At 35.9% G+C, this 144,179-nt stretch overlaps 2 protein-coding genes across 16 annotated transcripts; one reads left to right on the forward strand and one right to left on the reverse strand.

Moving 5' to 3' along the window:
- The first annotated feature begins 54,046 nt into the window (after nt 1-54,046).
- Nucleotides 54,047-67,299, forward strand: LOC135157975 (synaptotagmin-7-like). Its single transcript, XM_064115189.1, has 7 exons — nt 54,047-54,087; nt 55,597-55,711; nt 57,407-57,546; nt 58,489-58,607; nt 61,581-61,750; nt 63,175-63,289; nt 64,759-67,299. The coding sequence occupies exons 1-7, from the start codon at nt 54,047-54,049 to the stop codon at nt 65,067-65,069; spliced, it is 1,011 nt and encodes a 336-aa protein (XP_063971259.1). The 3' UTR covers nt 65,070-67,299.
- Nucleotides 67,300-75,431: 8,132 nt separating this feature from the next.
- Nucleotides 75,432-118,103, reverse strand: LOC129283131 (uncharacterized). Of its 15 annotated transcripts, none has more exons than XM_064114689.1 (19): nt 117,635-118,084; nt 116,352-116,636; nt 111,234-111,305; nt 110,249-110,429; nt 108,556-108,639; nt 106,407-106,424; nt 105,043-105,093; nt 102,449-102,514; nt 99,696-99,848; nt 93,374-93,589; nt 92,487-92,684; nt 91,035-91,331; nt 87,471-87,548; nt 84,002-84,277; nt 83,616-83,686; nt 81,681-81,791; nt 80,374-80,468; nt 79,683-79,752; nt 75,861-79,015 (listed from the first exon to the last, which is right to left on the reverse strand). In XM_064114689.1, exons 1-19 carry the CDS (start codon nt 117,890-117,892, stop codon nt 78,785-78,787), a joined length of 2,811 nt encoding a protein of 936 aa, XP_063970759.1. In that variant the 5' UTR covers nt 117,893-118,084; the 3' UTR covers nt 75,861-78,784. The 15 variants fall into 15 exon arrangements, with proteins under 15 accessions (XP_063970767.1, XP_063970759.1, XP_063970754.1 ...); XM_064114684.1 differs by having other exon boundaries at nt 108,556-108,717; XM_064114686.1 differs by lacking the exon at nt 87,471-87,548 and adding an exon at nt 88,902-88,934 and having other exon boundaries at nt 108,556-108,717.
- Nucleotides 118,104-144,179: the final 26,076 nt, after the last annotated feature.

Consider the following 144,179-nt stretch of genomic DNA (forward strand, 5'->3'; position numbering starts at 1 on the left):
CGATTCAATCGCGAACGACGAAGAATCCATTGCAACCTACGGTACGATGGATAATTCGTCGATCGCGACGAAGACCACGGTGGAAGCGCACGTAGAGTTAGCCGATAGGTCCGCACAGACAAGCTTTGAAAAGCAAAGGTGGGTCTAGCATGCATGCAGTGCTTACTAATCAATCACACAGCACATGGGATGTGGTAAAGTCATTTGGAAGTTTGCGATTGATTCAAGTCGACCTCAACTTGATTGATCTCAACTTTCATGAGATACAAATGATATTATGATAACCCTTTATATATTTTTTAATGATTAATGGAATAACTTATTACATAACTGTGGAATACCATATTTGACAATTAAAAGTATGAAAATTGATTTAAAATATGATGCGTGAATGTATGGGAGATGATTCTAATACTCAATCCTCTTTTAAAAAAGACCATATATTATATAGTCCCATTTTAATAAGAAACACAATAGATATTATTTTAATCATATTGCATAATGTTTCACACATAACCTTATTTGTAATTCCCTCTAATATTTGGAATCATTATATGGCTATAATTCAATGAGATGCCATAATAAATGTAATTTTTGTCTCACCTGCATAGCAGAGTGAGACTATAGGCGCCGCTTTTCCGACGGCGACGGCGACGGCGGCGGCGGCGTCAACACCAAATCTTAACCTGAGGTTAAGTTTTTGAAATGACAGCATAACTTAGAAAGTATATGGGCCTAGTTCATGAAACTTGGCCATAAGGTTAATCAAGTATTACTGAACATCCTGCCTGAGTTTCATGTCACATGACCAAGGTCAAAGGTCATTTAGGGTCAATGAACTTAGGCCATGTTGGGGGAATCAACATCAAAATCTTAACCTAAGGTTAAGTTTTTGAAATGTCATCATAACTTAGAAAATATATGGACTTAGTTCATGAAACTTATACATAAGGTTAATCAAGTATCACTGAACATCCTGCATGAGTTTCACATCACATGACCAAGGTCAAAGGTCATTTAGGGTCAATGAACTTTGGCCGAATTGGGGGTATCTGTTGAATTACCATCATAACTTTGAAAGTTTATGGATCTGATTCATGAAACTTGGACATAATAGTAATCAAGTATTACTGAACATCCTGTGCAAGTTTCAGGTCACATGATCAAGGTCAAAGGTCATTTAGGGTCAATGAACTTTGGCCAAATTGGGGTATTTGTTGAATTACAGCCATAAATTTGAAAGTGTGTTGGTCTAGTTCATAAAACTTGGACATAATAGTAATCAAGTATCACTGAACATCCTGTGCGAGTTTCAGGTCACATGATCAAGGTCAAAGGTCATGTAAGGTCAAAGAACTTTGGCCACGTTGGGGGTATTTGTTGAATTGCCATCATATCTCTATAAGTGTATTGGTCTAGTTCATAAAACGTGGAAATAAGAGTAACCAAGTATCACTGAACATCTTGTGCGAGTTATAGTAGTTTTCAAAATCAGCACTGCTGCTATATTGAATCGCGTGATGCAGGTGAGACGGCCAGAGGCATTCCACTTGTTTTTCATTTTTAACACCCCTGTATAATGGACTCCTTATCTTAGAAATATACCTTTATAATGAGATTGAAAGTATTAAAGATAATGCACAAATTCATTGGTTATGTCCAATGGTCACAGTTACCTTAACGATCGCTGTACGAACAATTTTTTATACATAGCCATACATTGTATGAAATCGTTTGTATAGTATTTGTGACCGTAGCATTTTAAACGAAAAAAAAAATGTTCATACCCCCCCTTAAAAAAAAGAAGAGAAGAAAGGTTACTGAATGAAATCAAACTGTTGGACTATACCATTATTCACAGTATAGGCACAATCCAGTGCACTTATTGTATTGTCTCTCAATGATTTAAAGTGAAAGCTCTTTTAGAAAATGTGGAAGACCTATGGGCTCAGTAATCCTCTGAAAGTATATTAATTCTGTCAAATCTTAAATCTCATAAACCTGGATTAGAAGGTGAATTTCTCTGATGCACGATAATAGCCAATCTTTGCCAAAATATAGATTGTAATTATTCATGTATGATAAAATGTAGAAATAGTATAAGAAAATTGGCAGTACAATTTTGCTAGTACAATTTTGCTAATAGATAGAATGCTCTTTTTGATATATAAGCTTGAAATTAGAAACAAAATAGCAGGGTAATATCAAGTAATCGTATGTTTCTTTTCATATCATTCTGTGGTTTGTCATTTTTTTCTCTGTTCTTAATTTTCTAACAGAACAAAAATATCATTTGTATTTCTTTGTTATCTCATTGGTCTTTCTGGCTCAGTCTTTGCCACATCCCATGTTTACATATCTTGTATGCTAGACTTATCACATTTAATAAATCTTTAATATTCTGTTTTTTCCTTTGCACCTTTACTAATAATCAATAAACATTTCACATAAACTAGGCCTGTTTCATAAAGTACTCACAAATATGGTAACTTTGCCATTATTATGATTATAGTATTTACCATGGTAACAGGGCTCATCATTCAATTGAAATCAACCTTTCTATTACAATATTTGGCAGATTGTTTTTTTGTCTTATGTAAAATGGTCAATTGGTGATGAAAAAGCAATATAATTTCCAATACTTTACACAAAACTCACTTTTTTCTGAAATATAAAATATTAATGCTGTAATTTACATTTTCTATTTTTTTTTCAATTTTAAAGTTTATTTAGTCATTATTATAGCTGTTATCTTATGCATTCTCTTAATGCTTATTTCTTTTTTAATACATCATAAAAAACTAAGCAGCCACATTTATTCATGCATGAAAACATACATCCTTTACTTGAAATTTGAATATCGTATGAAACTCAGCAAGAATATTTTGTGTTCTTTATTTTTTTTACCTCAATATTAATTCAAGCCCCATAGCCAGGGCTTTTATTTAGGGGGCTTGATTTCTCTTCTTCCTTGACTCCAAGGTTTGACATGGTTAAAAAAAGAAGACCATCAGTCAAAATTGTTGGGTATTTTGTCACCGAAAGCCGGTTTTCCTCCTCTATGTGTTGTTGCTTTTGAAAATGTAGGAGGTTTAATAAAACCCCCACAGGCTACGGGCTTGAATTCTATGTATTAATTGAGTGTAGCAGTTTTTTTCTAGTCATTTTCCATTTTGTTTTCATTGATTTTTATGCTACACACACACCGGTGAAAGACAAAAAAAATCCATACCTACCTTATTTAGCTCCATTTTAAAGCATCTTTTATTCCTTTTTTTAGAAACCATTCTGTGGAATGAAAATACACAGTTTGGATGGATTATGATGGAGCTATATTTGATTGTATAAAAATACAAACACTTCAAAGTCGTTTTTTCAGATCAAGTTTTTATTAACAAATCAGTCATTTTTAATGCCAGCTGTCACCGGCTGATTCATTATTTTCAGTAGTCTTTCTTTCTATAAATAAGAAAGATGAGGAGGATGCAGGAATGGATTGTGTATCATGGGGGTATTACTTTCAGAGAGATATCTTATTAAATATAAAGTAATTGCCAACATTAACATCTTATCTATTTCAGAATTTATATGATACATTACAGACTAATGTCCTCTAATATTAGAAAAATTTCAAATGATATTATCCTTCAGAAATTGGTTCTTTATCATCTACTGAAGATGTAGTTTTAAAAATGATATCTATCTGTATTTTTTTCAAAGATCATATTATATATTATATATATATATATATATATATATATATATATATATATATATGCATACATCCTAGGTAAGGGCGAGGTCTATGAATGGGTTTATTCCGTTATAATACACACTTAGACGTTAAGTCGATGGTAGAGGGCGTTAAGGCGCATCGCGAACATTGAAAGAAGACAAAAATTTTCGCCTTAAATGATGTAGAAAGATATATATATATATTATGTCTGGAGGGTGTTTCATGAAACATCTTGTCACTGATTTTCCTTGAGAGATATGTTCTCAGCCAATCAGATGCAAGGATTTCAGTAGCTTATAACAAGTGTCAGTTGAAAAATCACTGACTATTATTGGCTTCATGATATGCTCTACTGATATCAGGGCCTGTCTTACAAAGAGTTACGATTTTAAATCCAATCAACCACAACTATGGAAAGCCAGCTAAGTCACCATCTAGAATACACGTTTGTTCAAAATATTTTCTAGACAGGATGTATATTCGCACATTCATAGTTTTCTTGCTAATTCAGTATGCTTCTTTTGGTTTTCCAAAGAAACATTGTGCATATTTCCTAAAGAAAAAATTATGACACTGGTGGATTTCCATACACTTGAGATTGATCAGATCAATCGTAACTCTTTGTAAGATGGGGCCCAGATATCAGTAAATAATCATTTCGAATTGGAGGATTAATTTATTTACATTTTTTTTTTTTTTGGGGGGGGGCAATCATGGTAAATTCAATGATTTATATTGAGCATCACAGAAGTGTGTGGGTCATTTCAACACGACTAGTAGATCTATGGAGGAGTTACATACATATATATACATGTACAGCACTTGTGCAGTCAATGCTATTTCCCCCTTTTTTCACTCATGGTGTATATTTATTTTAATTTCATCTTCTTGGCACAGGTGTGCGAGTTAACAGCCCAAACACTCCACTAATATGAGGTGATATATGATATTTGCACAGGTATAGAGTGTGAGGAACTGTTCACATGAGAAATTAATCCTTATTAGATGAAAATTGACTGCATTTTTTCACAAAGGTTTAATAGAAAATGAGTATGCACAGAGTGTGAGATGTGGCAGTTTGTGTGCAATGTTTACATCTAAATCTTATTCAAATGAAATGAGGGATACATATATGAATTTCAGTGCGGACCTTCATTAAAGCGATCATTAATTTGGGCCATTATCCAACATGGAAAGCGAGTGAAAAGGCACAGCGGGGCGTCTACGGCATAGCGGGGCGTCTACGGCTCTGCTAAATGGCCCCTAGTGTGTGTGGGGGGGGGGGGGGGGAAGGAGCATCCCCCAGAATGTTTTACTTCTGTTGCCTTTTGGTTTGTCCAACACTGCTGATGTTGTTTAGCATGGTGTTTGTGTAAAAATGTCAACAAATTCAACACAATTCATGGGTAATAATAATATTTATTTATCCATTTGCATATCATCTTGCAGGCTCCACTTTGCAATGCTTGATAGAGAACATCCTTTTTAGGTGGTTACTGCTTGCCTCTTCTTAATATAATGGAATGATTTTATTTTCAGTCCTGTTGGAAGTAATTTTTACATACAGTAGATCATTATGGTGTCAGGGTCGGTCATCTTTGTTATTTGCATTCCACTCCATCAGATGGTGGCATGTAGTTGACTTTTTGATGATTTTTTTTTCTCTTCAGCTTTGTGAATTATAAAAGCTCACGTCGCGTGTTTGCAATCATCTCATTTGTTTGAATTTAAAACCTGTTCCGACCTTTGATTGCACTTCATTTGATATTATGAGTTTCATTTATTGCGCTCCTTCATGTAAGCATTTAGACGGATGTAGTTGCAGAAGGCTGACTGATAATTCTTTTTTTAGGAAAGGTATGATATTTTTCCTCTATTTAATTCTAATTCTTGTGACATTGGATTTAGAATATTACGTAATATTACTTTGATATAAACCAAGACAGGTACAATATGTATGTTTAAAGTCTTGACTCTTTCGCAACCTGTTACATCATCTTACATACATGTTGCTTGTAATTAGTAAATTAATGCCTGTCGAAAGATAGGGTCACTTGGCTATGCATTTCATATGAATAGTCAGAATTTGCTTTCTACATGTATTTATCAACTGGTTCTATGTCAGGGGAGCTTCATGCAAAGTAACAGCCATTGGTTTGAAAGTTTACCTACTATACCTGTAGATTTCATTTCTACTGAGATTAAATCTGCACTGTAACTAAAATTGTTCACTGGGCAAACAAAATGGTTCTCTCCTTTCTCAGATAGTGCAGAATTACTTTGCCAAACCTTATCTAGCTATATGTCAGAGAAACCTCATGCAAACTAATTGTTTCCAGCCTTGGTTTTTAGAGTATACCTAGATTTGATCTATACTGAGAAGTAGACAATCGCCATGAATGGGCAATCATACAAATTAGTTCTTGCCTCTTGCAATACATCATCTGATTATATGTCAGGGAAACCTGATGCAAAGAGTTATGTAATCAGCCTTGGTTTTTTAAGGTATACCTAAATTGGACGTATATCATTCCTAGGGCTAGTAGACAAAATAGTTCTCATCTCGTGTTGGTCGTGCAAGTTGGTATCACTTAATACAGAATCTGACCGTAAGCTGCTGCCGGCATGCCTAATTGCAAAGTATTATCAAGATGATTAGATAAAGTGGTCAATGGATAGCCTACTGTTTCCAGTTCAGTACGTTATTCGTTATTGTTACCGACTAAAAGCTGATCATTAGTATTTTGACAGTTGTTTTACCCATTTATGTTTTTGTTTTTAAACTCTGAATGTGGTTGTATAAGGTGCAAAAGTGGATTCATCTAGACTTCCATGTTTTTTTTTACCTCAATTGGTTAATTCAAGGGATTTTGTTTTAATTAAACATACTTTACAGAATAATAGATGCTTGTGAATATATCTTGCGTTATAGCACATATCGTTAACATTGAAGAGAGTCTCCATGTGCTTAAAGATAAAGAGATGAAAATAGAAAATGTGTCTTTTACATGGAGATAAAGAATGAAATATAATATTGCAATGATTAAGTGATTACTAAAAATGAATTACAGATGCAAATGACGATTAGGTTTAACAATCATTAATATCATGAAGCATATGAATTGAAGTGAAAATTTACCTAGTTAGATAATGAAAGCTTTCATATTGATGTTGTTGTACTTGTTGTATCTATTTTTATAGTTATTATTATTATTGTTATTATTATTATTATTATTCTTATCATTGTTATTATGCTTATTATTTTTACTATTATTGTTTATATTATTATTGTTCTGCCTATTTTTACTATTATCATTATTAATATAATTATCATTATTGTTATTATTATTATTATTATTAGATTAAACCAAGAGAACTTCTTTTCCTCCTAATTACCCAATTATGCCTCCTGAAGAAATCGAAACAGTGTATAACGTTGTTGTAATGAAATTATTCATGCTTGGATTTGGAGGTGCTATTATGATGTAGTGGTATGAGACACTCTTCAAACTCTTTAATGGCCTATAAATATTCATCGTAGGACTCTACGTAGGGCCCCTAGGGTGTAGGGATGGACTCACATGTAGGATAGTATCAAGGCTTTCAGAGCCGGGTCTCTATCAAGCCGAGGGTGCTCAGTCTTGGGATTGTAGCCTGCTTTAGTGACATGGCATTTGCTCCTAAGACAATCGTCCAAGATGCAGGGTTAGGGTTTATGTTAAGTTTAGGGTAGGGTAAAGTGTTAAACCCAGGTTTGACGTTGGTCATTTGATTAGTGTGTGGAATTTAGAGCGGAGCAAATATCATGGAGCCATTAGTCCACATCAGGATTTAACGAAAGAGTATTGAGGTGCAGTGGATCAAATCTCCAGACAGTCTGAAACCCCCCAAAAAGGACAGTATGGGATAAAGGATACTCTCTAAATTCCAAGGATTTAAAATAAATCCAAATTGGCTGTGAATAGTGGCCAGTCGAATATCATATTTAGATTTAAACCTAGTTGATTTAAATATAAATCTAAAAGATATAAATCTTATGAGATTCAAAAGTCAATCCTTGAGATTTAGAATAAATTCAAAATGTGGCTGATCTCTACTCACAGACGATCTGGATTTATTTTAAATCCTTGGAATATAGAGTGTATTCCAGGGCAGTAGCGTACCTAGGATTTTCCACAGGGGGGGCAAAACCGTCTGCCAAAAAATTTGACAAGAAAAAAAAAAAAAAAAGGTCTTCAACCACAAATATAGGATTTCGAACCAGAAAAAAAATTGACAAGCAAAAAAAACATGGGTTGTGACTCGTCAGGGGGGGGGCTGCCCCCCCCCCCCCCCGTAGGTACGCTAGTGGTCCAGGGTTAAGGATAGTATGGGGTTAAGTAAATGCAGTGTGAAAAGCATATTAGACTGATAGAGACTGACCTGAAGAGGGGCTGTGATGACCCTCTCGAGAGTGATGAATCGGTAGTTACAGAGGGCAGTGGAATAGATGAGACACCGAGGTGAGAGGACCCTAATTACTCCCGTGACCCGTTTACAAGTTTGATACCAAAAGGGACGACTAGCATATTTATAAAATCGTTAGTGGTCATAGAGCTTTCAGAGATATTCTGTCTTGTGGCATAGTGGCAATGTTGATTTTTAATAATGAGGTGATATATTCAGGGAAATGTTAAACTTTTTCTGATCCTGAACCTGAATTCCTAGAAAGCAGAGCATTAATTGAATTTTAATTCATTCACCTAAATAATTAAGTGCTTAGTCAGAGGGGGGGGGGTGAATTTAATAGTTCTTTATACAATTTTCATTTTTGTTGACTATTCTTTTCTTGCATTCAATAGCTAATAAATGGATGTAACCAGTCCTTTTGAAAGAAAGGTCGCAATGGGGGGTGAATTGTAAATTTTCACAATTTTCATTCTCAAATTACATTATCAATATCATTTGTATGTTACAAAAGAAGACTGAAAGTGTTGATATGTTGCCTTTTTCAATGAAACCTAGTAATATATATTATGTTTTTAACCTCTAAATATGAATCCCTTAATAAGACTCCTCCGCAATTCAGTGATGACAATATTACCTTTCTCCGTAGGTGGAACTAGAAACATGTTTGAAATGTCTTGGCCTATATACCCAAAATACATAATAGAGTGTGCATGAACATGTTAATTTGGGTCGTGAGCACGACACCTAGGTCCTGTTACATCACGCTTAGTAATCGATCTTGGGGCTGAATTTTGTAATCGATGTATACACAATAATCAATGCAATCGATCGTAGAAGTTCATCTCATGATCAATTGCCATAGTTTGTCTAACCGGGTCCTTGTGTGTTGGTTGTGAGAACTATTCATCATACTACCTGTATCGCATACTCAGATCATGATTACTTTACCTGGTATATATACTTAAGAGTGCGGCTGGAATCTAGTTCAGAATTGCGCACTAGCTGTAACACAGGTAGATCCAGGTAGTTTTTACAATGAGTGATGGAGTAAAAAAGTGCCCCCCCCCAAAAAAAAAAAAGAATAATGATAATGATAATAATGAATAAAATAAGTAAATAAAATAATAATAATACCAACAAATAAGAAATAAAAAGAATAGATTAAAAAAAATGAATGAATGAATAAATGAATAAATAAATAGCTAAATAGATAAATAAATAAATAAGTCGATAAATAAATAAGTACATGAATAAATAAATGAATAAATAAGTAAGTAAGTGAGTAAGTAAGTAAGTAAGTAAGTAAATGTATGTTTGTATGTGGGGGAAGAGAGAAAGAGAGAGAGAAATGGAAGGAAGGAAATGTCAAACTTGATAAAATGACCAGTCGTCTTTGAGCTATTTTGATTAGTGGCTGGCAACATGGCATAATTATGAAGTCAATTATTTACAAAGGGGTGTTTGAAAGGCATCGTTTTTATATGACAGTTCTCTTTCTACCCTTTTTTTACTTTTACTTTGTATTAACTTTTTTCCCATTTTTTATACAGTTTGCAAATCCAAGTGGTGACCCTCCCTGCCCCCCTACCCCCCCCCCCCCTATAGTGACATCCTTTGAGAATTGCAATAACAGCACAGAGGCTGACTTTTTAGTATTTGACTAGTGTTGTACAATAAAGAATCCTAAACAGTCAGACCGCAGGTCCCTATGCTAATGAGCAAAAAGGCCAGATTCATCCAAATCATCTCGCGGCTGAATCCTCCTCCTTGCAAAATCTCATGATTCGTGAGATTTTCTTTCTCTAAGAATTTACCTGTTTTAACCTCAAGTTAAATGAAATATTATTGCACCATCAGGTAGAGTAAAAGTTACTCTTTCATATTGGTCATTTATTTTGTATACAACGTTTTGTTAAATAAGTAAATTTCTGGCCTGAAAATGTGCCTCAAAACTGAATTTTCTTCCTCTGTTTTCTTTTGCAAATTGTGCAAAACTTTTTTTTTTGAGCCTCAATGATATCTATATCATCATAAAGCTGAACTTGAGGAGATTACCACATGGGAAGTGTGACCTTCCCACGAACCCAGGCACTGGGACCGTTGGAATTTGCCATTGTGTGGTCTCTTTGACCAATCAGAGTGCAGTATTCTTGTTTTAAAACTGTTTGATGTACTCGGCAAATGAAAAGTGTGATCTTGACCCGATTAAACCAATTCTTATTTTGAAACCTATATCATTTCAAAGCATATATATTCAGCTTTATCATGATATAAAAATCATTTAGGCTCAAACAAAAATAAAGTGTGAAAATAGCAGCTTTTGTCAGGTGAAAATATTTATTTTGTAGCATATATTTTAGATTAAAATTTTAACCTATATTACAAAATCTTTGAATAAATCCAAACACATGACCTGAAAGAATGATTCTTCTTCTTTACAATGGTACCAAATTCATGAAATTCGATGCACAATTAGAGCAGCAATGACCGAATGAAAAGAGGTGTTTTGGTCCGCATCAAGCTCATTAAATATGCAAAACATCTCAAGTCATGAATATCACTTGGATGAAAGAAGCCACTTTCTTGGGACCTGCAGTCTGACTGTAAAGCATTATATACAATAAAGGAATTCATGAAATTGACATGGATATGAGTAAAATGAAGAAAAAATAGAATTGTTCAAAGAGGGCCCACAGGTGATCCAGCATTTAAGTATGACATTGCTCTGTGGCTATTGACAGCTCTATAGCACAGCATTTCCAGCTGCCTTGGAGTTATCACTCTGAAGTGAATATGGCAATATGGTTAAGTCGGGATAGATCAAGTATTCTTGCAACTTCATCCATCAAATTCTAAGAGCTTTCACAGGTTCTCAGTGTCATCATCGTTCCAGGTTCTGAATGATGGCATTAGAATGATATTGTTAACTTGCATGGCTTATTCAATCATACTTTAAAAGTTATTAACTGAGGGGTAGCTTATGGTAATAATAATGACAATACAACATTCATATTGTGCTTCATGTGTATATTTTTCTATGCACACCACACACAGAAAACTTTAGAAGTGAAGTAACAAATGAAAACAGTTGCAAAAAGAAAGTAGTTGCAGCAGAATATTATTTCATGAGAAAGTATTGAATCAAGAGTAATTGTCATATCATATATCTAGATCTGGTATACATTAATGTTATTAAACTTATCTCTGTGAAATCATGAAATCTTAGCTCAAAATTGATAATTCTGGTTATCACTTACACAGAAAAGCATATGTGGGACAGTATTAATATCGCTTGAAAAAATACCCAACATTTGATGGAATTCTGTGCTTATTTTGCTCATTTCTCAGCAGTTACACATTTTCTTCCAGAGTCATTTGGCACTTTTTTTTTAATTTATACATACAAACACTTGGTTGGTAATTTTATTGGATTCTGTTCGAACGCCTTTTGAGGTCGTTACCGCAACTGGTATTTATTTTTAAGAGGAACACGTAATAAGATAAGTTTTAGGAAGTTTTTAAAATGAATCTACAGATGAAATGTGCGCACAAATGTCTATAAATAGTTGCATCCCTATTTTTGTCAATGGAAATAATCATGGGCACATCTGAAAGACAAGGGCCTGTGCTGAAGACTAGTCGTAGCAATCAAAAGTAAGGTGTTCTCAATGTCGGTCAATGCATGCAAGTAATACAAGATTTTTAATCAGGACGAACCTGGGATTGCTTCACTGATTTCTTTAGAAAAAAAACAGGAATTGTCAGTCGCATTTTTTTTCTTGCCAATTCATAGGAATAAAGATTACGATATACTGTCATTTTTTGTTCAAATGAGAGGGATTTCAATTCTATGAATATTTTCTCTTTGATCAGAAGACGAAAGAAACTCTTAATTTGAATGGATTGGATCGAAGGATGCAAACAAATATGAACAGAACTTATTAAGATATATGCTCAGCTTGTGATTTGAAGTCTAATCTACCCAACGTCAGGCTTTAATCCGAATGAAATGCATTTAATATACTTATAGTTTTCTTTGTTTACTTCCCTGTATGGTAAAGCTGCTGGTCATGTCCAGGGGTGGATCCAGGATTTTCCAAAAAGGGGGGCACATTTTTATGAGGACTATCAAAAAGGGGGGGCACACTTCTGTTTTAGCAGCATATTTACACTACAAATTTTAATTTTGCTTCTAAAAAAAAGAAGGGGCACGGGTCGGCTGTGCCCCCCCCCCCCCCGGATCTGCCAGTGGTTATGTCATCCATGACTTCAGAAATACCTGTAGCCCAATTATCTTTAAAAAGAATATTTGATCTTTCACTACAAAGTCGCCCCCCCCCCTCCTCAAAAATAAGAATATATTAATAAAGGATAAAAAAATAAACAAAATGATAATAATAATGAATAAATGAATTAAAATAAAAGAATAATAATAATAATAAAAGTAACGAAAATGCCCAAAATAATAATTTAAGAAATAAAATCCATTAAAATACACACACAGTAATATTTGAAAGCAATACTCATTTTACCTGTAGATGACGATATGAAGCATGTGACAGCGCAAAGCAAAGTATATGTTTAGAAAATTTCCTTACAGATGTCACATGATCTGTGAGATTATACATAGAATATTTTCCCTGGTAATGCATTGCAATTCGCTCCACATTTTTAAAAGACATCTTTGTAGCAGATTTTTTTTTTTACATAGGACTGTACAGAACTTAATTTTCTCCTATGAAAAAAAAAGCTAATCAGATTTGGTAATATTATTCCCAGGTTTATATGGAATTTTCTTAGGATTAAATGAGTGGGATCGCATCTTGGTTACTTGGATACATAAAGCTTAGGATTAGGTATTTGTGAAAACTTAATATAGGTTCTTATGTATCATACTGAAATGTTATCTACTAACTTCTCTCAAAACTAAGTTTGTTTTTATTATTTGTGATTTTTCAGAGAGGAGGGTATGAGCCGATACATACTTAGCTGTTAAAATATGTACCGGTAACCTTTAAATATTCGTGGCTGTGAATTAATTTGCACCTTTTCTATGTTGATTGGAAATTTATATAACTTACAAACTGAAACTTATGACAAGAATGTTTGCCTAGAACATACGGATCTCACGAAGATGTGAACTTAGTATATATATGAGCTCATATTACCGTTGTATTAATTTGTATGAAGTGAAAGTTCTTTCGAGTTGCACCATTTGGTCTAACACCTCTTTAATTCCATTTATTTGGTTTACTTTCAGTTTATTTTATTGCTCTCACTGAAACAAAATTTGGCCTATTAAATATCATTTGGTCTAATTTCTCCCACTGTTGGTCCAACTCCACTTGGATGATGATGATGATGATGATGCACAGCATTTGTATAGCGCCATATATCTGTCAAAGACATTCAAATGCGCATTGGTCTGATTTCTCACAAATTTTAGTTGGTTTCCCTGGTACCAGTTTGTCCATTTTCCAGAATATCTTTTGGTCTCGTTTTCAGTCATAAGGTCTAATGCCAGTTAGTCCAGTTTCAGGAGCTATTATTAGGTATCATCGATGTTGGTCCCATCCGGGTTGGTACAATTTTCTCATGAATATCACCTAGAACAATACTATTGATGGATCTTTGGTCAGCTTTTCATTTAGGACTGATTTCTCATAAATTTGTTAATCAATTATTTTGTCCATGTACAAGTCCAATTGCATCATGGTTACATAATTATTTCCTTATTTGACCAGGGCCCCATCTTACAAAGTTACGATTGATTGATCCGATCAATTCTAACTATGGAAATCCATCAGTGTCATAATTTTTTCTATAGGAAATTTGCACAATGTCCTTTGTAAACAAAGAGAAGCATAATGAATTTTCAAGAAAAAAATGAATGCATGAATATACATTATACTTGAAAAATATTTTGAACAAACATGAATGATAGATATTGACGTTGCTGGCCGTTGTAATGGGGCCCAGTTTTAAATTTTACTAAAATGGCTCTTTAGAGAAGGTGAAGGGAGTTTTGAAAGAGAGAGAGAAAAGGAGAAAGATGAAATGCTCAAGAGAAAAAAAAAATATTCCGTAAAAATATAGAGACTAAAGTATCAAAGTGGAAATATTTGAATAGAACACTTTCTTGCTGATCATTATTATTATGTACACAAGTTGTCAAAATCAGTGACGCATTTGAAAAGGGCTGCAGTTATTATAAAGTACTAAAGCATGTCATAATTTCAAATTGTAGGCCTATTATTTGACAAACTAGCTTCTATTCACCAAATCAGGTCTCCATTCCGTGAAACCATCTGGATCAGTGTAAAGTTATTCTTCTCAATCTCCATTATGATTTTCCTCATATTTGTTCTACAAATGTCTCCTTGACTGTGTACTGACCGGTTGAGATCAATAATGTATGGCTGTCTTGTCTCTTCGGCTCACACCTCGGATCAGATTCACCTGCTCTGGCTTTTAGTTCATTCATCACTCGATCTATGGTCTTCTCTTTTATATAGTTTTCTTTTTCGCATTCTCATCTCTCTGTGTCTTTCTCTGTCCCTTTCTTTTCTCTCTTTATTATTTCTCTCTCTCTTCTCCATCCGCTTGTTTCTCTCTTTCTTTTTCTCTTTTTCATATTTTTCTCAATATTCAAAATATGGAGTATAATTCATATTTTTACTCCATAAAGAATAGTGTTTTTTGTTCTAGTTTGAATATAGCATTAATTATCTTTTCATGATCTGATTCCAAACATGATTTTATCCTGTTTGTTGACTAATTTCTTTGGGTTTTTTTTATTTTTTTTTATTGGAATATACATGTTTTGATGTGTCTCCATTCTTTTTCTCGATTTTTTGTACTGACCTGATCAATATTTTTCCATTTAATGTTTATGTGTTAATTGTACATTGTGAGTAGATTGATCTTTATTTCTCCTTCCTCCAGCCTCCATACCTCTTGTTCAGCCCCCGTCCCCTTGTTCAGCCCTTTTCATTCCCCCTTCACCCTTATCCCCCCCTTCACCCCCTCATCCTTTCATCCCCCTTAACCATCCCCCTTAACCATCCCCCTTAACCATCCCCCATTCACGTCCTCCAGGCTTTGTCCCTTCTTTCACCCGAAACCTGTCCCCCATCCCCTTTTTCATCCCCCGAATACCCCCGCCATACCCACTCCATCTCCCTTCCATCTTCATTCCCCTTCATCCTTTCATGCCCCTTTCATTCTCCTTCATGCCCCCTTCATCTTACTTCATACCCCATCATCCCCCCTTCATCAGTTTTCATCCCCCTTCATCCCACTTCATCCCCTTTCATATCCCTTCATACCCGCATTCATACCGCTTTAATTCCCCCATTCATCCCCCTTCACCCCTCTTCACACCACTCCATCCCCCTTCATACCCCACCCCCTTCACCCCCCTCCTTTCACCCCCATTTATCCCCCTTCATCCCCCCTTCATCCTTTTTCATCCCCTCCATACCCCCTTCATCCCTCTTCATCCCCCCTTCATCCCCTCCATCTCCACCCTACCCCTCCTTCACTGTACCCATTTCTCATGATCTCTTCTCTCCTTAATCTCTTTTAGTCAAGCGGACGAGAAATCCGCCACCTTGCCACCGGACCTGAGCAATAAACGCTCCGACACTCCAAAGAAATCGGTGATGTTTCGGTCCGTTTCGGTGGACCCATCTTTAATTCCGTAAGGATGACATCATCATATCATTGCCATATCGTTTGCCTGACATTGGCTGCAAATTTGAAATTTTGCTTCTTTTGATATTCATGGCTTGCCTTAGCCAGCTAACTTTGCATTCCATTATACCTTTTTGTTACTTTGGGAAATTGCATTTCTGTACTAGGATAACACTCGGTCATTTGGGAACATATATGCCTTTTGACCTACGAGTAAAAGTATCTAAGGTGCTGAGGCTTGGCCATGGCTTTAACTTTGGGCCAAGTCGTGATTTGTAACTCTGTGCCTGACTAATACCTTTGCTTATGAGTTATCATCGAATAAATGCATGCTCAAACAAGGAAGCATGTTCATAAATCATCCTATTCTTTTATTTTTTTCTTTCAAATCCATATTAAATCATCTGGATTTATGTTCAATTCAATATCAATTTTTGCCATCTGCGTGCATGGACTTGTAAGCGATTTAAAGATCAAGTGCATTAAATGCCTAAATGATTGTCCATAGCTCTCTGTTGATGAAATGAAACCATTATGTTTGTGCATGCCTTATGTATTAACTATGACATTTGTAAGCATCAAATTCTAAATTAAGATAGATTTATTGACTAAAGTCTTGCTAATACTTGATACAACATTCACCTTTACAAAATCATTATTGGACGAAATAAACATCGTATTACCCACATATTCTATGCCAGTCATGTTTCAATAGCCCTCTCTCATGCGTTAAATTCTGCAATGGATGTCTGTATTCAAATTATTCCTCTTTTTCAGAACCATTGGCATTTTTTTCATGAATATTGAAGAAAAAATAGATTATCTTCTCTCCAGCTGCTTCATTGATTGATATCTCCAACTTTCTTTGCATCATTTTACTCAACTAAATATATTTTCTTTCTCTCTACTCTGTGTTGGCTATTCGCATACAGATGTGCCGAGAAGTTTGTTTCATATGTGTTTGTTTTGGATGTTGAAATTGAAACAAAAAGTTGTGATTAGAAATAACAACAGCTTGTGTTTTGTTTTGCTTAAGATTGATAGTTGGAAAACTTTCCACTTTTGAGGAGCAATTATCAATACTGGAGAAAAACTGCCGGCAGGATAATGAACGATACTTTTACAGACCTGCCAACCAGTACGTTTAGCCTTATTTAGTACGTTTTTGCAACCAATTAAATACGGCAGTACGTTTTTTCTTTGAAAAATACGTTTTTTTTTTTTTTTTTACTAAATCGTAATTTATTGAGAAAAATAATCTCTATATGTCTCTATTTCATAAAACGTGCACAAATATGGTTATTAGATCAATGTAATTTCAGGTAACTTGTTTTTTTTTTCAATCATTTTGTTCAAACCAGGGTGAAGATATACACATGTTTTAATGTTGTTTTTTTTCATCTGCAAGAGCAGTGTGCATTTTAGCTTGCATGCAGCTTGAGCGCCGCGATGAGCGAGTGCGCCAAGCATTTTATTATGAAATACACTTTTTTTGGGAAAAATACAGTTTTTTTTATCACAGAATACAGTTTTTCATTCCCAGAGGTTGGCAGGTCTGCTTTTAGCGCATCTTTATGCTAAATCTTTAAGCTTGAATTCATCAAGAAATCTCTTTAGATTCATGGATTTGAATTGATTTTCACATTAAACATATTATTTAACTCTTGTTACCTTAGCGCATCTTTATGCTCTATCATTAAGCTTGAATTCATCAAGAAATCTCTTTAAATTCATGCATTTGAATTGATTTTCATCATGATACGTATTATTTAACTCTTAGTTTCATATTACATGTATCATGTTGCCTTGAAAATTTGCATTGTAAGATGTTCGATCAGCACTTTGCCTTGGGATTTTAATTGCTAAAACCTTGATTTGTAACTTAAAACTTACCACTCTTCTGATTATCATACTCATCTTGTATTATCTCCACCCATGTGAACACATATCTATAAATGCCATGTTATGTCAATTGCTACTTGGACACTTGTTCACATGACTGATAGGTACTGTGTTGTCATGCTTTGTGGGAACACAGTCCTGTAATGCCATATAATCTCGATGGCATCGAGGGGCATTGTTCATACAGAGATTTGTTGTGTAGCAGTGCAGTGCAGTCATGATGCCTTCAATTTTCTATGAATATTTGAATAATTCCTTTTTTAACATCATAGGCCTATATCCATGCACTAAATCTATATCATCCACTCTACTGCATCTGTGTACATTTATTTATTTGGCTGTATCTTCTTTCTTTCTCTCTTCAATGTAAACGGTGATTCATAAAATCACCAAAGAATTCAGTTTTTGGTGTGTGCCTTAATTAGTCCTTTCTTCTTATAAAACTGCAACACAGATCGCGAGTTGTTTCTCTTTAAACCTTGCTCATTTTGTGTGTGTTAAGTTGCTGTCACACCTGTACAAGGCTTTTGCCGAGGTGCATAGTCTACATGTATGTCAAATCATTTTTGTAAAAAATTTCCTTTATCTATATTATGATCATATATATCAAGCATTGTCTTTTGTTAACAATTCATTCTTCTTATAATGTAAAGGATTTGAAGTCTTTTTTTATTTTGCTATTCTCAATATCGAAAATGGGATGCTTGTCATCAATAAATAGGGTTAGAGGAGAAAACAATTGGCCATCCAAACTGGAAAGAACATTGCATTCCATAGTGTGTGCCACAGTGTGTGCCACAGTGTGTTCACAGCGTGGAACACATTGTGAAATCACCTTCACACTGTTAAATTTGAGCATTTCAGCAGTGTGAATTTCATATCGCACAGTCGGCCATGTGACCACGCTGTGAACAGTCACACTGCTGAGGTATCCACAGTGTGGAAATATCTTCACACTTTTGGATTTGAGCATGTTAACAGTGTGGATGATTTGTTCACATAGTCCACTATGTGAACACACTGTGATCACAGTGTGACACTGTTCTTTCTAGCAGGGATACTTCAGTAGGTCAGCTTATAAGTTGTCTAAAACGTTCAGGTGTGAAAGTGCCTCTTGGAGTGTTTCGATGTTATGCTGATGCGGTAACATTACTACTCTTTCGGCTTTCACGGTGACATTGAATTCCACTTTCCTCATGATCCCTTTGGCATTTGATCAATCAGTATCCGTCAGATTCATTCATGTTGGAATATCCTTCATCTATTTTGTTTTCTTCTGAAATCCTGAAATATCTAAAATGTGCTGTTTACGTTTTGTAAATCAAGCAAATTGAGTATCTCTGGAATGTTTTCAGTGTTGCCATTATTGTTGCTAGAGCAAGATACGTTTTTGTTTTAACACCAAAGTTTACCTGTGCACTGTACAAAAATATTTAAAAAATGATATTTTTTGTGGGGAAAACTATTTTTTTATTCATTGGTCAAGTTTAGCTTGGTTTGGGGTTAAACTCCTTGATTTTGCCCAACCGTTTCTCTTTTCTTTTGCCCCATCTTTTGTTATTGTTATCCGCAGTTGATAAAAATGTTGACTTATCTTTGGTACCATTTTTCTTGTCATCTTTGTTGGTGACAAAGTTTGAAACAACTCTTTCATGGAGTACCAGTTAGTCAATAATTTGTGATAATTTCGCCTACATGTTTTCATTGTGGGATAGTAGTGTACATGCAGGAGATGAATGGGATCAACAGAGGTTCCAGAAAGTGACTTAAAGGTCAAGTCCACCCCAGGAAATGCTGACTTGAATAAACAGAGAAAAATCAAACTAGCATAGTGCTGAAAATTTCATCAAAATCGGATGTAAAATAAGAAAGTTATGACATTTTAAAGTTTCGCCAACTTGAATGAACCATATAGTATTAAACAATGCTAATTCAACATGTTCAGGGAGGAATTAATCGTTGTATCACTTGACAATAAGGAGAATAATATTTAATATGATTTCATATGATAAAATACAAAAGAAATAGTGAGTGGATGATCATAGTCTCCTCATTTGCATACCAGCCAGGATGTGCATATAACTGTTTTGTGAAATTAAGCAAAACTTTAAAATGTCATAACTTTCTTATTATACATCCGATTTTAATGAAATTTTCAGTGTTATGCTTGTTGGATTTTTCTCTTTTTATTCAAATCAACTTTTTGTTGGGGTGGACTTGTCCTTTAAGATGGAGAGGGAAAATAAAGCTCATGTTTGATGCATCCTAATGCAGCTTGGTATAATTAATAGATCCTTAACATTTTGGTTGCTACCAACTTCTATTTGCACAGATTTCATTGCAGGAACCTATTTTTTCTCTCTTTCTGGTTAATGGTTTAATGTGTATTTGCAATAAAACAAGCTGCTTTTTATCGTGTTAACCTTTCCTGGCTTCTGTCAGTTACTGTCGTCCATGCTGGCTTGCTTTTGTTTGCTCTGGTCGACACGCCACATTTACAAACAAGCTAGTACTCATGCATTCGATGGTATTGATGGTATTCACAATATTCTTTGTTGTGCATTCTTTATTAATAGTACACATTGTTTTTTATTGATCTTTTGAATAAATCACCATCATTTAATGTTTGGCTATAAGCCAACATTGAATAATCTATCACTCTTGGGTTTCACAATACAGGACAAAGTGTTTACGTGATTCATATTACTACTTTACACAACTTTTTCCAGTATCCTTAATGTTCTGTTTTGGGTTTATATCGAGATAAAAGAACTGTTCATTTGGGTTTTCTTCACAATCAGATGATTTTGTACATATCTTGTCAAAATCTTCTTCAATCAAAGAAATGCAGACCTTTAAATCCCGATAAATATCCGTTAAAAAAAAGTTAATATTTATTTAACAGCAGATGCATGATTTTGCATGTTTATTTTGCTTTTCTTTTTTGTTTCTTCCATTTATGTTTCGCATGGCATTAATCTGTTCTGACTCCAACCAACCAATCCTTCCATCCCTTGTGTTTTGCATCACCATGGCAACCTGTCACCATGGGAACTGGCTTGTGATCCACCCCCCTGCATGGACTCTGTACTGTTCACATGTCATGTGATGCATCACATGTTTCGTCACATGACATGTTGTGTCTTGGTTTGGTTTGTTTCTTTGTTCTTGCATTCACATCTTTTATTTCTCTTATTTTCTCACTCCACATCTCATAAACGTGAAAATTTTTCAAATCTTGAATGTATTTTATGTAATGCATGGAAATTTTGTGTTTGAATGTACATGTATTGTCCAATAAATTGTAATGAAAAAAAAAATGACTTTAAATTGGTGTACTAATTGCTATGCCCTCCTACATACACCTAACCAATTTGATGATTTGGGGCATGAACTTAAAACAAATCTGTATTACTCACATTACAAATTCATGACTTTCTAACAATTTGTTGGTGCTTTCCCTCTGCGAATGCATGCAATTTTTTGTTTTTGCATGTGATTAACAAAATGAATTGTACCTGTAAAATAATAATTAAAAAATCATATAATAATTGAATTTATTAACAAATATTAATATCATTGAACTGAATTCGTTTGCACTTTTGATACTTGTAACTAACATCTGTAACTCATTGAATATGTCCTGATTTCATGTATGTGTTATTCTCTCCTTGCCACTGTTTATTCCTGTGTGTGGTATAATATACCGGTCTTCCTCTTATGTCAAAACTAATGGGTATCCATATTTCATGAATACTAACATCCCCCAATTCAACAAACCTCATATCCGATTTCATCATCGGAATCCCTAATACATCCCGACGACAATTTATCCATGTGTTAACGACGCATTTGGCGTCCCCCTGCCGTTTGTTTCTATCCATAACTGATTTCCCACACCATCGGAACGGCAATGGCGTGAAATAATGTGGTCGGTTTGGGGTAGGCTGCAGAATTTTGTCCAAGACGTTGGATCCATGCACTCGGAGCCAGTGCAGCCGGCCACGAAACCCGGGATCCTGCATAACGTCCACTCCGAATCTACAATGCCACTGTCGTCCGAGTATGTACATGAACCAGTCTTTTATTTTAGGGGGTGTGATGTATTGTGTAATGATTGTGAAACATGTTTTGGAATGTACACTCTAAAAACAAATCAGTCAAAAATGACTAATTAATAGGGTCATCTGGGTGCAACTGTTATTCTACATTGTAGTCATATTTGACTATTTGTCTAGTTGTATTTTACTAGAACAGATACTAGATTATATGTCAGAAATGTGACTATCAGTGAATGCCGCATCAGTTGCACCCAGCTGACTACTGGTCTAGTCAATTTGACAGATTTGTTTTAAGAGTGTATAGGGAAGTGGTGTACTCTAACTTTCATGGATTAAGAATGAATCTAGATTGGCAGTGAATAAAGTACAATGTGAAGTCTATATTGATTCAAATCTCAAAGATTTTATATCGTATCATATGTCAAAAGATTGAAATTTAAATCTTTAGGCTTTAAATTCATATCTTTAGAGATTAATCGCAATTCAATATTCAACTGGTCACAGTCACTCTAGATTTAGTATGCATGTGTTTAATTTCTAGAATTGGTATGATCAAAGTGTGGCTTGTGCTTTGGGGGTTCTTATCATAGATTGGTGTGCCTTATTTTGTCCATTTTATCATGAAAAAAGTATGTAATAATCCACTTTGGGGCTATTTGATATTATCAGGCTGTGATTTTTTTCTTTTTGTTTTTTGGTGGGGGTAGGAATTAGAAAAAGATAATGTTAACATACAATTAACTACTATGAATTATTTGGTAGAATATCGTTTGTCAGGAATTTCAAAGATGTAAAATGAACCCCAGCATTCCATAGAATTTTAGACTCAAACTAATTATGGTCTTCTTTTATAGCTTAACAGGTGTTCGGTTATCAGAATACTTCCCTGTAACTTTTAGGAGATATCCAATATCATCCTTTATCAGATAACTTTTCTCTAATTTTGAGCATGGTAAAGAAATTTTGTAGCTTTAAAGGAGATTCTCATGAAAGTTGTTTATATATTTCAAAACCACTTCAAATTGCACTACATATTCTTTAAAGGTCAAGTCCACCTCAGAAAAATGTTGATTTGAATCAATAGAGAAAAATCAGACGAGCACAATGCTGAAAATTTCATCAAAATTGGATGTAAAATAAGAAAGTTATGACATTTCAAAGTTTCGCTTATTTTTAACAAAATAGTTATATGAACGAGCCAGTTACATCCAAATGAGAGAGTCGATGACATCACTCACTCGCTATTTCTTTTGTTTTTTATTGTTTGAATTATACAATATTTCAATTTTTACGGATTTGACGATTAGGACCTCCTTGCCTGAAGCACAAAATGTTAAAATAATGGAATTCCACGTGTTCAGGGAGGAATGAAACTTCATTTCACATGACAATGACGAGAAAATCAAAATATTTCATATTTCATATTATAAAAAACAAAAGAAATAGTGAGTGAGTGACATCATCGACTCTCTCATTTGGATGTAACTGGCTCGTTCACATAACTATTTTGTTAGAAATAAGCTAAACTTTAAAATGTCATAACTTTCTTATTTTACATCCGATTTTGATGAAATTTTCAGTGTTATGCTTGTTGAATTTTTCTCTTTTTATTCAAATCACGTTTTTGTTGGGGTGGACTTGTCCTTTAAGAATTATTGTGAATATCATGTATGTCTATTAAAGGGGAATTCAATTTATTCATCTTTTCAGCTTATAGATATATTTTTGGTGACCTTTCTAGAGTAGTTGAGTTCTAAATCATGTAGGATGGTATCCCGAGGAGCTTTGTTCTGAGCTACGATTAGCTAGAGTAACTCTCGAGGGGAGATTTAGATGTAAGCTGGATGAAAATTATATTCTAGGGCAGAGCAGAGAGAGGGGGAGGGGGAGAAGTGAGGGAGGAAGGAGGGAGGAAGGAGGGAGGGAGAGGGGAGGGAGGGGGGAGGGAGGGAGGGAGGGAGGGAGGGAGGGAGGGAGGGAGGGAGGGAGGGAGGGAGGGAGGGAGGGAGGGAGGGAGGGAGGGAGGGAGGGAGGGAGGGAGGGAGGGAGGGAGGGAGGGAGGGAGGGAGGGAGGGAGGGAGGGAGGGAGGGAGAGAGAGATAAGGCATAGAGAGAAATGGGTAGGTCGGAGGAGGGGGAGAAGGGAAGGAGAGAGGGAAGGAGAAGTGAGGGAGAGAGGGAAGGAGAAGTGTGGGAGGGAGGAAAAGACGGGTAGAGAGGAAGGGAGGGAGAGAGAAATGGGGTAGGGACAAGGAGGAGGGAGGGAGGGAGAGAGGGAAGGAGAAGTGGGGGAAGGGGTGGGGGAGGGAAAGATGGGTGGAGAGAAATGAAGGGAATAGAGAGAAGACATACAGAGAAATGGGGTAAGGAGGAAGGGGGGATGCAACACTTAAATCTTGCCTTTGATTAACAGATTCAATTAAAATTCAGCGCTAAACGTTATAACCCATATAGAGACTTGTTGTCTCAAAGGTATATATAGGGCAACAAAAAAAAAAGAACTACAAAGTGGAGATGACTTGATAAGAAGTTGAATAGGAATAAATAGATTAATTGCAACCTTCAAAACACATCATTTTGGTGGTGAAATTGGAGCAAAAAAAATGAATGAAAAAGATGACTTCATAGCAGTTAATTCGTATTTCGTTATCATCTGTTGCTCTTTTATTACTGAAAAAAAATATGTGGAAAAAGCATGCTAACTCCTTTAAAAAACCATTGGGATTGAGGAACAGTGTTAATCAAGATGCTTTTAAAATGACGTAAATTTATATCTTATATTACTAGAAACACTCTTATTTTTTTGTTCTATTTTGGGGGCCATGCATAAAAAAAATGGGAAGGAGAAAGTTCGGGATTGGACACTATACTCTTGCCCTTTTCCATGTATGGAATTATATTTGGGACCTTGGAATTAGATTTGAGTTGTATTCACTCACCCAATTGACGGACAAGGTTGGTTATTTTAGTATGCATTAGATGGGTAAGCTTTCAACAGGCTGCTATGTATCTTAAAGGTCGTACAGGGCTGATATATGCATATCCCATTCTCAAACCAAATTGAATACAGTGGAGTGAAAAACAATCTATCCTGTATCCATTTCAGTTTTAAGTCGAGCATTATAAATGAGATTAAGTTGCTGCATAAATGAGGCCGTAGCAATGGTAAATTATGGGTTTGGAAGCTTTGCACAAAATGAGCAACATACATGACCAATATATTTACACTGCACAAAAACAGAGAAACCTCAGTGGGCTGAGCTTTTTTTTGTAGGGCAAAGACCCCCCCCCCCCCGCCTCCTCCTTAGCTCCATCTTGAATGTAGGGCAAAGATCCCAACCCCCCCCCCCCTGTGCAACCATGCAGTTACACAAGTGAAATATAAAAGCCAGAACTTCAACCAACACACTCCCCCTTTTTTATCAAAATGGGATGAATTGAATTTATTAAAAACTTGTAAGAAAACAAAAAGAAATAGGTTGTGCTGGGAGGAAGATGAGGAACCATAGAAATAGAACAATGCACGGATACATGTATATCCTCGACATTTTATTTGTTTTTCATTACTCAAACAATCAGTACTAATCCCAACCCATGCACTGGATAGTATAAGCAGATTGCCTTTCTAAACAACCAGAAAACAAGAGAAGCAATATCGATTGGATAGTGAAAACTTGCATTTTGTTTGATAATTCTATTTTCAATATTTCTCGGAATCCCTCATAATTCCAGCCGTGGGGGAAAAATCTGTAGTAACCGGTGAAAAGAAAGAGTGGGATTAAGGTATTGAGGAATTTTAATAATGAAATTCTGCTTTGGTGGGTTAAGCATGCAGAGAAGAGAGGGAGAAGAAAAGAGAAAAGGGAAGGAGATGGCTGGGAGAAGGGGTTTGTGAAACTGGGTCAAAACTGGGTTTGATACGCTGTAACTATAGGACGATAAGACTTGAAAATGAATAAAGACATGTTAGGGGGGAAGAGAGAAAGATGTATAGAAAGAGAGAGAGAGAAGAGACATTGAGATACAGTAAGCATGGAGTGTAGTGCACAAAATAGGAATAAAGAAAATAAGGGGGGAGAGAAGAAAAAGAAGAAGAAAATAAGGAGAAGAAGAAGAAGAAAAGAAGGAGAAGTAGGAAAAGAAGAAGAAGATTAAGAAGGAGGAGAAGAGGAGGAGAAGGAGATTATGAAGGAGAAACAGTGGGAGGAGGAGAAGAATGATGAGAAGAAGAAGAGGAGGAGGAAGAAGAGGAAGGAGGATGAAAAGAAGGAGGAAGAGAATTAGGAGAGAGGATGAATGGTGATGCTAACAAGATGACTAAGAAGTAGGAGATGAATATAAAAGGAGGAGATATGAAAGAGACAAAGAAAAGAGTAAGAGGGAGTGAGGAAAAGAAAGAGAGAGAGAGAGAAAGAGTGGGAGGAGGAGATTGAGTAGAGCTCTACTGCATTCAATACCAATTGAATCTCTTTCAAAGATGCTCGGACACAGTTCCCAATTTGACAACAATGTATTGGTTTTATACCCATAGGTTACTTCAGATCTACTCCTGATTCAGAAACACACACACAAATACAGGAGTACCATCTGAAGTTCTTCATTGAAGCAACTCTTTGCCATATATGCACTTTTCTTTTGCCAGTAGTATGTGCACCCAAATCCCTTTCAAAGACCGAGGTTGTAATAACTTGCCTTACATGGCCACAGCATGGAGCCACTAATCTGAAAAAAGGCTGTTTGCCTATGTTTTTAATGGTATATGCGTGATCCTGCGGTTTTGCATTGAACCTTGCAGCTTAATGTCAGATTATGTCGCAGGCAGGGGCTTAAATGCTTGATGTCCAACCAAAAGGGATAATCCCGCTTCAACAAATTATACCTTTTTTTATATGGCAACCATATATTTGTGTATAAAATATCTACTTTTAATAAGTTTGAATGAGAATACATGTTTGGGATTGTTTGATTCATTTCCAGGGCAAGTATGACAATGTATAAGGACATGGCAACAACTTTTCAGGACGTGTATCACAAACGGCAACCATTGCATGGGGATTACCTAAAATAAATTTCTGCTGATATATTTAATAATAAGTTTACAGTGGAGTTCAGTCGACCAATGCATTTGTGTTTCACATGGTATATCTCAATGTAAGGTATGCACACTGTTACCAAATGAGTGAAAAAACAGCCTTCTTAGGACTTTTTTCTAGATGAGTTGCAAAATGTATAATATAAGAGTAATATTTTGCAGAATGTAGTAAAGTGCTAATCTGTTTAAACTGATATATCTTGATGAAAGGAATTCACTTTGTTGATAAACGAGAGAGAGAAATCCATTCAGCCCTTTTAGGAACTAGTCTGTATGAGTTGGAAAATATAAATGTCGCAGTATTTTGTGTTCTGTTGAGCAGTCCATTTCTGTTATAAGCAGGTATATCTCAACGAAAGGAATTCACATTGCTGATAAATGAGAGAGAGAAAAAAAACATTCACCTCCAGTAGGAACTTTTTTGGATAAGTTAAAAAGCACAGCATCTATTAATTATCGGATTGATTGATGATTATGCCCCGATACCACTTCGAATAGATAGCCTTGATCCCCCGTCTTTCACTCTCACTCAGACGATAAATATATAATGGTTGCGCCAATCAGCAGACTAGTTCTTCATCCCCTGATCTCTTTCTACTTCTCTCTCTCTCTTTCTTCCTTTCTTCCCCCTCTCTTTCTTCCTTTCTTCCCCCTTACTCTCATTGATCCTTTATACCCCTTTCATACTGCCCTCTTCATCTTTCACCGGCGTATTTCTCTGCCTCGCATTCCTCACTTCCCCGGCGAAGAAAAAAATGTACCCTTTCGCACTGACATTTCTTCCCCGGCGAAAGTCAACGGGCGATTGCAGAACAAATGAAAGAAAATTGTAAACATTACTTCTTACCTATTACAAAAGTAAAAAAAAAATTAATTACAACATATTTTGGAAGTATTACAAGAAAAACAAACAATATCACCTTGTTTTTATATTTTAGAGCATTTTATACATGTACAAATTGCTTTTTAATAAATATTGTTAGGAAAAAAAAAAAAATTATGTTCTAGGGTGTCTACTTGGCCATAGCATTCAGCTGAGCTTGCAACTATCGCGCGCGGAATCTCGGTACAGGGGACTTCGGGAGAGAGAAAATTGACCTCTGACGTCATTAAAGAGAAGTTCTCCGGTTTGCTTTCATACTGGCCTTTTCACCGGCGAACTTCGCCGGTGAAACAGTTTCGCCGGCGAAGTTCTCCACCTCTCTTGTGTACCTTTCATACTGGACACTTTCCCCTTCGCTGGCGTACTTCGCCGATGAAAAGCGCAATATGAAAGGGGTATTAATCTCCATCACTTCCTTTCAATTCATCTGTCTTTCTCTCTTTAATTCCCCTTCTGCCTGTTTTGTATCTCTTCCCTTCTCAAGCTCCCATTTCTTTTTCTTTCTCTTCTTTCTCTATCTCACCCGCCCTCCCCTCCCCCTCTCTCTCTCTCTTTCTCTTGTATTCTTCTATTTGTCCCTCTCTTATGCTTTCTCTTTTCCTTTATCATTATTTTTCTGTTTTTTTTCTCTTTCCCTCTCTCTCCTCTCACTGTTTCGTCCTCTTTGTTTTTCTACCTCCCTAGCCCTTATGTTCCGTTCCCCACCCACCCCCCCTATTTCACTCTCTTTTCTCTATTTATCATCATCTATCCCTTCCATTCTCTTCCTCTCCCCCCTTCCTTTTCCATTTCTTCCTTTCTTCCTCTCTTTTTAATTATCTTTTTCCTTTGCTTATGGGCCTACTCTTGCTTTTTCAAACTACTTCTTTCTGTTTCTTCCCAATTCTTAACCCCTCTAAATGTTAAAGAGTTATTCTGCCACCTAACCACACTCCTCTCAGAGTGAGACGAGGGACCAGTCATTTTGGAGTGGAATTTACATCTTTTGAGAGTGCATTATAGCTCCTTCGGGAGTGAACACTTTATTTTTAGACATTTTCACTCTTAAAAGATGTAAATTCCACTCCAAAACTTCTGGAGTGAACACTATATTTTAAGACATTTTCACTCTTAAAAGATGTAAATTCCACTCCAAAATGACTGGTCCATCATCTCACTTTGAGAGGAGTGTGCTAAGGGACCAGATTTACTCTGTTGCATTTAGAGTGAATTCCTGTTTGATTATTCTTTCTATCTCTGTCTCTGTTTTTATTTTTTCCCACCCCCCCCCCCTCGGTGAAGGTGGTTACAGATACATGTATGGTAATATTACAAATGATTGCTCTTGCGTTTTGTATATCATGGGAGGTAATGCGATCTGCTCTGCGGATACAACCGGTGGTTTTATATGTAATTTGGTTATGTCATTTTGTAATTGCTACTACAGAAATGTGTGGTTTGTGCGCATTCATGGTTGACAATTGAACTACTTCTACATCACAGAAAAACCCAACCACTAATGGTTTCACAGTGCTTGTCTGCATTTGATACTTTCAAGGTGTTTGACTAATTTACTGCCCCTCCTCCCTCATCTTGAAAAGGGAATTATTTTCTGTTCATGCTTTTTGTGGTAGGTTAATATCTATAGTAGATTTTGAGCACAAAGAGAGGTGTCGCCTTTCACGCAGTTCACCCATTCATCAGCCACCAACTTAATGTCCTCGAAATCCTTTCACTTTACTTCCCTTTCTTTGGAGACCATTTCATTGACTGTGCGCTTAAATACAAGTGAAAATACTTATTCGTATCTGACACTTCCATTTACTCAGATCTAGGTTTGTATACTGTCTCTTTTCTACGTAGCATAGTCTAAGATTCGTCTTACATGGAATGGAGTGATTTACTGGCAAAGCTTTTGAGTGCCATGTGATCCCTATATCTAGGATTGTTTAATTATGCAGATTTTGAAATGGATACCATATTGACTTACATTAATTCACTTTTAGCTCGGATTGTAAGATGTAGATTTGGTTTTGAAGATATTTCTTTGATTAAAGCCAGCAATGAAATCAATTTCAGCAGATGTTCCCTCTTACAAAATGCAATGGTCTAAATAACCATTTGTATCCGTCCTACAAAAAAATAGTCAAAATTAATCTATTTATTGGTTAGAATTAACCAGAATTGTGACAATTTTTATCTCGGTCGGACACATGTTCACGTGCAGATTGGTAACTTTGACCAATCCTTTAAGAGTGTAGACAGTTGTTAAATGATAGAGTCGTGGACTTTCTTGACACCTCTGCATTACATGTGACAGATAAGGACTTTGGTTTTAGTGTGACTTACGGCCTGATTTGATGGAGAGGGTCACATGTGCTGCATACATTACATTGGCAAACACAAGGTTGTTGGCACAAGGTTTTATTAGCCTGGTCAGCGTACTAGCAAATAACAGGAAACCAAAAGCTATTAAGGAAATTGCGACTTTTGGCAGTTAATACCCAGGTGTAAATGTCTTTAATGAGCGATTGGTGTCCCTTTTCTCACAGTGTCAGGCTTTTTTTGTGGAGTCGGTGTGTGATTAATGATTGACGAACATTTTAGATGCAGTTTTTCCAGGGTGACAGTGGCAGATGAATAGCTTTTTGTTTGTATGTGCATTCGTGAGAAGGGTCAGTTTTTGCTTTGTGGTATCATCATGTGATTGATTATGATAGTCCATGATTAAATAAATCATGGTCGGACCCAGTTTGCGAGTTGCACAATAAAGAATCATAAAGTCAGAAACGCAATGCTGGGATAAGGCTCTAACTTATTGCTAATGCTACACTGGATCAGTTGAGGCTAAAATTTTACATACACCCATGGAATTTAGTGAAATTTGTTGGCTTGCCAAACATCGTAAAATTTACTATATCTTCAGAAATATAAATACTACCATGACAAATTCGGTATCAAATGAAAGAGCGTATTAAGCTCTTTCACATGATTGGAATGCCGTTGGGATTTACGTATATTTCAGGTGGAATTTGTTTGAAGAAAAAAAAGTAATGTTCGTGCAAAATGTATTCTATTGTTTGTTATTATATTTTCAAACATCGTTTCATAGAAATGTCAAATTTATGATTCAGATTACATTTTCTATCATGAAATGTCACAACTGAACAAAAAATTGTGATCAGAAATGTTTCTGTTGATAAGTAACTAGCACAAATATGAAATGTTTTCAAGTTTTTATATTTAGCGTGTCTGAAATATGAAGATTTTGGGGGGAAAATGACACCTAAACATTTTTCAGCTCCTGATGACAAAGCAATGTGATGAAGGGGCATGCCATACTCATTTGTTTGATATCAAATTCGTCATGATAGCACAAATATTTTATAAGATACAATAAATTGTATGATGTTTGCCAAGTGTCAACTTTTCTTTGAATTTCCTGGGTGTACATGTATGTAAACTTCTGGCCTCAACAGCTGTATGTAGAATGAAACATTATTTATTTTATGAACTCTTTGATGATTAAGTTGCTGAAATTCCAAAGCTGATCAAGACCCCCGTCATCCATGGTTTATTTACATGGTTATACAAGTAGGAGACTGTATGTCGTGCTTATGAAACGATATGTACTTTTAATAATTCATATGATAGCTGTATAGAATACCGCTGTAGACTGTATAATGCAATCAGCACCAACCAACAAAATGTACTTCTGCCTCTACCAGCCAGTATCTCATGGAAGATTCTTGTTGGATTTATTAATTCGAAGTATGTTTCCCATTCAGTCAAAACGTAGTGCTTGTGGGGCTATTTTCATCTTAGAAAAAAAACAGCTTTTATCATCAGGAAATTACAAATATACATGGATAATAATGGATAGTCAGCAGTAAATTCAATACATTGACTAAATGAATTCTGTAATTCCCATAAAACTTTTTACAATTGATGTACGGGGGGGGGGGGGGGGGATCCGATTCCAGTAGGCAATGGGTTGAACATGATTACGTTCGTCAAATTTTTCCAAATGTTACTGGCGCTGGAAGGATACCATACCATAATCAATAATTTATGTGAAAGATACCTTTGTGGTTCATATAATGCAGACTGTACTTCAATCAAGAGCCATCTTGATTATTTATTGTATCCCCGGGTCAAATTTTTAATCATCTTTTGACTACCTATGGGCCACTGTAAAGTGAGTAAGGAGGAATGCTGATTATGAACGATTACAGATGCGCTTTCCAACATATGCAATATATGCATTAGGATATCAAGTTATGCTGTGTAATGCAGTCAGTTTTGAGCCACTTTGTTTTATTCATACTCTCTACAGTGCATTTTTAAGAGAAACAAATAAGGAATGGTTGTGTGTGAATAATGCAGAGTTTTTTATAAAATTGCTACTCTTTTTCTGATAATTATTTGTAGAAGAATTAAGTATCCTCTCATTTTGTAACCAACCTCAAAGTTGGTTCGATTGTGAACTGACCAACTGTTGATTTAAACATTCCAATTCATTTTGCTTGTGAAATTGTTCCAACCATCATATTGTAGAAAGTTTCATATCTTACCCAACTTTGGGGTTGGTTAAAACAATTTCTGAGAGTGAAAGGGGGTGGTATTTAAAACACATGGTATTAACTATTTAAACAGCCATGCTTTATTCATTAAAGATTAAATATCAAAAGCTTAGCTTTATTGTTTAAGACTTTAAACACATGTTTAAACTTTGAAAAATATTGTCGAGTTAAAAACGTTTACATAAAAAGATTATTCAGCATTTTACAATGTGTCATATTGAGCCTTGTGATACAGTGTATCTGCTATGAAAAAAAAACATTCTCACACATTTGGACCCCTTCTTGTCGCACAATATCAACGATGAACTTGAGATGCTAGTAGCTATAGCAAGTGGTTCCATGACATTTGCTCCGGCGACAAATGCTCCACTGCATATTTCACACATTATAAATGGAATGACGAACTTCTATCCTGGATTCAACACCAATACCCTATCCTAAACCTACATGTAACCTTTTGAAACCCAACGTGGAGCATCGTGGCCCAGTGGATTAGTCTACAGCCTTTGAAACAGAGGGTGGTGGGTTCACATCCCAGCCGTGGAATAGTTTCCTTCAGCAAGGAATTCATCCACAGTGTGCTGCACTAGACCCAGGTGAGGTACATGGGTACCGGCAGGAAGTGATTCCTCAAAAATCTGTTTGCACCTGAATCGGTAGCATAGCTTTATAGCCCGGGTAATAATAATAGCAGGGCCCGCTGGGAGAACAGTTTTTTGGAACTGAAGTGGCTACCCTTGGTAAATATACCAGACCTGCCAACCAGTACGTTAGCCGTATTTAGTACGTTTTTGCAACCAAAATACGGCAGTATTTTTTTACAAAATCGTAATTTATTGAGAAAAATCATCTCTATGTGTCTCTATTTCATAAAATGTTCACAAATATGGTTATTAGATCAATGTAATTTCAGGTAACTTGTTTTTTTTTTCAATCATTTTGTAAAAACCAGGGTGAGATATACACAAGTTTCAATGGTTTTTTTTTCATCTGCAAGAGCAGTGCGCATTTTAGCTTGCATGCAGCTTGAGCGCCGTGATGGGCGAGTGCGCCAAGCATTTGATTATGAAATACACTTTTTTGGGGGAAAATACAGTTTTTTGTATCACAGACTACAGTTTTTCATTCCCAGAGGTTTGCAGGTCTGATATACTGGTGTTATTATTAGTATTATTAAACCATAAACCCAGATATATGATAAAGCCCGGAGCAATTTTCGGATCAAATGTTGTGTCACCTATCACTTTCATACATAGTGCATGCATTGTAATTAATGGAATGCCAATACACTGAAAGCTGCAGTGGTAGAGGAAAGCAAGCCTCACATTACAATACACCCATTAGCTGCTTTTAGGTACGTTTCCCCATCTCACTTGCAGATTAATACCAGGTCATTCCTAGTAATAATTTAGAGACAAAGGGGATAGAATTTTCCCGACTCTCTAATTGCATAGGCATTTTCAAGCTAATGGGTAGCAATGATAGCACAGATTGTACATGAATTGACATATGGAAAGCCTATATATTTTCATGGAAGGAGCGGTGTTGGCAGGCAAGGAATTGTTCCTTCCATGTATACCATTTACCTCACCTGGGTTGAGTGCAACCATTTCTGGCTATAGGAAATAATGCCATAGTTGAGATTTGAACCTATAAATCTGTATGTCAAAGTTTGAAATTTTAAAGGAAAGTTCTAAATTTCAAATAATTGTAAATTTCCAATTTTATCTTTGGGATCTAAGTCCAGAATTAAGCACTCCTCTCACATGCCCTACATGTAGTAACCAACAACTACTTTGTCATTATTGAAATTGTGCAAATATTTTGCAAAAAGTTGTAGTTGCAAATGTCCAAGAATTGTTACATTCAGATATTATGGTGAATAAAAGGAAGGGGGAAGCTCCTTTCCAAGCTACAGAGCGCTATTTTCAAAATTTCATAATACAAATTTGGATTAATTGAAATGCCATATATTATGAGAGCTTTTATCCACTCTTCTGGCATCTAATTTTTCTTCCTCCCAATGGTGTGTTGTATGCCAAATCATTTCCAGCATAAACGTAGCGAGTAATGCCACCAAAAAACACTTCCATGGACAGGTGGGAGTGCAAAAATAGAGATATATGCCCTCAATTTCCATTTCTCACTTGACTAATTATCAAATTAATGAGGTCTATATTTAAAGAACTTTCAGGCCTGTCTTGCGAACCTTTCTCACACCGTTGTGATCAGATGTAATTAGTCATAGACCTGTTGTCGTCGAAAGCGAGCAAATATTTAAAGAGGATTGACCTTTATGGGTATAGACTGGGCTCCTCTAATCAAAATTCAATAAGAAATGTGTGGCTTGCGGAACGGATGGCCACCCGATTGGAGCCGGGAGAATGACAGCTACGGAAGGAGTGGCCGAGGCGCATTTAAGACAAGTTCATTTTTAAATCCTTGCATTGCATGATGATAACCGTATTTGATTCAATTCAATTCAATTCATTTATTTAATTCCAATAAAACATACACATATCATACAATTGCATGAAAACTTGAGCAGTGAAAAATTTAAAACATAATATTAAAATATGATATACAATATAAAAGAACACATCAGTATATTGGAATAGGGCGGTCATAAAAACCAAAAGGAATTGTCTGGATAACCACCCTTGATAATACGATGTATAGAATAGAATAAAATCCATTTATAAATCATATTTAAGTAAAGAAAATTTATGAATAGGTAATGGGCATATAATTGTATACAATGAAAACAAAACAGAACACAATAAAATACAGTACAAAGTCCGCACAAACCCAAAACAAAACAGGCAGTGAAGTAAAGACAAAATTTAAGTAGTTTTGATTAAATAAAATTTCAATTTCCTTTTAAAAGCATACATTGAGTTGAGAAACTTTATTGCGATGGGGAGATTATTCCACACAACTGGTGCATGATGTCTAAATGAAAATGATACATAATTTCTATTAACAGTCCATAAATGATATTTATTTTTATTTCTTGTGTTATATTCATGCACTGATGATTTTACAACAAGCATCGAAGATAATGATTTATGAAGTAAATTGTGTTTATGTTTAAAAAGTAATATTGCACAATGATATGAATTCAGTTGAAATACAGTAAGGATATTGAATTATTCTTTTGAATTATTTGATTTGACTTTTTTTGGAAAATAGAAAGTGTGGTAAATTGTGAATTTCTGCTGGGTCATGTAGATTGTATATTCTTTCAATGTTGAAGTCATCATCCAGCAAGTAAAAGAGCAATATGGGAAATTAGTATTTAAAAAAATATATCGTTTTTCATTTTTTATTCCTTTTTTTGGGGTATCATTTTTAGTGTCATATTACCCTCCCTATCAACAATGAGGTATACTGTGCTATGTCTGGAAATGTCTGGAAATATGCATTCATATTTCCCCCCCTTTGTTTTCTTAAACTTCTCCCCTCCCCTCCCCCCATTTTACAATGTTATGTGATATTTATGTACTACTCTCAATGTCATGGCTTTGCTGTAGACCGTGGTGTAGTGGTTCTGACTCTCGCCTTTTAATCAGAGGGTCGTGTATTTGAATTCCACCATGGCGTAGCGTCCTTTGGCAAGGCATCAATCCACACTTTGCCACTCTCGACCCAGGTGCTTATTGGGTACCCGTAGGAAACAACTGTCATTGTGTTTGTTTTCGCAAGTTGATAACAGGTTGCTAAAAAAAGCTGTGAAGCGCTTTGAGCAGTTGTAGACTGATGTCACATTATATAAAAACTTTCTTTCAAAATCACTGCTCATTGTAACTACTACATGAGTTTGCCTTTAATGATGTGGAGTTAATGCCCGAGAAGAGATTGTGAATGAAAATCAGAGGGACAGCCTAATAATGGATCATTACTTTCCCAGAGTTTATAATCATAGAGTATTGACATTCATTGCTATGGTCAATAAATCCCCCTGAAGTTGATGAACTGGTATTCATCCGTTATACATCTTTCTGAGGTTTCTAAGATCAATAGTGCATGGTTACCGATCAAGAGATATTTGCGGTAATTTTGTGTATTTTTTCAGATTAATTGATTATGGAGTTTTCATTGGTAGGATGGCATTAGTTATATCTCATTGATTACCAGACTAATGCATAATTATTTGCTTGTTTAGTCTTAATGTCAATATTAATAGCTGGAATTAATAGCTGGATTTATAGAATGCTTTTTGCCTAAGGATACAAAGCTCTGCTAGTATTACCCCGGCTTTAGCTGTGCTGCCATATAGGCGCAGAAGCATTCAAGGAATTTCTTCCTACCGCGTACCCATTCACCTCTCCTGGGTTGAGTGCAGCACAATGTGGGTAAATTTCTCGCTGAACGAAAACACGTCGTGGCTTGGAATCAAACCGACGTCCCTCAGATTGAGAGACGAGGGTCATAACCACTAGACCACTACACCCCACACTAGACCACGATAGACAAGCAACCTGTTAGTAGAGACCACAACAATTAGAACCTTTCCATAAAGACCAGAAATTTGGTTTAATAATAATAATAATAATGATAATAATAGTCAGTTCTTGTATTGCGCATAACACATTATGAATAATGTCACTATGCGGTTCAAAAGGACTTAGATTTTATTACCCTGGCTGTAGCTCAAGCAGCTTTTTCGTGCTCGGCATTTCAAGGAATGAATTCCTGCCAGGTACCCATTCACCTCACCTGGGTTGAGTGCAGCGCAATGTGGATTAATTTCTTGCTGAAGGAAACTACTAGGGATTATACATGTAACTCCTCACTATAAATAGACATTAAATCACCCTGTCTGTATAGACCACTTGCTCATGTACATGTAGACCAATTTTCTGTTCTCCTTTGGGTGGTCTTTATAGTTTAGGTTTCATATTATGAGTTTAGATACAAGAATCTGTTTTTCTTCGATAATTTTCTTTATCATGAGATTGATATAGAGAGAAACATGCTTACTTGAAAAAAGTTAGAGAGGTGCTTATTAATATCATGTTGATTGATTCAGCATGATTTTGAATAAGGTAATTTCTTAGAGATCAAGTTTAATTTGTATATCACTTTCTGGCCATGTTTTTTGCTGTACATTTAGCAATGCTGGCTATGCAGAAACACACAAAACCAATTCAAAACACTAACCTCTCCTACAGCAATACTTTGACTCAAAAGCTGCATGTGCATGGAAGGATTGGGGGATTATCAGATATTCAAATGAAGTTTCACCTTTTAATCACATCTCTGATTCACTCGACCTTGCGTTGGCGAATAGAAAATTTACGTGGCTAATAGGGTATAATCCTGAATTTGCACACCGCTTTTCGCTTTTGATAAGTTCAGATCATCTAATTCAATTTCTGTTATTTACCAGACAAATGTATGCACGATGTTGTAGTGAATGTATACCAAACGATGTATGAACACAATTCTGTTCGAAAATAAATGCGTTAGTATTTTGATGTTCCTCTAGAAATTGAATTTTAAGGAATATTAATCGAGGTCTGCTGTATTATACATCCGTTTCTTGAACCAGGTGGTTGCATGAGCCATTGAGAATTATTGGATTTAGAAATAGTCAACATGTCAAATACGACCAATGATACAACTTTCCGTTGCTTAAATATACACCAAGTTTATTCCAGGGTTTGAGAATGGTAGGAGGGTGGGGGACATGGGGGCACGGGAAAATTTGATAAAAAATCACTGCACCATCTGTCCATTTGGCTCTTCTAAATATTTGTCGACTTAACAAAGTCTGCAGTATACACTTTAAAAAGGCACCCATTTTTAGCTCCACTTGTAATGATAATAATAATAATAGGCATTTATAAAGCGACATCTATCTAGAAATAATCTATTCCGAAGCGCATTGTTATTATTATTATTACCCCGGCTTTAGCTCAAGCTGCCATTCAACACTCAGTGCATTCAAGGAATCAATCCTGCCGGGTACCCATTTACCTCACCTGGGTTGAGTGCTGCACAATGTGGGTAAATTTGTTGCTGAAGGAAAACACGCCATGGCTGGGATTTGAACCCACAAATATGGGCACAACATACCACACTAAACCACCGGGTACTCTGTGTATATAGTATTTGGGTAAAAAGGGGGCATATGCCCCTTTATGCTCCACCCTTAGATGTGCACGATGTACATCAGAGGTACTGATGATTTGCTTTCCAAATTAATATGGATATGGGCAAGCTATCTTTGGTATATATACATAACAAGGTGCACTGTACTCTAAGCTAGCGTGGCAATGCCCTGTAGATTCTCATTACACCTTTCTGTCTCCCTTCCAGTAGATAGATTCTGGAGCCATCGCTTGTCCATAACGGACTAATAGAGCTTTGAGCAGCGCTGCCAATTTGAGGATGATGATCATCCATCAATTGGTGTAGGGATCTAGTCGTTCCCGCAGGTTGGATGACTCTCTAAATTGTAAGTGTGAGGGATGTCACATCCCATTATGCTGCTAGCAAGATGAGGGGAAGGGTGGGGGACAGAAATACGGATAAGGGCAATTCCATAGGTTGGTGGACATGAGCTCAATGTGTCTTTGTACATATAGCCCATCTAAACCGTAACGTGAGTAACCACTTTATCTGCACCCTTAGTAAAAACCATGTGTTCTTGATTTTTTTAATTATATACAAATTTGTCTCCCTTATATACTTCTTTGAAATGGATATAATCAACTTTCATAAAAGCCTTGTATGAGGACACTTTTCACTTATGTCCACTTTTCATTTTATGCATGTCCAAATCATGTAACATGAGTAACCGACACATTTCAAAGATTTGCCAGGAGCATAATGAAATTTCCCAAGTTTTGTTTTTATACAAAGGATAGTCAGACTGCGTACTATGTTGTGATAAAGAGATGTTTAGTTCCTATCAATAATAATGGAGTTACAGCTCCAAGTATGAGTCAAGGTGTCTCCAAATGTAACGTGGGTAACCGTGGAATAGCCCATAAGAAGATGGAGAAAGACAGGAGACAGGAAAATGTGTTGAAAGCTCCTTGGTAAAAGGAAAAGCAAGATAAAAAATTATGAAAATATATGGCTAAACCCAAATGGCATTGATACATGTAACTATCAGATGAGTAATTAAGCCCAAAATCTTAAAATGGCACAGTTCGGTGTGGGGTGGGGAAATTTTGAATGAAAAAAATGTGTGCAAGCTAGGAAAAAGAAATCCCTATTCAAACTTAAAAATCTAATTTTTTGATAGATTTTGACATGGCATTCAAGAAATTTCCCTTTCATTCTGTTTCTTTCTCTCGTCTTCTTTTTTTTCTCCCCTATAGCCCACCCATTTGGCTGTCTGTGTGCTTTATAACAGATCCATTTGTGTGCTCAATGTTGACCAACTAAATAAACAATTTTAATGAAATTTATACAAAAAAACAATTACTTGAGCATTATACATGTATATTCAGAGAAAATTTACAAACAAAATTTAAAAAACATAAAATTTGTTGCCATTATAGCTACTGAAAGATGATCAAATAATTGACAGACGAGGTGTATCAATAAAGGAAGAAATAGGAGATGATATGGATGATAGCGGTGTAGCATACTGTCATTTGTCCATGTGAGATGTAAAAGCAAATAGTATTTAAGCGGATTGAAGATTGTTGAACTCATATTGATAAAACAAGTTTCTGCTCAGAAATGTCAATAGCCTCATTTTGGGGGTATCATTCTTTATCAAAATCATTTTCTCTTTCTTTCATCAGCTGTCTCCAATTTCAAGTCCCATTTGATATTCCTTTTGGGGAAATGTTGGCTATTTCATAGCATTTTATTGCTGTTTTTATGGGATGTTAAAGACTAGATACCAGAACCACAAGCAAATTTGGAAGGTCTGAGAGCTAGAAGGGGAGAGAGTGGGGGAGCGATGAGGGTATAGAGCAAGGAAAAGATGGAGGGACGGGGGGGGGGGGGGGGTGGGGGGGGTGCAAGAGAGAAAAACAGGTGAAAAGGATAGAGAGGGGTGTGAATTAGTGATGGAGTAATTAATTTGAATGAATATCTCTATAATATTTACCCCTCCTTAGCCCCCCCCCCCCCACAAAAAAAATCCATATTGTTAGCATATTAGAATTTGGCAAAAACATATATCTCCACATCATGTTGAGGTGTTCTTTGGATAAACACAATAACAGCAACAATTAGTATTTTTTTCATTGAGAGAAGTCATGTCAAAAGAATAAAAATGTTGAAGGGAAATCGATACTCCACGAGAGACAAAATGACGGAGGAATATGATAGTGTGGAGCGTTCTAAAAGATGGCCACAAGAGTAGGTTGCTAGTTAGCAAATGGTATTCAAGTATTCTGAAATGCACAGGTCTTGAGCATCATATTGAACAAAATACTGTAGTCTTTAAGAATATGCTTGAATTTATCATGATGAATGATGCTTTTATGGTTTCCCTCATCATATTCTAATGCAACTATCTTAAGATCCCCCTTTCCAAGTTACTTTCGTCTACCATCACAAAGTTGTTGTTTTTACTTTCATTGCAGTACTAAAGCTGCGACCCAGTGTATCCCCTCATACCCCTTTCATAAACCCAATAATACCTATCCTCCAATTAGCCGCCTAAGAGTAATGCGGATAATTCAATAAAAATTGCGTTCACAAACTCCGAAAATTATCCGCATTATTTTACGAGCGCCCGTCCTGAAAAAGGCGGATAATCGTCATGACAACTGGACATGCCCCCTCCGATGCGGTTGTGTTGGAAAAGGGTGACCTTGTGACCGCACCATGGCAATTATCCGCATTTTTTGGAAATACGTTCATAAACTCAAAATCTTGTCCCGATGCTGCTATTATGCGGATAATAGCAGCATCAGAATAATGCGGATAACTCTTGTCCTTCTCTGATTTTACGACCAAATTATGCTGCTATTAGCCGCATAATTGGGTTTTATTGGGTTTATGAAAGGGGTATTAAACGTTGATGCAAGAATAATAGTCTCAAATATTTAATCTGAAAGTGAATAGGGTTAACCCCAGTACTTTGGAATTTTTCTGAAGGCACGGTAATAAGGTTTGTTAATCTGACAATGGAAAACGATTTTGAACGTTTGTTCGTACGAAAAAATTAATTAATAACTGATGAACAATATAAGCTTGCTTGAGTTGCTTCATATTCAGATTACTGAATTTTTTTAGAGTCACAAACCTTGTTTTGTTTTTTATAAGAAATCTTCACGTTATCAGACCTTCTTTTTTATGTTCGAAACAACATATCTTCACTTAAATGAACCTTCGGACTGATATAACAAACTCTCAGAATATTAAACGTCTGGAATAGAGAACGTTTGTAAAAACATGCTTTAAACGTTTGTCCAACCCAACCTGGATCGGTGTATTAAAGAAATATTGAAGAGTTTGATCATTTTGTATCTGAACTGATGTGCATTTTACTCATAAAGAGTGAATATGCTTTCAGAAACAATAAAATGCAATTTATGTCGGTAATTTTCTTTCGCGTCGTTGGAATGGAAGCTTTGATATTGAAAAGGATATTGAATTTGAGACAATTTTAACACCGTAGGCAGCTCTCAAAAAGCCTTTCATGTCGAATAATATCCTTTCATTCCTTCTTCGCTCTCTGCCGTTCTGTTGAAATAGTACAGGCAACCGGTAATTAACACCCATTATTGTTAGATTTCATTAGAATCTCTTTAATATGAAGATATAATAGTACATTAGTTTTTACCTGTAATTTCACTGGTACATGTAAGAAAGATTTTGTTCGTTTTATATTTTTGCCCTGGTTTTGAAAATGTAAGAGACGATAAAATCCTTAATCGTTCCTGTCATGAACAATATAATACCAAACAACAGGAAGATAGACGATACAAAGTTAGTTCAACTATTAGTTACTTTTTACTGGTTCTTTCCCCTCTTCAAGTCACTCTGCATCTATGTGTGTTTCAGTTTAAAAAAACACGATGCAAGAAGATCATTTTTTTTGGAAACGAAGTGAGTTCATTCACATTTGCACCATAATATAAATGCAAGTCACATCCATTTTGTTTTTCTTTGTATATTTATATTCTTATTAATTTGTTACAAGAACTTGTACATTACATCTGCATGTATGCCATAAATTTGAATGACATTTTGAATAGTAAGGAAATTTGATCAAAATTTATTGATTTTTACGTTCAATGTTGGATTTTTTTTTATTTGTGGACTGTTTAAAAAATCATACATTCTGTGCATTTTTCTACTTCATCTTTTCTTTTTGCACATCGCACACTCTATAGCATGGAATTGGTGTTTTTATAATCACATTATTCTTTCCTTTTGACATTTCTTTACATTCAAAGCCCCAGTCCCCCATAAACCTTGACATTTGTAGGAATTTTATTGGTTCTGTGCATTTTTTTTTTACTCTTCCACATGATTAAAAAGTTCATTTATATTTTCTCTTTCTCTCTCTCTCTTTCATCTTTCATTGTGACTTGGGCAATCTTCAGGGTGGATTTGGCGCATTATAAATACCATCTATTATAATCTTTGTTTTGATATTTAATCGTATAAATATTTACTTTGAAAAAAAAGCATCATGATACCTGATAATTCTTTGATTTGCATATCAATCCAATCAAACAAGCTTGGATCCTTGCTTGAAATTATCAAACTACTTTTACGATAGATCTGAGCCCAACCTTCCAAAGAGTTGCGATTGATCCAATCAACCACAACTATGGAAAGCCAGCATCGTCAACATCTAAAATGCATGTTTGTTTGTTTTTTTTATTCTAGATACATTTTTTTTTCATTGAATGCATTCATCATTTTAATTATCAACATCTAAAATGCATGTTTTTCAAAAAAAAAATTCTAGATACAATTTTTTTTTCATTGAATGCATTCATCATTTTTATCGTCAACATCTAAAATGCATGTTTTTCCAAAAAAGATTCTAGATACGATGTTTTTTGTTTCATTGAATGCATTCATCATTCTCATGTTAATTCAGAATGGTAATAGTGTGTTTGTCAATGTCATCGTGCAAATATCTTGTAGAAAAAAATGATGACATTGATGGATTTCCACACAGTTAGCAGGATTGGATCAATCGTAACTCTTTGTAAGACGGCCCTGATTAAAATCTTATTCCATGAAAGCCTTCACTTGATTATCAATTCATTTCATGTTCTCTTAAATATTATGTCCGCCCACGATCGCTGCATTACGTGCGATCCAAAATGACTGCAAAACATGAATCTATGTCGCGGTTTAAGCCGATGGAGTCGTTGGTTGCTATGGCAACCATCATCCACATCCAGTTGGCGCTGGTCTCCCGGGAACTTGCTTTCAATTTTGGATATGGAACGATGTGTCTGGACTTAGAAAAGAAACAAAAATGGGTTATTACATTATCAATGATCAGCATGCAACGTTTTATATAACACTGGACGATATGAAGGGATTTGATTTGTATGACATGTGAAGATGCCGTGGCTGAGTGGTTTATGGTGCCGGGCTGCACATACACGAGGGTCCGGGGTTTCGATTCTCGGCTCAGCAATATGCCCTTGACCAATTCATTTTGTGTTTTTGTACCCTGATGATAAATCAAATAAATGAAAATGCTCAGGCACTGATAAAATGCTGCATGTGCATATTTTGTTGAAAAATATGTAAACTTTTGTTCAAAATCTAATGTACAATAAAATTTTCTTTGAAATTAAAAGGAAAAGTTTTAAAAGGCACTTGATAAAACTCTGAGGATCTGAGCTGCCTCTTTCAGTGGAAATCTTACTCAGCGTTTCTCTTGTGCAATTCTCCCTTTCAGTGTGAATGTTTTATGTATTAAACGGGAACTTGACTCGCCAACGATTATTTGATTTAAAATCAGTTGAACATTTCCCCTGATTTTAAATTAAATAATGCATGCGGATGGTACTATGTGATAGCAGCATATGAAATCATGTTTCTTATTAAAAAAGTATATGGCACCTTTTGCTTTGAGTTGTTGCTCGATCAAACCTTGCACATTTGGTTATTCACTGTTGACCATGATATTGTGCAATGTGATATACTGTATTTCTACAAGCCATTGGGCAAAAATAAAGATTTTCTGAATATAGGTCATGATTGCGGTTCTGAAATTATGGTGTAGTGTACTCCAAAAAAACCCACAGTGATTAATAAAATAGTAATAATATAGGATAGTATAGCGCAGGTACAATGTATTCACCTTGCTAGGTGCTCAAGGCGTTCCTATATTACCCCGGCTATAAAGCTAGTCTATTTGATGTTAGGTTTCTCTGAGAGCTGAGACAATGTTAGCTCAGTCGGTAGAGCGGGGGATTCGGATTCCAGTGACCCGGGTTTGATTCACACTTGGTGCGCTAGTGCCCTTTGGTATAAAGACATTCATCCTCATGACCAGGTCCCTCGGAGAGGACCTTAAGCCGTTGGTCCTCTGGTTGCTTGCTTACAAGCAATCATGCTTTCTTAATAGCAATCAGATAAAAAATCACCTCCATTTTACCATGTTTGAACTCTAATGATTCAACTTATAAGCATTAGACATTGAATATTGTTGCTTCATTTTTACTGTACCGGTGTGATGGATCAGTAGGTAAGTGTCCACCTCACTACCAGGAGGTCGGGAGTTCAAACCCCAGCCACATGTCTTTTTTTAAGGCATGAAAAGATGGGACGTGCTGCTACCCTTTTGGGCGTTCACAACATTTATAAAGGGACACAGCATCGTCTATCTGGCACTGCACAGTGGCTGCCCAGCCCTTGATCAATAGAGCACAATGAATTTTCAGAGTAATTTAAGATTTCTAATTCAAACAATAAAATGTAGATTTTCATTTTTTTTTTTCATTTAAAATTTTTAACATCCTGTGTAAAATTGTATACCCGATCAAGTTCAGTTAGTAAACCAGATTGTGTCCAATAGTTCTTACTTTCCCTCGCTATCACTCCATATTCACAGTACATTTTGTTCACTCCTTGATGTACAAATAAACTAGCAAATGAATCAATTAAAGAGCAATTAGCTTCTACAGTCTAATTGGTTTGGGTATGCTAATTGAGTAATCAATTACTTTAGCAGCTAATTAATAGTCATTCAAATTGACGGCTCTCTATAGGCGGCATGCGGCTCTTTCAAAGACTTTGCTATCACAGGTGTTAAGAATCATAAATAGGATGATTATTTTACAAGGTGTTCAATTGCCAGCGTGTATACAAGTAATCCATTTATCAAGTGGCTTTTTATTATACAGGTATATGTGGAGTAATATTAATTGTGTGGCAGTGTGGCCACAGTGTGTTCACTTAGTTGACTGTGTGTAGATGGGAGTCACACTGTTGAAATGCTGAAATTCAAGTGTGGACACAATTCTACGCTGTGGACACTTCTTCGGTCTTCGGTGTGTTCACATAATTTATACCCCTTTCATAAACCCAATTATGCGGCTAATAGCAGCATAATTTGGTCGTAAAATTGGAGGAGGACCAGAGTTATCCGCATTATTCTGATGCTGCTATTATCCGCATAATAGCAGCACCGGGACAAGATTTTGAGTTTATGAACTTATTTCCAAATAATGCGGATAATTGCCATGGTGCGGTCACAAGGTCACCCTTTTCCAACACAACCGCATCGGAGGGGGCGTGTCCAGTTGTCATGACTATTATCCGCCTTTTTCAGGACGGGCGCTCGTAAAATAGTGCGGCTTATTTTCGGAGTTTGTGAACGCAATTTTTTTTTTATTATCCGCATTACTCTTAGGCGGCTAATTGGAGGATAGGTTTATGAAAGGGGTATTATTTGAAAATGTGATGCACACCATTAACATGTTCAAAGGAAACTGAAATGACCGTGTGACAGTGAATACACACACTGTCTTCTGCACTGTGAACACACTGTGGCACACATTGGCTCACACTGGCACACACACACGCTCACATGCAGGCACAAGCTGTGAATGCACTGTGGCACATATTGTGGCCCACCGAGACACACACTGAACAAAATGTGCCACACCTTGTGATACACGGGGTGATTTCAAGTTCAGTGTTGACCTATTGGTTTTGGTGTTACGTCAATTTTCACACGAGTATAACACCAAACATAAAATGAAGATGGTCCTGAAAAGTTACTCACTAGTTTTTGAGATGTTAATAATGTGATTTAGATCAGTTTTACAAACTCAGAATAGATTTTGGAGCTAGGGGAAGCAATTCAAATTCCAACACCAACACCAATGCCAACACCGGACTTGAAATCACCCACTGTGGCATGTTGTACTTTTTCGGTGACATAACATTTGCTCCGGCGACAGTTGTTCCGGGCTTTGTTTTGTCTAAGATATAGGGTTAGGGTTGCAATAGGGTTTTATATAAGATTTAGGGTTAGTTTTTAGGATAGGGTATATAGTGTTAAATCAAGGGATGAAGTTGGTAATTCCGTTTGTGTGTGGAATTTACAGCGGAGCAATAGTTGCAAATGTCATGGAACCACTTTTCCAGCAGTGCTATGGTTTGAGATATTATAATTTTAGTGATGTAAAGGCTATAATAGGGCCTGGTTTTATATGCACATACATGCATATTCATTTTCCCCCATGTTGTTTATGCGATAGATAGATCTAATCAATCAATCAATATGTCAATGTTTATGTTATCTTCCCAAGAGTATTTCAGCAGACAGAAACGCTTTTTGTAAAAGACATTTTTAAAGCAAATTTTTTAAGTTATCTCAAATTCAGATTTCATCTTTGATTGATGTTAATACCTAGGAAATCAAAAGAGAGACTCTTAAAAAAATTGGAGTATTGCCTAAGCCTGCAAAAAGACAAGTTTTTTTTCTTTTTTTTCTCAAGTGTCAAATTTTTAGACCTTTTAGGAAATGAAAAGCTGACATGACCAGAAGGGTTTACCAATTGTGGAATTGAAAAAGAAAAATGCCAAAAGTTAGTGGGGACTTCCATCCGAATTAAAGGAGAAGTTCATTCTGAAGGAAAGTTTCTTGTAAAAAGAGCAGGAAAAATGATTAAAAAATGTTGGTAACGGTTTGAGGATTATCCATTAAAGATTAAGAAAGTATTAGAATTTTAAGTTTTGGATTTGTGACATCATAAACAAGCAGCTGTCCCATTTGTTATGTAATTAAAAAAATGCATAACTTTAATTTTTTAATGGTTCGTGATGACTTAAATATTTTCATTTTCGTTTTAAGAACGGGTGTGAAATGATTTTTTCTATTGATATACTGAAGGTGCAGTAAAAATCATTTTCAATTTTTTGAGAAAATGACATTTCATCGATTTTTTTTTTTAACCTTAGATATATGTAGGAAAGCTGCTCGCAAGTGATGTCACAAATCAAATAATTAAAATTCTGATAACTTTTGAAATATTTGATGGATTTTTCTCAAACCTTCGGCAATATTTTTTATTTGTTCTCTTATTTTTGCAATTAACTTTTTGTCAGGGTGAACTTCCCCTTTAAAACCTTTAAAAAGACTCATTGATTGTAAAAGTAGCCAATGCACTCCAGTATTTGCACAGTGCCGTGACATGGCATTAAGAATGCATTGGTGGAAATGTGGCAAATATATCAGCATTTTTAGACTGACATTCGGAATATGCCATACATTTTATCGAGGGAACCAATGTAGTGGAAAAGGAAATTTAATTGCTATTAAAGTGATTGGTTAACATTGGTTTGACTTTTTAAAAATCTGAGCTAGAAGGTCACACTTGTCACCTGTGTCTGTGATATGTTAAAAAAATGAAGCCCAGAAAAATTGCGTTCGAAAATAATTATTTAGTGCTTCAAAAGTTGAAATATAAAGTGACCGAAAACACCATCTTAACTTCATCCCATACACTTATGTGTACTATTTAGGCGTCTATAAGACGCCTATTTACAAAATCGGGGTTTGCCTTGTAGTTTTAGCTTTTCATTCTCAATAATGGTTGTTTTCAGGGTTTATTAGTTCTAATACATGCACTTGTACACATGTTTCATCTTGGTTTGAGAATTTTTTAAATCGGCTGCTCACAAAGTTAAACAATACCTTTAAAGTTCTCTGTTTTCATGTGCTCAGAATACTTCTGATTGTGTTGGAATATTTGTATTTGTCTATTGAGTTTGTTTGTGTTTTTAATTCAGTATCTAAAAGTAATGTTTTCAGTAGTGCATTGGTACGGCAGGATATTATATTGTGTTACAGTTTATTCTTCTTGTTCTAATGAGCAATTATTAATCCTTTGAGCATTCATACTAAATGTTTTAATTAGTTTGAAAAAAATATTTGTACCTTTTTTTCCTATTTTTGAAATCTTTTTATGTATTCATTTTTTAGTTATTTATATATTTATTTATTCATTGATTTTTTTTTTTTTTGGGGGGCAGTATGTTCATATCTTAGAAAGATATTTGTCCAGGGGGGTGTTTCACAAAGATTTAAGTATGACTTAAGTCGCACTTAAATGCCTACGCGTACATGATATGGAACGCTCGATCTTATTGATAGACACGCAGTAGTGCGCGTCCTCATGACAAATGCTGTCAAGCCTTTCATACCGTACGCAACTTGGTATTTAGGTGCGACTCTAAGTCATACTTAAATCTCTGTGAAACACCCCCCAGAACCCATTAACATAATGCATAGAAAAAGATCATTGGGCTAATTTTACAATTTCTTTTACACAGTACTCCGCTCTTTATTTTCATACCTTTTCAGCGGAGTCAAGTTTAAATGCAAATGTGAACACATTCCTGATTGTATTCTGCTTTAAATTAAATATGAGTGGGAGACCATTACCGATGCACATGCATGTTCACGTTTGTAATCATACAAGTTTACATGAACGCGAACTGTTTTCTACCATAGAAGCACTCTCAATCAATATCTCTCCCTGGCTAATTCTTCGTGCTGACATGCAAGCTTCAATTAGATTAAGACCCTGGTGTATTTATAACACATGTTTCATTTCTTATTTCATCATTCAATAAGTGGCCAGTTCGGAGCTACAAAGTCGTTAGTCTGACTGGGCTGACTATAAGATCTTGGGTTATGCCCTTGTCGCTCTCTGAATTTGTTTGAAGTCTTCCATATTAAGGCATATTAAGGTATGGAATTATATCCGTATGGGATTGAAGATGTTTGCAATCTTCATAATTAAGATATTGGATATGTCTCTGTGGCCCTGAAGATGTTTGAAATGATCTGAAGTCGATCTCCATTTGACAATGATAAAAGGACATAAGTAACAGATTCCCTACAAAACTATCAGATTGTGTAATGAACTCATTGATGATTCAATAAAGTGGAAGGGACAGAGAAGGAAAGACAAAGATAGGAAAAAGCAATAATTTTTTAGGGAAAAGGAAAAATGAAAAGTTGTTTTGCAAATAAGAGAACCTAGTTAATAAGAAAGGAAGAAAAAGTTTATATGAAATGTGATTGTATGTTTGTTGAATTTGATTTAGACCCCCCGTCCCCAAAAAAGAAAGAGATAAGATACAATTGGGTGTTCATTTGAAATGCCAATGTATTAGAAGAATAAATAGTATTAAGAATGCAAGACTCAATCCCTACAACCCCCCCCCCCCCCTCCTCCCCTTGTGCCAATTACAAAGCTAATCAGTTCTGTATCCGGATCCGGGGGGGGGGGGCACATGTTCCTGATGAAAATGTGAGTAGCAAAAAAAAAAACCTCACTTTCAAAGGGGGGGGGGACACTTGAGTAAAAACAGTATATACATTACAAATTCTTGTTCTGGCTCTCAAAAGGGGGGCACAGCCAGCCCTTGGATCCACCAGTGTTTCAACTATAAAATACATGTACATGTAGCAGCCATGTTATTGATTCATGAGTTTTTATTATTTAGAAGTGTGGAATCTGATTCTTATATATCACACACAATACTTGTTTTATTTTGAATTTTATCAGTCCGATATGGTCCGTTCTGGTGCAAGAATGTCGCTGGTTTTGTATTTGGCCGAACACTCTACTATCTACTTTATGAATGGATTGAATGATGATGCGTGTTACTGAATCCTAATGGAGTAATCTGATAGAGGCTGCCGTGGGCCGTGCCTTTGTTAACTTGTCCCGAGATGCGCATTATGCCATCTGTGACATCCAATAAAAGTAACCCCATTTTCATCTAAAATGAAACAAAGTTTGATTGGTAGGATATTGCTTCCTGTAAATCCACTTTGTCCATTACGATCCCCTCTCGCATTTTGAAGAGAGTCTGGCTGATTCAGTAATGAATGTTTGGGGCCATGTATTACACATTAATTGCCCTGAAAATTAAACTTTGGATAAAAGGCGCCTGCGTTATTACTACCATGAATGCAAATAGTAATTGTACAAATTTCATCTTCTGCTGGAAAACAGTCTAACCTTTTAAACCTGCCATATGTCTATCAAGACTTCAATGCTCCCCCCCCCCCCCCGGGCAAAAATATAATATTGTATTTAGGGGGGCTACTTTTTTACAGCTTACTGCCTAATTCTGCATTTTTTGAAAAGTTTTAACATGACAATTAATTGGGATTTTCCAGAACCTTTCTTTGGTTCCCAGGGCTTTTTTAGCATTCCGGGTTTCGCCCTGAGCCCCTGTGTGTGTTTTTTCCCACCCTCCCCCCCCCCCCAGCCCAACCCTTTCCATCAATAGCATCTGCTTAGGGACGGGGGGTGGGATGGTCGTCAACCTTGGGTAACATTCATGTTCCACGCATATAATTGTAGTAAGCTATGAATAAATGGACATCTATTAAAGTATATATTTTTTTTATATGATACTGAAATTACAGTTATTTCATTAAAACTTTATATTAGGAAATACAGAAGTACTTGTAAATAGGTGAACATACATGTATTATAGAATCATGTTATCATGTGCCTGCTTCTGCACATTGTTATCAATGTCCTTCATTTGATTTGAATTGATTTGCATTATAAAAAAAAGAAGCAAGTACCATGAAATGAACAAAATGAAAATGGCAGGATAGCCCTACCTAGCAGCACCTATCTCAGGGTTCCCAGCCCATCAGGGAAAACTACTTTGCTTTTTTTCCAGTCAAGGAAAAATCAGGGAATTTGATTTTAAAAATACCTCAAATCAGGGGAAAATGCCTCAAATGAGGGAAGAAATCAGGGAATTTTGGTCAGCCCAAAGTCGAAAGCACGGTAGTCAGTCAGAATCTGTTATATTTTGTTGCATATCAAAACAACATCCATTGAATGACTGGTTATGGTGGTACTAATTAGTTTTACATTATTGTTTTTATACTGAAAATGTAGTTCCACTGCACAACTGAGAAGACATGCGAAACTGGGAAAGGGTTTACATTATTATCAGGGAATTTTTAAACTTCATCATGGAAAAGTCAGGGAAAAATCAGGGAATTTTGTTTTCCTGAAAAGCTTTGAACCCTGCTCTCTGCTGCTGGTCTACTGAGGGGTCCCCAATCTGCTTCGGTGCATGTCAGTTCTAAACCCACATAAAGGAGAAGTATGAACGGGGCATGGGACCCAATCTGGTAGGCATCTATACAATTGTGATTTGTTGCCATTTCCCTAATGAGTACTGACAAGATTTAATAGGGACAGATTTGGTATAAATCAAAACCCAATCCCCCGTGAATAAATCGCATCTGATCGGGATGACACTGAAATGTGTAATATCAGAGGGTACATTTTGCAATTAGACGAGACCGATTCATTAGAAAGCCGTTATAATGTGTAGATGGTATCAGCCAGAATCTATCTTTGTCCTTTTTTTTCTCCTCAAAAGATATGATTCAGTGAGAGGAGGAAAGGATGGCATCACCTATAAATAGGTTTGTCAGGAAATGAAATATATATGTGTTTAAAAAATGAGGAGTCATGATACTTTTACTGCTACTAGCTGTTAACAGCTGCTGCTGCTACTGCTACTGCTACTACTACTACTTTTAAAACTACTACTACTATACCTCCATCACCACTACAACTACTACTACTACCACTACTACCACTACTACCACTACTACTACAGTACTACTACTACTACTACTACCACTAATACTACTACTACTACTACTACTACTACTACTACTACTACTACTACTACTACTACTACTACTACTACTACTACTACTACTGTCTACTACTACTGTCTACTGCTACTACTACTACTACTACTACTACTACTACTACTACTACTACTACTACTACTACTACTACTACTACTACTACTACTACTACTACTACTACTACTACTACTACTACTACTACTACTACTACTACTACTACTACCACCACTACTACTACCACTACTACTACTACTACTACTACTACTACTACCACCACCACTACTACTACCACTACTACTACTACCACTACTACTACTACTACCACTACTACTACTTCTACCACCACTAGTACTACTACTTCTACTACTACTACTTCTACTACTACTATTACTACTACTACTACTACTACTACTACTACTACTACTACTACTACTACTACTACTACTACTACTACTACTACTACTCCTACTACTACTACTACTACTACTACTGCTACTACAATAACTACTGCTATTACTGCTGCTACTACTACTACTACTACTACTACCACTACTACTACTACTACAATTACTACTAATACTTCTACCACCACTACTACTACTACTACCACTACTACTACTACCACTACTACTACTACCACTACTACTACTGCTACTACAATGACTACTGCTATTACTGCTACTACTTTTACTACTACTACTACTATACTACTACTCCTACTCCTACCATCACCGCTAGTACTACTCCAGCTACTACTACCACCATAATTTATCCTTCTTCTATTCAGAGTACTACTGTTACTTCTTTGAATGCTTCAAGTGTAGAGGACTACATTAACTAAATCTGTATGAAAGTACATGAATGAGTTCAAACAATTTTCTTTCACTCAGAACAGAAGAGGTGTAACCGGTAAACAGGCTTGATTCATGTAATAACGTTCTTTTAAGGCAAACAAACGATATCACGGTCTTCGTCACCCTTCGTTAATTAGCCAACCAGCCAAGGTACCTTGTGTCGTGCAAAATAGATGGAGCATGTGATGGGCATTGTTTAGTGGTTGGTAATATGTTGGCCTCATTTCCAATTATGAGGTTTGATGGTATAATGAGAGCTATGGTGATCAAGGGCTGCGGTTCAAAATTTGAAAGTCGAGGTGGGGGGGGGGGGGCTAAACATGCATGAAATCACAGTTTGATGGTCTTTTGTTTTTGCATGGTTCAGCTTGTGAAAGTTGTCTCTTTTTATCTACAGCTACTATTCTAAACACTGTGGCTGTCTGAATGATGTTACTTGAATTCAGCTTTTTATCAACATTTAATAATAAAGTGCTGCTACATTCATTAACAATGAACTCATGCTGTAGTTATAGTTAAAAGTATTATCTCAAAAAGTGTCTTTTTGTTTCGATTGTCATTATTTTGAGCTTTGTCTGTTCATGGCGTAGACGGCATTCAAGAAGTTGATAAACCCATTTATTCCATTGTAATATAGTGGAGCTTGTAATTCAAGTGATGTAAAATATGAGTTTTGTAATATCCTTCACAATGACAGAAATGGCAGTGGAATCTGAGCGCAATGGACGTTTGTATGAATTATAGTGTCAATTGGCATTTGTGATTGATGCTCAGATCTCATATCTTTTCTTTTTGTTTTATTGTACGAAGAAATAACTTTTCTTCCATTAGGGCTCTGTTGATAACGTCTCTCTATCAAGTGGTTCAATTATATCCCAACACCTTTAAAAGATCATAGAATTCATGTATTATCCAGTAATCAAACCTTTAGTGTAGGACCAATCATCTATGGATTTCCATGGTTACGACTAAAGCTCACAATGCAAAGCAAATATTGGCTCTTTTTGGTCAATAGAGCTTTGAAGCCTTTGTGTAAGCACTCGTGGCCATTTCCCAGTCCTGGGGGCAAATGTATTTTGACATGATGGAGAGGTTTTTAGCAGCAATATTCCCCTGCAAAGTGACAATTATGGGTAATTAATGAGGAGGGATTTGGCGCGGGCTGTCAGATGGAGGCAGCGGTCGGTCGGCAAATTTCCATTTCGGCCTGTGGCAAACCACCCTGAAAATGTAGGCTTGAAACAGAATGGCGTAGAGGATGATAGTGGTTAACCCCCTCAGGCAGAGATGGAGTGCTTTACTTATTTAGTTTTCTTATCAATATAGGGCCGTCTGCACCATCCTGAGTTTCCAAATTAGCGCGCTTTTTCTGATCCGGCAAATTATCCCGATCTGAACAATCTCGAGATTATTTGCAATGGAGACGCAATTATCGCGCTAGTTCGTAGGATTAATCTCGAGATTGCAATCCCAAGTCAACTTGGGATTATTTGCAAAATAGCGCGCTATTTTACGAATTATCGCGCTAATTCGTAGGTGCAGACGCACTCGGGATTATTTATTCACGGCGTCAGACCATAATGCATCGATGCCTCGCTCGAGCAGGAATCGCTCTTCTTGCGATGGTGGAGATGGGGTTTCTTGAATCTCGAGATTAATCGCGAAGAGGACCAATCGGGCTAAAATCTCGAGATTGAGCAAACTCGGGATGGTGCAGCACCGCCTTATGAAATGAAATCATTATTAAAAATATTGAAGTTTTGCCAGTTTAATGGCTCTTTTATCCTTTTACATATGGCAATTCTTTCTCCCCTCCCCCCTTTCTCCAATATCTGTCCATCTCATAGGGTGATATATCGTTCTGTATATGTTTCACTTTGCCCCCCCCCCTCCCTGCAGTTGCATATTTTTACCCTTGTTCTTCACCCCCCCCCCCTCCTCTTCTCTCATGTCTCTCTCTGTTTCTCTCTCCCATTTTGCATCTGTCTCTGTTTCTCCCTCCTCCTACACCTTTCTTCTTTCTTCCTCTTTTCTCTCGATGATCTCTCTTCCAAGCTGTCTCGCCTTTTTCATATTAAATAGCTTCATGTACATGTACCTGCAGTACCTGTCTTAACCATACACACAGAATGACTTCAGTCTGAATTCACATCAAGAATACCGTCGATGAGCATGGTTGACCATTAATAAATCAAAATGTACTTCTTTCAATTCATTTTTTGTTGTTGTCATTCTCACAGGTTTGAGAGGCCGAAACCCAAAGTTGGCGTGGAACACGTCCAGCCTGATCCAAGCAAGCTTGGCCAGAGTCAGCAACTCGGAAACAGCAATGGCCAGGCCGAAGCCATAGGCGTTGTGAGTATTCTCAATATGATTCATGTATCACCCCCTCAATGGCTCCATCCCTCTACCCTCCCCCTTGGCCCTATCTATGTGAATATTCTCAATATGATTCATATCACCCCTCAATGGCACCATCCCCCTACCTCCCCCCGCCCTTTGAGCACTATCTATGTGAATATTCTCAATATGATTCATGTCACTCCTCAATGGCTCCATCCCCCTACCCCCCCCCCCCTTGAGCCCTATCTATGTGAGTATTCTCAATAATTGATTCATGATTCATATTACCCCTCAATGACACCACCCCCCTACCTCCCCCTGCCCTTTGAGCCCTATTTATGTGAATATTTTCAATATGATTCATGTCACCCCTCAATGACACCATCCCCCTACGTCCCCCCCCCCCTTGAGCCCTATCTATGTTAGTATTCTCAATATGATTCATATCACCCCCTCAATGGCTCCATCCCCCTACCCCCCCCCCCTTGTCCCCTATATATGTGAGTATTCTCAATATGATTCATATCACCCCTCAATGGCACCATCCCCCTACCCCCCCCCCCTTGAGCCCTATCTATGTGAGTATTCTCAATAATAATATGATTCATGATTCATATTACCCCTCAATGGCACCATCCCGCTATCTATGTGAGTATTCTCAATATGATTCATATCACCCCTCAATGGCACCATCCCCCTTCTCCCCCCCCCCCCCCCCGCCTATCTATAGATGATTTTGTAATAAATTTTGTTTGTCTATTCAACTTCCCTAAACACCTACAGAGCAACAGTGAATAAAATGGTATTGCAATCTGAAGTCATAGGCAACAGACAGTAAACTATGCTGAAGTTTAATCTCTTGGAAAGATGTTTTATTTGGAAGAAATTGACCTAGAAGAGGTTTTTTCAACATTTTTCTAATGTATAATCTGTTCCAAAAATATTGCTTCAACTTGGGTAAATATTTGACTTGATATGGGAGTTTATCTGTATTATAACTCTTTTTGTGCACCTTCATAATGTATGACACTAGAGGGCAGCATTGCTTCTCAAATGCAGTTAGCAATCCCTAAATATTTGTCTTTTTGGCTCTCTTCTACTGGTAGGTTCAAATTTTATAAGATTTTCAACCAATTAATATTCCTGTATTTTTTCTTGACTAAGAATTGAACTTAAGATTTAAAATGTAGTTCTACTTTTAAATCCTGAAAAGTGACAGTGATATTGTTTCTTATTATTCTTTAAAAAAAATCTCATCATTTGGTGAAAGATGATATTATCTATTCACCTCATGAAGTATTCTGTCCATTGCTCTCGTAAACATTTATTATTTCTATCCCAATTCATTTTACACATAGTTTTGATGAGTGAGACTGGTTTTGAGGCCTGTACAAGAAATGCCTAGAATGTTACAGTATTCCACCATTTTGATTTTTTTTATAGATATATATCTCTATACAGTATGTATTGGAAATGTAAAGATTGAAGGTGTTGTCTGTCTTCTTTGACACGCATTGCGCAGACACGCATATCACAGACAAGCGACACTGTGTAGCCTTTGGACAACACACTAAATTTTGACGTAATTTCAAGTTGACATGCATTTCCTGTTCTCTCCTTCTTGTTCTCCTTTTTCTTCACTTTCTCATTCCTCTTCTTCCCCTTCTTCTTCTCCTTCATCTCCTTTTCTTTCTTCCTCTTCCTCAGGCTCAAGGCTTAGATGACGATTCCTTTCAGTTCGGGGAAGAGCTAGGAAAGATCCAGTTCTCCCTTATGTACGACTTTCCCGATCAAACACTGGTGCTGCGGATCGTCAAAGCAAATCATCTTCCTGCCAAAGATTTCAGGTAACTGTTCAGATTATTCCACACTTTCACACTCAAATCCTTCTTCTTGTTGTTTTGTTAAAGATCAAGTCCATGCCAGAAAAATGTGGATTTGAATAAATAGAGAAAAATCAAACTAGCATAGCGCTGAAAATTTCATCAAAATCGGATGTGAAATAAGAAAGTTATGGCATTTTAATGTTTCGCTTATTTTTCACAAAACAGTGATATGCACAACTCAGTGACATGCAAATGAGATTGTCAATGATGTCCATCACTCACTGTTTGTTTTGTTTCTTATTGTTTGAATTATACAATATTTCATTTTTTACAGTTTTGACAATAAGGACTAATGCTAATTCTACATGTTCAGGGAGGAATTAATCGTTGTTTCACTTGACAATGAGGAGAAAATTATAATATTTTATATAATAAAATACAAAAGAAATAGTGAGTGGATGTCGTCATCAGTCTCCTCATTTGCATACCGACCAGGATGTGCATATAACTGTTTTGTAAAATTAAGGTCGGCAAATATTTCCTTTGTAACTTCTTCTTAGAACTTATTTCATTGTGTCATTTCTTGCGTTCAATAATGTATTTTACTTATCTTTGATTTTCTCTTTATGAATTCTAGGGTCTTCAAAATCATGCTCTTGCCAGATTAGAAAAAAGATGTTTGAAAATTATTTCCCTATGAACTAATTTTTTGAACTTTTTCACCATGTACACTCAGACTTTATAGAATGCTCTGTATACATGTAAATAATTCAGTCTACTTTATTTTGAATATCTCTTTATGAATTTTAGCAAAGTGATCTATTTGTCAAAATCATGCTCCTGCCAGTTCAAAAAGAATAATGCTTCTTTGAAATTATTTCAATATGTGCACTTGTGTTATCTTTTTGATTCATAATTTACCCTTATATTATTTCTTTATTATTTTCTGTTTTTCAATTCTAGCGGAACAAGTGATCCTTTTGTTAAAATCATGCTCCTGCCAGACAAAAAAGTCAAAATGGAGACCAAAGTGAAGAGGAAAAACCTCAATCCTATTTGGAACGAATCTTTTCATTTTGAAGGTAAGCCCAGGATAATAATTTGCTAGTAATATGAAAGCAATTTTTGTATTGGTCGCTGGTCATTGTTTTATAATAATATAGGATATTTATATTGCGCACATATCCACCTTGTTAGGTGCTCAAGGCGCTCCTATATTACCCGGCTAAGCTATGCGTTCACAGCGCACACAGCTTCTTGAGGAATTACTTCCTACTGGTACCCATTTACCTCACCTGGGTTGAGTGCAGCACATTGTGGATCAGTTTCTTGCTGAAGGAAATTACGCCATGGCTGGGATTTGAACCCACGACCCTCTGTTTCAAAGTCCGGAGACTAATCCACTGGGCCACAACGCTCCACAAAGTAGAATGCATATGCAGCAGGATTGATTGGCCATTTCTATTTATTGGTTTACAATGATTCTTTCTCAGGACAAAAATTTTCATCATTTAATCAAAATGGAAAAGACAAATGTATTGTTATCATTTATCGGATGGCCATTGTTATGGGTTCATTTTATGTAGGGGGCAGGGGGGTAGCTATGTGTTGTGATTAAAGAGCATTAGGGGCGGGCCATGTTTGCCTTTTTTTTATCTGGGTGCCAACGAAATGAAATGCCCAATTTTAGGTCATTGCTGCCTACTTATTCCATTTAAAAGATGGTCTAGCAACCAAATAGAAATGTTTGATGAGATATGTGATTGATTGCAAAGCATCGTGTAACTTGGCCCTGGGGAGCATTTCATCAACATCTTTTGTCCAACAAGTTGTCGTATCTGACAACTTTCATTGATTTTGATTGGCTGAGAAGCAATGTTACTATGGTAACCGTTAGTTATTCATGTATTACAGAGTTTGTTGGATAACATGTCCGGCAAGTCATTTCATGACATGTCCCCTGGTTTCACGGAGGCATATATATCACAAGAAATAAAGGTTGAACCTTATTGATAAAACAGTCTACATGAGTGACGCTTGGACAGAAATTATTCAAGGGTTCTATACAAGGTCTGCGGCCTAGACTATCACTCTCGGGAGTCCCATTCTGTCTCTTCGTTATTGATTTAATCATAATGAGGGAATATTTTTCAATTAGTCCAACGTCACACTTCAGTGGACTGGGGGATGGCAATTGCTTTCCAGGAGATGAAGCAAAATATTTCTGAACACCTTTTCAATTTAAAGGTGCTTTGCTGCTGGTGGGGTGAGTGTAAAAGAGAGAGGAACAGAAAGGGAGAGAGAGAGAGAGAGAGAGGAGAGTGGGAGAGAAAGGGCAAAGGGGCAATGAGGAAATGAGAGAGAGGGGGGGGGGGAGAAAAGGGGAAAAAAGAGGAAGGGGAAAAGAGGGAGAGAGGTGGAAAGCAGTGGAGAATTAGGGAAAGAGAGATGTGGACAAGTATGGAGAGGGAGAGAATGAAGGAGAAAGAGTGAGAGACAGAGAAGTGGGATAGCTGGATGAGAGGGGGATAAACTGTACGTTTCCAGATGATTAAAGTTGAGAAATATTTTTAAATGTGGTTAGATTATCTTACCTTAGATGTGCATATATCATGTAGTGAATAAATCACTCAGAAATATATCTGATCTTCATGGTCAAACACGAGGGAACACATATTGATGGCAAATAGTAACTCTTCAAAATTCAAAATTTGTTCTGTCCTATTCATTTCCTGGTGAATCCTGGTGCACTCATTATTATTGTCATTATTATTATTATTGTTATCATCATTATTATTGTTGTAGTTATTGTTATTATTCCCCATGTCCCTAGTCCTCTTTCCTACAGCTACATTATCCCTTTAACGGAAAAAAATTAATCAGTATTTTCCCCTATAACTTCACACTTCACAGCTTATTCAGACCGTGAAGTTTGCCTGTGTACGCGTGTTGTTATGGTACGCGAGCATATTAGCGTCTTAATGACCCAGCTACTTGATGGGGGTGGTGTTGATGGAAATATTCTCTATTCTTATCGAAAATGAATCTCATTTGTGAATAGCTATGCTTGACTGCTATCTATGTCAGAGTGTCAATACACTGTTTAAATAACGTTTTGTCATTCCGTTATCGAGCATGTTTGGCTTGTTTAGGAATGTGCTGGATGATGAGGAAACACCTTTTCAAATAAGTGTCCCTGAACTTGGAAATTAATTTTCAATTTCAATGAGAAAGTTCACCCTGATAAAAAAAGTTGGTTTAATAAAAGCAGAAAAAAGGAAAATGTTGGAAAAGGAATGTGCACAAACATTCATAATCCAATTTGTCTGCCTATAATGAAATATATAAATCGTTGGCTGTCATCTGAACCATCGTATCAGTCAATTTTGGTCAAAAATTTGATTTTGTGATTTTTGCATAAAATGAAAGTACGTGTGTTACACTATTCATAACTAAATTTCTAGGCAGCAATTTATTTTATTTTCTGAGACAGAGGATTTTCACAGCGATGCCATACAAATTTTTAATAAAATGCGCAAATCCCATTTGAAACGTACACTGTAAGAGAGCGATACAACATTTAGACTGACCACGATTTCAATGCGCGTGGTCAGCCAATCCGTGGTATCGGCCATCTGCACTGCATTGACTTTGCACATGAAAAGCAATACGACGCTTGACTGAGCGCGCGCATTGAAATCGCGGTCAGTCAAACGTATCGCTCTTACCCTATGGCGTTTTTGTACAGGGAAAGTCTAAGCCGGTCGAAACCGAAATTACAAACATGTACATGAAGCTCTTTTGCGATATTTTCTCGGATCCTTAGTACCAATGTCAAGCAATTTTCTTGGTCTTTCCACCAATGTATCTTTCTAGCAATGCATATGTTGTAAGGCTGGGGAACTAAGTGTGAAAATTATAGTTAAGTTTGAAGTCGATTTTCTCTGAAATGGGTTTGTACCGCCGTATGTGTTATATGACGGTTCGGATGACAGCCGACGAAATATGCATGGATCGCTGAATTATTGTTTAAGTATTATCTTATCATCTTACAGGTTATCCATACAGCAAAATACAAGAGCGTGTTCTGCATCTGCAGGTGCTGGACTACGATCGCTTTAGTAGAAACGACCCGATCGGGGAGATCAACTTGCCACTCGCCGAGGTCGACTTGACACACGAAAAATTGTACTGGAGGGCACTCACGCCAAGTAAAAAATCATCAGTAAGTCAGCGATTTGCTACAGGAATAATGATAAATTGACAAGGGGGTAGGTGATGGGCTATCTGTACGTTAAGACATGGGGGGTTCGGGCTTTTGCCCACGCTGTCCCTGTTCTCTGGAATGGTCTACCCCTGGTTATCCGTGAATGTACTTCCATTGACACATTTAAACATTACCTTAAGACTTGTCTATTCAATGCTTCCTAATCTTAATTGTTCCTGAATCTATTACTATTATATTTTTACTTTTCTCTTTCTTTCTTTCACTGCACCTTGGGCACTCTGCCAAGTGGATTTGGTGCATTACAAATCACATATATTATGATTATTATTGTGGCATTCATGGGGCAAGATATTGAGGTTTATCTCTATATCTTATTAACTCTTAACATGACTGTGTCCAGTCGGTACCAAATTCCTTTTATTCGAAATGTAGGTCTATGAATGAGTAAAATTGTGAAAATAATCAGAATTTTAGTAATCAGCACCACCTCCTTGCAAATATATATCAGAATAAGAATCAGCGTTAAATCAGCGCCCCTGTTTTTAGGGGAATAATACATTGAGCCTATGGAATGAAGTCCCTCACAGTGTGTGCAAGATGGCTAACCATCTGAGTAAGGGAAGAAACCAATAGTAAAAAGAACTGTTTAAAAACTTCTCCAAACAGATTTCAGCTTTCTACATTATTTACTGCTTTGTATTAAATCTGTGTGAATGAAAAAATTAATAATTTAAATAAACCTGCCCATAGTGGAATGCTTAATTTATATCAATAATTGCATGTATCTACCTGTTATGCCAGTTTATTGAATTTACTTGCTACTCCAGGAGCTACTCCAAAGTTTTGGACCTACAGCTCAGCTGCTCTCCCAAATTGTGATAATTTTGGTAGAATTGGTTCCATGGCATTTGCTCCGGCGACAATTGCTCCTCTCTAAATTTGACACACTATACTAAAATCGAATGACCAACTTCAACCCTTGGTTTAACACTATACCCTACCTCACATAGAACCCTATTGCAACCCTAACCCTACATCTTAGACGGAATTAAGCCCGGAGCAATTGTCGCAAGAGCAAATGATGTGTCTCCGGTTCAAGATCTATAAAATGGAGACAAAAGTGGCTCTTGTCCTGGTTCGGTGACGTTTGCTCTGGCGACATTGTTCCGCTCTAAATTCCACACACTAATCAAATGAAGAACTGCGACCCTGGGTTTAACACTATACCCTACCTCACATACAACCCTATTGCAACCCTATCTCTACATCTTAGACGAAATTAATCCCGGAGCAATTGTCTCGGGAGCAAATGTTGTGTCACCAGATTTAATTGCCAATAGAAGAATGAATACCTTAATTGGGACAAAGTTATCATTTACTCTCTTTTTGTCATGAATTTATTCTCTTTTTGCCTTTTGTAGGGTAAACTCGGGAGTTTACTGGTGTCATTGTGCTATGCACCTACAGCCGGAAGGATTACAATTACAGTCCTCAAGTGTCAAAATTTAGCTGCCAAAGATATTACAGGAAAATCAGGTATAGTATCTAGTCATGTCAGTGTAGAAAATGACTCTGATGATCTAGCGTAGAGGACTCTGTGATGATAATTTTTTATGATTTTGATATTGATATTACATCACGGAGCCTAGACGGGTACAGTATATGGGACTATGCCTTGTGAACCAACAAAACAAGAAGGGAATTCCCTTCATATTTAATATTGGAACTACCAATCCTATTTTTAACTAAACTTTTATTAAATTTCATACCTTTATACACCTAATGCATATAAAGATGTGACCATTTCGAAGAAAAAAAATAGAAAAATGAGAGGTTTCTTACCGGACCGATGTCGCGTATCCATTCGTAAACACTGCAAATACAATAGGCTTGAACCGCTTTGATATGACGTAGCTTGGATGAGCTATGTTACGAAGTGCCGTTTTGAAGAACAATTCATAGATTAGAATTATTTATGAAATCATAATATTTGAATATTGATTGTAAATGATTATTATTTTTATAATTATTTACAATCAATATTCAATTTGTATTATTTAAAAATATTAATATTAATCTATGAATTGTTCTTCAAAATGGCACTTTGTGACATAGCTCATCGAAGCGGTTCAATGGTCAAGCCTATTGTATTTGCATTGTTTACAAATGGATACACGACATTTGTCTGGTAAGAAACCTCTAATTTTTTTATTTTCTTTTTCGAAATGGTCATACCTTTATATTCATACGGTGTATAAAGGTATGAAAAAAGTTTAGTTAAAAATAGGATCGGTAGTTCCAATATTAAATATGAAGAGAATTCCCTTCTTGTTTTGATAGTTCACTAGGCACAGTCCCATATGCGTGTCTAGGCTCCGTGATGTAATATCAATATCAAATCATAAAAAAATATCATCACAGAGTCCTCTAGGCCAATGATGATCATGAATCAAGTCAGATCAGTGCTAAAACAATGACGATGATGAGAATGATGATGTTGATGACGATGATGACAATGATCATGATGATCATGATGATGATAATGATGATGAATCAAGTCAGGTCAGTGCGAAAACAATGACGATGATGAACAATGACAATGGCTCTCCAACTATGTTCGATACATTGTGAGACAACTGTTTATTCCTTCTACTCAATCCTTCACCACGATGGACCTCCTCCACATCAATGATAATATATTTAAAATTTAGCTGCCAAAAATATCACAGGCAGGAGGGGGAGGAATATATCTTGTCAGAATCAAAACCAGTGTTATCATATCTTAAATTCATTGATTTTTTTTTTTATGTTTGTTTAAAATATGATCTGAAATTATAAAGTGATCTTCATCATAGGTCTTACTAGATCTATATATGAAAAGCAGGCACTATTGTGTATATCTTGGTTAATACATCAAATATGAAATTACATTTATATTGCATGATTAACAAATCATATGTTTGCAAAATCAGAAAATCAACTAATTTTTTATCTCTCTTTCGCAGATCCGTACGTGAAAATCTGGCACATGCACAAGGACAAGCGCGTTGAGAAGAAGAAAACAGTCATCAAGTACCACACGCTCAATCCAGTCTATAACGAGTCCTTCGTCTTTAACATCCCGCTCGATAGGATACGTGACACGACCTTCGTCGTTTCGGTCCTGGACAAGGACCGCCTCTCAAAGAACGATATGATCGGCGGGATCCTTCTCGGGGCGCGGACGTCGCCGGCCGAAATGAGCCACTGGAACGAGATGATGAGCAAGCCGCGGACTAATATTGCCAAATGGCATGTGCTAAAAGGGGTTAATTGATGATAGCGCCGTCGCCGCGGCGTTTTCGATGTCGAGTTGGTACTTTCAACACATGTGCATTTATCCGACTGTAGATTTCAAGCCAACTGTCCGACCCCCGTTTTCAGGTTCTAGCGGAAGTGTGGGGGATTGGGAACTGCGTAGTATTCTGAGATCGATGGAATTCATGATTTACATCTCAGAGTTTTGTATAAGCATGCATCGTCATTTAGTTGGTGTCCGTGCGTATGTTTCCTGGTGTGATAAAAGGGCATGTACTGCCGAGGACTTTGTGATCATGGCTCATAAGACATCATATTGTGTACTCTCATCTATCTCTTTCTACACTTTCATTGACTTCAATTCTTGATGGCATCTTGCTCCACAGGACGACCATCCGTACTACCAACCCACGACGAGATGCATTGCATTTCTCCTGGTTCCTGCATGTCATCACCCGTGTGAAGGGTGGCAATAATCCATAAAATGCCTGGGAATATCATTATACCTCAGCAGCGGACAGCCTTCCAAGATTCTCGCGGAAAAGAATTTCCCATCGCCATGATCCCTCTCGTCTCCTCAGGGTCCGGTAACATAAAGCGTAGCGATCGATTGTACAGGTGGTTTGAACGCTAGATTGCACGTTAATGATTGTAGTAGTAATCAAAGAAATCAACTCTGCAATCAATCGCTAAGCTAAATGTCACAGCGCCCTCATCATTTTTTAACCCAAAGATGTAGAGATACACAAGACTCAATATGCCTTGATGATGCTATATGCAGTATCATGCATATGCTTATTAATAAAACAAAGCAATCATATGACACAATATGTTTATGAATAGATAATTATAGTTCATAGATTATGTGAAAGCTAAAAGATTAAATACATGTATGATCTATATATTTTATTGGTGAATCATTTAATGATTCGGTTTTCTATGATATAATGTTATACTAAACATTCCGTGTTAGTGCTCTGTACTGTCATGCTTTTCTATTATCCATAATGCAGCATACTGCTCAAATATTAGGAAATTTACCATTTCGTCTTATTTACGGTACGGATTTACCCATTTTCTCTTGCATTCACTTGGTCTTGCACCACATAGTCTTTATGATAATTCAAGGTACAGTCAAAAACCCACCTCTTTCTGAATGTTTTCGTAACCACCCTTTCACACGGTAAAAAAAATTGTGATTTGAATGATGATTCCCATGAAAAATAAGGCAAATGAAGAATTTGTAGCACGTGTGAATCCAAACTAGAACATGATTAGAATCACGAACGCGAATCACAATCACGAATTCATATTCTACTGTTAAGTTTCACTCAAATTATGGTACGAATTCGCGTGTGAAAGGCTTGACCTCCAATACATCTTTTGGGGGCGGAGCTTATGTGACCTTTCAAGCACTTCCGTAGATAATACAATTGCCATGCACTCATTGTTTATATTTGCGATGCAGTGCTTTGATTGACAAGTCACCAAGGACACATGCCGCCTTCGCTCGGGAATTCAAATTCAAATCACAGTTTTCAAGTGAGCGTGTGAAATGTCCGCTAATTCTAAAGACGAAATGCAATCATCAACAATGCTGATTCAAGATTCGCGTATAAAAAGGCCCTAAGTTAGGTTCAATCTTCGTTTAATATTCTTTGATCCTTACAATGTATATTTAATGTTTTGATGTTTGATCTACGATTCTAACCTGATTCCTCATGCATAGAGACCTGGGGGGCATTTTTAAAAGCTGTTGGTAAGTGAAAAACGACTTTAAGAACGACTGGTGATCCTTTCTTGTGGTAAATGATATTCACCATTAAATGTTCATTGGTGATTATTTTGCACAAAAGAAAGGTTCACCAGTAGTTCTTAAAGTCGTTCTTAACTTACAAACAGCTTTATGAAACACCCACCCGTAGGTGTTATTATTAGAAACTGTTCTATATTATTGACTGTTTATGAAACATATTTTGTTGGACATAATGCAACATAATACCTGGAAGAAATGTAAACAAAAACCATCTGGGAATTACACTATTAAAATGAGAATTAGACCAAGTGAGTTTTAAGGCCAAGTTATGGTTGGACCAAATGGTAATTAATTAGACCAAATGTACAGGTTCCATAACATTTGCTCCGGCGATAATTGCTCCGCACATTAAAGGCATTGGCTAACATTGCTTTGACTTTAAAAAATCTGAGGTGCAAGGTCCCACTTGTCACCTCTGTCTGTGATATGTTACAAAAATGAAGCCCAGAAAAAATTGCGTTCGAAAATAATTATTAAGTGCTTCAAAAAAGTGAAATATAAAGTGACCGGAAATACCATCTTAATTTCATCCATACACTTATGTGTTATATTATTATCGGCACGATAGAAATTACACAAAACCATCAATTATAACGTATATCGAAAGGATTTCTTTCGATTTTTTTTTGTTTTAGAGTTTTTAGGTTGACAGAAAGGCATTCATGTACATATTTCATCTCTCCTTTGATATTTTTTAAATTACATGTCTACAACGTTAGCATATGCCTTTAAGCAAAACATAAAACCTAACCTCCAGAACCAAATAAACTCTAATCCTAATAATATTTACATTATTCTGAACCAAAAACGATATTGCACTCCCAATTCTAATCCTTTGCCCTCTGAGTTATTAAGACCGGAGCAATCGTCGCAGGAGCAAATGTTGTGTCACCAATGTACATGTATAGTAGGCCAAATAGGTTTAGCCATGATGGTGTTAAGTGAGCTGAAAATTAGACCATCTGCTAGTAGACCAAAGTTGGTTTAATCATGATGGTGTTTGATAGCCAATCCAAGAATTACATGTATACCTTTTGCTAGTTGACCAAGTGGGTTTAGCTATAAGAAAAGATAAGAGAGTGCAGGTTTTCTTAATGCTAAAACTTTAATATTATAGTATTATGCAGATATTCTGGCACTGTATTTAATTTGCTGGGCTCTTTTAAGCATTTAGGGGGGGGGGCAAACTTGCCCCCAGCCCCACTTTTATTATTATTTCTGTTTAATAGTCAAAGATTTGACTTAAATGGTGTCATTGCTTTGAAATTTGCTGCAATATAGTGCTGTTGAGGAGTATTTTATTTCCATTAGAATGGTAAAAAGTTTATATTTTGGATTTTAATGACTTTGAAGAATAGTGTGGTGCTCCAAATAATGATTTTTTTTCAGATGAATGAAAAAAAGATTAAGCCCATGTCATGTCATATTCATCGCAAGTGATGAAAGCTTTTTGTAAAAATTGACTTACCAAAATTATTTTTAGAAAATATGTTGGCGAAGGAAAGTTAACCTTGATGATAATTTGGTTTTGATAGAAAAATTGATTAAAAAGATTGATGAAGGTTTGACTAAAATTCATCGAAGAAGAGAGATGTGAGTTTTTATTTTTTGTGGCTTCATGTGTGAGCAGCTTCCCCATATATCATGTACTCTAAATTCCATTCATTCCAAATTTTAATGGATATGTGATGAATGCAAATATTCATATCAAAATTATAAAAGAGGATACGAAATGTCTAATATGAAATTATGATATATCTATGGCAAAAATGAAATCACTTGTACTTTTTCAAGAAAAATTACATTTTTGGAACCTATTTAACTATTAAACATGGTGGAGTTGCTTGTCTGTGACGTAACAAAATCAAAATGTTACATATTCATGACTCATATTTTTGATGAAGTTGATCAAACCTCCAATATTTTTCTCAGGCTTTTCTGCTTTTATTAAAACCAACTTTTTGTCAGGGTGAACTTCTCCTTTAATGTCCCAGATTTTGTAGTAATTAAAGGACATAGTACTGCTGATACTGTATGTTTTTGTAAATTTTTGTGAAATGTTGAATCGGAGATTTCAACTCGACCGATCCCTTGCTTGAGTGTTTTAGTATGTATATTTTGTTATTCTTAGTTTGTTTTGTTCGTTATGCATTTTAAATTCAAATTTTCTTATTTATAAGGATCTGCATTCATTACTTGACAGTTAGTTGATTGTTTATTCAGTTTGGCAAATGCACCATTAATAGTGAAAGTCAGGGATGCATTTTCCTTTGAAGGAACACACTAGCCGCTGTTCATTGCCAAGTGAGTGTTTCATAAAGCTGTTCGTAAATTAAGAGCGATTTAACGGTTACACTCCGAAAACGTAAAAGGGTTCGTTAATCCGAACATTTGTGGCGTTATTCCGAAGGTTCGATAATCCGAAAACGAAATAAGGTTCGATGTTCCGAAGGTTCGTCAATCCGAAAACGAAATAAGGTTCGTTGTTCCGAAGGTTCGTTAATCCGAAAACGAAATAAGGTTCGTTGTTCCGAAGGTTCGTGAGTCCGAAAACGAAATAAGGTTCGTTAATCATTAGTTTTCGGACTAACGAACCTTCGGAATTACGAACCTCATTTCGTTTTCGGATTAACGAATCTTCGGAATTACGAACCTCACTTCGTTTTCGGACTAACGAACCTTCAGAATTACGAACCTCATTTCGTTTTCGGACTAACGAATCTTCGGAATTACGAACCTTCAGAAATACGAACCTTCGGAATAACGAACCTTCGGAATATCCGAACCTTCGGAATAACGAAGCTTCGGAATTACGAATGTATGCGGATTTAACAACTGGGGATCCTTTCGTAGGAACTAAAACAACACCAGTGAAAATCGAATTACTATATTTATAGCATAAGTGCTCAAAGGGCTTTTTTAATACAAAGAGAAAGCTTTACAGAGAGAGGGCACTAATTAAAGACATTGCTCTTGTAGGATGACTTACTTTTTGTTTTCTATTTTGTAATGCCCTAGCTCTTAGACTAAATAAATATGAAGGTTTGATTTCTTAATACTATACATGTATTCAGTTAAAGAAAAAATATGAAATCAAAGAAAACACAGAATAGGATTCGTTTATTTTTCTGAGCTTAGTTGATATACCAAATAATCGTAAAGGACACGCTTTATATTGTATATATTGCTGAGTATTTATTATTGACCTAATCGTGGTTGGAGTAACACACAACATTTTGTTAGATAAGGAAACCAAATTTATCTGTACTTTGTAATAATTGAGTATCTGTAAAATATTACAATTATTCACAGTTAGTATGTGATGTTAATGCTATTTGAACTAGCTGTTTAAGACAACAAATTTGATAGATAGGCCTTGTTTTCATAGCATGGATGCATAATTGGCAATAAGTGAGATCATTATGTTTGTGTAATTGGAAAAATCATGCGTTTCAAACCTCGTCACGATCCCAAATTTAATTGTTTGCTTGCATTCGGCTGTTGATAATACATACGATACTTTTCTACATGTCTCTGCCTGTGGAAAGTCGATTTTGCAGCTAATTATTAATGTCCGTCTTAATGGACATTATCAGAATTAATTGATGTATACAAAAAAATGATGTATAAGACTCAGTTGGATCAGGGTTTATTAATGTACTAGTCACTGTCAATAGATTGATGATAATAATACAATGTATGAAAAAATCAACAAACATATATATTTGTGACATGTTAATTATGTATATAACCTCCGTATTATACATAGTTTTATTAATAAAATGAAAATGACTGATATTGAAATCATAACTCCGCTATTCAATGTGCCATGTGTCGAAGGATAAGTTTGTCTCCCTCTTTTGAGGATATTTGTGTAATGAGTTGATTGAAATTATGTTAGAGCCTTGGTTTCTCAGACGAAATGGGAATTCAGACATTTATAACAATAGGAAAACCATTGTACAAAAGTTAGATGGTCTTCCTAGATCCAGGGAAAGGGGGGGGGGCAGATCAGGGAAAGGGGGCAGACATGGCACTGGGGAAGCATGGGTGTTGTTGGTTGACATGCTGTCATTGTACACCATTTGGCTTTATTTATACAAAGACGAGAGTCCCATGGTCCTGAAGGGAGAGGTGTGATGTTCATTTCATATGTTCATTTTAAATCAAATTTAATTGCAACGTTTTCTGCCAAGGATCCGAAAACTTTTAGTATAATTTGCATTTTAATGAAAGTTTGTTGACCTTTTGACCTTTCCACTCCAAAACTGTTATACCACACGCTTCTCGGCATTTAAGTGCGACTTTGAGTCATAAATAATTTCTTGTGAAACACCCACAGGTTTGTAAAAACTTAAAAAATTTATATATTTTCATTAAGTTTGTAAAAAATACTGGCTCCAAAAAGCAGTATCTTTGTGAAATTCTTTCATTTTATGTCACAATACTGCTATTAATATTATATTGCAAAAACATTACTTGGGCCCCGTAACGAGAGGTTAGAAATTAATCAATAATTTGAATTTCTGATTGGTTCTTATAGGGAGTCTACTGAGCAAAATGACCTTGATAGGTCATTGTATTTAACGATTAATCGCTAATATGCACATCATGTTCGGTATGCAAATGAGGGGACTGATGACATCACTCACAATTTCTTTCGTATTTCATTATTCAATTTTCCTCTCTTTGTCTTGTGAAACAAAGTTTGATTCCTCCCTGAACATGTGGAACTACCAATTTTTTAAACATTTTTTGGTTGTCCAGTTGGTCATAAGTGTCAAATCTGTAAAAATTGAAACATTGTATTTTTTTTTTAATGGTGAGTGGGGGACATCGACTCTCTCATTTGCAGATCACTGAGTTGTGCATAAAAATGTTGAGTAAAAAATAAACAAAACTTTTAAAATGTCATAACTTTCCTATTTTATATCTGATATTGATGAAATTTTTCAGCATTATGCTATTTGGATTTTTCTATGTTGATTCAAATAAATATTTTTCTTGAGTGGACTTGACCTATAAGGCCACCGCACATCTTGCGATCCATGTGCGACCCGAATTTTTAAACAAAACATAGAAGTAATTGATGCGAATGTTGAAAAATGGAAAAATAATTACTTTACAAAGTGCCTAAATTATGGAATAAACTGCCTGTAAAACTAAGATCGGCTGACAAGTTTAAAACATTTAAATCTCTGCTTAAAACACATTATTTGCTCATTGAAACTTTTTATTTTTATGTTTTTTTGGTGTAACTAGTAGTGGTTTAAATATTTATGTTCAGTTTTTTTAGTGAGTATGGCATGCTTTCGTAAGTTGGTTTTGTGTTAGGGTTTAGCCTAGGCCTGGTGTTTTTAGAGTCGGGGCATTAAGATCAGGAACTAGTCCTCGTAGATACATTTTAAAGCGCTGTTCAATGTAATTTCATTATTATTATTAGTTGTTCATTGTAAAGCGCTATATAAGTACCTGTTATGTATGTATGTACGTATGTGTATATGTATGTAATCATCAAATGAACGCTTAGAAGTTGAAATCCATGATTCCACCAATGTCCTTTATTAGAATAAAGCAAATTCATTACGATGTCATAGCAATCGTGTGATGAGCTTCCAATAATAAAAACTTATTAGCATTCTTATCTGAATTTGTATATTTTCTTCAGAAAATACACAAAACAAGATTTTTTTTCCAAAATTGGGTCATGGAGCAGTCGTGTGATGGCCTTTCACTAAACATCACAACGCTGACTTTGATTTGGTTTAAATGTGTCTAACACAGAAAACAAAGCATCTTTCTTTCATCAATTTTTTATTTTATTGCCTTTATTATTTGAAGGTAATGCAATATTGCAAATCACAAAACAATTCATAATAAAAATATAGAGTGAATGAAGTACAGGTCAGTCAGTGACAAAGGAGCAAAATAGTGATAGTGAAGAAGTACTAGTAGTCAAAATATGCATCAATTATAATCAATTTAATACTCTGGCCCATATTCTGAACGCAGGTTGAACTTGGACCGTGGTCTATCTCTGTGCTAAAATTATGGGAAGCCAAGCATGTCAAAATTTGTTCCCATGGTATGTTTCTTATGTTTACAGTGCTCTTTCCTAATTCTTTAATGATGAAGACAGCTATCTTATTTATCCTTCCCAGACAGTTAAGAATGATTTGAGAGTCAAATGAGCTGATACTATGAATCTCTATTGTTAGAGATTTATGTCACAATTGGCTATCCATAGTTAAAAACTTAAGACCGGAGTTTGAATTAAACCCGACTTCAGAATACGGGCCTTGGTGTTTTGAATTAACAGATTCCAACACACAGGACCATTCTTCTTCCACAGATAAATCACACTGCTGTAGTAGAAACCACTTCGAAGCAAATCTCATCATGCCATTGCAACATTCAAGGTAAGTATACATACAATGTTATGAAGGTAAATATGAGAATGTGTGTAAAAAATACAAATGATACTAAATAGGTTCATTATTGCGGAATGAAATAATCGCTAGAGGGTATTCATTTGTCTCGCAATCTACTATGATCAACAAGGAAATTCGTGATCACTCTCGCAAAAAGTGTTCACTAGCTTACAAGTTCACGAGCTTTCGAGTGCCGCTGCAACTCTTTATCAAGTGACGAAAATTATCTGATACGGTAGTCTATTTATACCAAACCCGAGGACCGAATTTCCTTGTTGACCATAGTAGATTGCGAGACAAATGAATACCCTCTAGCGATCATACAAATGATGTACAAATAAACAAAACAGAAGCAGTACAGACAACAGGGAATTTTGATTATGGGGGTGGGGTGAATGAACACGGACCTATAAAAGGTGATGTCATTTATTTTTTTTTCTCAAATGAAACACAGGGTTATTAACACACTATGCGATTTGTTGCGGTCCGAATTTCAAATTAATTGGAATAACATTTGATATGGATATTCCGACTAATAAAATATTACGGATCAGAGTTCAGAATAGTGGTAGGACTACTGACATCGAAATTCAGTCGAGTTAGAGCCTCCCTGAATGAATAAAAACCAATTCAATTTCAAATCGTAATGACGTCCTCATCGGCTGCGACTTGAAGCCGATTTAGACTTTACTCCGACCATAGGGCTTGCCGCAAGGTAAAAATTTTAGTTTTCCTAACAATATGCCAAACTTTAAATAAAATAATTTTATTTCTTGGAACTTTCATATTTAATGCAAATTGCGATTTCTTGAAAAATCGCGTCGCATAAGATCGCACAATGTGAGACGGGCTTTAAGGGTTTAAATGGACATGATGCAAACCTCAATTTTCTTTTGAATTCTTAGTTCGTTTTTCCCCCCGTTCATCTCACTATAAGGGGGGGGGGGCATGCCTCTAACTGGAAAACTGGCAATTTAGTGAGTAGATTGTGAAGCATGGTAGGGGCTAATCCCATTTTGTCTGGAAGTCCATTATTTTTCATTTAAAGTTTCTCATCTAAGCACCTTATTTCCATGGGAATATAAGATGGACAGCATTTTGATCCACCCTTATTTAAACAAATACTAGTATACTATCCTGATGAAAAGATGGCTTGTTAGTTATCTTGTATAATGTAGCAAATTGGATAGTGTCAGTGCCCTATAAAATAAAATTGAACTTCAAATCTGGGCCCCGTCTTACAAAGAGTAACGATCGATCTGACTATCGCAACTATGGATGGCCAGCAACCTCAACATGTATTATGCATGCTTGTTCCAAATATTTTCAAGCTATGATGTATATTCATGCATTAATTGTCTTCTTAAAAATTTACTGTGCTTCTCTTTGTTTACAAAGGACATTGTGAAAATTTCCTGTAGAAAAAATTATGACACTGATGGATTTCCATAGTTACGATTGATTGGATCAATCGTAACTCTTTGTAAGACGGGGCCCTGTTCTCTAGCCAGGGACTTTTCATCCTCAAAAAAATAAATAAAATCTTGAATTCCAATAGGCTTTGTACAGGGACGACAAGATTTCAGGGGGAATTGATTAATTTAGACACAAAAACAAGATTCACTGTAAGGAATCAATATTATTTTCACATTGGTGTAAAGGCCTGGTTCCGCTGCACTTACGGATGCAGAGAGGATGTAAAACGGAAAAGAATCTTGCCATCTGTTGGAAAACGTTATGTATCCACTGTGTACTCTTTGCATACGTGTTTATATCCATTGAGCATCCGTCCGCTGTGATTTAATTATTTGCCAATTTTGTCCATTGTCTGGAGCGGATGAAAACGGATGGAGCCACCCCGATAAGTTTTGCTTGTCCGCTGTATCCGTTCTGAATACGTTTTGTGTCCGTTGGCCAGTGGGACCAGGCCTTAAGAATGTTTTTTGCACAACATTTGGTGGATCACATCAAGCAGTAACGCCTCGGGCTAAAACTGTTTGTTTTAGATACAACAAATTTGTACATTGTACTAAAGGGTATACAAACCACTTGAATGAGCTTGCATAGTCTTAAAGCAGAGAGGTACATAGGGCTACTGACATTCATAAAATACACAGTACATGGTTAAATAATATCTTGAGAAGACATTGTAGTGTAAAATTCACTAAAAAGATACAAATAATTGCACACAAAGATACATTACACAAAGCATACATGAAACAGGGGCCACGGAACGGTTTTCAAAGTGGGGGGGCTGACCATGCTAAAAATCACAATCATATGGTCATTTTTACGTTTTTGTACACGGTTTTGGAAAAAAGTGGGGGGCTGAAGCCCCCCCCCCAGCCCCCCCCCCCCCCCCCGGTTCCGCGGCTCCTGTGAAAGTATATCAGAGGATAAATACAGCTAAATACATGTATGCCTAAATCGGCCCAATTTGGTCAAATAATCGGCAAGGCACAAGGAATTCTACAAACACGAACATGCAAAGCACATGCTATTTATAGGTGTATTCAGACCACCTCGATCACCAGAAAAATCATTTTTAAAATATTTTTTTAATCGATAACTTATGCAAATTAGTGTATGAAATTTGCCATAAAAGTGGTGTTATGTGCATGTTTTTTTCCCTCTAACTTACTTTATATAGATAATGGAATGCTACATTTGGTGAAATATCATTTTTTTTACATATCTAACAAATACCTACAAAAAATTGCCAAAGCAAAATTAATTTCCTATGCATTTTATTGTTTATTCAATTCTTATGTATTTCCTTGTTTTTCAAAATTAATTTCGTTTTTGTTTGACATGAACTTTGTGGGGAGAACCTTTTGCTATCATAAATACCATAAAAATAAATCTATTTAAACCAACAAAAGTAGAAATAACCATACATATGATTTTGGGGTTGAAAACACAATTAGCATTGACTTTATGCACGGAATCACATTTCTGAGCAAGTTTGAGTCTGACATGCACTTACAAAATGTTGCGTAATTTTGGAACCACGTATCCGAGCATTGCAAAATTAGTTTCAAAAGAAGCGCAGCCTTGAAGGTAAAAATTCACCAAACGACGCAGTCATTTCAATTTGCATTGGCTTTATGCATGCAGCATGGAATCACATTTTTGACCACATTTGAGTCTGACATTCACATATGAAATGTTGCATAATTTCGGAACCGCGTCACAAACTTAGTCTAAAAAATTCTCACTGTGCCTGGTCTGAATCAACACAACCATTTGTGAACATGATTTTCGAAAGTTTGATTGCATAGTTTATCAACTTGTCCCATACAATACGATTGCTAGAAAATGTGACAAACTTTGAAATACATGAAAATATTCTTTGTTCCTCTTTCAAATTTCCCTGAATAATTCAGTGCATTATCAGCAAGCAAATGTGCATAGATTGGTAAAAACATCTTGTAATACAAGTTTAATAAAGCAAACATGTGAAAATTGCAAGATCATTAGACTTGAAAAGTTAACTTTAATCTAATGCAAGAACTTCCCAGAAGCTCCCTCTTTCTCTCATTTCATTTAAAAATAGTGAACAGTTTATGATAAAAGAAGTTCTGATGGGTGTTTCATAAAGCTGTTCTTAAAACAAGTTAAGAGCGACTTTAAGAACGACTGGTGAATCATTCTTACATGTATGTGCTAAATGATACAAACTTAACATTTAATGGTGAATATCATTTACCACAAGAAAGGATCACCAGTCGTTCTTAAAGTCACTCTTAACTTACAAACAGCTTTATGAAACAGCCACCTGGTCCTCCTGATGATAACTTTATAAATACATCTATCTCTGATTTATACATATTGGCAAGAATAAAAATCATCTTAATCATAATCTCTTTTTTTCCTTTACTTTTGATTGTTTTGTTCCATTTTACATTTTACAGAGATATCTGTAAACATCATAAGATAGACTTGAAACATGGATAATAGTTACAATTGCTTTCTCCTATCCTATATGGTCTCCAAGTGTACAAGGGCAATGGCTCTTACGTCAACTTGTTTTGTTTGTCCATACTCTTCTCTCCATTAGCACAGGGGTGCATAAAGGGTTGCCAAGTCAGAGAGACCCCTGAAAATTGACTGATTTTTTAGTGAAAAACTGCAGATTTTCAATATCTCCCCATTACATACATTGATTTATTTCAATGGATTGTGTGTTAATGAGAAAAATCTCCCTTCTTCCTCAGTAAATTCTCCCTGAAAGGTGAAAGTTAAAGTTGGCAGTTCTGCGCACATTCAAGGAAACTTGTGGTAACCATCTATAAGGAGTTATGAACCTACAGCAATTATTTATCAGAGAATCTTCCTCCAGCCCGTTCTCTTCATTTGGACAGGGGTATAGGATGAAGTACACTATCTCTGCTACAGTTGAAGGCCCACCAGAAAGTGTCATCCACAACCATGTCAAGAAGCAAACCTAGGTTGTTGATGAAAGAGCTTTTGATGGCTAGGTTCCCAAACTGTTGCGACCATTCAGATTTACCCACTCCGCTCTTCTTTTATTCTAATACTCAATGGTCAAACACGACAAAGTACACAAGAACTACTAGTACTGATACACAAATTAGTAGGTTTAAAAGCTGCAGGTATCAATGCGACTCTGAGACTCGTGATGCTATCCTCGTGTGGCCTCACACTTCATTGTTAACCTGTTGACTAATGAATTTTGAAGTGCCCATAGGCCTCACACAACGACCACCCTGTTCCAGTAGGCAATGGCTTTCGTTTTCTGGGCTCATATCTGAAGAGTTGTTATATACATGTAGCATGACTGCCCATACAAGCCGTTGGAATTGTTCACAACCCTAATGATGCAGTAGTTGTTGCAAGGAACAACTTATTCAAGTACATGTCGCTTACAAAACTATCATCCATCGGTGGACAGTGGCTTTTTTACATCAGCTTTCCCTAGCCTGCAGGGTTTGTCTATGGTGGCATAGAAGGATTAGATGAGCAAAACACAAAGAGTGGAAATCCCAGTGAAGACTCAACAAATGGTGGCTCAGGCTTTCATTAAGGTGCCCTAAGGATCTATCAAATGCAGAAGTTCACATCAGCTTTCCGTACCCCCCCCCCATGGTTTTGTATAAGCTGGATGAGAAGATTGTGAAGGGAGTGACACTTGAGCGGGACTTCTCCTGAAGATGAAACAATCGGTGTCTCAGACTTCTCCTGAAGATGAAGTTCCGGTGCCTCAGACATTTTAGACTTCTCCTGAAGATGAAAGAATCAGTGTCTCAGACATTTCAGACTTCTCCTGAAGATGCAACAAATGGTGTCTGAGACATTTCAGAGTTCTGATGAAACAATCAGTGTCTCAGACATTTCAGACTTCTCCTGAAGATGAAAATATTGGTTTCTCAGACATTTCAGATTTCTCCTGAAGATGCAACAAACGGTGTCTCATACATCTCAGACTTCTTCTGAGTGTCTCAGAAATCTGTTACGGTCCCCTCATCACTTATCCATGGTCATGTCAAGAGGATTGTCAACAACCGAGTCATGCATGAGAATAAAGAGGGGTAGATAGGTGAGAAAGTCTAGCATGTCCATAGGACCCTTAGGACCTAGGATGTCCTCACACTCTTGCTGATGTTCCAGACTAACTCCACCTGCTCTCAGTTCGATCAACAACCGATCCATCTTGAAATGTCTTGTCTTCTCATCTAGGCACCAATTAAACAGCTCCTGGAAAAGCAAGGAAACATTTTAAATGAAAACTTTCTTGAATTTAAAAGAACCTCATAATGAAGTGATGTGTGGCCTGTTTCAAAAAAGGATTTGGCATGTGGCTATTATGTAAGATCTTCAGTTTAATTTGACTGCCTGCTAAGCAATGATACCATGTTAGTTAACATAATGACAAATTCACCATAATCATATGAAGTTCTTGAGGAAAACAGACCACTGATGTAATATCGCTCCTAATGAGAAAAAGATGCTAATTTCATTTCCGTTTCTTCAGATTCTATTTTTTACAGCTCTAACCAATCCTTCACATTCTATGCAATCTTTTTTTAAATTTCAATTTTTGTTTGTCTTTCTACTTTACATTATCATGATTGATGCACGATTCCAGCTATAACAAAGTATTTTAGAAGGTCTTAAGAACTTTGATACGCATAAGTCCTGATGTATTTTCCATTTTGTGTACAAAAATGTCAACAGGAATCTAATGCAGTATAAAAGTACACTACAACACTAACTTGGTAAGAACCCTCTTTTACTTGTTTGATGCTGTAATTTGTATACAAATAAGTTCATCAAGAAGCTAGCGAGAGTTTTAGAGCATACCAATCAGTGTAAGATGTTGGTTCTTAAACTCTAATGCACAGAGATGCAAGAGACTTCTCACCTTTGCACGAAATATTTTCCAGTCCAACGTTTGAAGATCCATCTTTTCAATCACATTTTTGACGAACTTGCTGTAAAAAAATGTTATTGAAATAGAGTATGTTTACCAAGTGGTTATTTGTATTCTTACACTTGTTCCCCAAACCATTCCTTTCCCATTATGAAAAATAACTGTGGGTTTGAAATTAATGAAAAAAAAATTAGATTGAATGGTACACTGACATATACATTCTCTAGGTTGCAAGTTATAACAATCCCACATGAAAAGGACGTAACCAAAGATCTCCAGGAGGGAAGATGGCAGAAGAAAGAAGTGAAAGAGGGGAAGGCAGCAAAAGGAAGAAAAGAAGATGAATGAAGAAAGAAGGATGGGAGGAAGAAAGGAAGGATTGAAGGAACAAACAAAGGAAGGAACAAATGAAGGAAGGAAGGAAGGTAAGGAAGAAGAAGAGGAAGACAAAGAAGAAGAAAACATATAAGTGGTGAAGGGACTTAGAAAAAAAAGTGACATAATATAAACAGATGATGAACTAGACTTTTCTTCAGCTGCCCTAGAGGATTTTTTTTCAGGATCTTGTTCTAAAAGAAGTTTCTCCATTTGATACGTGAATTCATATTGGGAAGATTGAAACTTTTTCAATTTAAATTTTAATTCAAACTTATCAATTCAGTCAATAGGTAAATCTACTTACTCGATTGACGATATCTTTTGATATAGGGCAGCCATAAGGGAGAACAGCTTGAAATCTGTGCCATGTGACATATTGTAATCTGCTAAATCAAGAACCTGTAAAAAGCAAAAAAAGTCATGAAACATTAAAAAATAATTAGCATCCTCGAAACAGCATGTCTATCAATTTACTAAATAATAAATCTACTGCTTCTGCTCATCATCTCTACTCGCCGACTCAAGCCAGCACCTCCTCATCCATCCTACTACTCAATCTGTTTCAACTCATCAATCTCTTCTGGTTTACAGTCCTTTTCAGGACTACATTCAAGAAAGATTACTCTACTCTCAAATTTCCACTTTCTTGCCTATCCATTTGTTTTTCTTCTATAATACTCCACATGGTGTACCGTAAACCACATCAGCGATTACTAAATAAAGTTGTTTCCTTACAAGGAGATGAATTTTATTTATTAAACTTGAAAACGAAAAGTAACCATACAAGAAAATTGAAAAAAATATAAAACAAAATCAGCACAAAGAAGCCTATTTGGCTTTACCCAAATCAAACTAAAGGGAGGGTCTATTTCACACTGCCTCCCTGCACAAAATCTTGTTATTAACTGCACAAATGCCCTTTGTCACAACACACCGTTAAATGCCATTTGATGAGTTGTTTACAGTTTTGTGCATCATTTTGTTATTGCAGACTTAAAGTGATTTTTTATTTCATTTTATTATTTTATCATTTTTTGGGGGAGACATTTTTCAATTTAGTGATAAAAGAATACTGCTAATTCCACATTAAATACAGATTGGATCATATTTTCTGATTTATAATTAATGAAAACTAATTCTGAAACACATTCAGTCATGAAAACACCCTGAATAATAATTTAACAATGAGTAATAAAATAATAAAAATTAATATTAGGCAATATTTGTGAGCTTATAAAAGATGTTTGAAATGACCCCCCCCCCCCCCTCATGGCGTGTTTTCCTTCAGCAAGAAATTTACCCACATTGTGCTGCACTCAACCCAGGTGAGGTAAATGGGTACCGGCAGAAAGTAAATCCTTAAAAAAAGCTGTGAGCACAAATTGGTAGACCAGCTTAGCCAGGATAAGCACCTTGAGCACCTAACAAGGTGGATATGTACGGTTACAAATCCTATATTATTTATTTAAATGCCTTTTAGATTAAAACCAAAATACTACCAAATTACGGTTACAAATCCTATATTATTTATTCATTTATTTCAATGCCTTTTAGATTCAAACCGAAATACTACCAAATTATACATGTAAGTCTTAAAAGTTGCAACCTTACCCGTAAGATATAAGCCTCTTCTTTCTCAGATAGATTGGAAGAACCAGTAATGCCTTTCAACGCCATCAGCGTCTCAAAGGGATTTAAGAATCCATCTTCATCTTCATCAACCTTTATAAAGAAAAACAAAATATACTTCAAATCACCACGCTGAAAAATAAGAGTGAATTGAATTCAAATTATTGTGATTTAACATCACATTTAAAAACATGCATAACAGGATATTATTTAAAATGCATGAATAAAAGCCAGGCACATTAGAAAATATATACTGCTAAAAGCATATAAAACACAATACAGTGGGTATCAAAAAAAAGTTTACACTTAGAAAAAATCCTGTGAAATTATACATTTGTAATATCCTGAAGATTTTTCCACATTTTAACATCGGTACAGATCCATTTAAGCAAATGGCGATATAACTGTCGAAAAATATTTCCGTTAGAGTGAGCACCACTTACTTTTGAAAAGTTAGTGAAAAATGATTTGGGCAGAACTTTGAAATAGTTATGCTAATAAAAGTAGACCTTAATCATGAAGAACACGTGGAATTTAGCTAGTAAAAGATATCTTTTACCTTTTTAACTTGTTTCTTTGCCCAAAACACTTCGAAGAGTGCATTGCGCCCCACCCCACTCCCCCACACACCAAGGCTATCGTGACGATATTTGTTTTACACCGAGCTGTGATTTACATGAAATGGCTTAGGCTTGATTTTCATTTGTTAATCATTGTCAAGCTTGGGAAAAGTGTGGAGAAACAAGTATTAAATGAAAATTGAAATGTAAACCCACTTTTAATGATAAAAACTTAGTGAAAAAATGCTGGAGATGTCTGATATAAACTTTTGTTCAGATTCAGTTATGGCCTCAGATCTAGCTGGCACAAAAAGGGTAAAGGTTGTGCTTACTAAGTGTTGAAATTTCAATTTGGGTGGCAAAACTGTTACAAAATGCTTGAATGTATCCGTTTTATTTCAATTGACTAAAAGTGCAAGAAAAATGTATGATAAATGTTTCTGAGGGTGAGTTTGATTTCGCCCTTTCCCCTTGACACAACGTGAAAATGATAATTTCTGCGCAAACAGATTTCTGCGAGCTTTACAAAAATGGACAGTACTCACTCAAGTGTAACATACTGTCAAAACTTTTACTTTCATTGGATAGATGAGACCCAAACCTAAGAATGTATGTGAAAAAATTACCCCCATGTTGTATATTTTTTAATTCCCAGAGCTTTTTCAAAGTGTAAACTTTTTTTTGATACGCACTGTATAAACAGTAAATCAGTCACATAATCAAAATAAGTTTATTCATATTTTTCACTTGCATTTTATTTAAATTTGGGGGAATTCGATCTGCTTCAAGTGAAGAAACGAAGAGGATATATTGTGTTCACTCATCCCTTATACACACATGAATATGCAGAGAAAAGTTTTGCAGCTATTCAATTGTAAAAACATAAAACATGATAACTATTCAAAGAACTAAATCGGACATGGATTTTAATATCATTGCACATTGCCGAAATTCTTTTGCTAGGAAGGAAAGATATGGTAAACTTTGACTCATATGAGGGATGGAGCTCATCACCGGGGAGGGGAGGGGGTGTGGGGGTTTCCAATGTATTTTTCTAGACTTAAATAGAGCGATTTAGTAAAATTTGTTATGAATATTTGTATAAATTAGCAATAAAAAAAGATCGGACTCTGAAGTTTCTACAAGGTAAAAAACAAAGCTGGAATTCGATTGACTTTGAAGAGCATACTGCAAAACATTTGTGAATATTTGTAAACATTTGCAATAAAATAAAATAGGCTTTGAAATTTCTACAAGATATTAAGGAAGCTAGAATTCCTATTCAGAATGACAGCAGAATCCATATGGTACAAGAAACTTACTGTATCAATTACTTAAATATATAAAAAAAACTCACTGTATCAAATGCCATCCTGTACATTCTGATCTTCTCCTCTTTTAATATACAGAACTGGGCCAGCCAGCCATCTAAAAAAAAATAAGACAAGGTAAAAAAAACACAAATTTAGATTTCAGGATATTGTATGAAAGTGAAGAGCGGTCATAAACTAAGTGTAGTGGCCAGTCATGGTTTTGTGATGAGGGTGATTTATCAAATAACAGCGGTCACATCGCTATGTTATAAAAATGAATGAAACAAGTCAATTTGCTTGGACATGTATATATATGCCCACTTTTAATACCTTTGAAGCAGTTGAAAGATTAGAACCGTTCCAATCATATTGAACGAGTTGTGAAATCTTTGTCTAAAAATGGGTTGTACATGTATGTATAGAAACTTACACTCTTTGAAGTTCAAGTCCTCAGGGATGGGCTTAGTCTTGACCACAAACTTCTTATTCTTCAGACTCTCGAAGGCCTCCATCGCCTTCATCCTCCGCACCTCGGCCAGACGCTGTCTCTCCATCTCGGCCAGGAATGCTGGGTCCTTCGCAGCCGGTGGAAGGGGCTTCCTGGTGGGCTCCGGTGAGGGTGTAGGGGGTACTGGAGTGGGCGTGGCGGGGGCGGGTGTGGGAGAAGCAGGTGGTGGTGGTTCGGGTGTCGGTTCGGGTGTAGGCACTATATGAATGAATCAATAGACAATGACACAATGACCTTACTGAAATTAAAAGACTTGGGTTTTAATTTCTAGTAAGTAACTTTATACTTCACTCCATCAGTGCCACCAGATCGTTGAACAACATACATATACTGTATGATTTGATACCATAACATAAACATAATTTGAAAATTTAAATTTTAAGAAATACACGTAAGGTTTTAACAATGTTTCGAAAATGGGAACAAATTGTTCAATATCATACTCTCAATAGGTAATATCAACCTTAAACATTTTTTTTTAATGACAAGGTTGTGATTATCGAATGAACCCCATAATAAACAAAGATTTCTGTATAAAGAAGCATTCTTGTATATCATGGAAGCATTAGGGCAGAAGCATATGAAATCGTTAAAAAAAATAAAACTAAAACTAAACGGTGTTGGACCAAGTGAAAATTAGACAAAATGGGTATAGCCTTTATATGTAACTGGAAACTAAAAATTAATTTAAATGCCATCAACGTCTCAAACGGATTTACAAATCAACACAAAAAATGGATTCATAAATAGTTCATTTGATTTGATTTGATTTATTTATTTCCGTTTTACAATTGTACATAATATGATGAACATAACATAGCAAGGTCAAAAATACTACCAGACAAAATATAATTTATATAACATATTCATAAATTTAAGGAACATAATTCAGTAAATAAAGATATCTCAAATGACATTTGTATTTAAAGTAAAACGGAGGGACTTGCCGAAAAAAGCAAAGCTTGTACAAGAGGCAAGCCCCTTTCTTAGTTCCATTACAAAATTACAACAAATAAATATTGGGTCTAAATAATAACTTTGTTTAAAAATAAATACAAACAATTTTATGCACTTGACAAAAACGTAACTGATGGATTGTGTGAGAGAATATTAAGTTTTACAATATTATAAGAGAGGGGGAGAAGACAGGAGGGAAAGAGGGGTGCAGTACAGTAAGTAGAAAGAAAGAAGGCGGGCAGCAGGAGCAGGTACTTTGGCTAATTGCAATTTTAAGAAGAAAAAATAACCATCAGGACTAACATGGTGTTAGACCAAGTCGATCTTGGACCCATTGGCCCGTATTCTGAAGTCAGGTTTAATTTAAACTCTGGTTTTAAGTTGTGGTTTAAGTATGGAAAGCCAATTGAGACATAAATCACTAACAAGAGAAATATAATATTTCAGCTCATTCGACTCTTAAATCATTCATAATTATCTAGGAAGTATAAATAGATGATTGTCTTCACCATTGAAGAATCAGGAAATAGCACAGTAAACATAAGAAACTTAACAAAATTTGACACTTTTGGCTTCCCATAATTTTAGCACAGACTTCAGAATACGGGCCAATGTGTAAAGCCTAAAAGTAACTGCAATGGACTAAGCAGCAATTACACTAAATGGTTAGTAGAACAAGTGGAATGCCTCTGGCCGTCTCACCTGCATCACGCGATTCAATATAGCAGCAGTGCTGATTTTGAAAACTACTATAACTCGCACAAGATGTTCAGTGATACTTGGTTACTCTTATTTCCACGTTTTATGAACTAGACCAATACACTTATAGAGATATGATGGCAATTCAACAAATACCCCCAACGTGGCCAAAGTTCTTTGACCTTACATGACCTTTGACCTTGATCATGTGACCTGAAACTCGCACAGGATGTTCAGTGATACTTGATTACTATTATGTCCAAGTTTTATGAACTAGACCAACACACTTTCAAATTTATGGCTGTAATTCAACAAATACCCCAATTCGGCCAAAGTTCATTGACCCTAAATGACCTTTGACCTTGGTCATGTGATGTGAAACTCATGCAGGATGTTCAGTGATACTTGATTAACCTTATGTATAAGTTTCATGAACTAGGTCCATATATTTTCTAAGTTATGATGACATTTTAAAAACTTAACCTTAGGTTAAGATTTTGATGTTGATTCCCCAACATGGTCTAAGTTCATTGACCCTAAATGACCTTTGACCTTGGTCATGTGACATGAAACTCAGGCAGGATGTTCAGTAATACTTGATTAACCTTATGGCCAAGTTTCATGAACTAGGTCCATATACTTTCTAAGTTATGCTGTCATTTCAAAAACTTAACCTCAGGTTAAGATTTGGTGTTGACGCCGCCGCCGCCGTCGCCGCCGCCGTCGGAAAAGCGGCGCCTATAGTCTCACTCTGCTATGCAGGTGAGACAAAAACTAGGATTAGAGCAAGAGAAACAAGACCAAACAGAAAGAAAAAGCAGGTATAGACCAATGGGAAATGTGCAGTGTACATGTAGATTACTTGACACACAATAATTGTCACAACTGCAAGTTGATCTCATTTTGTCTTCAAACTCTTAAGCAACATGTAGCTTTGCAACAGTATTCACTGTGTACCAACTTCTACAACATTTTTGTTAAATAGCAAACAAAGCTGCAACACGACATTTGCTCCTTCGGGCTTAATTTTGTTAAAGATGCAGGGTTAGGATTGCAATATGTACGTATGTCGACTGGCCACGTGTGGCCGCAACTGTGACACATAACATCACAAATACAAACCAATAACAAACCAATCTTAATTCTTTTTTTTTTTAATGTGGAAGTTTGTGGAAATTTATAAAATATTGATTTTAAACTTCACAGATGCTGAGATTTTATCAAATTTTGAAGCTGTAATCATAAAATATTTTGTACAATTTCATGACAAATAAGCTTTTTGATACTGGTATATTTCAGCATGTGTTAAGATCCATATTTTGAGATCAAATAAAATAGGAAATATAGCAAATTGTCTATTTTCAACAAAAATCACTTTTTCTGTTGCTGTAACTCCATTGGCTGAAACTTCTTGATAATAGCTACCCATTATAAACATAAAACAAAATTTTTTCCCCAAATTTTGAGAAACATATACATGGTCTTACTGAATATCCAAATCATGATAGTAAGTGGCTGTGTTATACAGTAATAAATCCATTTCTTCAATCTTTGCACAAATAGTGTTAAGCTGTAAAACTCCATTCAAGCAAATTAAAGACTTGTTAATAGCGTGCTAAAACCAAGTATACTGCAAAGCAACATACTTCTGTGTGCAGAAAATTCAACAGCAAGCAAAAAAAAAGTTTAAAAAACAAGCAGCTGATTTTAAAATCTAGTATTAATTTCAATTTACATTTTGGAACCGTAAATGGAGTTATTGGAGGAAGAGGTGTTGGATCTCGATAGATCACAGGCGGTAACGTTGGCGGCTCTGATACAGTGAAAAAAAACACGAAATAGTGGGTGATGCAAAAAAGAAAAGAAAACATGGTACGGAATGGATACATGAATGAATTTGAAAAATCATGTTACATGTATAAAATTAGATGGTGACAATGGAATCTAAATGAGCTATAATGAGAGAACTTGAAACCATATATTTTCCTTCAGCTAAAAGATAATAAATTTGAAGGAAGTTGGAAATTTCAGAGGTAAATTTATCATAAACAGAAATGAGATGGACTCTGCCTTTAATAGTGAAGTCTCTTGCAACCACAGAAATCTGTTAAAACAGGCAAAATTCAGCTTAACTCTTGCATAGTCTGATGATAAAATGTTTTGAGCGAGGTGATTATTAGAATACGTAGTCTACTGTAGATGGATTGAGAAATGTGATTAGACGCTTGTTCAAAAGGTGTTGAAAATTGAATGAAACACCGGAAAGGTGGAAATAAAAAGCTACTCAAGATCTGATCAGACATCTAATATTAATAATGAATCATCTTTCATGATATATACAGGCTGGTGCACTCCTAAAATTCATTTCTAGAAAATAACTTTGGTTCTCGCAATACAGAGCGAGCCACTAAAATTATGTAGACAATTTGTTCTCATAGAATGCATCCTCTATGTGTACAGATAAAGAAAGCATGGTAAAATATGGAGAATCTAAAGAAGGAAGGGGTAGTTTGGCAGCAAAAAATATTATATTTTTCTAAAAAATATAAATATTTGGTCCAGAGCTGCCCTTGCATCATACTATTATATTGTTTTTGGTTAGTATTAGGTCACTGTGTAATTTTGCATTGTATATTATCTAATGCCATTATTTTTTGTAATTGTTTATTATATGTTATATATTGTTCTTTGTATACCAACAGCCGGAATATGATTTTTATGCCAATGTAATTTCTTTTCACTTCGAGCATGACAATAAATTTTGAATATCTGAATATCTGAGATAGATTCATGCTCCCAACTTTATAGGAAAACTACATTTTCTTTTTCGGAAGTAGTTGAAGAAATGGCAACATAATTCTTCTTGTCATTAATGCTAATGATGTGTAGTCCCACTAATTACACTTTTCTATTCAGAGGAAATCACTGCTGTACCGTGCATGCCATATACCAAGTGAGTGGAATTTAAACATTTTCAAATAGTGCTCCAAAAACGTGAAAAACACCCCGAATTCGACGCCATAAAAAAATGGGTCAAACCATTCACCATTTTTCACATTATCCATCACCATCCTACTAATAAAAATGTATAAATAAGTGAAGTAACCAGGTTCTAAGATTTTTTTATCACAACCCAAAAAGAATACACTTCAGAAATGTTCATTACCTTTCAGTTTTGGCAGTGGGATTTCAAAAGCTACTGTGGGAACATTGTATAACAAACAATAAAAAAATCGAAACATGAAGATTGGAATAAATTGGGGGAATTTATTTATTTTATTATTAATTATTATTTTTATTTATTTATTTTATTATTATTATTTTTTTTTTTTTTTGGGGGGGGGGAATACTCGATTAAATCAAGTGTTTCAAGCATATGGATACAAATAAGTATGTTTTGAACAGCTTGAAGTCTGCCACTATATTGGTGAGAAAAAACAAAACTTATAAGTACTTGGTCTTCTGAATTATCATCCTTGCTATCAAATTTACAAAAAATATTAGAGCGGAATATCTACAACTGAAATTATTCATACATGTAGTTTTAGTTAGCCATTTTTAATCTGTTTAATCACAATTGAACGAATTTGTGCTAATGTAATCAGGCGGATTTCTAGAGATGGCATATATACTGCTAGAGTATTGTTCAATGACTTCACTACACCTCCATATATATTAAAAAGTGATGCAACTGAACTATTTATTCTGATTTCAACTGTGATATTGAGCTTGATGAAACAATAATGGAATGAATTAAATAAAGAATGTTGGAGTAAATACAATGTAGAGAATGTATAAAATGAACACCTGGCAGGGTTATATAGACCTCAAAACACTTGGTTACCTAGATGGTGGTTGGCTACAGCCGGGATATTAATGACATTTGGGCCTATATTCACAACAGAGGTTTAAACCAGGAAAGGACATCCAACCATGATCTATTCAGATTTCATACAAAGGTGTGCTTAATTCTGCGCATACTTAGCGTCCTAAAGCAGAAAGCGCATTTTTCGTTGAACCTTTCTCAGTGCACATGCTGAATCAAGTGCAATTACGTACTACAGGGTTCCCAGCGTTTCAAGAAAACAAAATTCTCTGATTTTCCCCCGATGAAGTTTAAATATTCCCTGATGATTATTTAAACCCATTCCCAGTTTTGCACGTTTTCTAAGTTGTTGCAGTGAATTATATGTACTTTCAGTATAAAAACAAAAGTGTAAAACTAATTAGTACCACCATAACCAGTCATTCAATGGATGTTGGTTTGATATGCAAAAAAATATATAACAGAGTCCGACTGACTACCGTGCTTTCGACTTTTGGGCTGATCAAAATACCCTGATTTTTCCCTCATTTGAGACATTTTCCCCTGATTTTAGGTATTTTTTGAATAATCAAATTCCCTGATTTATCCCTGACTTGAAAAAAGTAAAATAATTTTCCCTGATTTCCCCGATGGGCTGGGAACCCTGGTACTACATGAAATCTGCATCCTCCATGGTTTTGTACCCCCCCCCTCCATGGTTTTGTACCCCCCCCCCCTCCGCTGATTTCCCTGATGGGCTGGGAACCCTGGTACTACATGAAATCTGCATCCTCCATGGTTTTGGACCCCCCCCTCCCTGGTGGGTGTGTCATAAAGCCTTTTGTAAGTTACAAACGACTTTACGAAGAACTAGCCGGTGATCCTTTCTTGCGGTAAGTGATACACACCAGATTTGCAATGGCGTTGATTTCATTCCTAAGAAAGTGTCAGCAGTTGTTTGTAAAGTCACTCGTATCTTACAAACAGTTTTATGAAACACCCACCTGTTTTACACGGTTTAATTTCATCGATCTAATGCCAATTCATCCAATTACCAACACGTCTACTACCATTTGGTCTACCATTGATTCGTCCACTATCCAAACGGTCTAATTGCGACTTTGTCCACTCACCATTTCCTCTAACAACCAGTTGGTCCAATAGTCATTTAGTCTATATTCCATTTGGTCTAATTGGGGTAAGTGTTAATTGGGCGAAATGACTGAAAAGAATATGGATATTAGACCAAGTGGTTATGAGACAAAATGTTGATGGACGGAATGGCATTAGACTAAAGGAAGGTAGACCATGTGATGAGTGGGCGAGTTGGCAAAAAACAAATTGGCAATTGACCGTTTAAACCCCTTGTGTAAATTTGGCCTTGGCGTCTACCACTCTATAGAGTAGATATGAGCGCTTTATACATATAAGTTACATTACTATTTTCATTATTCTTAAAAAGTGAAATACCAAACACAGAGCTTCAAAACTTACCGACTGTCACTTTCGGCGGTGTAGGTGGGGGAGGGGTGGGCTCTTTCGGGGGAGGTGGAGTAGGGGTCGGGGGTTGAGGTGTCGGTTCCTTGGGCGTTGGTGGTTTGGGGGTAGGGGGTTGGGGAGTGGGGGTCTTTGGTGGTGGAGGGGGCGGAGGGGCTGGCTTGGTCTTCTTGATGACTGGTTTACGCTTTGGTTTCGGCTTCGGAGGGGAAGGTGGGGGAGTTGGCTCTTTGGGGGGTGGGGTTGGCGACTTCGGTGGAGGAGGAGTTGGGGGTGGTGGTGTCGGAGTTGGTTCTGTAAAGAAGGGAGAGTTATGAAAAGATCTTGTTAACATACTCTAAAAGGATTGGACCCTTTAATAGTTCTGTTATTGAAATATCAAGACATACATGTAATAACCTTATAACCTGCAAGCATAATAGTGTCATTCGAGTAATGAATCAAATTAAAATCAATATTTTGTCTAAAACTACTAAATAGAGGTTCAAACATCATCACATACAGGTGTGCATGTACATTACCAAGGAAAAAGAATCAATCTCTCTGGGAAAGTTTTTTAACAGCTGAAATTCAGTATGCAAGAAAACATAGGGATGTACTTAAATGCATTTTGTGCTGCAAAAATAATCAGCTTTAATAGTCTACTTGCAGAGGTACTCATGCTAATGCAAAACAAAATATAGATTTATGTTTTGCTTAAGAACATTTTTCTAAATCTTTTCATTCCAAATTAGACTGTAATAGTAACTGAAAAGTTACTCAAATGGGATTGTTTGTGACTTTCTCCATATACTTTCAGATATCTGGGTACACATAATAGTAACTTGGGTACTTACATGTATTGCATTTTGCCACATTATCTAATCATGCCTGTATCTCTTATTGATTAATCATTAAGTAAACTGTTTATTCCTATCTAAAATACTTTTGAATATGCTGTCGATTTTCCTATCAACGACAGGGAGTGTCTTGTGTGAAAAACAGGTCAACAGTTGATTAAAGAAAATATTAGTTAGAGATTATCAGATAATATTGTAAAGAACCGGAACTTCTCGCGTAACTGCTTTCATCTACATGTATGTGGATTTTCTCAAGCGAACACGAAATTGTTGATGTGGATACAAATGGGTAATCCTTCAATTAACACAGACTATGGACACCTATTGTAACCCATCTTTGTTATCAAACATACATGTATAACACGAAAAAAAGACAGCACTAAAGATGCTGATCACTTGGTATGAAGCCACAAGCGTGGACGAAAGCTGGCCGACATTGGTCCAAAGGCGTAGATTGACAGTGCAAAGGTCTCTTTTTCAATTGCAATTTTTGAAGGGCTCCATTTTTACAACATGCTACAGACACCAATGGCATAAAGGACCATATCAAAGCAGTGTTGACCAAATGTCTTTAGATTGAAATGTAAATTAAAATAGTAAATTTGTTCACCTTTAGGAGGGGGCGGGGTGGGCACTTTGGGGGTTGGAATAGGATCAGGAGGGGGGCTGTGGACCTTGATCCTATCCAGTCCAAGAATCCTGGGTATCCACGGTCTCTCGATCTTCAGTGGCTTGTCAACGTTGAACTGGAGTCCGCTGATTACGCCGACGTTAGCGAGTTCACCGGCGTTCGTCTCCACAGCTTCACCTACAAGGGGCGGGAAGGAAGAAATGTGGGTTTGGACATGATATCGAAATGGATTACGATTGTACATGTATTAGGACAAGTGCCATATCGTCAGTGGGCTGAAAAAACCTTGTATCTGAAAAATGACAAAAGCGAAGAAAAAAATGGCAGCCAATGCACTCTAATCAGGGTCCCCCTTCCTTAGACAAGCTGTGGTGATTCGATTTCTGGCGCTAAGAGAGCCAAGACTTATTAGCCTGTATTCTGAACTCAGATTTAATCTAAATGCTGGTTTAAAGTTGTGGTTTAACTATGGTTAGCTAGATGAGACAGGCATCTCTAACAGTTCAATTTATCAGCTTAATCCACACCCAAATCATTCATAACTGACTGAGGATAATTGCTGAAGTTTTCTTCATCATTAAAACATGAGGAAAGAGCCAAATAAATTTAAACGCAATTTTCACATCTTTGGCTTCCCATAATTTTAACACAGCGTTAGGCCAAGGCCTCAGTTATACCAGACGATGTGAAGATGAGGTGGTGAATGTCCGAGATTGACAATTTGTCAGTGCTGACAAGCTTCCTGAAACAGTGCCCAGAGCTCCACATTCAATTTGGTTGAGTCATACAAGGTTTTATGTAGTTAATAATCCAAGGTACACTTGACAAAAAAAAAGAGGTTAACAAAAATAACCTTGAGGACCTACCATATACTTCCGGTTGAAGGACCTCGATATAATCAATGGCAAAGAGAAGAGGGACAAGATTGGCCGAATCAAAGGCGTCGGGAATCACGACATTACCGTCCTCGTCTTCCTCAAATTGGCCATCCCCGCCGGCCATACTAAATACTTCATCCCAGGCCACTGTGGTTGGGGTGTGGGGCTGGCTGGAGAGCCGTAGAAGATCCAGGGGGGTTTTAACTGGAGGAATCATGTGAAAGGGTAGATTAGAAATATTTCAATTTTGCATGCATAAGCAAAGAAATGCAAAAAAAATCAAGTGATACTGATACATTTTAATGAATTAACAGTAAAAATAGTGGCACAAATCAATAACAGTTAATGCCGTACCTATGATTATATTCCGTAGAGAGGCCTTTCTTTTCCTCTACTCTTTCTATTCTTATTTATCTTGAGCACATACATAGATACTTGATATTATCATTGTTATGTTTCCGTGAGGTGTGAACCTTGAAACAAGTTCCGTTTAATAAAATGTTATGTTCTTTACCTTATTTTCATCATTGTTATGTATTTATAAAAGCAAAGTTATTATTACTGTCAGTGGCATAATGAGCCAAAAACTTTGAGATCGATAGCCAGACATGGCATATGGGGTAAAATTTCTTTTTACAAGCAAAGGAAGCAAGATATCTCTTTTAACCTTTTACAACAAAATTCAATGACAAACATGACAACAATTATTTTTTTAAAGATCAAAAACATATCTTACTCCCTATTCCTAAAATTGGAAATTATTTCACCCTTTTGCTTTCATTTCTTTCTCTTTTTCTCCCTATTTCTTTGGTTCTGTAAAAATTTGGGGAGTTCATGGTCCCCACGCAAGGCCCCCATCTGTATGCCAATGATATTATATTACATACATGTACTCAATTACTGCTTCTTAAATAAATAAAAATACATTCATTCACGTTTCAACTTAATGTTTCTCAAAATCTGCATGAAAGTAGCATGGAAATATATATGATTGTGGGCAAAGCAATAGGTAAGCAAAATAAATAATACATGTACATACAACAACAAGTACATATTCAATATTTGGCAATGAAAATGACATGATCAGATGTTTTCATATTAAGATATGTGATCAAACAAACAATATAAAATGATCAATAAATAAATGCCCAGCTTTTAAAATTAATGATATATTGTGACCTTTACTCTGTGGCATAAACATTAATACAATCAGCAAGAGTTGCATGGATGTGATACATGGCTTTCTGATGCTATGGATATTAACAAAACATTCATAAATTGCTGAAGCCACAATAAATAGAGAGCATGACAAACATTCATACTTTGAACTAGATAGCGTATACAAACTTTTCAGGGGCCAGTTTCATTAAGAGTTACAACTGTTACAACTTTGCTATAATGGCAACTATATCATCGTAACCTTGATTTTGATTGGCTGCTGAGCCCTGTTGCCATGGTATATGTAGTTGCCATAATGGCAGAGTTACAACAGTTTTAACTGTTTTGAAACGGGCCCCAGGAAATTCCCAGGGAAGGGAGAATGAATCCCTACATAGAGAACAAGTCGATTTGAATAAAAACAGAAAAATCAAACGATAAGATCAATTAAAGTTTGAGTATTTTTTGATAAACAATAACAAAGCTATGAGCAGTTGATTTTCAAACCACTTATGCTATGGAGATCGTCCCATTAGCGATGCAACCAGGATTTCTGACGTTACAGAGGTACAACTCTCCCCTTTTTACACTGAAAATATACCCTAAAACATATATTTTTCCTCATTCTAATGTTAGTATAAACTCTTTGTCCATTTATATTTTATGAAACCTTTACTATATGTCATCCCATATTCAAGGATAGCAATAGACTTGATGAAAGTGACAATTTAGGAGGTAACATAAGTGGGGAAAGTATATGGGGAGTTGTAAAAGTATGACCATTTTGGTCACATTGCCAATGGGAGGATATCCACATCACTAGTGATATCAACATTCAAAATATTCATAACTTTCTTATTATCTGTTCTAATTTACTAAAACTGTCGATTTGTGCCTTTGATTTTTTTCACACAAGCTACCTTGTTTCTAGAATTTCATTCTCCTTTAATGTGATTGCCTACATGTATAATCACAGGAGCTACAAGGTAAGAGAGACCACAAGAGCATAATGTACTATGTACCAAGGCGATAATGTGAAGGCTATTAAAATCAACCCTGACAATAACCTTCAATAACAAAGCATCCATTCCCTTAATTATCACAGATGCACACATGGATCATTACTTGGCTTACCCCCTACCAAGATATACCCCATGGGGTGTAACTATAGTAGAATAAACATAATAATAATCACCTAACAACCTTATGTCCTATTCAATATGATTTTGAATGACAGATATTCTATTTCAATTCCCATCCCCCATTTCTATAAAAGTGACTTGAGCCTGTAATGTACGTGCAAATGAATATATATATATATATATTTTGTTAAATCATTCATGCCCCTCCCTGTTTCTCTCAAGGTGATTTGAGCATTTAATGTAAATGAAATTTTAAAAAAGGGAAAAAAATCAGGGGCCGTTCATTACATCTGACAATTATTGACTCTAAAATGGTAGCAGGGTTCAATAGCCAATCAAAATCAAGGATTACATGGTAGTTACAATTGCACAAATTCAATAATTGTATGTATGCATGAAATGTATAAGTAGTCCATACATTTACTGGAATTTACAGATGGAGAACAATATTGACTAATAACAAAAACCCTGTGGGGATGTAGATGGTTCCATACAACTTGCTCCTCCCAGAAATCCAAACATTAACCCGAACATAAACCTAAACTGCCTTCACTGAAATTCAACAGAATCTTGAATCCTCACATCATTCTGAACTAAAAACACTATATCACAACCGTAACATTCATTTTATATCCTGAGGAGAAATTAAAGAAATTTCAATTTTGGCAAGAGTACCGGTATGTCAAGTTACCAAGAATATTTAGAGGGTTCTTTTTTTACATTTTTTTAGCGAGGATGTGGAGAAGATTATCAAGACAAAATTTTGCTCAAACGTAGCCTCTGGTGGTTTTCTTTGAAGTTGTGCCAACACGTAAGAAAAACACCACAGGTAACTACCAACAACTACCAGTGAGTCGTCATGAAGCCACTGAATCCTGTTTGCTCAACAAACAGTTCCCAATGTGTCTGAGTAGCCTTACAGAAGTGATAAGTACCCTGAGGATGAATGGATGCCCAAGAAGGGACTATTTACACTATTGCTCAAAAGTTAAGCTGTCTACGTGCTCAAAGATTATCTGTATCAATGAACATACTTAGGCTGCGTTTATGCGACCTCAAGCCAGAATCATGATTTGAATCATGATTTGAATCATGATTCAAAACACAAACAAGAATCACAATATCACAGAATCAGCGTTTAGACGACCTTCATTCCAATGCTGTTTCTCCTCAGATTCGGGCCAATCCAGTGCGCATCACTAGTGCGCAGTTTGACAGAGGAAGTTTTTCGCACGTGTTTCGGCTCTCGAAAATTCTTTTGCTTCCATCAGAATTCAGTCTATACCTCATTTTGTTTACTTCTATCATAAAGGGTCAATATGCTTCTATTCATCTTGTTAGTTTATCCAAAATGGTGTTCAGAAGTGAATTTCAGCGTAGATCCAATTTGATATTGATACTGTATACTCAACAACAACTGAGATCATTGTCTGTCCAGTTAATTCATTTACTAGAACTTGAAGTTGAAGACATGTCCAAAAAATGAAAAGTAGTGGACGATGCGATGACCAACACAGAACTTGAACATGACAAGAAATGAATTCATAGTACATAGTCATGTACATACAATGAGCATATAGAGCGCCTTGAGCTTGGCAAGAGTCAAACCGAAAGTAGGCCGACACAACAGTGAGGTCATATAATCATGATTGTAATCACGATATCGTTTATTCGAACATTTTCGTACGTGATTCTGCAGAAACGTCTTTCCAAACGCCCCTTTTGTCGTGTTTCATGTTTGTGATTCTAATCATGATTATATTCAATTTCGACTAAACGCAATCGTGATTCTGCAGAATCATGATTTGAATCATGATTCAAATCATGATTCTAGGGTAAAAAAGTGGCGGATAAACGCACCCTTAGTCGCTTCCTAGAGGCCAGCTCTAGAAGTACTCTGTAGCTAATGTCATTAGTGCATTCTTTCTCTATCAGTTTTGAAATGAAACTACTTGCAGAAATTCAACCCATTATTATCAACTTCAAATTTGGTGTACTTCTGCCCAAGTTAAAATACCTTCATGGCCTGGGGTGGTATTCTGAGATCCATTTTATCTCAGATAAAATATTTTATCTCAGATAAAATCTCTGTTAAAATCAATGAGATAAAATACACTTTAAATCTCTCCGAATTGGTATTCTGAGAACCATTTTACCTTCATTTATCTCTATAAGACATACGTATTTCTGAAGCAATATCCAATGAGAAATGCGGTTTTATAGCTTTCTCATCTTATTCAACCAATGAAAATCCATTCCGCCAGGAGGTGTGGCAAAGGAGCGATCTTGCATCAATTTATTGAATTCAAATGACGATACTCCCATCTTTTTTCAATGTCAATATCACATAATTGCAAGCATCATTTCAAAGACAATATTAGTCAAGAAAAAGCTCATGAAATAATTCCTAATTCTACAGGAACAATGTTAAGGTGTTACTTCAATAACTATATAATTTTTCTTCATTTTCATTTCAACATTTGGAGGTCATTCACCTAGCAATATTGATAAAATGAACGTCCTGGAGATAAAATAACCTCCACCCTATTTTAAGTTTTTTTAAAGATTTTTCTTCAAAGTAACTGAGCGCAAGCACGTCATCCGCATTGCAATGCTTTAATAGATATGCGATGGATATGTCTACGCAGGCACTACTCTGTCGCGTACCATCTTTAGATACGCAAGATAAAATTTATTTCACAGAGATAAAATATCATCTCAGAATACCAATTTCATTTTGAGAGGTAAAATAAAATATTTTTAAAGATAAACTGACCTCAGAATTTCATATTAACACCACACCTGATGGTACAGGTTACCTTGCCACTTTATTGCCCTAAAAATATGATTTGTAAAGCACAGTATGTGATAGGAGTAATTTACACCACAAACACACACATACACCCATGCACACAAAAATAGCAAACACCGTTTAAAATAGATACATATAGGTCTCCAGATTATCCACATCACCTGTTGAAAAAGCTTGATGAAAGTGCACATTTGATACAGAAGTAACTCTCTCACACCTAGCTTTGTCAGAAATATTCAGTGTAGTTACTATGACTATATCATAAACACATGTGTGGGTCATATCACCACAGTGATTCGGAAAAAAAATAAGAATAAAAATTAGAATTTTGGACCCATTACAAACATGAGGCATGAAATGGACACAGCTAGTTACAGTGTAACACATTTTTGGACCTCAAACTTAAATTAAACAATGGTGCGAGCATTGTAAATTAACGAGACCATGAGTATACCACGGTACTGTGGCAGGGTTTATAAAATCAGAGTCGGGTGCAAAAAAAAACAACTATGATGAAATGCATGAACAGTCAAAGTGAAAGGAAACAAGAATTATGGGTTACTACAAACACATGTGGTATATGCCACACATGAGGTAAGCAGTGTTTACACCGCTGTGGCAGGTGTAAGTTTTATAATTAGTGTTGAGTGCAACATAAACATATATGGAGTGTAAAATAAACATAGCTACCATTGAGTTTGCACACAGTCAAAGTGAACGCGACACACAACCATGGGGTATTACACACAACTGTGGTAAATGCCACACCTGACTTAAGTAGTGTCCACACAACTGTGGCAAGTGTTAACATTATACCATTAGCATATGGTGCAATCTACAGCTACAGGTATCATGGACTTTGTACACAGTCAAAGTGAATGTCACACACAACTACAGGGTACTACAGACCACTGTGGTAAATGCCACATCTGACTTCAGTAGCGTTCTGTGGCAGGTGCATCATTGTGCAATTAGTGTCGGGTGCAAAACAACGGCTATCGCTGGTTGTACACACAGTCAAAATCAATGTCACACACAACTATGGGAGCACAAACAACTGTGGTAAATGCCAAATCAGACTTCAGAAGTGTCCCGCACCACTGTGGCAAATCTCATACACCCGAGTGCTGGACGAAATCCACAAGGCAACAACTGTGTCAAATGTCCAAAGCATGACCACAGACCGATCTTATCTTACCACGCTTTTTGCATGTACATGCTTCCACAGAGCACAGACAGTTAACTGTGGGTTGTGGAGACACCGCGGAAGGCTCTCCTGTGTGATCAAGGATCTGGATGTCTCCATTGCTATGTGAGGACGGGGGAGACATCATCACTACGGGTGCATGGGCTAGTAGGGGTGGCAATCAGTATTAAATGAAATGAGGTTATAATATTATAAGTATTAAATGAAATGAAGTTTAGATACAGTATTAATGTTGTACATAAATAGTATCACAGTGCATTGTAGTTCACATACATGTAGGTGTTAATTTGCCTGTTTTGGGTAAAAAAAATATGTGCAGTTAAGGTTGCTACACAATACTTATAATTTCACAAGGACATTTTTACAATAAGCTAACATTTTTTTACAAAACCATAACATATGGCATGCACACAACACAAGATATGCAAATGAACGAGTTGATGAGGTCACACACTACTTTAATACTTTATCAACTATTTTATTTTCCAAGGTTTTCAGTGCAATTTCACATATTCATGAAGCAGTTGGGCTGTCTTTTACATTATTGGAGGGGAATACTACGTCATTAGCAGTCTCTTACATGCATATACTGCCACTGTGTGCATGTACATGTAACTGTGTGTGAAATAAACAAGTTTAAAATATCCCAACTTTTGTATTCCACAATACAACTTTGTTAGAATTGTCAGTATTATTGCTCGTTTGATCTTTCACTTTTAATTCAAACTGATTCTTTGCTTTGCTTCGATGGAATTCCCTTTGCTTTATTTGTAAAATGGTACTTTAAAAAAAATATGTGCATTTAGTGTAGATTGGCGCATTAAAAACAAGTAGGATATATACTTGTGAAGTTAACAAAATGGAAATTTGTTTTAACATAAAAGTTCCTGGATAGGAAAAAAAAAATATTACATTACAGTACATATTACAACTTTGGTTCTTACATGTACAGTGTACATATACCTCCATAAGTTGCACATTGACAAGGAATTAAAAGCGTAATCACATTTAAATCAGCTATCAAGTGTGTGAATTTTGTCTACACAGAGATTCCTATACAATAACATGCTCCATTTCTTAAAGATGGTGGACAGGAAAACCGGTGAAACTGTAAGAGGTCCTCTCAAATCCACCAGCATGCATTTGAATTTGGAGTTTCTGTATAATCGCAAAAACACCTTTCAGCACCGTTTTCCCACTCAATTTCCCATCCCCCAAAATGGGGGCACTGTGAAAGAAGCTGAGTATGATTCATGCTAAATGACATTGGCAAAGACTTTTCTTTGGATGCCTTATTTTATATAGTCTCTTGAAATTAACTGAAAATAAGTGAAAGTGAATACAAATACATGTAGTAAAAACAAATTTTGAATATAAATAATATTTATGGCGAGTGGGAGCTGCAATGCTGATATAAACATGTATAGTAATGAGGCTCATTTCATGAAGACTCACAACTGTTGTAACTTTGCCATTAATTTAACTTCCATGGAAACAACGATTGTCATTGTCTGCTGAGCCCTGTAACCATGGTAGTTGCCAATGGTAATTGCTAATTCATCCACTCACCACGTGGTTCTACCATCATTTAGTCTAATGCCATTCCGTCCATCAACATTTCGTCTAATGACCATTTGGTCCGATCATCATTTCCTCTAATTTCCAGTTCGTCTATGACCATCTCGTCTCATAACCAGTTGGTTTAATATTCATTTTATTTTCATTCATTTTGCCCAATTAAAAATTAGTCTAATTAGACCAAACTGTAAGAGGTCCTCTCAAATCCACCAGCATGCATTTGAATTTGGAGTTTCTGTATAATCGCAAAAACACCTTTCAGCACCGTTTTCCCACTCAATTTCCCATCCCCCAAAATGGGGGCACTGTGAAAGAAGCTGAGTATGATTCATGCTAAATGACATTGGCAAAGACTTTTCTTTGGATGCCTTATTTTATATAGTCTCTTGAAATTAACTGAAAATAAGTGAAAGTGAATACAAATACATGTAGTAAAAACAAATTTTGAATATAAATAATATTTATGGCGAGTGGGAGCTGCAATGCTGATATAAACATGTATAGTAATGAGGCTCATTTCATGAAGACTCACAACTGTTGTAACTTTGCCATTAATTTAACTTCCATGGAAACAACGATTGTCATTGTCTGCTGAGCCCTGTAACCATGGTAGTTGCCAATGGTAATTGCTAATTCATCCACTCACCACGTGGTTCTACCATCATTTAGTCTAATGCCATTCCGTCCATCAACATTTCGTCTAATGACCATTTGGTCCGATCATCATTTCCTCTAATTTCCAGTTCGTCTATGACCATCTCGTCTCATAACCAGTTGGTCTAATATTCATTTTATTTTCATTCATTTTGCCCAATTAAAAATTAGTCTAATTAGACCAAATGGCATATGGACTAAATTGCTATTGGACCAACTGGTTATTAGACGAAATGGAGAGTGGACGAAATGGCAATTAGACCATGTGGATATTGGACGAACTGATGGTAGACCAAATAATAGTAGACAGGTTTGGCAAGTGGATGAATTGGCATTGGATCATATGAAAATAAACCGTTGCCAATACATGGGAAAGTTACAAGAGTTGTAATCAGTACTTTATGAAGAGGACCCCTAATGTTCTCTAAGGCTAAGCTGCAAGTTACATAAGTATGTTCTCTGCAAAAGCTTCTAAGTGGTGCAAAATTAAGTGTAAGGTTAATCTCTCTTACCACTTTGATCTGCAGAGTTTGCAGAGTGCTGCGATTGAGACTCTGTTCTCACGTGGGTACTTGGTCCTTTATGTTAGGATATTGTGCGAATAATGTGGGTGGCAAAAATCAAACACATCAGAAAGACGACATATACTTACAGTACATCTAACAAGAACATAGAACATGTGTGATAGTTAAACCCATTCATGATAGTGATTTATTTCTGGCCTCATTTGATCAGTTTTTAATTCCTCAAATTGGCAATATATATTTATCTGTCATTGATACATTTTTCATTTTCAAATTGCAAGAACGAAAAAAAAACTTTTATTGACATTAATATGTGTTTCTATTTTGTTTCAACACATGTATGTAAAGTGCCTTTATTAGTTCAAGAAAAATGTGAATTTTCATTTATATAATAAACCACTGATTTTACAGATTAAATTATGGCCATTTTTTTTACAATAAGGAGGTAGTGATTACTGAAGATGATTAACCATTGAATCTAGAAGATAGCACTGAGGCATTTAAGATGAGTTCAGTAAGTGTAAAAAACCCTTCTTTTGCATAGTGGTATTGGGCCAGACCACAAAATATGGTCTATTATCTTGAAATCACCGATCCTAAATTGGTTAACGATTGCAAAATAATCATACGTGATTGAGCAACACTAATAATCAATTACAATTGAAACACAATATTACTTGAAATACAAAACCAAACAATGTGTATACACGTACACATCATGCAGGTGTCTCATGTTAACGTGAAATATCATCCATATTATTTAATGACATCGACTCTTTACTTGTGCAATGGTGTATAGCTACACGCATGTACACAGTATTAAAAATTGTGGGTGGCATTAAATAAAATGTTTTCAGTTTAGTGATATCAATACTTGATTGTGCAGTAGTGTAATTCATGCCGAAGCATACATGATTTTGCGTGTCTGATTAATGACATTTGCTGTGCAGTGACATGCATACATATCTGTACAGGTTTGGTCTCATAAAACTTATGCCGTACTGCAAACGTAAGTATAAGGTACATGTAACTTCGGATGATTATAAATTTTGCTGAAATCTGACTAATAATTACATATGTAACCAGCCACCCCGAAACCAACAAGTTGCAAGGGAAGGTTCTCTTTAATGGTCAAATCAGTAATTTAGTCTTTAAAAAAAAAAAAATTGAAAATTATCTTTCCTGAAAGGGTAATTCTTTTTATTGTTACTGTCAAAATTTGAAGTTGTAAAGTTGAATAAACATGAAGAAACAAGAAATTTAACTTCTAAAGGTTTACATGGCAAAGAAGAATAATGTTGTAGGTTTCACGGCACAACATCTATCTTTCTTGGGCAATTGTTGGTCCTGAAAAGAACAACCCAAACTTGACGTTTTGACAAGTGTATTCTTGTCGAAACATCGAGTTGGGTGGTCCTTTTCAGGACCAACACTTGCCCAAGAAAGATAGATGTTGTACCATGAAACCTACTACACTAAGAAACAAGAGTTTCTTTGACACCATAATGTGTGGACTGCTTGGAAGTTTCACTGAAATTGCAGTGTGCATAAATTAACTCAAGCAGTGCTTGAGTGAACCCCTAACTGCAACCCTTATTTTCTACTTAATATGTTTTAAACGTCTTGCTGAATTTCTTATGCATTCTATCAAGTACTTGTGATAATTGTTGATCTGGCAAGTTCTAAATTATATCATTTTAAAGCCATTTTAAGCTCAATGAAAATCTCAAAATATATTTTTGGCAAATTATTGTTGGTCGGGAGGTAGCTGGTCAAAGTATACTGCCATTACTACATGTACATATGGCAAAAGTCAACCTGTATACTGGAAGGTACAGGTATTTAAAAAAAAAAAAAAAAAAAATATTGGTATAATAGATAATTTTTCTTACAGCCAAACTTGATTTGGTGTGACAAAGAGCCTACAGTCATAATACACAAGGACATTAGTAAGAATTACACGCAAGAGGTACTTTTGAACAGTTCCAACACATCTGCTGAGGCATAGCAGATGGCGTTCAGAATGTTTCAAATGTAACAAATGCGGGTAATCTTTCTCATGCCTGAGCTAGATGGTGTGTATTTTTAATATGTTTTTAGAAGATAGTAATGTGGATCCGTTTTTATTTTTATAAACCATCCTCGTATCACATTATCGGGGCGTTGCAAGAAACTTGTGATCAATTGCAAGTCTAGTTTTGGTCCCTAAAGCAATCATATCTTGCGATTAATTGCAAATGTGCAGTTGATTGCAAATTGACTTGTTGAAGCAAGGATGGTCAACCGATTCGCTACTGCTAAAATTGATCTATTGTAAAATTTCCACAGAATATATTTTGCAATTGATTATTGAAAAATATTTACTTGCAACAACCCCTATGACCGGTCAATAGAAGTAATCATTAGCACCAGTCACTAGAGATTCACCAGTTAGCTATGAAAATAAATGACTGGTCATGTGACAGATTTCAACCAATCAGTTGCTTAGGATCCACATTACCATTGTATAAGTTTTGATATCCTGCTAAAAGTCCATTTATAGAATATTCTATTCACACACACGCGTTCAGCATTAGTCTTACCGGAGGAAAGAGAGCCGTAGTCGCTGCTGTCGTATTCATCGATACTGGGGACTGTGTCGATCAAACGATGCGTGCGTGTGGAGGTGAAAGGTCATCGTTAATAAAAATACAGTATATGCATAATTAAGGTGCTACAATGGGTGATTTCAAGTCCGGTGTTGGCCTTGGTGTTGGTGTTGAAATTTGGACTGCTTCCCCTAGCTCCAAAACTTATAGAGTTTGTCAAACTGATCCAGATCCTGTTATTAACATCTCAACAACAAGTGAGTGACTTTTCACGACCATCTTCGTTTTATGTTTGGTGTAATAATCGTGTAAAAATTGACCTAACACCAACACCAAAAGGTCAACACTGAACTTGAAATCACCCAATATGATGTGTACAGATGATGATGTGTAAAGATGATGATGTAAATATTATAAACTGCACACTGAACATTTCTATGGGCAAGTCCAAGCTATCCAGCCAAATGCTTTACTTTCTCTCAATAATCAAATTAAAAAAAACTGAACCATAAAATAATTTGAAACATTGATGAAGCAGGAACAGGCCTGATCATGGCCATCTTCTCTCGAATATTTTAAATCAAAAGTAACTTTCTGTCTATTTTACTGAAAAACCTATTTTTAATAGGCTGAGTAAATCCCAATATATTGCAAATTCACAATTTTATACAAATCTCACTGATCAGTTGAAGGGACAAAATAGTTTGGACTTGCCTACAACTGTACACACGTATTACTTTTGTGAAAGTCAGATTAAATTAATATGCTGGTCTTTATTTTGATGCAGGGAAGTGCTCAACGAATCTATTTCTCCTCTTAAAAATACATAATTGTCCATCTTCTTTAAATATCTTTTGAAATAAGAATATGTTCTCCAACTGCACTATTACAATGTATTAAGTTCCAATGGTGTTTCAATGGTTCTTGATTACACATAAAAGCTCATAATTCCTAGAAAATGATATATATATAAAGCAAAAAACATCAACATTTATCCATGTAGGATGTAGCTTAGGTATAAAAATTGGAATTCCATTAACTCAAGGCAAAAAAGGGGGCAATAATTAGATTGCCCCCTTGAATTTTTGTCATCTAGGATACACCCATCCACTTAAAACCACCCCCCCCCCTTAATCATAAAAAAATGAACTAATAAAACATAACATATAATTGATTACATGTAAATAAATCAATGAATTAATCGACAAATAAATAAATATAAAATATTCAAAAATATTTAAAAATAATAAAACATAAAAAACACGGATGAATAGCTTATTTCTTTTTAATCACAGAACACATGCATTTTGCACAAATTAATGCTGTTCATGATAAAAAAAAAGATTAGATTGGCTTACCCTTCTCCAAAAATTTGACTTTTGAGTGCATAAATGAAATTGAAATAAACAATAGAAAATGTGACTCAACTTACTTAAGTTAGTAACAAATGACATCACATAGAAAAAAACTTTTGTTCACACATATATGTATGTAAGCAAATATACATACAGTATAAAAGCAATAACTCTACTTATTCTCTGTGAATTTTAGTGAATTTCTGATGTAGGCTATCACTTTTGACCTGCAATCATACAGTATGATTTTTTTACTTTAAATTTGCCCAAATGACAAATACTTTAGGCCTTGTATTTGTTTCGCACCTTGTTTGTTTTATCAATCTTCTCTATTTTTACATGAAATTTGATAAAATATTAACATGCAAAATCAGAAAGCATAGTAATCAGTTTTCAAATACTGAAAACTTTATAAAATATAAAAATATTTTAGAAACATATTAACTTGCAAGTATGGCATTGACGATTTTTATTCCATACTGTATTTCATCATTACAAATAGCAAATGCAGCAAAATGTGTAAATGTAACAAAAAGATCAAAATCTTGATGAGTACACAACCTGTCTATTTTTAATAAAAATAAATAAATTTATAACATACATGTAACAGTGTAACCCATGAGAAAGTTCAACCAAAAAGTTGTCAATGTGAAAATTAAATGTGCTACTTTGAGAAATGTTTGGAGGTGTACAGTATAGAGGAAAAGAAAATATCAAAATATAACAGCATGCAAGAAGACGGTGACAAAATCTTGAAAATTTGAATTTCAAATTAGAAGAAAGATAGTGTTCTAAATCTGTGACAATAAAAGGAAACTTAGTAAGAAAAAATTCATGATAAAGCATTCAGTTTATCCTGAATCAGTCTTTGAAACCGGAAAACTATTAATGCTCTCACAGAAAGAAAGGACAATTACATGTACATACATGTAGATTCCAGGGAATTGAGGACCTTCAAGATGTTTACAATGTTTTTCAAACAAGATGCAAAGGCCTTCCCATTGAAAAATATATGCAAGACCTATATTTATTTGATTGTACAGCTACTGAATCAAACCAAACAAATTAATATCTGAAAAAAAAATTGCAACCAGGCAAAATAAAATATATATATCAATTTTTATTGGGGGAGGGGCTACTTTGCACAACAGTCAACAGGTACTGCCTAAATCTGCAACCATGGATAAGCTTTAGTGAATGGGGATTTTCCAGAGCTCTTTTTAAATTTTATCACAACTTTTTATTTAGTAATTCCCTGAGCCCAAGTGCATTTTTTTTCCATGATTGCAACATGTGAAGTGTGTGAGCCCAATGGTAGATACATGTAATTAAAATGATCTGGTTGTAGACATGATAAAGTTAGAATATGTGGAATTCGATAGTTCTTTTTGAACAAGTGGTTAAACCAAGGGACTGTTTCATGATAAGCTCTGTGATTTTCACTGCTTAACTTGTTCTCAGCCAATCAGATGCAAGGATTTATAGTAGCTTATTTTACCTACCAATGAAAATCACTGACACCCATCTTTATGATACACTCCCCGATAGAGAGGGTACCTTTATGAAGTAAATTGCCAATTCATCATTTGCCAACTCGTCCACTCATCACATGGTCTAACTTCATTTAGTCTAATGCCATTCCGTCCATCAACATTTCGTCTATCAACTATTTGGTCCTATGACCATTTGATCCAATCATCACTTCTTCTAATCACCAGTTCATTTATGTTCATAATGATAATAATAACAATAATAATTATAATAAAAATAATACTACTACTACTAATAATAATAATAATGTTAATAATAATAGCAAAATTTAAACTACACCAGTCGAAAACAAATTTCTTTGTAATCATCATGTTTGCGAAGACAAAATAAACATCTTTTATTTTTGTACCCTGTCTCATAACCATTTGGTATAATATCCATTTAATTTTCTTTCATTTCGCCCAATTAACACTTATCTAGTTAGACCAAATGGTATATGGACTACATGGCCAATGGACCGACTGGTTATTAGACGAAATGGTGAGTGGACAAAATGCCAATTGGACCATGTGGATAGTGGACACACTGGTGGTAGACCAAATGAAAGTACACGAGTTGGTTGGCATTGGACCAATTGATAAAAACCCCTTTATAACATTACCTGGTGGGACGGGAAAATCATCGCTGTCCACTTCCTGGGGTGAAAGGTCAACTGGTGACACATTCTTCAGCGAGTCAGGGGTCACTGTTGGTGGGGAAGGTCGGGAGGGCGGGGTGGGTAGGGTGTGAGAAGAAGGGCGAGGGGAGAAGTGAATAGGAAACACTACAGTAGGGTGAAGGTTCAAGAAACGATTAAAGAACAAAGGGTTAACACACAGCATGCACACGTTAAACAGAAAGAATTCTTAGTAGTTTCAAGTTGTGGATATTAAAAGAATGTTGCAACTGTCAATTATCGTTTTGTATTAGGAAGATGTTGCCATGGCTTTGAAATCATTATTACAGTTCTTATTTTTGCAATCTATTTTGTGTATGAGCAAAACTAAGGTACTTTTTCAACCACAGCAATTTCAATTGAAAACAATAATTACAGTATCCAAAATTGCTATTAAAAAGTAATTTTTAGTAAAATGATTAAAGCACTTTTTTTTTCACTTGAAAATTTGATCTATAAAACCGAAACACAATGAAACCCTGACAAATTTTTCAAAGGATACAATGAAGAGAGCAAAACAAGGAATTTTGATTATTTTGTTTTCGCAGGCATATCAGCGAAACAGTGAAATTTCATATTAGTGTGTCAAAATATATATATTTCTTCAAACTTTAATGTGTATGTAAGAATGCCAGAAGCATGTAGATTTAAGGTTTGTCCCGTGCTGATTACACATTCTGATTTACTCATAAAAGAAAGATAGGAAAAAAGATGAATGTACATGTAATTCATGATTTATGCAGTTGCAATCCACATGGGGGGGGGGATTTTAGGAAGAAGGTAGGCCTAAAGTGCATTTCGAAAAAAAAAGGCACTGCACACAATTAAAAATCAGGAAATTTACCACACTATGCATTTTCTTACTGCTCATTTTGGATGTATTCTCAAATTGCTTAATTTTCTTTTTCTCATTTTTTTAATTCAAATTGCTTTGAATTTATATTTTGTGCTATTTCTTATGGTTGAAAAGTGATTCATTCTCATACAAACAAGACCCTAAAAACAGGCCCACACAACCAGATGGGTGTTTTATGATGATGTTTGCAGGTTACACTGCCTATACTCAACTTAACAAACAACTGGTCAACCTTTTTTTGTGTGAAAAATCAGATTCCGAATTGTTTGGATATCATCAGCTTTTTTTGAAATTTGATTTTTTGTAAAGTAAACTTCTCATGAATAATAAGCATCTGCATTATGCTTCAATTTATAATAGAGTGCGTAGAGACTTCTGATAAACAGGTATTTTTAGGCAAGTATAAGTATTTGAAAAGGAAAAAAAAAATTGAATATTGTTCAATGAGTTTTATAGGAATAGCACTTCCAAGTTGATACAAGTAGAACAGAAAAGTGTTAACTCATTTAGCACAAGAAAGGATCACTGGTCGTGCATTCAGTCATGTGCAACTTGGGACCAGCTTTCATGGAGAGTAGCTTTAATATGATTATGAAGCAAATAGTTGGTGATTTTCACTGACTTATTTGTCCTGAACCAAGCAGATGCCAGGATTTCAGTAGCTTGCAAGAGTTGGCACTGAAATTTGTTTTGTGAAAGGCTCCCTTGGTGCTCATAGCCCATTCATGAAGGTACCGAAATTTTTTTGCTTTTTCATTTATAAAGAAATTATTTTTATCTCACCTTTTCTTTTTGGCCTTGGTTTTGGGACAGATATTGGAGTCCGGCCTTTCCACGTCCAGAACTCTGGCTTCTTGTTAACCCGCTTGCGTGCCTCCTTTGTCTCGGTCTTGGGTGGGGGCACCCGGTGCATGTGGGCAAAGAAACGAGGGCAGGGGCCAACAGGGGCATCTTCAAATTCGGGCTGAAGAAAAAAAATCATTATTATATTTTGGTCGAAAAATGAATTAAGGCTTTTCACTGTATTAACTTTACATGGATACACAGATACATGTATCATAGGAGCGCCTTGGCCACCTAACAAGGTGGATATGTGCGCAATATAAATACCCTATATTATTATTATTATGTACACTGTTCCTATTGAATTTGTATTATCACTGTTCTGAGGTGATGTACATGTACATATGCAGAGTGGTCTAGGCATCTGCCTACACAGGAAAGCCTGGGGTTCAAAACAAGGCCAATGTTACCACTTACATGCCCATGACCATGCGCAAGGTATTTTTCTACATTACTATCCCATTTCATTCGGCTGGTGGCATTCACTGTCTGTCCCAGAATTAAAAATCCCAGCCATGGAGTGTTTTCCTTCAGCAAGAAATTTATCCACTATTTGCTACACATTACCCAGGTGAGGTGAATGGGTAGTACCCACCAGGAATACTTCCTTGAATGCACCGAGTGCCGTTGAAAATGGGGTAGCTGAACATTACAGGGGCTTGAAATGTAAAAGAAACTGGGAGTATCGAGAAACTTGTCAAACTCCAAAACACCCCTGTAACCGGTTTATAGGGTGCTATTAGACCGAGTATTATTTCTATTTTGGCATCCATATGGCTTCCAGAATTCATAAAATGAGATAATTCATGCACTGACTTTATCAGTGTGACCTGATGGACAATCTTGTTTTAACTTGTATCTTCTAGTTTGGAAGTACATGTATGTACTTAAAATCACCACCAATGGGCACATGTACGTTTCTTACCCGCATATCATATATGCCTCTGTCGGTGAGTGAAAAAGCCCCTGCAAAACTGATGTACGCAAAGGCTGTACCCTGGACAGAAAAAAAAGAAACGATACAAATGCAGAAAAATAAACAAGAAGATGTTAAGAATATTCATGAAAATGTGTTCAAGAGAGAGAGAAACAAAATATATTTTTATTTATTTATCAGTCTGTTTTTAGTAGGGTGGCTCCATCAGTAATTGGGATACTGCTGTCCTTGGAGGCCCTACAACAATTATATATAAACATAACAAACATAATTATGAAAAGCGTACAATGTGAAGTTAAGACAAAACAAAGTGTAAAGAAAAGAACAACACATAGGGCCAGTTTATAATTAAGGTTTAAAAATATTATAATGCCAAAATAAAAGACTAAATGAGGATTCTGATTGAGCATTTCTTGATTTACAGAAAGAAGGTGAATAAAAAAGAGGCATTGTTTTTTTCCTTCTGATTTTTTATGCACATGTAAGGCGCATTAATCACATACAGTAAAATGTCTCTAGATGCACTTTGGTCCTCAAAATGTAGTGGCAGTGAATGATTTAATTTCAGTTGCATCAATTTAGATGCATCTAATCCCATAATGCTACATGCAGGTAACATGTACCAGTCATAGATTTTCTTAACAAAATTTCCGTATTTCAATTATTGGGATTATTGACTTCCATGTACATGTACAGTGTAAAGTGATATGCAGTACATGTACTGGTTACTCTAAATTTAAACGATTGAATGAAATTAATTAATCAAAATTAATCAAATAATCAAAATTAATTATACAATTAACTAATTAATTAATCAAATAATAATAGTAATAATAAATAATTCTAACAATACAGCATCATCTATCTAAAAATATTTAAATTCATAAGGTTTACAATAAAAAAGAAAAATAAGGTTAATTTAAGAGTTAAGATGATTAGTGTCTTATTGGTAGTAACTGATACTGTTAGAAAGGATATAGACTTTTATAGTATGTAGTTTGTTACGATATCAGTATTGATATCTAAGCACTTCATACACCTCCCGCAACTTGGATACCAAGCCTGTTGATTGACCTGCCTAGCTGGCCTGTATAATAAACCTGTATATAAGTTCACTACCAAAGTCTCCACCAGAGTCCTTTGTATTGGATCATAGTTCAGATTTGAAAGTCTCTATATTATGTATATAAATGTTTAATGGATAAAATTATAAAAGAATAAATGAATCAAAATAATATAAAATGAAGTGAATAAAATTGAAAGTTAAAAAAAATATATTTAAAAAATCCCTGTCATCATAAGATTGAAAGTACATGTAACAAATGTGTTGGAAAAATTGGAGACAAAGCCGTACATGTATGGTTTATTCCTTTTAAATTCTACTTGTATTTTCTCAAATTTTCATTATTTATTCCCAATAATTACATCTGATAGTTATTCCCATTTCTCAATCTTCTGTTATTGTTAATTTTGTGATAATGTGTTGACTATTAAAGTCAAACACATTAAAAATAAAAATCATGGAAATCATATTTTCCTAAAATTTGAATTGAGAATGCATATTATGCATGTACATGTATGGATGAACACAAAATTATTATCATTTTGGTAACATTTGTCTTAAAGCTTAAATGATAGTAAGTAGTTGCAGTAAAACACTAATTTCGTGAGAAAGTCTGTAAAACCAAGGTTAAGTAAGACTACATGCATATCATCGTGGATCTAGATCTGGTACAGTTACATAAACTGAACTTTGTGAAATCATAAAATCTAAGCTGAAATACGATCACACTGAAAATCGCCAACGCAGATAGGCACACGTGGGACAGTGTATTATTATTGCTGGAATAAAGACCCGACGGAAGTGACCGAATCCGCGCTAATTTTGCTTATTTCTCAGCAATTACACAATTTCTTCCAGAATCCTTTGGCACATATTTTTTATTCACTCAAACAGACACTTGGGTGGTCATTATATTAGATTCTGTAAGAAGTCATTTTGAGATTGTTACCAGAACTGGAATTTATCTTTAACATTTCACAAAATCACTAGTCATAACAGTACCAAGACTCAACAAGCATCACAAGTCAGTTACTGTTCACGCTCACTACATCTACCATGTACACTGTACGATCAGCGTGCTTAGCAACAGGCCGCAATACCGGTTCCAAAGGCCATTCATTGTACTGTATTGTGCAACATGTGTAGAGCTCTGAAGCGCGAAATAATAGTGAGTCTGAATGGGACCAATCAGGAGTGGCCTCTGCTATTGTTGTGAATGATAGTTGGATCAATACCTCAGTCTCGCATTCCACCTCGGCCTGGTCAATTCACAATGATAAAAACAAAATAGTCTTAAGGTTGGAATGAGTCTTTGTCCCTTTTCAATTTACTGTTGATTTCAATTTCTGGGAGTATAAATGGCAAACAAGCAAATCCCTTGTTGTAAAATCAATAAAATCCTTTAGAACATACTGTATACTGTACCTGTACATAGTGATACATTTAGGGTGTAATTATTTTTCTGACTGGGGGCATTTTGAGTTCAGGCATAGAATGCCTGCCTGTGCAATATAAATGTATTGTAGACATTTTCAAGACTCCCCCAAAGAAACTTCTGCAATCATACAATATGCACTGCACTGCCAATATCTATTTTCAGTTTAAATATACTTTAACCCTATATATCTAGGTCAGAGGGAGTGGGGCCTCGTACTGTAGGTCCCCTCAACATTTTACACAATATTTTTGCCGCACACATTTCATTGACCGCGCTACTCTCCGACTTTTTTACTTTCCAGTCTTGTGCATCTTTTGAGACCAAATTTGCGAAAAACGGGGGTAAGCATTTCCAAAATTATGCAACATTTTGTGTTTTCACTTGTTCAATTACTTTTCATTCTTTCAAACAGACTTCATTTCAGGTGGGAGTCCAGGGCCCCGTCTTACAAAGAGTTAGGATCGATCCAATCAATCGTAACTGTATGGAAATCCATCAGTGTCATAATTTTTTCTACAGGATATTTGCAAAATGTTCTTTGTAAACAAAGGAAAACACACCAAATTGTCAAAAAATCACTGACTTTGTGGATTAACATTCATATCTATAAATTTTTTTGAACAAACATGCATTTCATATGTTGACTTTGCTTGCTTTCCATAGTTGCGATTGATCGGATCAATCGTAACTCTTTGTAAGACGGGCCCCAGGGGTCTGTTTCACATAACTCATTACAATAACTAACTTAACAGTTAAAAGCTACTGATATCCCCAATTCTGATTGGCTGATAGTAAACTTGTTACAGATATTGTGAAATCAATTCCTTATAAAACGGGATCCTTAATAGGAGACTTGTATCTGCACGTAATCTTGTCGGGTTCAAAACTGCCTTGGATTAAAACTCTAGCAAAGCAAAAAATATATGTACCATGATGACATCCACGCACACACGCATCATGTAATAGTTTGTAAATTGATAACCATTATGACTTCATCGACGATCGGGAGATCTACAGGATTACCTCACTCCCATATACCAGATGATGAGATGATGAAAATGCCATGAAGAGGTTCGTCAGTGATATATTCATATATATATAATCATAAATTTTAGGAATTCTATAAATCTGATTCACCTGTCTAAAGCTTCGGTACAGGGGCACTGGTAGTAACATAAATTACACTGTATATACAAAAGGATCATCCGACATTCCAACATTACTATCAGGGCTCCACACTAACCCTTTTTTCTACCGGTCCAACCTGTTCATGTCGGACCAGTAATACCCATTTTTTCCACTTTTAACTGGTCCAAACCTAAAATGTACTGGTCCCCCCAAAATTAAGAAAAAATATGTAAAAAAGACTTAAGTTTATTTTGCTGTCTTTAATGGTTTTATTGCCCCCCTAAGAAAAAAGAAGAACAAACAAACAATACACCCACACACACAACATAATTCACGAGGGCCATTTCTCAATTTTTTTTTTAAAGATGCCAGAGCCATAATTAAAACTTACAAGAGTGGATAATGTCATTTGTATCAGTTTGATATATTTTTTTACTGGTCAAGTAGGACCAGTAAATCTGGCTATTTCAAAAACATTATTGGGGGATTTTCCAAAACTAAAGGCTTTATGAGAAAATTACTTGTGAAAATGACTGACAAAATTCTTGAAGAAACGTTTCTGTGTATACCATGGAAAATATTACACAGGACTCAGATTTACAACAATAATAATAATAATAAATTTTCATATGGCGCAAATTACAGTTAGTAGCACTATAAAAAGGTAGTACTTACGAGAAAGAGGAAAGAAAAGAAAAACAAAAATATTGAACCCAAATACATCATTATACATAATTGAGACTGTGTTTTGAGAATTTGGAACTACATGTACATAAATGCATCAATATTAAGAAAATTTAAATTCATCTTTGGAAAGGGTAGACTTAAAGGCCCGAATTCACAAAGGTGGTTTTGAAAACCCACGGTTGAGTCCATGGTTTATGCAGATTTCCTGTATTAATTAGGCTTATTTTACCGCGTATATATTAAAAAATTCCAATGCTGATGCACGCTTTTGTCACAGTGCGCCAAATTGACGCCTGTTGCCGTGGTTATCCACGCTATTTTATTCACGAGTCCACTGTTTTTATTCTTGAGTCCACTCTTCAAACGGTGGACTCATGAATAAAATAACATATCTAACCATGGTAACAGGCGTCAATTTGGCGCACTGTGACAAAAGCGTGCATCAGCATTGGACATTTTTAATACACGCGCTCGATACGCACTAAATTAATCGTAATTTATACAGGAAATCTGCATAAACCATGGATTCAACAGTGGATTTTCAAAACCACCTTTGTGAATTCGGGCTAAAAAGATCAATCTTTAGAAGAACATTCTTGAATACGTTTGGCTTCTTCGCCCCCGAAATGATCAGAAGAGCCCTGATTACACCAAATGGAGCCTTGGAAAATCCTCATTCATTGCAGTGTTTAAAACTTATCCAATGTTGAAGATTTAGGCAATAACTTGTGACAAGAAGACCCCCCAAAAAGAAAAGAAAAAAAAAAGAATAAAGTGCCTGCTGCTTTACCTGTGATCGCGAGACCCATGCTTGCAGATACTCATTCCATATGGGACCGTCGAGTAACTCGGCATTAGCCGTTAGACTTGTCTCTCCCATTGTCTTTAGAGGGGGTAGCTGAGTATAGGAAGGGTTCACTTTCACCATCCGAGACTCCCTGCTCAGGGGATCCACCATGCTGTTGTTGGGCGTTCGTGAGTTGAATGCTTCCCGGGAGATGAGGGGGAGGGCGTCCTGGCTCTGCGATCGACGTCTCTCTCGGAGGGTGTTCGGCAAGTTAGAGCTGTTTTTTGTCTATAAGATATTTAAGCAAATATCAAAGTTGTCTTTGAACTGATAACTATAAGAAGGGTGTATTGGATGTTCTTAGTATCTGCACAAAGACATTATGGAAAAGGGCAGTTTATTACAACCTGGGGCAAAAATTTGACATTTACAGAATATGCAGTTGCGAGGGTTTGGCCGTCATCATAATAATAACTTGAAGAATACTTGCTTACATAGCGCTTAACACTTACATGTACTTTATCAGAAGGCTCTATAGTGTCTAGAAGCACAGTACTGTAGCATAATTACTAGACAGGAATAACCGTCGTTTCTGGGGATTTATTCAACAATTTCAGACATTTTACTATCATCCCCAGCCAACGTAGTTCAGCAGAACAACCAAAATACAGAGACTGAAGCTTTTGGTCTACATAATTACATGTACCACAAATTTCCATCATGACCAATAATGCAATCTTTTAATATCTTAAACTAAAGTTAAAAAATAAAACTTGATCAACAGATTACAATACACATACATAGTCTCACCTATATGACAATTATGTACTACTAAAAAAACTTGCTACACATGAACATACTACTACCCCAAACAGAAACTGATAGTAGATTTTCATGTTGATTAAACAAGTTTTTATGTTCAATATGTTAGAAAAAAAGGAAAGCTAACTTTGTCTTTAGTCTACAGTAATATTTTTTTCTTCTTCTTATTCGTGTATTTTTATATTAATCATGTGACTTATTTACATTCTGGTAACATATTCTTATCAGAGGGATTTACCCTTTACCGTAATTGAATCAATTCCTTTTTTACTGATATTTTCCACCCAAATAATTCGGCATTATTAATATAATTCATAATCCGACGCAAATCCAGGAGTGAGAAATTTGCAAACTGTACGTACATGTACATGTAAGTTTGTAACTAAGTGTAATTTCCGTAAAAGTTCGGCTCAGACTCTGGATCAGCATCTTGTAATATGACTATTAAATGAATTAAACAATACCTGAGTTGTGTAAGAGTCATCTTTTGAGGTTAATAGACTTTGTCTCTGACCAGCGGGAAATGCTGTCGAGTGCCCCCGGCCGTAGGCACTTCGAACCCGGGCACATCTCGGCGAGTTCGGAAGAGAGAAGGCGTGTCGGGGCGAGGAGTCCGGATTCCCCCGACGTCGACGCCCGAGTTCTGGGGGCAAGCGGTATCGAAAACCCGGTGGTTCTTCCTGGTCATAATTGACCATGCACAGAGTCGGTAGCTGTGTCATTTTGACACTATTTTCTTCGTTTTCCTACATGATTCAGACATTTTTACTTCACTTGGATATGATGAGTTCCAAAACCACGTAGTCAGTATAGAAGTGTTGTCATTCCAGCGCATATGGATAAGAAATCCAAGCAAAAATGCCGGTTATTATGAGTTTGACGAGAATCCCACTATTCATTCACAAACTCACTATACAGAGCTAGCGTGTGGGAGCTAAGGACACGTCGATTTCATCGATAGGGGTCACAAATCAATTTATTCAAATGCAAACAATTAACATTCAGTATTGCAAAGATGTTTACATTTAAAACAAAAACGATTTATACAAAAATATTCCCCAATATATCACAATTGTGTAAATTATAAAACCTATATATATTTACTTAAATTTATACAAGACAAATTTGTATTTTCTTTAAGCAAGTTTACATTTCCCTAGTTACGGCGAATCGATCCATCCGATCTATACACCTGTCACAATGTTTGGAAACTTTGGATGGTTTGTTTTCACACGGGGTTTACGTGTGAACATGAGGGCGCTCTAACTGTGGCTTCAAAGAACATTTGAAAGCAGCAGCCGGACAATCAAAATTATTGTCAGATTGTAGAAAAAAAGAACAAAATTCTTATTTTGGTACACAGGGGTGGATCTACCTTTTTTTCCAAGGCGGGACAAGCAACAACAAAAAAGTGGGGGGGGGGGGGGGCACTGCCAAATGATGGTACCGATCACTGTTTTACATGTACAATACAAAATGAAGGTAATAGGGGAAGGCTCCAAAATGTAGGTCATTACCTTTTTTTTACCTGGCAGCCCCTAACCCCCCCCCATAGGCGGCGGAAGCGGAGGGGGGGACGGGGGGACGTGTCCCCCCTAAATTTGAGGTGGGGGGACGACCCCCCCCCCCTAAATTTTTCGTTGATGACCTTTTTTTTTTTTTTTTTTTTTTTTTTTGCTTGTCAAAAATTATTGTCGGTCCCCCCTAAAAATGTTGGTTGATATATAACTTTTTTTTTTTGCTTGTCAAAAATTTTTGGTGGTCCCCCCTAAATTGTTTGGCTTCCGCCGCCAATGCCCCCCCCCCCCCCGGTTGATCCGCCACTGATCGATACACAATACGCTCGCATTGATTGTTGAAAATATATTATTTCACACATCTTATTCATAATTACAAAAGTGCTTTAAATGTCCAGTTTTCAGACCATAATATATTCGCGCAGTAGGTTTATTAGATTAATAAATAAGATATTAATTTGAAAATCAAATTTTCTTTTTTCAGAATGGAATATAGGCAAGTTTCATCTTGCACTTAGGAGGAGAAATTGGAAGATAGTCATCATTTTAATATGATGACATAATGTTCTTAGAACGTCCCGGTCCTATATGTCAAAACTCAAAGTAATAATAATGAAACATAATCAGATCTTTTTTTAAATGTGATCCATATCCACCTCACAATTTTCCTACAAAGTGCTTGAAATACAGAGCTTAAATCGACCCTTTTTCAGATCGGAAAATCAAATATTTTAAGCTCGCGCTTCGCGCTCGCTTTATTGATTTTCATGAATAAAAAGGGTATTAAGAATGCCCAGATACTAGGTCGAAATCTGAAACACGCGCGCGCATGTTTATTTAGATACGCAGCTTATTCTCTGTTTAAATCATTATCCAGTTTCAGTTCACAATATCAAAAATTTTCTATTATTGATGTAGGAAGATTTCCAATTATTCATTATTTTCGTGATTTAAAAAAAGCATGAAAAGAGTGTCCCATTTTTAGGTGTAAATCTTCCCGCTCGCATCAATTGTTTAGTTATATATACCTATCCTTTTCACGATTACAAAATTAGTGCTTAGAATTTCCATTCTTCAGGTATAAATATCAAAATGTTCAGCTCGCGCTTCGCGCTCGCATTATGTGATTATTGAAATATGAAACATCGTCATGGCTAAATGCAAACAACCGTTTACAGATCCTTTTTTTATCAGATCAAAACGTATATTAGAAAATTCTGCTCGCGCTTCGCGCTCGCAGTATTTATATAGTTGGATACACATCTCGTTTAGGATCACAAACATTGTCCAGAATGTTTACATTTTAGGATAGAATGTATGAAATAAAAAAATAGCTCGCGCTTTGTGCTCGCACTTTTTAAATAAGGCTTATGTTGATTTATAAGAATAAAGCTTAGAAGTGATATTATAGGACTATCCCTTCAAGTAAACAAACAAAAATCAACTTCCAGCGGCCGAACGGGAAAATATATGTGGCTGAAAAAATTCCCCCCTCCCCCCTATTGGCGAAGGCTGGGTCCGCCCCTGGTGAGATACCTCTCTCTTAGCTGATCCCTCCTCTTCTTTAGATATTCCTGGAGTCCAAATGCAATAATATACAAATAATGAATGTTTATGAGTGCAATGGACAGAATACTTCATGAGGTGACAAGATGAAATGATCCATTCAACGAGGCGCAGCCGAGTTGAATGGATCATTATTTCATCTTTCACCGAATGAAGTATTCTGTCCATTGCACGAATGAAAAAAACATTCATTATTTGGTTTTTATGACACATAAAAATATTTTTTTTTTTCATGTGAAATTTATTTATTTCGATGCAAACATGCTCATGCAGTGCGAGTTCGGTCTGTTGATTGTTACGTCATTACAACATGCGTATTTATTTGTCTCGGTGCGCGCGTGCAATGGACGGGACAAAATCATATGGATCCAAAATTGCACGATGAATGGATACAAAATTAATCGCAAGGATCTATCTAGGTGTCATATAAAGATGTATATGTATGTAATCAGAGATCCGACAGTAGAAAATTTCAAGAGACATAGAATTTTGTGAAGAAAAAAAGAGGGATACCAACTTCACGAGTCAATGCAAACAGTCTTTAACATATTCCTTTTTCAAATCAGTAGGGCCAATATAAAAAATTTTAGCTCGCGCTTGGCGCTCTGTTTTGGGAAAAAGGAAAAATATGGTGTCCGCCTTGCCCCCCCCCCCCCCAAATGTTCTTTTGCACCCCCATTTTCCCCCTAGTTTAAAATACCTGGTGCCGCCACAGAAAAAAAAATCACCCCTCTTCCATTAATAAACATTTAAATGTACGACCCCCCCCCCCAAAAAAAAAAAAAAAACTCTAGAAAAAGATGCTTTAACCTTCATCTCTTTGGAATGCTCTTTCACTGAGAATCCGATCAGCAAAATCCACTCGAAGCATTTAGTACGAAAAATCATTAGATCCTATCTGTTTTTCATCTTTTTAAAAATAAGTTTTGTTAGCTAATTTCATGTATCTATGCACACACGCAATCGCGTGGGCTAAAACGCCTGGCTATAGACGAATGAAAGTCCTGGGGCACTGGCGTAAATCCCGGGGGGGGGATGGGGGGGATATATCCCCCCCACTTTTCGAGGAGGGGGGGATGGCCTGTACAAACATCCCCCCCCCCCACTTTTTACGAATGAAATGAAGAAAAAAAAATCACAAGAGATAATTGTTTTATTGGTGAAAATTCCTCCTAAAATACCGCTTAACAAATAAAACAATATTGAATCATAAAATGCAAATAAAGAGCCAGTTCACCATTTCCAAACGAAATACTTATGTCCTTAATAATAATAATAATATAGGGTATTTATATTGCGCACATATCCACCTTGTTAGGTGCTCAAGGCGCTCCTATATTACCCGGCTAAGCTAGGCGTTCATAGCGCACACAGCTTAATATAACATTGAAGAGAAACCCCCGTTTCTTCCAATGTTGGGGTCTTGGGAAGGGATTAAGATGGAATGTCAAAAAATTTGAATGTAATCTCTAATAAAACCATTAAACTATCATGGGGTAAAAATATAATAATATTGGAGGGGTATTTGCCATATGGACATACAGTGGCGTAACTACGGGGGGCATGGGGGGGCACATCCCCCCCCCCCCCCATCGGCTGACCAAAAAAAAACGGGGAAAGGGGGGAAGGAGAAAAGAGGGAGAAAGGAAGAGAAACATAGTGGGAAAGAAGAAAATATTATTCATTATAATGTTATGTTACATTACATAAGAAACATTTTTATCATAACTTTATGAAACATAACTTGCCCAGGGCCTACGTCTTCATTGTTCCTGGTGCTTGCATTGTCTGTTTAACGAGATATATAATCCTGTTGTACTAAAACATCCCGTTTTCAAGTCAATATAAACCAAATATATTTCCTAGCACTTGAGTTATCATTGTTTTATGTAGTGACCTATGCTTCTTTTTCATGACTCAAAAGTGCATTGCCCCATGTTAAGGTCTTCGTATATATGAAACATTTCCTGTCCGTGATTACGTTCGCATTAGTGGATTGGTGAGATATGTCTGCTCTTCATGAATTCCTAAAATCAGTCCTTAAAATGTCCCTTCTGATCTGAATATCAAAAAATGTTCAGCTCGCGCTTCGCGCTCGCATCATTTGGTAAATGAAATACGTACGGTTTTAGTTAATTCCTACAAAGAAACCTTAGAATGCCTCACTTCAGGTCTGAATTATCTCAGTTTTCAGCTCGCGCTTCGCGCTCGCATTGTTTAGCGAGACAGGTACCTATCATGATTACACAAATTTGATTATAATGTCCCTTTTTAGGTGTGAATATAACAAATTTCAGCTCGCGCTTCGCGCTCGCATTATTTGATCAGTGAGATACATGTCCGTTTAATGACATTGTCCTTAAAATGTCTCTATTAGGTCAGTATAACTGGCAACTGAGCGCGCTCACTAGCGCACTCACTCAGTGATTCAAAAATTTTGCTGTTACCCCCCTAATGCCGTGACCCACGGTACGCCACTGTGGACATATCAATGACAATTCCTTGCATATCTAAAAACATGATTGCCAAAATATTTCAGTCATCCCCCCCCCCACCCATCAACACGGATTTACGCCAGTGTCCTGGGGAGTGTTTCATCAACATTTTCATCCGACAAGTTGTCAGATCTGACATCTTTTTCTGATGTTGATTGGCTGAGAGCTGAGGTACTGTTACTATGGTAACTGTCGGATAAAATGGGACATGTCGGATAAAACGTCCGACAAGTCCTTTCATGAAACGCCCCCAGGGTTCAATCACTGGCAACGGATTAATTTCTCCAAAATAACATGCATTCCCATGTAAATGGTAAATAAACATGATATAGATGACCAAAATGAGAATTTTCAGGCTCCCAATTGAATACATATGAAATTTAGAAATATTCAAGATCATCAAAAAAGTTCCAATTTGTTTTTCCCCAGAAAAGTAAAAATTTTGATTAAAAAAACGTTGTAGAATATGATTTATCTTTAATTTCCCCTAACTTTACAGTGCTTATCGAAGATATTTTGGTTGCTAAATGTGTAAATTACATCTCAAGCCATTGCCATGGCAACCACATAACATCTAATTTACAAAAATAACATGTTTGACAAGACAATGGACAGGTGGAAAATACAAGTGGAATTGACTTAATCTGTATGCTTAAGATTTGACCCCCTCATTTGAACCAAAAAATACAGAAAGTGTTCTGCAGGAGTTCTTTATAAAGATAAAAATTAATGTTGCCTTGGTAAAGCTTGAATTAAATTTAAAAATAAACAATTTTGCAAAGGACCCGTTGCCATGGCAACATCTTATTTCCCTCTAGAAAAGTAAAAATATTGATAAAAATGTAAAATACATGTACAGTAAGATCATCATTCCATTTTCCCTAATTTCAAGGTACTAATCGAGATATGTTTGTGACTAAATTTTATAAATATAACATCTTAAGCCATTGCCATGGCAACCAAATAACATCTATTTTTTTTTAAAGTGGATGATAAGGTTAAAAACAGGTGAAAGATACAATGAATATTAACTTAATGTGCATTCGTAAGGTCTAACCTACTCAACTAATTTAGGGGAAAATAATACAGTCAGTGTTCTGCATGAACTAATTAAAATAATAAACATTGATGTTGCCTTGGTAATACTTGAAGCCATATTGGATTTTCGGACATACTTGACTGTCGTTGTAACTTGTCCTAATATTATTAGACTCTTGAAACCAATGATTTAAAGTCAAAATCACTTCCCCTAGGCCAATATGAAATGAGCTACGTCCGCTTTAGGTATCAGCAACCATTTTAGATTCAATTTTTTGAAGCCAACTTATGTTTTTGGACATTCCAGACCACTGGCTGTCCCTGTAACTTGGCCCTATGTACTATTGATCCTTAATAACCAATGAATAAAAAACAAATTAAAACCATTTTATCAAGTAATGGATGAGTTGTGGATTTTTAGCCTACGGCAGCCAGTGAGGGCACCATCTTGGATTTTCCTGTTACCCTGGAGTCTTTAATTTTTCTTTTCAACCCTTCAACCAGTAAGGGTATTTTTAAAAATTTAAATATTTTAATAAGTCTACTTATCATGTAAAATTAACAGTGAATAGATTATACTTCATGTTGATTAGATTCATAATTATGTTAATTTAAACATTATCACAGTATTTCAAAATCTTCTTCGTCAAAATCTGTAGTGTAATTTTGAGGGGTCCAGATATGATGTATTGAGTAAAATTTATTTTAAAAGTTGTCAGCTAGCCCAGCGAAAGAGTAAAACTTTCGAAATTTTTCATTTTTTTTACAAAAATAAAATTTTGTAAAAGATTTTGGGTATAGTATTCGTAAAATAATCATATTTTATCCATCTCTCTTTCAGGTTCTCTTTATTTTTTTCTTGGTAATGATTTTTTTTGGGGGGAGTAGGGTTGCAGAATTTCCGGGAATTTTCTTGATGGAATCTTTTCATGGGAATAAACGGGAATTTGGTGGGAATTTTTGGAATTTTCGGCAATTTTCAAGAAATGATGGGAATTTCCAAAAAGTAACAATTTTCTGATATATGCAGAAATTAAAATGCGTACTAGCAGATGATACTTGATAATTCTTTGTCATCAAATTTCGAGCCAAGTATTATGCTAAAACAGTCAGACAAAGCAAAATGTTAATGATTTCCATGTAAAAGTTGATTTACTGTATTTACATTGATTAGGAGCTCAAGACCATGTCAACTCCTCAGATAGACTTTTGATTTTGATTTATCAACGCCTATTATCCCCTTATATATTAATATGATGAACGGCCTTAAAGCACAAATCACACCAAGACGCTTTCTTCAAAATGGCAGCCTGCGAATACTTTGAACGAAATTGACCAGCCTCGAAATTAGAGTTTCGGGAATTTATTTGAGCCCAAAAAAGTCTGATATGATTTTTGTAGGTCTTATTTCGATGCCATGTATAATGAAATAAGATGGTGCTTATCATTTAGCATATTTATGTTCAGCACCCTCAAATAAGGGACAAGGAAATAAAATAAACATATTATTTTTATCAAAATTTGTACTTTTAAGGGACCATTGGCAACATTGATATTTATCATTATGTTCAAGTATTACCAAATCAACATATCGTAAGAAATCATGCATAACACTTAATGTGATTTTAAAATTAAAAGAGTAGGTCAAACCTTACGCATATTAAGTTAATTTTATTGTATTTTCCACCTGTCCATTATCTTGTCAGCCATGTTATTTTTTGGGTAAATTATATGTTATTTTATTGCCATGGTAATGCCTTAAGATGTTATTTATACATTAACCAACAGAGATGTACGTGTATGTTTGGCACCCTAAACTTAGTAGAATTGAATGAAAAATAAGATTCTACAAGGTATTTTTTATCAAAGATGGTATTTTAGGGGGAATAAAATGACCCGTTGCCATGGGAACAGAACACACATTTGTAAACATTGATATCAATAAATTCAAGCATTACCAAGGCAACATCAGTTTTTATCATGCTAATGAACTCATGCGGAACACTTACTGTATTTTTTGTTCAAAACTTAATGACTGGTCAAAGTCAAACCTTATGTAGATTAAGTAAATCTTTACTTTACATTCCACCTGTCCATTATCATTACAACTGTGTTAGTTTGTTTTAAAAATGATATCTTAATTGGTTGCCATGGCAATGGCTGAAGATGTTATTTATTTATTAACAGCAAGCATATATATGCTTAGCTCCCTAAAATTGGGGCAAATGAAATAAAAATCAGATTTTATAATTTTTTTTTTATCAAACATGATACTTTTCTGAGGGGAATGAGCTGTTGCCATGGCAACGGGACATTTGAAACACTAATATTTATCATTAAATTCAAGTATTACCAAGGCAACATAATTTTATTATTCTGATGAACTCATACAGAACTCTTACTGAAATTTTTGTTCGAAATTAAATGACCGGCCAAACCTTTCGCATATTGAGTTATTTGTATTTGTATTTTCCACCTGTCCAAAATCTTGTCATCCAAATCATTATTTTTTTAGTATTAGATATCTGGTTGCCATGGCAATAGCTTCAGAAGTTATTTATACATTTTGCATCAAACATATCGATGTTTAGCACACAAAGATTAGGGGAAATGCAAGAAAAATCAGATTCTACAGTCCCTTTTTTAATCAAAACTGATACTAAATGATCTGTTGCTATGGCAACAGGCCATTTTGAATATTGATATTTATTGTTGAATTCAAGTATTACCAAGGCAACATCAATGTTTATCATTCTAATTTAGTTCATGTAGAACACTGACTGTATCATTTTCCCCTAAATTAATTGAGTACTATTATGAACTTCCGTAATCATGTCAAATGAAGGTTATGAAGCGATGAATCAGGTGTGGTGTCATTTGCCGTAAAATGTAATTTAATTGGAGTACTCAGTCTGTTAAATCGGTGTTCATGGTCTTAATTAAAGGTCAAGTCCACCCCAGGAATATGCTGACTTGAAAAAATAGAGAAAAATCAAACTAGCATAGTGCTGAAAATTTCATCAAAATCGGATGTAAAATAAGAAAGTTATGACATTTTAAAGTTTCGCTTATTTTTCACAAAACAGTGATATGCACAACTAGGTGAGTCAGTCGATGATGTCCATCACTCACTATTTCTTTTGTTTTTTATTGTTTGAATTATACAATATTTCATTTTTTTCATATTTGACAATAAGGACCAACTTGACTGAACCATATAGTATTAAACAATGCTAATACCACATGTTCAGGGAGGAATTAATCATTGTATCAGTTGACAGTGAGGAGAAAATTAGAATATTTCATATTTCATATAATAAAATACAACAGAAATAGTGAGTGGATGACGTCATCAGTCTCCTCATTTGCGAACCGACCAGGATGTGCATATAACTGTTTTGTGAAATTAAGCGAAACTTTAAAATGTCATAACTTTCTTATTTTACATCCGATTTTAATGAAATTTTCAGTGTTATGCTTGTTGGATTTTTCTCTTTTTATTCAAATCAACTTTTTGTTGGGGTGGACTTGTCCTTTAACGAACGTGTGCATTGAGATGTCGTTTACAAGAGCGATATAGAAAGCGAAACGCGATATACAGAGAGAAACTCGAATGGATATATAATAAGGATTATTATGCAAATTCTGAGTACAGGCTTTCAGGAAGCTCGAGGCATGTATAGGAGGGCATGATTCATTAGTTTCACCTTTATTGGCCAATATTCTGTACATCTAATCAAAGCTTTGAATCATCACTGCAATAGCATTACAAGATAATAGTTTTAATAAATTGAATTGAATAACAATACGTGCCATCAGGTTGATGATAGAAGCTCATTGCCCCTCGGGGGTCCTGCGTGTAATATTCTCCATATGCAGCACCCCCAGGTAATCTGGAAGATGTGTAAAAATTGAAAAAATGTATCCAAAATTACCTCAATTTTAAGTGAAAACCTTTTTTCCCCTCTTTCTTTCTTTCCTTCTTTCTTCCTTCCTTCCTTTTTTTTTTCTTTCTTTCTTTATTTTCCCCACTTTTTCTCTTCAATTTATATCAGCACCCCCGGTCAAAAATCGTTCACAGTGCCCCGTAGAAGCTTATACATAAAGAGGGCTGGTGGGTGTTTTGTATAGTTCAAGATTCGTAAATTTGGACCACGAGCATGACGAGGAAGGGTCAGCAGTCGTAGTAAACTTACGAACAGCTTCATGAAACACAATCTGAACGTAACCATTCTCCACGGCTTAATAACGTTTCTTTGTTTCTTTCTTTAAGGTCACAGTATACGTATTGTAAGTAATACTTCTATATTTTCTGTGCGGATAGCCTTATATGTTTTTTTTTTTTGGGGGGGGGGCGGCGTGAATCTATGTGCCTTTTGATACTGACTTACGTTCTCGTACGCGTAAACTTATCTATTTGAAAGAATACATCCTCAATCTATATGTTTATCCTTTTTCGTTTGTCCTTAGTGGTGCGAATGAAATATCTTCCAAGTTATCTAAATAAGGGTTGTTTTATCAGTATAGTAGTATTTGCTACTTTGTAGAAAATGTTGCCATTTTTTCCCTCATTAGAATGAATTTTGTTACAAGTATATTTGATGATTTATACCTCTATTCTATCAAAATCCCTCATTATACAAGTTCTTGTTATTTGCTCTAATGCTGATTATTCTTTCCTATGATGTTCCAGCCTTTAGATTGCCCTAAGTTTGTTGTGCCATCAGAGACTCTGTGTTTGTATCTCCTTTCTTATTCATCATCATCATCATCATCATCATCATCATCATCGTGTGTTCATTTCTCCAATCGTTTTTTGTTCTTTATCACCACTTTCTTCCATTTGCATTTGTTATCCATCTACTCGTCTCCAACCTTACTTCATGTGGACGTTGTTCATTCCCCACATCCTCTATATCTTACTGATACTCGTTATACATCACCTGTGAAATATTCTCTTATTTTAGTCCACATGCAGATATGTTCTTCTCATCGTCTCTCCTTGTGGTTATTCTTCGTAAATTACTCATTTCATGCATCATGTTATTGTTTATTTCACATTTTTCTTCCCCTCTTTTGGCCACTATAATTATTTTAATAATGTAATTTAATATTAATGAATAATTTGTTTTGAGGGGTCCACGATTTACAAGCACAGCTTCACAGTGGACCTCTCCATTTCCAGCATGTTATTTTCAGCCACAAATATTTAATGATCCATATTAAGTTTCAAATGTATAATTTAGATAAATATATATATTGTGTTACATGTTTCTTTATACATTTCAATTGTTATAAATGTATTTATGATGGATTTTGTATACTGTTTTGTTGGAAATGAGAAAAAATAAAACTGAAACTGAAACTGAAAACGTATCATATCACATGATTCTAATAGAATTGATTAGAAAACATAAAAAGTGACAATTTCTTAACCTTATTGCAGGCATTTGAAAGGTATTTGAACAAGGCTCTGCATGCATGCATAGACTCAATGCATCAAAATTAATAGTCTTTACACTTTTCATCCAAAGTGGTAAAGAGTTCAAACATTGAAGCTTGATTTCAATGTTTAGCGATTTCTCTAATAAATAATTTAATTTACGATTGAAGAATGGTTCCCGTACGTAAAACGACCTTTAAAGGGTGCAAAGGGATATTCTGACCATCTAAATACTGTCTTCAAAGTTCAAACGTCATGAAGGTGTGAAAGGGTTTATCAATGTACTCTACCTATGATCATGAAGATATCTTCAGAATCCAGTAATCTATATACTATGATTATTTGGCATCTTCGGTAATGCACTGCAAAAACTCCGGTGTTGATTTAACACCAGCCCGGAATCTATTATGTCCACACCAGAAAAGTGTGAAACAACACCAGTTTGGTTTTGGTCTTACACCAGGTGGGTGTTTATGCAACACCAATTAGTATTAAAACAGCATTGGTTTGATTCCAAACTGGTGTTGTTTCAATACTTCTCTCGTGTGGACATATATAGATTCCGGGCTGGTGTTAAATCAACACCGGAGTTTGTGCAGTGTGAACTCGAGGCTCCTTGTCATCGCCTGAGTTAAAAACTTCCGAAGTGCCTCCAATCTTTTCATTGCTAACAAATCTCTAATCGACTTCTCCTCCTCGATCGTTCTTATCGCAAACTTCGTCGTACCTCTACCGCATTTGCCATCAGATCAACGAATCCTAGCTGAGTTCCTCTGCCGATTCTTGTACTCCCAGTATTTATAAAGGTCTCTCATAGTTGCCAGCTCCTTGAATCTATTACTGATGACACTGTTGCGTTTTTGTGCTATTTTTCATCCCATCAGATATCGCAGTTAAACTAACACCCGATGTTTGAAGCTCATAGCAGGTTTCCCTTGGAGTGTTGGCGCTTTGTTCCAGCATACTGCTTGATTGTTATTTTGATTTATTTTTCTTCTACATAACAATATAATATAACTTAAATATAACAAATACATATTGACAATAAATCAGAAATATATCGTTGAACATAAAATCAGTAGCAGGAGATGGATTGCCATCGTAAGCAAAAAAAAAATAATAATAAATAAATGCTTGAAAATATGACAAACCGAAACATATATTAATTCTATAAACATGTTATGAGAAGATTGGATGAATACGAATTATTAGGGTATCAATTAAGTATATATATAAAAAAATCAAACAAGCCATCACTTGCTATAATATATAATCAAGAAGAAAAACAATGATAATGAAAAATGAAGATGATGAAGATGATGATGATGATGACGATGATGATGATGATGATGGTGATGATGATGATGATGGTGGTGGTGGTGGTGGAAATAATTATGATGGTGGAATAGGAATAGAACACGATTATGATACAGAAAGTTAACATTGCATATTCCGATATTAACATGGCCTTAACTGGGAGAGGATTCCAAAGGTCAGGACCATGATGTCTTAGGATCTGGGCAATAAGTAGTTTCGGATTGACTAAATGTAAATTAGAAGAATTACGGGTGGGGTAATCATGAATAGTTTTATTTAAAGTATACAAATTATGAAATGATGGTGGTAGCGTCCCATTTCAATACTTGAATATGAACAAGCAACTCTGTAGTGTATTAATGTCGAATACTGTCAAGAGTTTTTAATTGGTAAAAGAATGGTTTGGCGTGAGATAAATATTGTGAACCGGTACAAAATACTGGTACTGCACTATTAGTAGTTTATTTTAAAACCGGTACTGCTGTATTTTATTCAGTCCAAGAAGACCAGTACCTCTTTGTACTTATTCGATTCGGAACCACTTATGACATGTATGAGGGACGTTTTTAGAGCAGTTGCGATCACCTTGGAGTTCTTCTTACCCGTTCGTCACATAAAGTGACACCTTATCACTCGGAGTATCATAGCGAGTTATGGACCTTGGGGGTTCAGGTGGAAGTGGCCGTAGTAAAGTGTGCTCTTTGAGAAAGTGTTCTTTGCAAAGAACACTTTCTCAAAACTTAACAAACTTCTCACCAACCGGAATATACGCAGTAACACACGATTACGCCTCACCAAATGCTATGTGTGGTCCATCTTCATGTACGGCAGTAAGACATGGACATTAAACCCATGTATGGAAAAAAAATAGAGGCCTGCGAAATGTGGTCCTAACACAGAATGTGCCGGATATCATGGAAGGAAAGGAAATCAAACGATGTGAAACTAATGGACCTCACACGGAAAGAACTATTGATATAAATAAAAGAACGCAAACTCTCATATAATGGCCATACTAGAAGACATGAATCTTTGTCAAAGAAAATCATGGAGGGAAAATTTGAAGGCAAAAGAGGAAGGGGACGTAAAAGGAAAAGCTGGCTTGGAAATATTGGAGAGATGACAGACAGAAAGATAAAAGAATGATGCAAGATAGCACTGGACAGAGACAGATGAAAAACCACGACATCCAACCTGTTTAAAGAGAAGGAACAGCGGCAAGGTAAATAAAGTGTAGTGGAGCCTAAACAAACCCTCACTTGGGGTAGTTTCGGGGAAGCTCTTCCTCATGAGGCATAGAAAGAAGGGGGCGGGGCATAACCCTTTAGGTTTACTTTTTGCCAATAAATTGTGCATCTATAGTAATAAAAGCTTTGAATCATCATCGATCACTGCAATATTACAATATTATAGTTATAATATTTAATGACATACGAATCAGCAGCCTTAATCCCACCTCAAGTCGTCCTCCACTGCTCATATCAGGCCAGCTTTATTACCTGTATTGCAACATTCTGAGGAGTGCGGTCTTTAACCCACCATTAATTCACTTGCAATCAATAAAACTTCATATCACAACGATTATGTCAGCAAGTAGTAAAATAGGTACTCATTTATCATGTTTATGTCTCTCTTCAAAAATAAATTTTGTTAGGCTAAGTTGTCCTCTGAATCACTAACAGTTACCAAAACCTACATGTTCAGACGAGCAATTTATAACACACAGTCAATGATAGACAACAAAATTGTTGGTCATCTCGCTACCTCTTTAATACATGTCGGGTTGAGCATATTTTAACCTTGATGATGGAGGGTTTTTTTTCTTTCTTTTTATATCATACATGTCACAGGCCTGGTGGGTGCGTCATTTAAAGCGGTTCGTAAAGTTGCGCGCGACTTTACGCACGACCAAAGACACTATGTACTTGTAGTGTCTTTGGAACGACTGGAGCACGTTCTTAGGTGCTAGAATCATCTGAACGGGGATCGTTTGTAGGACAAGAAAGGGTTACCAGTCGTGCGTAATGTTATTCGGAAACAGCTTCATAAAACACCCAGAAGGTTGTAATATGAAAGTATTCATTCTACACAGCCTATCTAAGTGACTTGCATTACGAATCATATCCACATAACATTAGAGTTGATTACAAATCATTGAAAGTGATAATTTGTTTGCCCTTTTACCGGCATTTTAAATGGACATAAGCAAGGATTTACATGTAATGGACTACCAAATCGTCAAATAAGTACTCGGACAAAGGTATAATTCGTCACGTCTTGATTACTACATGCATAGGACTACCATATTGCATCAACGGTAATCGTCAAATACTATGTAGAACAACGGCTTCATCACGACTAAATGGCTGGGCTGAAGGGAATTGTCATAATTGACTTTATATGAAAACAAGAACTAAAGATTTCACCGTGGATAATTCTGATCAGTGCATCAAATAGTCTTTACACTTTTCATTATAGTGGATTCGTTTAATCTATAGTAAAAGCTCAAACATTTAAGTTTGTGTTAAGTTGTTTAGAGATTTCTCTTTAACAAATAATTTTATTTGCGATTTTTTGCTACGAACACGTTGATGAATAACTTTAGTACTTCAAACTACATGTGAATGATACAAAGGGATACTCTGGACTTTTAAACAGGTCTCTAGGACAAATTCAAATATTGCCTTCAAAAGGTTCGGTAATCATGGATAACAGTACTCTACCTAAGACATCTTCAGAATCCAACCAGCTATCCACTATGATTGTCTTCACTGTATTCGGCATCTTCGGAATCGTCGGAAATGGTCTCGTTCTCGTTGTCATCGCCCAGGTCGATAATCTTCGTGGTGTCACAAATATTTTCATCGCCAACCAATCCTTGATCGATCTTTTATCCTCGATCGTCCTGATACTTAATTTCGTTGTACCTCTGCCATCGTTGCCATCAAATCAACCAATCCTTGCCGAGTTCCTTTGCCGATTCATGTACTCCGAGTATTTATTCTGGTCCCTCATAGTTGCCAGCTCCTTGAATCTTGTACTGATGACACTGGAGCGTTTTTGTGCTATTTACCATCCCATCAGATATCGCAGCTACACTAACACTCGATGCTTGAAGCTCATAGCAGGTTTACCTTGGATTATTGGCTTTTTGTTCCAGCTAACTGGTGTATTTTATTCAATTGTCCAAGAAGACGAGTGCCTCTTTTTGTACTTATCCGATTCGGAACCTCTTTTGAGGGACGTTTTTGGAGCCGTAGCGATCTCCTTGGAATTTTTCTTACCAGTTTTCGTGATGATCATCGTTTACAGTTCTATAATGTTTCGGTTGAAAACAGGATCTCTTTCTAAACACAACCTAGAGGGCACGGTAAAATCTGGCCCTATCTCTGACAACCGACATGTCATCGATTATCGCACTCGCGCAACAAAAAACACTATCAAAACAATGCTTATTGTGTCACTGTGTTTCATTCTGTGCTGGTCTTTGAACCAAATTGTCGTTTTTTCTTTCGTTTGTTGTGGTGGAGGTATTGATACGAATGGCCTTCTTTATCGGATCTCCGTGTTTATGGGCTTTGGAAACATGTGGATCAATCCATTCATTTATTCATTACAATATCGTTGGTTTCAGAAAGGAATGAAGCAATTGTTCTGCAAAAATACGGGAAACCGTCGTAGCCAAGGGCTGCCAACCATATCGAGATTTTGATACGGCGCAGATGAAAAATAAAGAAAAGACAACATATCGCTATTCCAATGTCATTACGGGGAATTATTATTTGTAGTGCGTAGCCAGCAAGAGTAGACTGAACCCAAACACTACTGCTATCAATTTGTATTTATATACTCGTTAATGATAAAACTTTGGAATAAAAATTTGCAAAGAACGGATTTCAACCTAACCTAATGCTCTTAATAATAAATGAGAATGGCAGCAGAACCCTGTAAATCTGATAAGGCACGAAAGACGAAGTTCTGCGTAACTTAAGGAATCACCGCCCGGGATGAGAATATGATAATATGATTATTAAAAGTTGCAAAATTGAAGAAAGCTATGATTTTCAAAAAATTATTGCATCAATATGTCACAACAAATTACATTATCATCAATATAACATTTAGTGATCTATAATCCAGAAAAGGAAATAGTTAATATTTATCAAGTTTATGATTATTTGAGACGGATTGTTTGTCATTTCAAAGTCAGTATATAAAACAAGTGGTTTTAGAATTTTCTCTGTATCGTAAACTCTTCTTATGTTTGTTTACTATTTATAAGCATATTTTGTTTGCCTTTGACAATTTAAATTTCGTAGTGGATATCGTACAATTAAGTAAATTATACTTGCATTACAGTCAGTCGGCAAGCCCTCAAAAAGTAGCTTCTTTTATCTAAGTGATATTCATGACTAGAGTGTTTTTGCATTGTTAATGAGCTTGGTGCGGACCAAAAACACCTCTTTTTATTTGGCCATTGCTGCTCTAAATATAGACCAGATTTCACGTTCTTTAAAAAGAAGAAAAATAATTCTTCCAGGTCGTGTGTTTGGATTTTAAAAAAGATGTTGTAATATAGGGGAAAATTTTGATCTAAAATATGAAACAAAATAACTATTTCCATGCAACAAATGCTGTTGTTTTTACACTTAATTTCTGTTTGAGCCCAAATGATTTTTACATTATAATAAAGCTGAAGATCTAAGCTTTACTATGATATAGTTTTTATAACAAGAGGTATTTTAGATGGGTCAGCAGCCAGATTTTCATAGGCCAAGTACATTTAGCAGCTCAAAAACAAGAATATTGCGCTCTGATTGGTCAGTCATAGAGACCACACTCCCACGCAAATTCCAATGTTCCCCACACTGGGCCTCTGCAAGGTCACACTCACCATGTGGTAATCTCTTCAAATTACCCGCGCCTGTTGAACCTTATTCAGCCAATCAGAACTCTATATTTTATGCTATTCAGAAATCTCGTCTTGCATCTTGATGGAAAAAGCTGGCTGCTGACCCATCTAAAAGGTGTCACATTTCAAGGGTTGTATGAAAGTAGAGAGTTTGAGATCTCTGACGATATAATAATGTTTGCGCCTAAAACACAAAATTTTGCACAATTTGCAAGAGAAAACAGAGGAAGAAAACTCCGTTTGAGGCTTCTTTTCACACCTGAAATTCACTTATTTATCATATTTTATTCGAAAGAAATAACCAATATAAAAAGTAACGGTTACTCTTTTCCATGGTACAAAAATAATCAATTTTACTTAAGGAAAAAATGGTTAAATTCTTTTTAAAAAAAGTCTGACAATTCACCAGATTTTGCAGTGATATGAATTCAGCCACGAGAGGACTTGGATAAATCTTGCTCATTTGCTCATTAATATAGGGACTTGCAGACTGACTGATTTGTTATTTAATCGTTTAGCTAGAAATATGTTTTAGAGTGATTACCCATATTTGAGACTGATGTGAAACAGTTCTGAAGGTCGCTACCTTTAACGATGAATAGCGATATTTTTATAAGTTTATGTAGGACAACTATTTTTAATGTTCTAAGGCTATGTTAGGTCCAGCTCCGACTTGAGTTATGAAAACACTACAAATCAATCATCAACGATTTTTAATTCAGCCTTTTTTAACGCTTTTCGGGACTTTGAAGCTGATGTCATCCGAGCTCGACATAAATTATTCGAGATCGCGGCTCCAGTTACCGCCGACGAACCTCGAAGCTTTAAGAGCCACATCGACGTCGTCATCGAATTTGTACAGATATTTCCCAGCATGAAACCTATTTGGGGTATAGGCCTATGCATTAAAAATTTAATGAAATAATGCTTATACGCCTTTATATACCTTTACACTGCTGAAATCTTATAATTAAACTGTCATTCGAAATTTAAAAATTCATTGATCAATTTCTTCAAAGAAGATTGTCAAAGGAAAAAGAATTGATTAACGATGTATCAATAACTGTACTCTAAGAACTTGTTTTATCTCGTACTTGTTATCCTGGCAGATTGCGTATTTTTCGTGGAAAAGTTTGGGGTGCTGATTGTGGATTGATTACTTGATTGATTCTCTTTATCATTTCCTTGTTACTACACATCCATCCTTAATTAATTTAGAAATCTCTGATCCGTGAAAACAAAGGTTTCGGGGAAATTCTTCCTCACGAGGTATAGGGCCTAGAAAGAAGGGTGGCATAACCTATTAGCTTTACTTTTTGCCAATAAATTGTGTATTTATAGTAATAAGAAAAGGTTTGAATCATCACCGATCACTGCAAGATTACAATATTATAATTATAATATTTAATGACATACGAATCAGCAGCCTTAATCCCACCTCAAGTCGTCCTCCACTGCAATGCAACATTCTGGGGAGTGCGGTCTTTATCCCACCATTAATTAACTTGCAATCAATAAAACTTCATATCACAACGATTATGTTAGCAAGTAGTAAAATAGGTACTCATTTATCATGTTTATGTCTCTCTACAAAAATAGATTTTATAGGCTAAGTTGTCCTCTGAATCACTATCAGTTACCAAAAGCTAAATGTAAGACTAGCAATTTACTACACACAGCCAATGATAGTCAACACACATTTTTTGGTCAGTTCGCTACCTCTTAAATACGTGTCGTCGGGTTGAGCAAATTTTAACCTTGATGATGGAGGTTTTTCTTTCTTTCTTTTTACATCATACATGTCACAGGCCTGGGGGCGTTTCATGAAAGACTTGTCGGACGTTTTATCCGACAAGTCCCATTTTATCCGACAGTTACCATAGTAACAATACCTCTCAGCCAATCAACATCAGAGAACAGAGAAAGATGTCAGATCTGACAACTTGTCGGATGAAAATGTTGATGAAACACTCCCCCGGTGGGTGTGTCATAAAGCTGCTCGTAAATTTGCGCGCGACTTTACGCACGACCAAAGACACTATATACTTTTAGTGTACTTGTAGTGTCTTCGGCACGACTGAAGCATGTTCTTAGGGGCTAGAATCATCTGAACGGGGATCGTTTATAGGACAAGAAAGGGTTACCAGTCGTGCGTAATGTAATTTGGAAACAGCTTCACCCAGAAGGTTTTAATCTGAAAGTATTCATTCTACACAGCCTATTTAAGTGACTTGCATTACGAATCATATCCACATAACATTAGAGTTGATAATAAATCATTGAAAGTGATAATTTGTTTGCATTTTTGCCAGCATTTTAAAGGGACTTGACCAAGGTTCTGCAAGTAATGGACTACCAAATTTTCAAATAGGTACTCGGACAACGGTTCAATTCGTCACGTCTTGATGACACATGCATAGGACTACCAAATTGCATCAACGGTAATCGTCAAATACTCTATAGAACAACGGCTTCGTCTCGACTTAATGACTGGACTAAAGGGAATTGTCATAATTGACTTTATATGAAAACGAGAACCAACGATGTTACCGTGGATAATTCTGATCAGTGCATCAAATAGTCAATACACTTTTTATAGTGGATTCGTCTAATATAGAGTAAACGTTCCAACATCTAAGCTTATTCAAATGTTTAGAGATTTTTCTTTTATTATGAATTCATTTACAACTCAGTGTTACTGAGCACGTTGATAAATTAATTCAGTATACTCCAAACTACCTTTAAATGATACAACGGGTCCGGGATATTCTGAACATCTAAGTTGGCATATAGGACAAATTCAAATATTGCCTTCAAAAGGTTTGGTAATCATGGATAACATTACTCTACCTATGACATCGTCAGAATCCAACCAGCTAACCACTATGATTGTCTTCACTGTATTCGGCATCTTCGGAATCGTCGGCAATGGTATCGTTCTCGTTGTCATCGCCCAGGTCGAAGATCTTCGTGGTGTCACGAATATTTTCATCGCCAACCAATCCTTGATCGATCTTTTATCCTCGATTGCCCTGATAATTAATTTCGTTGTACCTCTGCCATCGTTGCCATCAGACCAACCAATCCTTGCCGAGTTCCTCTGCCGATTCTTGTACTCCCAGTATTTATTCTGGTCCCTCATAGTTGCTAGCTCCTTGAATCTTGTACTGATGACTCTTGAACGTCTTTGTGCTATTTTTCATCCCATCAGATATCGCAGCTACACTAACACTCGATGTCTGAAGCTCATAGCAGGTTTGCCTTGGATAATTGGCTTCCTGTTCCAGCTTACTCTTATATTTTATTCGATTGTCCAAGAAGACCAGTGTCTCTTGCTGTACTTAACCGATTTGGAACCACTTTTGAGGGACGTGTTTGGAGCCGTAGCGATCTCCTTGGAATATTTCTTACCGGTTTTCGTGATGATCATCGTTTACACTTCTATAATGTTACGGTTGAAAACAGGATCCCTTTCTAAACACCATCAAGAAGGCACGGTAAAATCTGGCCCTTTCTCTGATAACCAACATGTCATCGATTATCGAAATCGTGCGACAAAAAACACCATCAAAACTATGTTTATCGTGTCACTGTGTTTCATCCTCTGCTGGTCTTTGAACCAAATTGTAATTTTTTCTTTCGCTTGTTGTGGTGGAGGTATTGATACGAATGGTCTTCTTTATCGGATCTCCGTGTTTATGGGCTTCGGGAACATGTGGATCAATCCATTCATTTATTCATTCCAATATCGTTGGTTTCAGAAAGGATTGAAACAAGTCTTCTGCAAAAATGCGAGAAACCGTCAGAGCCAAGGAATACCAACCATATCCAGATTTCGACACAGCGCAGATGAAAAATAAAGATTGTGCAAAGGTGGTGACCCCATCTAATTTTGTGCCAACCATTATTCTCTCATTTCCACTTTTTGTTTCGGTTATGTTCTGTTGATACTTTGTTTTTGTTATGATTTATATTTTCTTTGTGTATATATAATTTTGTTCTCATTGTGTTCTTTTTATTGAATTTGGAAATAGATACTTGAATTTAAAAATTTAAGGACGGATGTGTTTAAATGGATAATACATATACATATATATATTCGAGATAAAATGTATGGAGAACTGAAGGATAACAGTAAGATGACAAAAAAAGAGGAGGTAATGAATTAAACGAGATGGTTGGGTACAATAGAAAAGGATTTGGTAACTTCTATTGTACCCAACCATCTCGTTTAATTCATTACCTCCTCTTTTTTTTGTCATCTTACTGTTTTCCTTCTGTTCTGTACCTTTTGTTACCCTTTACTTACTTTGTAGTTATTACGAATTTATTTGTATGGTTTTGTTCTATTTTGTTTTGTTTGTTTCAATACATATAGGCCTGAAGAAGGCCCTACTGGCCGAAAGCTAGCATTAAATGAGATACCTTGAAAGCTACGTCTATCGTCAATGCCTGGATTATTTTACGCCTATATATATATATACATATACGTGTTACATTAAAGGATTGCGAGGACACTTATGTTGCTATGGCAAGAGTAGACTGAACCCAAACGCAATCGCTAGATAATTTGTATTAAGATACCAGTCAACGACAAGAGATTTAATTAACGTAATAGGATTTCAGCTAAATAATACTTATACGCCTTTATACTGTTATACACTTTATACAATTACACTGCTGAAAATACATTGTCATTTAGGATTTGGAATTTATTAATAAAATTCATCAAAGAATATTCTCGATTATGCGATGTATTAGGCCTATACAATAAGGGTCTACTGAACTGTAAGAACACGTTTTATATTGTACTTGTTTATCCTAGCAGCGCAGATTGCTTATTTCTTTTGGAAAAGTTTGGGATGCTGAGTCACCTCGATCGTTTTGTGGATTGATTATTCTCTTTAATCATTTACTTGTTATTACACATCCATCCTTAATCAAATAATCTCTAAACCAACAAATGTTTCGAGCAAGCTCATCCTCAGGTGTTATAGAAAGAAGGGGACACAATCCATCAGGTTTACTTTTTGCCAATAAATTGTGCATCTAGTAATGAAAAGCCTTGAATCTCATCACTGATCACTGCAATGTTACAATTTTATTGTTGTAATTGTAATACGTGTCGTCAGTTCGAGTCTATCTTAACCTTTATGGTAGAAGATTTTACATCAAAAAAGGCCTTTTCGTGAAGTTGCGCGCGACTTTACGCGCGGCCAACAGGAGTAGCGTCTTTGGCACGACTGGAACATGTTTTAGGCGCGAGAATCGTCTGAATAAGGATCGTTTAGGACGAGAACAGTTTACCAATCGTGCGTAATGTCTTACGAACAGCTTCATAAAACACCCAGGTTTTAATCTAAAAGCATTCATTATACACAGCCTATATAACTGACCTGCATTACGAATCCTATCCACATAACAGGAGTGTTGATTGCAAATCATTGGAAGTGACAAATTCTTTGAATTTTTGCTGGCATTTTAATAATTTGGTTCTGCATGCAATGGACTGCCAAATTCCATAAGGTTGATCGTCAAATAAGTACTCGGCAAAGGTATAATTCGTCACGTCTTGATGACTGCATGAATAGGACTACCAAATAGCACCAACGGTAATCGTCAAATAATATATAGAACAGCTTCGTCAAGTCTTAATGACTTTGATATTTAAAGGAAATTATCATAATTGACATTATATGAAACTCAAAAACTCAAAACTACCTTTGAATGGTACAAAGGGATATTCTGAACATCTATATAGGCCGATAGGAAAACAATTCAAAATATTGCCTTCAAAAGGTTCGGTAATCATGGATAACAGTACTCTACCTATGACATCTTCAGAATCCAACCAGCTATCCACTACGATTGTTTACACTGTATTCGGCATCTTCGGCTTCGTCGGCAATGGACTCGTTCTTCTTGTCATCGCCCAAGTCGAAAATCTTCGTGGTGTCACCAATATTTTCATTGCCAACCAATCCTTAATCGACTTCTCATCCTCGATCGTTCTTATTGCATGCTTCGTCGTACCTCTACCATATTTGCCATCAGATCGACCAATCCTAGCTGAGTTCCTTTGCCGATTCTTGTACTCCCAGTACATATTCTGGTCCCTCATAGTTGCCAGTTCCTTGAATCTTGTCCTGATGACACTGGAGCGTTTTTGTGCTATTTACCATCCCATCAGATATCGCAGCTACACTAACACTCGATGTCTGAAGCTCATAGCAGGTTTGCCTTGGATTATTGGCTTTTTGTTCCAGCTTACCAGTGTATTTTATTCAGTAATCGAAGAAGGCCAGTGCATCTTTTTGTACTTATCCGATTCGGAACCTCTTTTGAGGGACGTTTTCGGAGCAGTAGCGATCTCCTTGGAATTTTTCTTACCAGTTTTCGTGATGATCATCGTGTACTCTTCTATAGTGGTACGGTTGAAAATAGGTGCGCTTTCTAACCACCGTCAGGATGCCACGATGAAATCCGACTCCACTTCTAAAAACCAAAGAGTGATCGATTATCGCAATCGCGCGACAAAAAACACCCTTAAAACTATGTTTATCGTGTCACTTTGTTTTATTCTCTGCTGGGCTCTGAATCAAATTGTACTATTTTCTTTCGCTTGTTGTGGTGGAGGGATTGATACGAATGGTCTTCTTTATCGGATATCCGTGTTTATGGGCTTTGGAAATATGTGGATCAATCCATTCATTTATTCATTCCAATATCGTTGGTTTCAGAAAGGATTGAAACAAGTCTTCTGCAAAAACAAGGGAAACCGTCGTAGCCAAGGAATATTAACCATATCCAGATTTCGACACAGCGCAGATGACAAATAAAAAAGGCGACACACCGCTATTAAAATTTCCTTACTTTGAAATTATTATCATTTGGTGTTTTTTTTTTTTTTTTTTTTTTTTTTTTTTGGGGGGGGGGGGCGAAAGCGAACTGAGTCATTATAATTCGCAGGTCTCTCCTCCCAATGCAATTGATTGGGGGATGCAGATTAATCACTACACCAGGATTTCCCCTTACTCTTGAATATGAATAGTACATTTGGTTCTTAACAACTGTTAACGCGCAAAGGTGGGAAACTCCTCTAATAAACGTCCTTTCCGAAAGACGGATTTAAAAATGGATAATACATCTAATTGAGAGCTTCAACATATTACATGGTATTACCCTGTTACACCGGATGTCGTACCCGAGACAAGTCTCGGGGCTACCCGTGACTTGTTTCCAAGAAGTTGAACTAATTTTTTGACCTCTATTACACCGGAATCGTAACGGGTCTCAGGGCGCCCCGAGACAGCTTTTTGTGCGTTACACCGAATTACCAAAGCTTTTTCGGGGCGCCCCGAGACCGGTGTCGGAACACATCGCGAAGTGGTCCGAGATAGATTTGCTCAGAAGGGGTCTCGGGTAGGTTTTTGCGTTTACACCGGATTAGAAACTGGCCCGATACTGGTCTCGGGGCACCCCGAGACTATTTAGGAAATCCTGTGTAACATGATTCTCGTCAACGACAAGAGTTTTGATTAACATACATGTAGATCGGATTTCAGCTAAAATAATACTTATACGCCTTTATACAGGTTATACCTTTACACTGCTGAAATATGTTGTCATTTAGTATTTGGAATTTATCAGTCAAATTCCTCAAAGAAGATTGTTGATTATGCGATGTATTATATTACTGAACTGTAAGAACTTGTTTATCATGGCAGATTGCTTATTTCTTTTGGAAAGGTTTGGGATGCTGAGTCGCCTCGATCGTTTTGTGGATTGATTATTCTCTTTAATAATTTCCTTGTTATTACACATCCATCTTTAATTAATTTAGAAATCTCTAAACCAACAAAGGTTTCGAGCAAGCTCATCCTCACGAGTTATAGAAAGAAGGGGGCATAGTACATTATGTTTACTTTCTGCCAATAAATTGTGCATCTAGTTATGAAAAGCATTGAATCCGGTCACTGATCACTGCAATGTTATAATTTTATTGTTGTAATAGTAATACGTGTCGCCGGGTCGAGTCTATCTTATAAACCTTTATGGTAAAAGCTTTTACATCAATAGAGGTCTTTTCGTAAAGCGCGCGCGACTTTACGCGCGACCAACAGGAGTAGCGTCTTTGGCATGACTGGAACATGTTTTAGGTGCTAGAATCACCAACATAAGGATCGTTTAGGACAAGAAAGGGTTACCAGTCGTGCGTAATGTCATTCATAAGCTTAGGAATAGCTTCATGAAACACCCATAAGGTTTCAATCTGAAGGTATTCATTCTCCACCGCCTCGTAAGTGACCTAAGGACGTATCGTATCCATTAGAGTTGAATACAAATCATCGACAAAGTGACAATATCTTTGCATTTTTGCTGGCATTTTAAATGGATTTGAACAAGGTTCTGCATGCATGGGACTACGAAATTGGATCATGGGTGATCGTCAAATAAGTACTTGGACAACGGTTTAATTCGTCGCGTCTTGATGACTGCATGCATATGACTACCAAATTGCATCAAGGGTTATCTTCAAAGACCAGAACAACGGCTTCGTCACGTCTTAACGATTGGGCTCAAGGAAATTGTCATATGATTGATAGAAAACGAGAACTAACGAGTTCACAGTGGATAAACTTAAGCAGTATACTCTTTACACTTCAGTCGTGGTGGATAAGATCGATTTAGAGTAAAGAGCTAAAACATTCAAGCTTGTTT

This window comes from Lytechinus pictus, unplaced genomic scaffold, assembly GCF_037042905.1.
Source record: "Lytechinus pictus isolate F3 Inbred unplaced genomic scaffold, Lp3.0 scaffold_20, whole genome shotgun sequence".
Lineage (NCBI taxonomy): Eukaryota > Metazoa > Echinodermata > Echinoidea > Temnopleuroida > Toxopneustidae > Lytechinus > Lytechinus pictus.

Bases quoted from the DNA above. Each gene is read 5' to 3' on its own strand.
- LOC129283131 (XM_064114684.1), bottom strand. From the start codon at position 117,892: ATGACACAGCTACCGACTCTGTGCATGGTCAATTATGACCAGGAAGAA. The intron at 111,306-116,351 runs GTAAAGCAGCAG...TTTTCTGTCCAG, and splicing joins CATGGGTCTCGCGATCACAG to GGTACAGCCTTTGCGTACAT. The intron at 87,549-91,034 runs GTAAGTTTTGAA...TCACTGTATCAG, and splicing joins ACCGCCGAAAGTGACAGTCG to AGCCGCCAACGTTACCGCCT.
- LOC135157975 (XM_064115189.1), top strand. From the start codon at position 54,047: ATGACAGAAATGGCAGTGGAATCTGAGCGCAATGGACGTTT. The intron at 54,088-55,596 runs GTATGAATTATA...TCATTCTCACAG, and splicing joins TCTGAGCGCAATGGACGTTT to GTTTGAGAGGCCGAAACCCA. The intron at 57,547-58,488 runs GTAACTGTTCAG...TTTCAATTCTAG, and splicing joins CTTCCTGCCAAAGATTTCAG to CGGAACAAGTGATCCTTTTG.